At 46.4% G+C, this 144,179-nt stretch overlaps 4 protein-coding genes across 7 annotated transcripts; 1 reads left to right on the forward strand and 3 right to left on the reverse strand.

Moving 5' to 3' along the window:
* The first annotated feature begins 22,120 nt into the window (after positions 1-22,120).
* On the forward strand, positions 22,121-33,027 carry mrps18a (mitochondrial ribosomal protein S18A). The gene is made up of 6 exons (XM_014205383.1): positions 22,121-22,309; positions 31,280-31,311; positions 31,603-31,707; positions 31,884-32,007; positions 32,099-32,165; positions 32,308-33,027. The coding sequence occupies exons 1-6, from the start codon at positions 22,147-22,149 to the stop codon at positions 32,450-32,452; spliced, it is 636 nt and encodes a 211-aa protein (XP_014060858.1). The 5' UTR covers positions 22,121-22,146; the 3' UTR covers positions 32,453-33,027.
* Positions 33,028-33,118: 91 nt separating this feature from the next.
* rsph9 (radial spoke head component 9) lies at positions 33,119-37,917 on the reverse strand. The gene is made up of 5 exons (XM_014205382.2): positions 37,560-37,917; positions 37,194-37,362; positions 36,861-36,990; positions 36,383-36,529; positions 33,119-33,464 (listed from the first exon to the last, which is right to left on the reverse strand). Exons 1-5 carry the CDS (start codon positions 37,784-37,786, stop codon positions 33,304-33,306), a joined length of 834 nt encoding a protein of 277 aa, XP_014060857.1. The 5' UTR covers positions 37,787-37,917; the 3' UTR covers positions 33,119-33,303.
* A 5,289-nt stretch (positions 37,918-43,206) lies between these two features.
* Positions 43,207-53,507, reverse strand: tmem63a (transmembrane protein 63A). Of its 4 annotated transcripts, XR_001329326.2 has the most exons (24): positions 53,356-53,507; positions 52,714-52,874; positions 52,493-52,572; positions 52,210-52,288; positions 52,096-52,133; positions 51,858-52,000; positions 51,245-51,296; positions 51,007-51,115; positions 50,838-50,908; positions 50,494-50,574; positions 48,736-48,859; positions 48,287-48,420; positions 47,840-47,995; positions 47,525-47,678; positions 47,116-47,222; positions 46,473-46,559; positions 46,282-46,347; positions 45,882-46,044; positions 45,589-45,694; positions 45,304-45,471; positions 45,025-45,140; positions 44,900-44,947; positions 44,080-44,298; positions 43,207-43,887 (listed from the first exon to the last, which is right to left on the reverse strand). XR_001329326.2 is itself a non-coding variant. In XM_045720899.1 (23 exons), the coding sequence occupies exons 2-23, from the start codon at positions 52,864-52,866 to the stop codon at positions 44,149-44,151; spliced, it is 2,379 nt and encodes a 792-aa protein (XP_045576855.1). In that variant the 5' UTR covers positions 52,867-52,874; positions 53,356-53,507; the 3' UTR covers positions 43,207-44,148. The 4 variants fall into 4 exon arrangements, 3 of the variants coding, with proteins under 3 accessions (XP_045576855.1, XP_014060859.1, XP_045576856.1); XM_045720899.1 differs by having other exon boundaries at positions 43,207-44,298; positions 46,288-46,347; XM_014205384.2 differs by having other exon boundaries at positions 43,207-44,298.
* Positions 53,508-75,266: 21,759 nt separating this feature from the next.
* LOC106607634 (extensin-like) lies at positions 75,267-81,873 on the reverse strand. Its single transcript, XM_045719526.1, has 2 exons — positions 81,763-81,873; positions 75,267-76,778 (listed from the first exon to the last, which is right to left on the reverse strand). Exons 1-2 carry the CDS (start codon positions 81,871-81,873, stop codon positions 75,267-75,269), a joined length of 1,623 nt encoding a protein of 540 aa, XP_045575482.1.
* Positions 81,874-144,179: the final 62,306 nt, after the last annotated feature.

Raw genomic sequence — 144,179 nt, forward strand, 5'->3', positions numbered from 1 at the left:
ATTATGTGACAAAACAAGCAATGTAGAGAATCATTATGCCATCAAAACTGTTGTGATATATATCTTCAATAACTAAACATGTTGTATTTTCAGTTGCTTGAAGCTGGTGTACAAAACTGAAAGTAAAAGATGCAAAAACAAAACTAAAGAACGGGGAGCATAGAAATAGCGCACATAGAACATATATATATATATATACCGCTTCCTAGACTTGTTTTCAATCAGACTGGCACATCTATAACTCACATTTCTATGTGGATTTGGTTGGGTCGCCCAAAAAGTTACATATAGCAGTATTATTAATGTATTATCACTGTGCTTCATCTAATAGTACAACCAAATGACCTGGAATGTAGTTGAGATTACATTAAAAGTACATAGTGCAAGTGATCAGATTCTGCGCAGATTATTACAGCAATTGTGAAGATTTCCACAGACCTGCGACCTTCGCAAGCTATGTTGAACATGCACTCTTTCTATGACTACATAAGAAGACATTTATAGTTACAGTAACCTCTAAATATGGCCATGGGATGTGTTACTCATTTTAAGGTTGAATAGTATTATTACATTAGTTTGTAAGATAGCCTTAACTTTTGGCTATTTACTGTATTAGAAAAGTAATATTGAATTGTGTTTGGTTGACAACGCAACCAAACATATACATTTAAAAGAGATGTATATTTTGTGCCACTGACTTAGTCTGACTTAATTCCAGTTTGTCTACAAATTAATAATTGAATTTGTTGGATTCACGTCTCCATCTCAAACAAAAATCTAATTTAAGGAATAGGACTAAATCAAATCAAACTTTATTTAAACTTTATTTAAAGTTTGATTTGATTTGATTTTGTCCTATTCTTTAACTTAGATTTTTGGTTGAGATGGAGATGTGAATCCAACATATCAATTATTAACTTGAAGATTACATTTGAAGTCAACCAAAGCTTGAAACCCTAGACCTATATGTACTGTCTACAATAGCTGTTGATGACTTTGCTAATGCTATATAGGTCTAAATAGTAACATTGATGATACAGTGCCTTCAGAAAGTATTCATACCCCTTAACTTCTTCCATATTTTGTTGTGATACAAACGGAATAAAACATTTGTCACATTTTGTTGTTTTTTACCATCTACACACTATACCCCATAATGACAAAGTGAAAACATGTTTTTAGAAATGTTAACAAATTTATTGACAAGGTAGTACAGAAATATCTAATTTACATAAGTATTCACAATACATGTTAGAATCACCTTTGGCAGCAACTATAACTGTGAGTCTTTCTGGGTAAGTCTCTAAGAGCTTTGCATACCTGGAATGTACAATATTTGCACATTATTCTTTCATAAATTATTCAAGCTCTGTCAAGTTGGTTGTTGATCATTACTAAACAGCCATTTTTAAGTCTTTCCATTATCAATCTGATTTAAGTCAAAACTGTAACTAGGCCATTCAGGAACATTCAGTCATCTTGGTAAGCAACTCCAGTGTATATTTGGCCTTGTGTTTTAGGTTATTGTCCTGCTGAAAGTTGAATTTGTCTCCCAGTGTCTGTTGGAAAGCAGACTGAATCAGGTTTTCCTCTAGGATTTTGTCTGTGCTTAGCTCTACTCCATTTATTTTTGTCCTAAACAATTCCATAGTCCTTGCCAATGACAAGCATACCCATAACATGATGCAGCCACCACCATGCTTGAAAATATGAAGAGTGGTACTCAGTGATGTGTTGTATTGGATTTGCCCCAAACATAACGCTTTGTATTTCAGAATGTTTTTTTATCTGCACAGGCTTCCATCTTTTCACTCAATAATTTAGGTTAGAATTGTGGAGTAACTACAATGTTGTTGATCCATCCTCAGTTTTCTCCTATCACAGTCATTCAACTCTTTAACTGTTATAAAGTCACCATTAGCCTCATGGTGAAATCCCTTAGCGGTCTCCTTTCTCTCCGTCAACTGAGTTAGGAACAATGCATGTATCTTTGTATTGACTGGGTGTATTGATACACCATCCAAAGTTGAATTAATAACTTTACCATGTGCAAATGTCAGCTTAAAAAAAAATACCCATCTATCAATAGGATCCTTTATTTGCAAGACAATGGAAAACCTCCCTGGTCTTTGTGGTTAAATTTGTGTTTGAAATAAATTTCTCGACTTAGGGACCTTACAGATAATTTTATGTGTGCGATACAGAGATAAAGGTAGTCATTCAAAAATCATGTTGAACAATATCATTGCACACAGTGTGAGTCCATGCAGTTTATTATGTTACTTGTTATTGAACATGTTTAGCCCTGAACGTATTTATCCTTGCCATAACAAAGCGGTTAAATACAGTACTCAAGACATTTCAGCTTTTCATTTTTTATTAATTCATACAAATTCTAAAAACATAATCTCACTTTGACATTATGGGGTATTGTGTGTAGGCCAGTGACACCAAATTTTAATATAATCAATTTTAAATTCAAGCTGTATGTAACAAAATGTTGAAAATGTCAAGGGGTGTGAATACTTTCTGAATGCACTGTATATGACTTTAGAGTATGGTTACATTTCATTTGCTCTGTTAAACCTACCCTCAGGAATGACTTTGATAGCAACAGTGAATAGTTAGTTATTAAGAGATCTCTCAATAATCATTCTCACGATAGCACAGCCTATAGATTTTTTTTACTGATAATGGGTAAAACGTTGAAGATCTGACGTTGTTTCAAAGCTACAAATTCAACATATTTTATACAAGGCTTGTCTATGTTGTAAATTGGTTACCATGATGACATAATCCTGTGGTTGACATTTCACCCACAAAACAACAGTTGATGACTTTTTCCAAATCCAATGTAATTTCCATGTAGATTCCAAATCACAATACGTCGACAAATTACATTGAAACAACATTGATTCAACAAGTTTATGCCCAGTAGGTTGTCCTTGTTAAATCTTTTAGTTCAAAGAGGAAGGAACTGGATTATTATTGGCACTGTCTATATCCAACATCAATGAAACACCAGCAATACACCCAGACGGTCTTTGACATCTCAATCAATGCATGAAATGATCTCTTAAAGGGAGAAAGGAATTGCTTGTGTTCAAGTAACAACTCCATCCTGGAATTTCTTTCTTTCCTCTACTTGTGTTATGTTCACCTAGATCCTGTACATTTGGGATACCTGTAAATCAAGTGAGAACGCCTTCAATGTTCAAAGGGGCTCCAGGCTCCAGGTCCAGGCTATATCAGTGGTTTCCCTTTCACAACTGGTTTTGTTTGAAAGCATCAGCTTGCCCCGAGAGAAAATAAAAATAAGCTGTTATTTCTAAACTAATAATTATACTGAAGGTGCCAATAATCAAAAGGAAGGGTGGAGGGGTGGAGAGGCCAATAATTTTCTTCTTGCTTTTGTGACCTTGTTAACTTCTGTTTCAAATTCAATAAACCTTTAAAAGATATTTGCCAGAGGGAGCACACTGCCATTACCAGCCCCAACGCCCTCCCACCAAGAAAAGACTGAGTAAATGGGCAGTGTCTACGCAATTTTATGTAGTTGTTAAAGTAGGTTGTTTGAGAGAAAGTACACCGAGTCCATTCAGACCCCTGACAACAAAAGACCTCTAGCCTATAAGCAGATCTTGTCACAATAAATTATTTATTTCATTCCAGTGACAGAACGCATCTAAATCCTGAATGAAAGAAAACAAAAACATTACAGTTCTGTTCTATGGCCTTTATTCATCTCTAATTCATCTCTGTGTGGATTCTGTTTATCATCAGCCTGCTTTTGTGCTCTCTGTCCTCTGCTTATGTAGGAGGCAGAGGCATGAGATGGTCTGATAACACTATCAAGCATCAATGAATCACTCAAATGTATTTATAAAGCCCTTTTTACATCAGCCTATGTCACAAAGTGCTATTCAGAAATCCAGCCTAAAACCCCAAACAGCAAGCAATGCAGATGTAGAAGCACAGTGGCTAGGAAAAACTCCCTTGAAAGGCAGGAACCTAGGAAGAAACCTAGAGAGGAACCAGGTTCTAAGGGGTGGCTGGTTGTAACGGTTGTCGTAAGGATATCGACCAAGGCGCAGCGGGTTGAGGGCTCATTTTAACTTTTATTGAACACTTAACAACAAAACGAACGAACGCACAGTATTGCAGGCTAAACACAGCTATGCAAAAACAACTTCCCACAAACGACAGGTGAAAAAGGGCTACCTAAGTATGACTCCCAATCAGCAACAACGATGTACAGCTGTTCCTGATTGAGAGCCATACCAGGCCAACACAAAGAAATATACAACATAGAAAAACCAAAAATAGAACAAAACCCCAAAACCCGACAACAAAACAAACACACCCCTGCCACGCCCTGACCAAACTACAATGGCAAATAACCCCTTATACTGGTCAGGACGTGACAGTACCACCCCCCCCCCCAAAGGTGCAGACCCCGGATGCACCTGAAACAAAACTCAACAAAACAAATACCCACAACAACAAAAAAATACTCCCAAAACTACATGGGAGAGAAGGGAGGGTGGCCACCCCCCTTCAAATCAAATTCAAATCAAATGTATTTATATAGCCCTTCGTACATCAGCTGATATCTCAAAGTGCTGTACAGAAACCCAGCCTAAAACCCCAAACAGCAAGCAATGCATGTGAAAGAAGCACGGTGGCTAGGAAAAACTCCCTAGAAAGGCCAAAAACCTAGGAAGAAACCTATAGAGGAACCAGGCTATGAGGGGTGGCCAGTCCTCTTCTGGCTGTGCCGGGTGGATATTATAACAGAACATGGTCAAGATGTTAACATGTTCATAATTGACCAGCATGGTCAAAATAATAATAATCATAGTAGTTGTCGAGGGTGCAACAAGCACGTCCGGTGAACAGGTCAGGGTTCCATAGCCGCAGGCAGAACAGTTGAAACTGGAGCAGCAGCATGGCCAGGTGGACTGGGGACAGCAAGGAGTCATCATGCCAGGTAGTCCTGAGGCATGGTCCTAGGGCTCAGGTCCTCCGAGAGAAAGAAAGAAAGAGAGAAAATTAGAGAGAGCATATTTAAATTCACACAGGACACCGGATAAGACAAGAGAAATACTCCAGATGTAACAGACTGACCCTAGCCCCCCGACACATAAACTACTGCAGCATAAATACTGGAGGCTGAGACAGGAGGGATCAGAAGACACTGTGGCCCCATCCGATGATACCCCCGGACAGGGCCAAACAGGCAGGATATAACCCCACCCACTTTGCCAAAGCACAGCCCCCACACCACTAGAGGGATGTCTCCAACCACCAACTTACCGTCCTAAGACAAGGCCGAGTATAGCCCACAAAGATCTCTGCCACGGCACAACCCAAGTGGGGGAGCGCCAACCCAGACAGGAAGACCACGTCAGTGACTCAACCCACTCAAGTGACGCACCCCTCGCATGGACGGCATGGAAGAACACCAGTAAGCCAGTGACTCAGCCCCTGTAATAGGGTTAGAGGCAGAGAATCCCAGTGGAGAGAGGGGAACCGGCAAGGCAGAGACAGCAAGGGCGGTTCGTTGCTCCAGCCTTTCCGTTCACCTTCACACTCCTGGGCCAGACTATACTTAATCATAGGACCTACTAAAGAGATAAGTCTTCAGTAAAGACTTAAAGGTTGAGACTGAGTCTGCGTCTCTCACATGGGTAGGCAGACCATTCCATAAAAATGGAGCTCTATAGGAGAAAGCCCTACCTCCAGCCGTTTGCTTAGAAATTCTAGGGACAATTAGGAGGCCTGCGTCTTGTGACCGTAGCGTACGTGTAGGTATGTACGGCAGGACAATACTCCCCCCTACGGAGGTGGCTCAGGAGCGGGACGCAGACCCCGCTCCACCCCTGGCTCACCCCACTTACATGACGTCTCTAGAGCGAGGTCCCTCTCCGTCGACCCCGGACTGGGGACCCTCGCAACGGGCGACTTTGGCTGCGTCGTACTGGAGGGCGACTCTGGCTGCGTCGGACTGTAGGGCGACTCTGGCTGCGCCGTTTCCGGACTTTAGGGCGACTCTGGCTCAGGGCTGAGGAGTGTCTCTGCAGGCTCCGGGGCCGTCTCTGCAGGCTCCGGACTGTGGGCCGTCTCTGCAGGCTCCGGACTGTGGGCCGTCTCTGCAGGCTCCGGACTGTGGGCCATCTCTAGACGGGGCACTGTTGCCGGACACTCTGGACGGGGCACTGTTGCCGGACACTCTGGACGGGGCACTGTTGCCGGACACTCTGGACGGGGCACTGTTGCCGGACACTCTGGACGGGGCACTGTTGCCGGACACTCTGGACGGGGCACTGTTGCCGGACACTCTGGACGGGGCACTGTTGCCGGACACTCTGGACGGGGCACTGTTGCCGGAAGCTCTGGACGAGGCACTGTTGCCGGAAGCTCTGGACGGGGTACTGTCGTCAGACGCTCTGGACGGAGACTGCGTACTGAATGCCTGATGCGTGGGGCTGGCTTAGGAGGCGCCAGCACAGGACACACACCACAGGGCTAGTGTGAGGAGCAGGAGCAGGACGAGCTGGACTGGGCTGACGCACTGGAGGCCTGGTGCGTGGGGCTGGTAGTGGAGGTACCAGACTGGAGACACGCACCCCAAGGCTAGTGCGAGGAGCGGGAACAGGATACACTGGGCCGTGGAGACGCACTGGCGGTCTCGAGCGCAGGACTGGCACCACCCGTACTGGCTGGGTGCCCGCTTCCCCCTGGCAAATGCGGGACGCTGGCACCGAGCACACCGGCCTGTGAATGCTCGGCCTCGACGCTGTGCGCATCACCCCATAGCATGGGGCCTGACCAGTATTACGCTGCCTCCGGTAAGCACGGGGAGTTGGCTTAGGCCTCAACCCTGGCCCAGCCAAACTACCCGTGTGCCCCCCTCAAAAAAATTATTGGTGCTGCCTCTCACACTGTCCAATCGGTGCGTAAAATGTCTCATAACGTCGCCGTTCCGCCTTGGCTGCCTCTAACTCCTCCGGTTGGCGACGGTATTCACCAGCCTGGTGCCATGGTCCAGCCCCGTCCAGAATTTCCTCCCATGTCCATGATTCCTTGTAGTCCACATAGTTCCTCTGCTGCTCCTTCCCCCGCTGCTTGGTCCGTTGTTGGTGGGAAGTTCTGTAACGGTTGTCGTAAAGATTCAACCAAGGCGCAGCGGGTTGAGTGCTCATTTAAACTTTTTTTGAACACTTAACAACAAAACAAGAAAACGAATGAACGCACAGTATTGCAGGCTAAACACAGCTATGTAAAAACAACTTCCCACAAACGACAGGTGAAAAAGGGCTACCTAAGTATGACTCCCAATCAGCAACAACGATGTACAGCTGTTCCTGATTGAGAGCCATACCAGGCCAACACAAAGAAATATACAACATAGAAAAACCATAGAAATACAAAACATAGATCAAAACCCCAAAACCCCGACAACACAAAACACACACACCCCTGCCACGCCCTGACCAAACTACAATGACAAATAACCCCTTATACTGGTCAGGACGTGACACTGGTCCTCTTCTGGCTGTGCCGGGTGGAGATTATAACAGTACATGGCCAAGATGTTGAAACATTCATAGATGACCAGCAGGGTGAAATAATAATAATCACAGTGGTTGTAGAGTGTGCAACTGGTCATCACCTCAGGAGTAAATGTCAGTTGGCTTTTCATTCAGAGTTAGAGACAGGAGGTGCGGTAGAGAGAGAGAGTCGAAAACAGCAGGTCCGGGACAAGGTTGCAAGTCCGGTGATCAGGTCAGGGTTCCATAGCTGCGGGCCGAACAGTTGAAACTGGAGCAGCAGCAGGTGGACTGGGGTGGACTGGAGACAGCAGGTGGACTGGGGACAGCAAAGAGTCATCAGGGCAGGTAGTCCTGAGGCATGGTCCCCAGGGCTCAGGTCCTCCGAGAGAAGAGAGAAAAGAGAGAGTTAGAGGGAGCATACTTAAATTCGCACAGGATACCGGATAAGACAGGAGAAATACTCCAGATATAACAGACTGATCTTAGCCCCCCGACACGTAAACAATTGCAACATAAATACTGGAGGCTGAGACAGTAGAGGTCGGGAGACCTGAGTCTCTTTATCTAGCTCCACCTGTAAATCTTTGGTTTTCTGTAACAAAGCCGGGGTATGTTCCTGCTTTCTCCCTCTCAATATCTCATCCTTTCATCTGATAATGAACTTGAGCTAGCAATGACATCTATTAACCCTATCCTTACCGACAAAAAGCACATCTGCACAACAGCAGCGGGGGAAACCAAATACGTCGAGAACTTTGTGGTCCAGTAGACTTCTGTTTCTTTTTTTCTGTATTTATTTATCTGTATATGTTATGTATGTATACAGTGCCTTGCAAAAGCATTCATCCCCCTTGTCGTTTTTTCCAATTTTGTTGCATTTCAACCTGTAATTTAAATTGATTTTTATTTGGATGTCATGTAATGGACATACACAAAATAGTCCAAATTGGTGAAGTGAAATAAAAAAAACTACTTGTTTCAAAAATTTTAAATGGAAAAGTGATGCGTGCATATGTATTCACCCCCTTTGCTAAATAACATCTGGTGCAACCAATTACCTTCAAAGGTCACAATTAGTTAAATAAAGTCCACTTGTGTGCAATCCAAGTGTCACATGATCTGTCACATGATCTCAGTATTTATACACCTGTTCTGAAAGGCCCCAGAGTCTGCAACACCACTAAGCAAGGGGCACCACCAAGCAAGCGGCACCATGAAGACCAAGGAGCTCTCCAAACAGGTCAGGGACAAAGTTACTGAGAAGTACAGATCAGGGTTGGGTTATAAAAAAATATCAGAAACGTTGAACATCCCACGGAGCACCAGTAAATCCATTATTAAAAAATAGAAAGAATATGGCACCACAACAAACCTGCCAAGAGTGGGCCGCCCACTAAAACTCATGGACCAGGCAAGGAGGGCATTAATCAGAGAGGCAACAAAGAGACCAAAGATAACCCTGAAGGAGCTGCAAAGCTCCACAGCGGAGATTGTAGTATCTGTCCATAGGACCACTTTAAGCCACACACTCCACAGAGCTGGGCTTTATGGAAGAGTGGCCAGAAAAAAACAATTCTTTTAAGAAAAAAGTAAGAAAACATTCTTGGTGTCTGCCAAAAGACATGTGGGAGACTCCCCAAACATATGGAAGAAGGTACTATGGTCAGATGAGACTAAAATTGAGCTTTTTGGCCATCAAGGAAAATGCTACGTCTGGCGCAAACCTAACACCTCTCATCACCCCGAGAACCCCATCCCCACAGTGAAGCATGGTGATGGCAGCATCATTCTGTGGAAATGTTTTTTACCGGCAGGGACTGAGAAACTGGTCAGAATGGAAGGAATGATGGATGGCGCTAAATACAGGGAAATACTTGAGGGAATCCTGTTTCAGTCTTCCAGAGATTTGAGACTGGGACAGAGGTTCACCTTCCAGCCAGACAATGACCCTAAGCATACTGCTAAAGTAACACTCGAGTGGTCTAAGGGGAAACATTTAAATGTCTTGGAATGGCCTAGTCAAAGCCCAGACCTCAGTCAATTTGAGAATCTGTGGTATGACTTAAAGATTGCTGTACACCAATGGAACCCATCCAACTTAAAGGAGCTGGAGCAGTTTTGCATTGAAGAATGGGCAAAAATCCCAGTGGCTAGATGTGCCAAGCTTATAGAGACATACCCCAAGAGACTTGGAGCTGTAATTACTGCAAAAGGTGGGTCTACTAAGGGGGGGGGGTGATTAGTTATGCACGCTCAAGTTCTGTTTTTTTAGTCTTATTACTTGTTTGTTTCACAATAAAAAATATTTTGCATCGTCAATGTTGTGTAAATCAAATGATACAAACCCCCCAAAAAATCTATTTTAATTCCAGGCTGTAAGGCAACAAAATAGGAAAAATGCCAAGGGGGGGGTTGAATACTTTCGCAAGCCACTGTATATACAGTGTGCATGTATTTATATTATTTTACTGCTCTAGGGATGTAATTATTGATTGGATAACCTTTTTCACTATTATGTATTGATTTTTACCTTACTTTTTTTTTTCACTCTTTATGTGATGCGCATTGCAGAGAGCACCGGAAAAATGATCATTTAATTACCATAGTGAATTATTGTAATGTTTGTTTATGTGTCAATTAATCCCATAAGGGATGGGTTGACAATTGCCGATTTGACGCAAAAATACAATTTTATTCATTCATTCATTCATTCATTTCATTCATTGTTATATGTGTTACAGAACCTTTCCCTTGCACGGGCACATGTTGATATATTTGGACTTAAATCCTCACATGGGTACAATTCAGTCTACATTCGCTGCACACATTTGGAAATGCCGTGCATGACCGATTATAAATATAGAAGGATGTGAAGTGGGGCAGAAAGTTTTAGCTCATGCTGAGGCAGTAACATGATTTGAGTACATGTCCCACTTCAAGGCTATTCATTTCATCAGATTTCCCTTCAAGAGGTATCTGCGTTTAGAACTTAGTGGCCTTTTAAATAGTACTTGAAAAAAGTAAGCTGTGCTTACTGAAGAGCATAGCCCAATATGCCATGACAAAGTTCCAACATAAACTGAAATATTGTTGTGTGGTGGGAGTGGTGTTTGGGTGCCTGCCTGGTCTTAAATATCACTGAGGAATGTTTTGTGGTCACTGATTCAATTTCAAGGTAACATCACAGAGTAGAATAGTACAGTACTATGGACTGGTGCCATTGAGAGGGAAAGTGTCCGTTACTGCTAGGACAACAAACATCACTACCTTACAAAAAACCCTCTAAGTACTTTGATCTCATCTCCATGTCATCAGCAAGGGATAACATACCTGTCACAGAGGCAACACCATCACATACAGAACATATTTTTCTCTTCCCTCTTCTCAAATCAAGCGGTACAGAAAATAGGGCCTACTGCACATCAGAGACACATGGTGAAATGGAGTCACATTGGAGTTATTGTGGCAAGAAGACACCAGAATCTACCTGTTTCATTCCTAAATGTCTTGGGACAAAAAACAAAAAGCCTATGTCGTGTCCTTCAGCCCAGCCTGAAATGACTGATAATATGTCAAAGGTAGGTTAAAGTTAGAAAAACAGTTTGCTAGTTTGCCTCATGGTACTGAACAACACATTTCCAAGGGCAGACAGGGACAAAAATTCAGCCATGGCATTTTAGCCACACCAATTCAGATCAGTATGCGTGCTACTTATACACACAGGTAGTAATGCTACCAACACAAAACATAGGCAACTATAGTATAACGTTTCTCAACTCTTACTGTACCAGTGACCTGTGAAATATAGGCCACCTCCTTTTTAACCAGCTCTTTTTAACCAGCTCATGTTTAAGATGTATACAGCATGTAAAAGCACCACTGGAGATACTCACCACTATAACTGTGCCTCTGTTGCCTCCCTATTGTGCAGTCTATCTCTGCATCTTCTCAGCTGTCACTCTGTGTCTGTCTGTGTCTGTCTTTGCTTCTCATTGTGCTCCTCTGTTGTCTCTCTCTCTCCGTATATGTTAAGTGTTAATTGCTATTACATATAGAGCCCACAGTGAGGGAAAAAAGTATTTGATCCCCTGCTGATTTTGTACGTTTGCCCACTGACAAAGAAATGATCAGTCTATAATTTTAATGGTAGGTTTATTTGAACAGGGAGAGACAGAATAACAAAAGAATCCAGAAAAACACATCAAAAATGTTATAAATTGATTTGCATTTTAATAAGGGAAATAAGTATTTGACCCCCTCTCAATCAGAAAGATTTCTGGCTCCCAGGTGTCTTTTATACAGGTAACGAGCTGAGATTAGGAGCACACTCTTAAAGGGAGTACTCCTAATCTCAGTTTGTTACCTGTATAAAAGACACCTGTCCACAGAAGCAATCAATCAGATTCCAAACTCTCCACCATGGCCAAGACCAAAGAGCGCTCCAAGGATGTCAGGGACAAGATTGTAGACCTACACAAGGCTGGAACGGGCTACAAGACCATCGCCAAGCAGCTTGGTGAGAAGGTGACAACAGTTGGTGCGATTATTCGCAAATGGAAGAAACACAAAAGAACTGTCAATCTCCCTCAGCCTGGGGCTCCATGCAAGATCTCACCTCGTGGAGTTGCAATAATCATGAGAACGGTGAGGAATCAGCCCAGAACTACACGGGAGGATCTTGTCTATGATCTCAAGGCAGCTGGGACCATAGTCACCAAGAAAACAATTGGTAACACACTACGCCGTGAAGGACTGAAATCCTGCAGCGCCCGCAAGGTCCCCCTGCTCAAGAAAGCACATATACAGTGCCTTGCGAAAGTATTCGGCCCCCTTGAACTTTTCGACCTTTTGTCACATTTCAGGCTTCAAACATAAAGATATAAAACTGTAATGTTTTGTGAAGAATCAACAACAAGTGGGACACAATTATGAAGTGGAACGAAATTTATTGGATATTTCAAACTTTTTTAACAAATAAAAAACTGAAAAATTGGCCGTGCAAAATTATTCAGCCCCTTTACTTTCAGTGCAGCAAACTCTCTCCAGAAGTTCAGTGAGGATCTCTGAATGATCCAATGTTGACCTAAATGACTAATGATGATAAATAGAATCCACCTGTGTGTAATCAAGTCTCCATATAAATGTGACGCTCTGTTTTCTTCCTATCTACATGCACTCACCTCTGAGTTGTCTATGCTAAGCCTTGCATCTTCCCACAGTACTGGTACCAGAAGACCAGGGGACCACACTGCCTGTGCTACATCCTAGTTGTGAATGAATAAGCACATTTATTAGATAAAGAAGAAAGATTACTGCTGAATGCCTGGCTGTCATTCATGCCCCCCCCCCATCCTAAGGTTTAATTAATATTAAATACAATACCGGTCAAAAGTTTTGGAATACCTACTCATTCAAGGGTTTTTACTATTTTCTACGTTATAGAATAATAGTGAAGACATCAAAACTATGGAATAACATATGGAATCACGTAGTAAGCTAAAAAGTGTTAAACCAATCAAAATATATTTTACATTTGAGATTCTTTAAACAGCCACCCATTGCCTTGATGACAGCTTTGCACAATCTTGGCATTCTCTCAACCACCTTCATGAGGTAGTCACCTGGAATGCATTTCAATTAACAGGTGTGCCTTGTTAAAAGTTAATTTGTGGAATTTGATTAATAAATGGTGAGCAAATGGTTTGTAAAAGCCTTGTAAAACAACACATTACACTGCACCTAACTGGTCTATGTAATATACAGCCAAAATAGCAATAAACTGCCTGTACATGTGTCAGTGTGTGTGGCTCTCTCAGAAGACCACGGGACCACACTGCCTGTGCTGGCACTTTATTTTAAGGATCCATAATAAACCATTTATAAGGCATTCATAAAATAAATCAAATAGACCAGTTAGGTGCAGTAAAATGTGTTTGTTTTTACAAGGCTTTTACAAACCGTTTTCTCCCCATTTATTAGTCATTACTCCCACATTTGTAAATGTTTGTAAGCTGGTTATTCACATGTATATTTCCTTAAAAATCCTGTTCTGTGTGCTTGTTCTTTAATCAGGTACTGCAGGAATGTCTACCAATGGCATGCCCATCTTTTTGTGAGAAATTACACTGGTCAATCAAAACGTTTCTAAAGTATTTATAAAGTATAGACAGCACTCACTTTAGATTGGGGACTGCAAATATACTTTACTAATGATTACTAAATGGTTTATTAATGTGGGAGTAATGATTAATAAATGGTGAACATAAAACATTTATAAGGCAATTTATAAATTGTATGACGGACACTTAAAATAAAGTTTTACTATCCTGGTTGTGAATGAATAATATATAAGACAAAGGAGAAATCACTGAATAAATGCCTAATAGATGACCATTGGCTTATATAATACCTTATAACTACATATTTCGAATTAGTGCATGTCAAGTGTTCCTCCCTGCCCACTTAGCTAAGTGTTTAAATATTAGACTACATATAATTCAATAGAAGAAAACAGAGAGAGGAGAGCAAGAGACTGCCAGTTCCTTCATGTGTTGGCTGTACAATACAGCCAATGGCTACGTTAAGGAATTGGCAGGCGCTCTCTCTGTTTTCTTATATTGAATTCAATTTACAACCTACTGTGTTCGTCAAAGAACGATGCCTGGACTAGTTGATGTGGATGTGAATAGATTTCCAGTGTTGTGCTTCGTTTGATAGTGCAGCGTACATATGTGTATCTTTCTGCATCTGTCTTCAACGGTCCTAGAGCACTGGCATAGCACATACCCCCGCAGCCTCCGCAAGGCGTTGAATAGCAGAAAATTTGCTAAGAGATTCTTGAAAGTCGGAACATTCCTTGTCTGGCAAGGAAAACACATTTTTCCAGTTGAAGAAAATGTATTTTGTTGCATTATTTGAGCCTAAAGTGTACTTTTAGGGGAATTTTAGAAGGGATTTTTTGGGGGGGGAATTTTCTAAATACTTTCAATATTATTAATTTCCATGTCGGCTCTATGCCTGGAAATGTCCTTGTCTGGTGCAAATAATTCACATTTCAAACAGTCCAAAAAAGCAATAATGGATATTAACTGAAAATGTTTCCTGTGTAGTTTCTTGCAATAGCCCTACGTAGATAAACATCTCATGCTAGAGAGAGCCATTGAGATGGCAAGGCAAACTGAAGAAGTGAAAAAGCAGCAAAGTTGCCTGCGAGGTGACACAGTAAGAACAAAAGAGGCATGCTCAGTGGATATAGTTATGCAGAAAGGCAGCCAGTGGAAATAGACATTCCAGCATGAGAAAGATAGCCATAGAAATGATAATGACAAAAAACAGTCAAAGCATCGCAACTGTGCAACTGCACATCTAAGAGCAGTGTGCAACTCCTGTGGGAAAAAGAGACATTACCAACGTGTGTGTACGTCATCAAGAGCCATAAATGAGGTTCAAGAAGAGGATGATAGCATTTTCCTAGGAACAATAACAGGGGGAGATGACTGACATGCAAGTGATGGACAGAAATGTGAAAAACAAAATAGACACTGTTGCCGATGTGACTGTTATCCCAGACAATTTGTTCAGTCACATTTTTGCAGGAACCAGCAAGCCAGCTCGGCAAAAACCTACAAAACCTCTGCTAGCACCAGGAAGAGCGCTGTTGGGCGTGATGGGCGTCGCAAGTGTGGTTCTACTAAAGGGAGAAAAAGAGACACTGGAGGACGTGTATGATGTCATCAGAGATCTACACCCACCTTTACTAGGCAGACCAGCTATCACAAAGCTTGAGCTAGTTTTGGCACAGCACAACAACCAAGCTGAAACCCAGCGCAGAGCCCTACTCACTCCACAATGGATTCCTCTGACATTGCTGCCAAAAGTCAAGAAAGAGCTAGAGCACATGCAAGGGTTCAAGGTTGTCACCAGAGTGGGGGAGCCCACGGACTGGTGCGCCGGCATAGTGGTTGTCCCAAAGAAGAATGGGGACGTACGGATATGTGTCTATTACACCAGTCTCAATGAGTGAGTGTGTAGAGATACGAACATGGGCTTCTGGCAGATCCCACTAGCCAAGGAGTCGGTTAAGCTAACAACCTTCATCACACCTTTCGGACGTTACTACTTCAACCGTTCTTCTTTTTGGCATGTTTTCAGCACCTGAACACTTCCAGAACAGAATGGTGACAGAGGTCACGGAAGTCCTGGAAGGTGTGGTCTGTCACATGGGTGATGTGTTGGTCTGGGGCCAAACACAGGAGGAGCATGCCGCATTGCAGAAGATGGAAAAAGCCGGCTTAACTCTGAACATGGACAAATGTGACTGGTCAAAGGAGGAAATGAAGTTCTTGGGCGACATTATCTTGGACAAAGGAGTACAGCTTGACCCGACTAAGACAGAGGATGTCAAGGAGATGGCAGAGCCATCCAATGTCAGTGAGCTGCAGAGTTTTCTAGGACTGGTGAACCAACTGGGAAAGTTCATCCCTCAATTATCAGAAAAGGACAAACCTCTGAGACCTACTCTCAAAGAAAAAAAGGGTAGAGCCTTCAAAGAGCTGAAGCAGGATCTGACATCCACACCCATGTTAGCCCTGTACGACCCAAACAAAGAGATCAAGGTGTCAGCCGATGTGTCTTCCTACGGACTCGGAGGACTGCTGCTGCAGAAGAAGAGTAAGGAATGGAAACCCATTGCCTACACTTCCCGGTCTCTCACACCGACCAAGCAGAGAAACTCAAGTGGAATAATAAGCTCTGGGGCTGACATGGGCATGTAAAATATTCTGAGACTTTCTCATTGGTCAACACTTTCAGCTGGAAACTGGTCACAAACCGCTCCTGAGCCTCTGGGGAACCAACCCTTGGACAACCTTCCCCCACGTATCCAACGCTTCAGGATGACACTCATGAGATACTCCTACACAATTGCTCATGTCCCTGAAAAGAGTCTGTGGACTACAAACACGTTGTCACGTGTGTCAGTCAAAGCCAAAGCTACTGCTGCAGAAAAGGAGCCATCATGGAACAGCTTCCAGCAAATGTTTCCTACATGGGCAATCTGAGAGAGCAACTCAAAGCTGACAGTGTGTGCTCAAAAGTCATAACAATGTGTCAGGAAGGATGGTCTGAGTTCAAGATGTGAAGGACCACTGAAACTGTACTGGCCAGAACACGCTTTTCTCACAGTGCACAACAGTCTTCTGTGGAAAGGAACAAGGCCTGCCATTCCATCAGCCTTATGAAATGATATCCTCACTAAGCTGCACAAGGGCCATAAAGTTGTGGTCAAGTGCAGAGAACGCGCACAACAGGCTGTGTGCTGGCCTGGACTCAGCCAGAAACTGAATGAACTTGTGCTTAACTGCAAGACATGCATTAAAGAGTGCACAAACCACACAGAACCAGTCATACCATCACAACTTCCTGAGAGGCCCTGGCAAAGACTGGGAGCGGACTTGTTCACTTTGAAAAGCATATACTTCTCAAGGTATATGGAAAAAGGCAAACCTGTCACTAACAAAGTCTGCGGACGTTGTAGTTCATCTTTTCCCGCCATGGGGTACCTGAGGTCCTGGTTACAGACAATGGGCCTCAGTTCTCTGGAAGACCTGTCATGGAAAATCTAATCAAGTGAGATTGATTGTTTGAATAAATGACAGTCTATCTTTATTTGATATCGATTAATTATTGCAATAATGGAGCTGGTCAACGACCCACCCGTAGGTGACTCGTTGAGAGCCCAATGGTAATGAGTTGGGGCTTGCCTTATATAGCCCAACCTTGTTACATTTCCTTAATCCACCACAACTGTCTCATGCGAGTACTGAGAACTGTTTGTTCTTAGAACAGAGGTTCAGAGACACCTTGTTTGGGACAGAGACACCTCGTTCTGGCTATGTAAGTTTCAGAGTACAGAGTTTATGCGAATCCAACAACTTACACAACCAGAGTAAAGGGATTGTACACATCTATCATTTATATAAACCTTAAATTAATGCTCATACTAATTTTGCCCTTACATACCTCTTTCTGACCTTGCTGCAGAGTATGGATTGTGCCATGTCACCAGCAGTCCAAAGTTCCCGCAAAGCAACAGAGGCGGAAGGCCACGTTCAGACAGTGAAGAACCTCAAGAAAGTAGCGGACTCTTACCTTACATTGCGGGCCTATCGGTCAACTCCCCTCTAGAATGGCTTCAGCCTGGCACAACTGCTGATGGGACGACAGCTTCGTACCACAGTGCCAACACTCCCATCGCTGCTAGACCCATCATTCCCAAATACAGCTGCGGTCAGCTCAAAGGAAAAGGAGAGGAGTGCGGATCAGCAATGTTTCAACAAGTGTCACGGAGTCAGTGACGTCAGCAGACTCCCACCTGGAAAACAGGTGTTGATGACTGACTCAAAAGTCACAGGAACAGTGCTGAGGGAACATGTAGCAACATGATCCTATATGGTGGAAGTTCCACACGGAAGTTCCATCACCTCATCCCTATGGATGGACCTGAGAACAACACTAGGCAGGAGAAGATTCACGTGTCTTCACCACTCCGACACACCTCATTGCCAGAACAACCAACACCCAAGGTAATCCTGGATGTACCTGCTACACCCAGAACAAGGTCCGGGCGAGCAATAGTTAAACCTCAAAGACTGGACTTAAGGGTCAGAGCAAACAAGAACAGAAGACTGAGCTCCAAAAATATAAATACACAAAACAGCAGTCAAGTTGTTACAGTTCGAACTTACCTGTGGGGTAGATTTTTGTTAAAAGAAATGATAGATGGATTTTTTGTTAAAGTTACAGAAAATATTTTATGTTCATGACTATGTTGAAATGTTCCAGAAGAACTAGGCAGGAACAGACCTACCGACATAAGGGCAGAATAATCCCTTGAGGTCTGTTGAGACAAAGGCAGTGTACCATTTGTTCTCTTAAAAGGGGGGGGGGGATGTGGTGTTATGTGCATATTTCATCCTGTTTGGCCATATGCTAATGAGGGCCTGTGGGAATGTAAGGGTTCATTAGGAAAGCATCTCTCTCTCTCTCTCTCTCTCATGTGGCTTGTAAAGTGAAGCAACGTCCAGCTATCAATAAATGTGTCTTCATAAAGACATACCGTTAGTAGTTATTTTACTCGCGTACAGACAAGATTGATTACACAACTCTTATATGCTATGCTCAAAAGTAAACTGACTGGCAGCCAAAACAGCCAAATACTCCATCTAAACATGAATCAATTCTGTCAGATGCATCGTAAGAAGTGGACCAAAACGCAGCGGGGATATGAATACTCATCTTCTTTTATTAGATGGAAACCAAAACAACAACGAAAAACAGTCCTGTAAGGCTCACAGCTATACACGGAACAACTACCCACAAAACCCTTGGAATAAACACCCCTACTAAATAGGACCTTCAATTAGAGGCAACGAGCTAGCACATAATAATCAGCTAGCACATAATGTTCTGAGAATCAAATTTTTTTAGAGCTTGGTGAGAGCGTGGTTGTTCTATGGTTACTGTATTTTTCATACTACCTTCCCACAACTTTCTGGGAATGGTGCAGGATAGTTGCTTGGCTTTGGATTATTCTGAGCACATTTAATGAACTAGATAAAAAATATATATATTTTCTTGGTATTTCATTACTTTCAATTTTGGTAATGTTCTAGGAATATTCTACAACTGGTTTGGCTTTGGGAATGTTTTCAGATAGTTCAGAGAATGCTAAGAAATCAATGTTATTCTGTGGAAATTTCAGTACGTCAGCATAACGTTTCTTACAGGTTCACTTTTTAATCACCACCATTAAGTCCCGAGTCCTATTTGACTCAGCCATGCCTCATTGCCCTTCCAACATTTCCTCATCTCCCACCCCTTCTAATGCTACTAGCCCTGATGCTCCTCCATCTTTTTCCCATGACTGCTACAAAGTTTCTTCCTGCAGGCAGTCACTGAGTCTGAGGTGCTAAAGGAGCTCCTTAAACTTCACCCCAAAAGATAATCTGAGTCAGATGGTTTAGATCCTTTCTTCTTTAAGGTTGCAGCACCTATCATCGCCAAGCCTATCTCTGACCTTTTTAACCTGTCTTTCCCATTGCTTGGAAGGCAGCCTTTATTTAAAGGGGGAGATCAGGCTGATCCTAACTGTTATTAGGCCTATTTCTATTTTGCCATGTTTATCAAAAGTGTTGGAAAAACCTGTCAATAATCAACTAACTGGCTTTATTGATGTCTATAGTATTCGCTCTGGTATGCAATCTGGTTTCCGCTCAGGTTATGGATGTGTCACTGCAACCTTAAAGGTCCTCAATGATGTCCCCATTGCCCTTGATTCTGAGAAATGTTGTGCTGCTATTTTTATTTGGCAAAAGCTTTTGATATGGTAGACCATACCATTCTTGTGGGCCAGCTAAGGATTATTGGTGTCTCTGGCCTCTCCCCAGATTTTGTGTTAAACGCTCTACAACAAAGCTTTCTTAGTGTCTCTGCCCTTAACCTTGTTCTGAAAACTTCCAAAACAATGGTCATGTGGTTTAGTAAGAAGAATGTCCCTTTCCCCACCAGTGTGATTACTACCTCTGAGGGTTTAGAGCTTGAGGTAGTCCCCTCATACAAGTACTTGGGAGTATGGCTAGATGGTACACTGTCCTTCTCTCAGCACATATCAAAACTGCAGGCTAAGGTTAAATATAGACTAGGTTTCCTCTATTGTAATCGCTCCTCTTTCACCCCAGCTACCAAACTAACCCTGATTCAGATGACCATTCTAACCATGCTAGACTACGGAGACGTAATGTATAGATCGGCAGGTAAGGGTGCTCTCGAGCGGCTAGATGCTCTTTACCATTTGGCCATCAGATTTGCCACCAATGCTCCTAATAGGACACATCACTGCACTCAATACTCCTCTGTTAACTGGTCATCTCTGTATACCTGTCGCAAGACCCACTGGTTGATGCTTATTTATAAAACCCTCTTAGGTCTCACTCCCCCCTATCTGAGATACCTACTGCAGCCCTCATCCTTCACATACAACACCCGTTCTGCCAGTCACATTCTGTTAAAGGTCCCGAAAGCTCACATCCCTGGGTCGCTCCTCTTTTCAGTTCGCTCAAACTGGACAGTTTTATCTCCATCTCTTCATTCAAAGATTCAACCATGGACACTCTTACTGCCAGTTGTGGCTGCTGTTGTCTATACCTTCTTGTCTTTGTGCTGTTGTCTGTGCCAAATAATGTTTGTACCATGTCTTGTGCTGCTACCATGTTGTGCTGCTGTGATGTGTTGCTACCATGTTGTTGTTGTCATGTGTTGTTGCTACCATGCTGTGTTGTCATGTGTTGCTGCCATGCTATGTTGTTGTCAAGGGTCTCTCTTTATGTAGTGTTGTGGTGTCTCTTGTCGTGATGTGTGTTTTGTCCTATATATATTATTTTTTTATCCCATCCCCCGTCCCACAGGAAGCCTTTTGCCAGGATGTCATTGTAAAAAACAATGTCTTAACTACATTTACATTTTAGTCTTTTAGCAGACGCTCTTATCCAGAGCGACTTACAGTAGTGAATGCATACATTTCATACATTTCTTTTTTTTTTTTTTTTTTTTTTTGTACTGGCCCCCCGTGGGAATCGAACCCACAACCCTGGCGTTGCAAACACCATGCTCTACCAACTGAGCTACAGGGAAGGTTAACTGTTAAATAAAGGTTAAATGAAAATAAATAAATGTATGGTTCTATTTAAAGTTATGCTCTCAAATTGTTCCAAGAACGTTAAGAAACAATGTTTGTCTGTGGTAATTTCAGTATTTCCACAGAACATTCCACACAAGTTCCCATGTGGTTCTATTTAATGTAATTTTTTTTACTACATTCTGGGAACCTCCCAGGAAAGCTTTCAAGGAACCAGAGTAAAACGTTTTAAGAACATCCCTGCAAACTAAAAATAAACATTACCAGAACAGGCAACATTTTCACTTGTGTTCTCCGAATGTTTAAAACATGTTCAGTGTTACCGGTCAGGAAAAGTATGGCTTCGTTTCCACAACCAATGTGAAACCAAAAACATATGTTCCCACAACTTCCAAAGAACCAAATGTGCTCGATGGGTAACAGCTGAAACACTGCAGGGAATACTGTCAGAAGATGTTTGCCCCTCCTAGGCCCTTGAGCCTGTGGGATGTTATCTTGAATGGAATGTGACTGAAGGAATGGGATAGGTTTTTGATTGATCTATTTTCCATTCCCTTACAAAAAAAGATTGCAGTTTTGAAAGTGAAGTAAAAATGAAGTAACTGCAGTCGATTGTAGTTTTTTGGATGCAGTAATTGCATAACTGCGGTTATACTGCACTCTAATTCCAGTTACATTGCAAAATTACTGTAATAAAAAAAAAACGGTGTTATTTTCGACGCAGTATTTGCCGCATACTGCAGTTATACTGCACTCTGACTGCAATCCTCTTTCGTCAGGGCTTTTCGCATTTTGTTTCCTTCCTGTTCACTACTCGTACAGTAGGTGGCGGCATGCACGTTGCATTTCTGCAAACGCCATTATAGCAGAGAAGAAGAAAAAGGTCACCATTCCAAGATGGCAGCGCGCAGTGTGCTGGGGTACATATGGACCTCTCTTTCTGGGTTTAAATGTGTGGCCAGTAGCAGCAGCAGCAGCAATATGAGTGCCTTTCAGAGGATAACAAGTTGCCCTCAGCTGTCGGTTTTTGGAAATATTCAAAGCAGAGGAATTCGACACGGTGAGTTTCTTGATGAAGCTTGTTGTAGCCATATGACAGTTCACTCTGCTGGCGTTGGAAATTGTAGCTAGCTAAAATAGCGCATCCATTTAGTAAGCTTTGCCCTTCGATAATGATTATTTAAGGCATCAAAGGTTAAAATCATAATTGTGGTCGTTGATAATAAGTTCGATCATTTGAACGACAATGTTGCATGAACTAGCAGTACATCATCTAAACTAGCTTGCCGGTGTTGTGCCGAAAAGCTCCCCCCTGCCAGAATCCCCCCTTCGCTGAACGCATACGCACTCAATTCTTCATCGCTGTGACATGCTTGAACGCACACACTCAATTCTTCATTGCTGCGACTTGTTTGCTAGTTGAGATTTCTGTTCATGTTAGACTGCGTTTCATTAGATTTTTTTATGTCGGTTTGATCGCGGGGAGGCACTAGTAATGTCTGCAGTTGTCGGTTTGGCTATTTGTTTCAAGTGTATTAGTCTAGAAATAAATCTCTTTGCCAATATTCGCCATCTCTCCCCATGTCTTCTTTGACTAGTAGTTGTTCTGTAATGTTTATTGCTTGCATACATTTTACTCCCTCTGTTTTAATATAACACACATACATTAATTATTCATTTCGGGTGCCTATCCTGATGTTGCCTATCCTTTGTTCTATAAAAAGTATTTGACTCTGATGTGTGCCACAGAAAGTACTTGACTCTAACTACAAAATTAAGGAATTAGAAGAGGAGGGGGATTTCGGCAAGACTACCCCCCCCCTCTATTTTGGGACTGCAAGGCCTGGCACACTTCATAATCATTTTGGTAGCTCATGTTGACCAATAGTGTGTGCCACAGAAAGCAAAATTAGAGTATAAAGAAACAAACATTTTATTTTAGAAACCTTTTCTAATGTTTTAGAAAATACACAAATATATTTATCACACAAAAACAAAACAAAGTTAACAAACATTTAAATAGGAAATACAAATTTTAAACTTTGCATAACAAGATATAAAATGACAAATCAAATATAAAAAGACAAATAACATAAAGAAATTTGACATTTAGTCCACTTTTTATGGAAAGTTTTCCTGGTGATACTGTTGCCTGGAACTCAAGCCTAACCTTGTCCTGGCAGGCAGCGTAGACATAATCCTCCAAGGATGGGATGGTTTTCATACAGGAATGGTGGAACCATTGTGGGCAGCGGTCACAACCAATCTGAAATTCATGATGAAAATGTTTAATATATTTAAAACATTAAATACATTTTCTTGAATTACAATTATTTCATTATCAGACAAAGTGGATAATACTACCTCTAGAAATATTACTGCTTATACAAATTCGTACCTGTAAAAATGTGTCTTTAGAAGTGAACAAGCAATTACCCAATTAGTGTTTTCCACATTATTGTCCACCTCCCACAGAAGTGGCACAGTTGGCTCAGGTCATCTAGCAAAACATAATGTCAAGTAGTCTATATACATTTATTTTTTCAGAGCAAACAGGGAACAAGGGAATAATATAGGTTTCTTGTAACACAGTTATTTAAATACATGTGTTTTAGTGGCCATCTTGTCAAAGTTGGATCAAAGATAGCCTTTAAAGATCCATATAAATATTTTTTTAATCTACAATTAAATTAGAAATTGAACATACCAGTGTTTTGGAGAAGAGTGACTGCTATTTCTTCTCTCATGATGTTAACGTCTTTGACTGTATTTGAAAAGACAATCGACTCCTCCTTCAGAACACATTCAGCAAACTGGGAAAAAATGTGATGTGCATTTCAGTTTTTCCCAACAAAATCGTTACACTTAAGACTATAATTTGCAAGTATACAACGACACAGCTATAATATAATTTGACAGTTCTGTTTTGCCTTTTCGTCAGTATACTTTTAGTAGGTTAATTGTGCATTACTTACAGGTTAATTGTGCATTAGTTATTACAGTTGAAGTCAGAAGTTTACATATACCTTAGCCAAATACATTTAAACTCAGTTTTTCACAATTCCTGACATTTTAATCCTAGTAAATATTCCCTGTTTTAGGTCAGTTAGGATCACCACTTTATTTTAAGAATGTCAAATGTCAGAATAATAGTAGAGAGTGATTTTATTTCAGCTTTTATTTCTTTCATCACATTCCCAGTGGGTCAGAAGTTTACATACACTCAATTAGTATTTCATTGGCATTGTCTTTAAATTGTTTAACTTGGGTCAAATGTTTTGGGTAGCCTTCCACAAGCTTCCCATTCGTCCTGACAGAGCTGGTGTAACTGAGTCAGGATTGTAGGCCGCCTCGCTCGCACATGCTTTTTTAGCTCTGCCCACAAATTTTCTATAGGCTTGAGGTCAGGGCTTTGTGATGGCCACTCCCCATACCTTGACTTTGTTGTCCTTGAGCCATTTTGCCACAACTTTGCAAGTATGCTTGGGGTCATTGTCCATTTGGAAGACCCGTTTGCGAGCAAGCTTTAACTTCCTGACTGATGTCTTGAGATGTTGCTTCAATATATCCATATAATTTTCCTGCCTCATGTTGCCATCTATTTTGTGAAGTGCACCAGTCCCTCCTGCAGCAAAGCACCCCCACAACATAATGCTGCCACCCACGTGCTTCAAGGTTGGGATGGTGTTCTTCGGCTTGCAAGCCTCCCCCTTTTCCCTCCAAACATAACGATGGTCATTATGGCCAAACAGTGCTATTTTTGTTTCATCAGACCAGAGGACATTTCTCCAAAAAGTACGATCTTTGTCCATAGGGGCAGTTACAAACCATAGTCTGGCTTTTTTTATGGAGGATTTGGAGCAGTGGCTTCTTCCTTGCTGAGCGGCCTTTCAGGTTATGTCGATATAGGACTCGTTTTACTGTGGATATAGATGCTTTTGTACCCGTTTCCTCTAGCATCTTCTCAAGGTCCTTTGCTGTTGTTCTGGAATTGATTTGCACTTTTTGCACCAAAGTACGTTCATCTCTAGGAGACAGAACGCGTCTCCTTCCTGAGCAGTATGAAGGCTGCGTGGTCCCATGGTGTTTATACTTGCGTACTATTGTTTGTACAGATGAACGTGGTACCTTCAGGCGTTTGGAAATTGCTCCCAGGGATGAACCAGACTTGTGGAGGTCTACAAATATAATTTTTTTCTGAGGTCTTGAAATACATCCACAGGTACACCTCCAATAGGCTAACTGACATCATTTGAGTCAATCAGAAGCTTCTAAAGCCATGACATGTTCTGTAATTTTCCAAGCTGTTTAAAGGCACAGTCAGCTTAGTGTATGTAAACATCTGACCCACTGGAATTATGATACAGTGAAATAATCTGTCTGTAAACAATTGTTGGAAAAATTACTTGTGTCATGCATAAAGTAGATGTCCTAACCAACTTGCCAAAATGCCGATTATTGGAGGACCAAAAAAGCCGATACCGATTAATCGGCCGATTTTTGCCTTTTTTTTTTTTTCTTTGTAATAAATGACAATTACAACAATACTGAATGAACACTTATTTTAACTTAATATAATACATCAATAAAATCAATTTAGCCTCAAATAAATAATGAAACATGTTCAATTTGGTTTAAATAATGCAAAAACAAAGTGTTGGAGAAAGTAAAAGTGAAATATGTGCCATGTAAGAAAGCTAACGTTTAAGTTCCTTGCTCAGAACATGAGAACATATGAAAGCTGGTGGTTCCTTTTAACATGAGTCTTCAATATTCCCAGGTAAGAAGTTTTAGGTTGTAGTTATTATAGGACTATTTCTCTCTATACGATTTGTATTTCATATACCTTTGACTATTGTATGTTCTTATAGGCACTTTAGTATTGCCAGTGTAACAGTATAGCTTCCGTCCCTCTCCTCACTCCTACCTGGGCTCGAACCAGGAACACATCGACAACAACCACCACCCTCGAAGCAGCGTTACCCTTGCAGAGCAAGGGGAACAACTACTCCAAGTCTCAGAGCGAGTGATGTTTGAAACGCTATTAGCGCACACCCCACTAACTAGCTAGCCATTTCACATCGGTTACACCAGCCTAATCTTGGGAGTTGATAGGCTTGAAGTCATAAACAGCGCAATGCTTGAAGTACAGCGAAGAGCTGCTGGCAAAACGCACGAAAGTGCTATTTGAATGATTGCTTACGAGCCTGCTGCTGCCTACCACCGCTCAGTCAGACTGCTCTATCAAATCATAGACTTAATTATAATATAATAAACACACAGAAATACGAGCCTTAGGTCATTAATATGGTCGAATCCGGAAACTATCATCTCGAAAACAAAATGTTTTTCCTTTCAGTGAAATACGGAACCGTTCTGTATTCTATCTAACGGGTGGCATCCCTAAGTCTAAATATTCCTGTTACATTGCACAACCTTCAATGTTATGTCATAATTACGTAAAATTCTGGCAAATTAGTTAGCAACGAGCCAGGCGGCCCAAACTGTTGCATATACCCTGACTCTGCGTGCAATGAACGTAAGAGAAGTGACACAATTTCACCTGGTTAATATTGCCTGCTAACCTGGATTTCTTTTAGCTAAATATGCAGGTTTAAAAATATATACTTCTGTGTATTGATTTTAAGAAAGGCATTGATGTTTATGGTTAGGTACAGTCGTGAAACAATTGTGCTTTTTTCGCAAATGCGCTTTTGTTAAATCCCCCGTTTGGCGAAGTCGGCTGTCTTTGTTAGGAAGAAATAGTCTTCACAGTTCGCAGCGAGCCAGGCGGCCCAAACTGCTGCATATACCCTGACTCTGTTGCAAGAGAAGTGACACATTTTTCCTAGTTAAAATAAAATCTTGTTAGCAGGCAATATTAACTAAATATGCAGGTTTAAAAATATATACTTGTGTATTGATGTTTATGGTTAGGTACACGTTGGAGCAACGTGTACCTAAGTGATTATATGCAACACAGGACAGGCTAGATAAACTAGTAATATCATCAACCATGTGTTAACTAGTGATTATGATTGATTGTATTTTATAAGATACGTTTAATGTTAGCTAGCAACTTACCTTGGCTTCTTACTGCATTCGCATAACAGGCAGGCTCCTCGTGGAGTGCAATGTAAAGCAGGTGGTTAGAGCGTTGGACTAGTTAACCGTAAGGTTGCAAGGTTGAATCCCCGAGCTGACAAGGTAAAAATCTGTCGTTCTGCCCCTGAACAAGGCAGTTAACTTCTTTGGGATAGGGGGCAGTATTTTCACGGCCGGATAAAAAACGTACCCGATTTAATCTGGTTACTACTCCTGCCCAGAAACTAGAATATGCATATAATTAGTAGATTTGGATAGAAAACACTCTCTAAAGTTTCTAAAACTGTTTGAATGGTGTCTGTGAGTATAACAGAACTCATATGGCAGGCCAAAACCTGAGAAGATTCCATACAGGAAGTGCCCTGTCTGACAATTTGTTGTCCTTCTGTTGCATCTCTATCGAAAATACAGCATCTGTGCTGTAACGTGATATTTTCTAAGGCTTCCATATGCTCTCTAAAGCAATAATTCTTAAAATAATTATGTATTTTGTGAACGTTTATCATGAGTAATTTAGTAAATTCACCGGAAGTTTTCGGTGGGTATGCTAGTTCTGAACGTCACATGCTAATGTAAAAAGCTGGTTTTTGATATAAATATGAACTTGATTGAACAAAACATGCATGTATTGTATAACATAATGTCCTAGGAGTGTCATCTGATGAAGATCATCAAAGGTAAGTGCTGCATTTAGCTGTGGTTTGGGTTTTTGTGACATATATGCTTGCTTTGAAAATGGCTGTGTGATTATTTTTTTGGCTGGGTACTCTCCTGACATAATCTAATGTTTTGCTTTCGCTGTAAAGCCTTTTTGAAATCGGACAATGTGGTTAGATTAATGAGAGTCTTATCTTTAAAATGGTGTAAAATAGTTGATTGTTTGAGAAAATGTAATTGTGGTATTTTAGTTGGTTTTGTATTTCGCGCCGTGCGATGCTGTTGGCTAGGGGTTCCGCTAGCGGACCGTCTGTCCTCAATAGGTTAACCCACCGTTCCTAGGCCGTCATTGAAAATAATGTGTTCTTAACTAACTTGCCTAGTTAAATAAAGGTGTGTAAATTTTTTTTTTTTTAAACGGCCAAATCGGCATCCAAAAATACCGATTTCCGATTGTTATGAAAACTTGAAATCGGCCCTAATTAATCGGCCATTCCGTTAATCGGTCGACCTCTAATACTTACTTTCAAGGCAAAGACCCACAAGAAGTAACATCTTGTTGGCATGGGTGAGGAAGGGTACCACATGCCCATCTGTAGATATTACACCCCTTCTCTCTCAGGAATGATCTGAACATGTATGTTAATAAAAGTACAGCATTTTGAAACACTTTATTAATTACAATATAGAGATTAATAACAGTATAGCATTTCAGACTTTATTGATTCCATTGTAAAAGGAATATTAAAAGCAGTTTTTACCTTGTCACCCCCTGGCATCTTTTTATCTTTCTGGCACTTTCCCCCATTGGATTGAAGAACAGAGCCCTCTTCTGGGATGGCAGCATAATCTTTCAAGTTTAGACAGACAGACACACATATTACACACATGGCACATACACATTTTACACATGTGTATGTGTTCACATGTATATTCTGTGTTATGTATGTATTTCTTAGTACTGCCTTATTGGGTTGAGGAACAGAGCCCTCTTCTGGGATGGCAGTATAACCTTTCAAGTTTAAACAGAGACGCACACATTACATTCACACATTATACACGTGTATGTGTTCACATGTGTATTATGTATGTATTTCTTAGTACTGCCTTAGCAGCTCTTACCGTCACAGTCCAGTGGTTGTGTTCAATGAGGATGCCAATAATGTACTTGTACATCATTGGATCAATCTGAAATTTAAAAGAGCAAGGATAGTTGCTAGAGTTCAAAATCTGTCAAATATAACATAATATTATGAGAATAATCCAACCAACCTTAAGTTTTGATTTCTTGCTCCCCCAAATGCCAGTCATTTTGACTTTTAAAATTCCGCACCAGATGGAACATGTAGGCATTGATGGTCTGACAGAAAAAAAGACAATGAAGGTAAATCTGTTACATGGAAAAACAACAATTTAGGTTTTCCTCATAAATACACAGATTAATCACACAAATACAGTGTTTACATATACTGTATGTGCAACACAGTCTCACTTCACTTTCCAACTCCATATTTGGACCAGTTCTGTTGATCCTGATGGTAAAAAAATGTTTATATGGGCCGATTCTAGACAACAGCACATATACATATTTTCCTCCCCAAGCCTCTGCAACACCTGGAAAAATGTACTTGTAAGTGTACTGAGATATACAAATGGATCAACCTGACAAGATTACATACATTTGTTTATATCAGTAGCTGCTGCTGGTGTGGAGGCTGCACCTGCTGGTGTGGTGGAGGTGGAGGCCGCTGGTGTGGTGGTTGTTGAGGCTACACAACTACAAATACCTAGGTGTCTGGCTGGACTGTAAACTCTCCTTCCAGGCTCATATCAAACATCTCCAATCCAAAATTAAATCTAGCATCGGCTTTCTATTTCGCAACAAAACCTCCTTCACTCACGCCGCCAAACTTACCCTAGTAAACCTGACTATCCTACCGATCCTCGACTTCGACGATGTCATCTACACAATAGCTTCCAATACTCTACTCAGCAAACTGGATGCAGTCATCACAGTGCCATCCATTTTGTTACCAAAGCCCCTTATACCACCCACCACTGTGACCTGTATGCTCTAGTCGGCTGGCCCTCGCTACATATTCGTCGCCAGACCCACTGGCTCCAGGTCATCTATAAATCTATGCTAGGTAAAGGTCCGCCTTACCTCAGCTCACTGGTCACGATAACAACACCCACCCATAGCACGCGCTCCAGCAGGTATCTCACTGGTCATCCCCAAAGCCAGCACCTATTTGGCCTCCTTTCCTTCCAGTTCTCTGCTGCCAGTGACTGGAACGAATTGCAAAAATTGCTGAAGCTGGAGACTTACATTTCCCTCACTAACTTTAAACATCAGCTATCTGAGCAGCTAACCGATCGCTGCAGCTGTACATAGTCCATCTGTAAATAGCCCACCCAATCTACCTACCTCATCCCCATATTGTTTTTATTTACTTTTCTGCTCTTTTGCACACCAGTATCACTACTTACACACCATCATCTGCTCATCTATCACTCCAGTGTTAATCTGCTAAATTGTAATTACTTCGCTACTATGGCCTATTTATTGTCTTACCTCCTCACGCCATTTGCACACACTGTATATAGACTTTATTTTTTTCTATTGTATTATTGACTGTACGCTTGTTTATACCATGTGTAACTCTGTGTTGTTTGTGTCGCACTGCTTTGCTTTATCTTGGCCAGGTCGCAGTTGTAAATGAGAACTTGTTCTCAACTAGCTTACCTGGTTAAATAAAGGTGATATAGATATATATATATTAATTAATTAATTAAACCTGCTGGTGTGGTGGTTCTGGAGGCTGCTGACTGTATCTTTATGAGGGTTCTGACGAGTCTCCTCTATATGAGGCCTATGGTGTTCCGTGCTTATTTTAGGGAAGATAACCCCCTTGTCATCTTCCAAGTCTGCGCTTTTCCCTTCGAGACCTCGAATCGTTTATGGCCGAGGTAGTTGGGATCTAGTTCGCCCCCTTTCCTCCGCACTCATGTTGACTTACATATTTGAACTTTATTTTTCGCCCTGAGTACAAATTTGATTTATTATTGTTATTATTATTTTACTACTGTATTAACATCCTTAACTAAAACATATATATTTTTTAAATGTAGGGAAAGCCATAATAGGAAAAACGACAGGGGGCGGGAGCTTTTCGGCACAACACCGGTTTGTTATGAAACACTGCTTGACTGTCCTGGATTGAAGCTATACTAACTTTGACAATGACTATGTTGTTTGTGTTTATAGTCGTAGAAAAGAAAGAAGGCAAAACAACAATAGTAAGTGACAAGCTTGCTAACCTGTTGGTTCATTATTGTACACTGTTTGTGGGTGGCGATGGGTTACTTTTCTCTTACTTTAGCTATGTTGTGGATTACTGCATTTGAGTTAATACTAGTCAATACGGTATCCACACACTTCAGGATATAAAATATAAGACGAGCTCTATACCATTGTTAAGTATGAACACTTATCTAGATGGCTAGTAAATGTGACATTTACAGTTGATTGATGGAAGTATTAGTGCGGTGCTTATTTATTAATTGACCAGCATTGCATTATTTTCTCAGATTGAGGGAACAACTGAGGATACCCCAAGTGGACCACAGCCACCCAACGCCACAGCCCAGTGCCCCATCTATCGATGGAACCTGCAGAACAAATACAACTACACAGTAAGTGTTTCAATGATACCTGACTGCATACTTACTGCCTCTCGACTGTTTTGCCGGAATACCAGAGTGAGATGAACAGTGCTGGTCCACACTCGCATCTGCCATGTCTCATGCATTGTATGTCTGTGTGCCTGTTCTATGAGCTCAGATGTAGAGTAATTCCCTGTGTTTGTTAGGATGTCCTGTTGCTCAGTCAGTTCATCAGGTCTGATGGAGGAATGCTGCCTCGTAGAGTCACTGGTCTCTGTGCCCAGGAGCACCGCAAGATCGCCATCTGTGTGCAGATGGCTCACAGAGCAGGTACGATGCTGTGTGTGTCTGCCATGGATACACAACTATTGTGAAATGTATTCTCTTCAAAGTGGTAAAAGTACTCTCTTTTCTACTCCAGGTCTGCTCCCAGATCACAAACCAACACTACCAGAAGGACACATCCCAAAGAGGCCACAGCTCAACAGGTAACGAGTGTGTTTAACCCCATCAGTATCTACCCTCTCACACCTGTATTGTTTCTTGTTAGACCTCTCATTACATTACCTTTCAACTAACTCTTGTGCATCCTCTCTCTGACTAACTCACACCTGTGTTGTTGCATCACAGATATCTGACTCGCTGGTCCATTGATTCAGTGAAGCCCATCTATAGGACGGGGCTGAAGTGGTGTAAAAACCGCATCTCTGTCGGCCACCCAGCTCTCAGAAACAACGTACAGTACGGCAAGAAAATCCTCTACCTGAAACATTGATGACCTGGGGGCATGTCAACTCACAGCAGGAGTTAGTGTGGGCGGGACAGAGATGGGGTACAACAGTTCTATTGGACATCCTTCCTTGTAGTACTCCTGGCCCATTTGGAACTCCATTGACTTTGAGAACTAGCCATTGGAAAAGCTGGGGGAGCATCTGTATTTGTCCAGCCTATTTGTCTATTGGTGGACATTGCCCATTGGAAACCCATTCTGTCATTTGACCTTTTTGAAGATGCCCTGAAACAAAACTATTAAACTCCACATTTAGAGCTCTATTCAATCCGCATCGCGGCAGTTCAGCTTTACAGCTTGATTGCCTTTAAAATGTCAATGTTCCCGCTTTACGAGAGACTGCATTCACGGTAACGCTGCATATGTCGGCTCAATAGGGCATTACCTTTACATTTCTATTGCGGAATCTGTAACGCTTCAGAAATACAGATTGAATAGAGCCCTTGCTGTAAGATCAATTGGGTCAGTGTTACATCAACAGTGTAGGTGGGATGTTGACATGGTGTACTTCAAGACAACCCAGATGTGCAAATAAAATGGGTCTGCTTTTTCTCCCTCCACCATGTGTTTGCATGAGTGTGGAAGTAAGCATTTACTGGGCCTATTGACAAATGAACCAAGTGCATGTGGAGGTAAATCACAAACAATGAATGATTTTAGTTTGTTTATTTACTTTAAATAACAGGAAAGAAACATCTCTTGCATAAATAGAACTGTTTTGGGTGGGGATGAAACACTGCTTGCTCAGATGAGAGGTTGATGATGATGATGGTGATGATTCTCAGTTTAGATAAGTGGCAGGTGTTCGCTCTCCAGCTCTGGATCTCACTGGCTCTTTAAAGCATGAAGGGCAGGTCCAGGTTCTTCAGTCCGTCGCCCATGTAGATGTATCCGTGCTGGGGGGTCATAGGTACGTGGAAGGAGATCAGGCCCAGCCACAGCAGGCTACGGATCACACACACTGTGCTGCCACGCTCAAACTGCAAGCTCCACGACCCTACACACACACACACACACACAAGTATATGGGTTATGAAGATTAACACAAAAACTGCCGCTCGTCCTTGACCTTTCATAAGCAGAGACCATGTAAAGGTCTCACATTACTCCCTCATTAACTGACTCCACTCTTCCCTATGTAAAGAAGTCTACACAGCAAAAAAGGTAACAGTTGGCTGATAGCTCAATCATTTAGAAGGGTTTAGTAAGTCCTTTCCCTGACTACATATCAGGGTGGCCTGGCGGAGCAGCTGTCTGCTCATGGCCGTCACCCATAGCCAGAGAACACTGTTCATGCTGAATGGGAGCCTAGCAGAATTCTCTCACCGCAGATTCACTGCACCATTAATCAGGAGGGTCCAGGACTTCTTGGAAATCATTCATTAATCTGGAACCTCCCAATTATCAAAGCATTAAACATGAGAATGAAACCTTGTGCCAGAGCTATCTAGGAACAGCGATTCCAGTAAATTGTGTCAATTGTTCTGATACTGTTTTTCTCTCATATTTCAGTTTCACAATGCTATGGGGTGGGAAATTAATTGAAACCTTTTGCAAGAGATATCTAGAAACAGAGATTCCAGAAATGGGGTCTATTGGGAGGTGTTTCACAATGCTCTTTGTCTATGGGGAGAGATTCATTTTCCATGACCCAAAGACACTCCTGCCAGATTGATGTGATTTGAGAAGCTGTTCAGTGATGGTGTCCAGATAAGTCTACTTCTCACTGAAACACACTGGTGGTTTCAAACTCACACATGGCATAGGGAGGAACCCAATGGGAGAACAGGCATGGAAGGGGTATTGGCATAAATCAGAAGTCGATAACAGCAACTGTTGCCACATACTCCCAGGCAAGTCTGGAGGATCGCTGTGGTGAGGGGTAGCTTCACGCAGAGATACCAGAGGAAAGCACTTTCGGTGGAGATCCATCATTTTGTCCTTAAACTGTCTTTAGTCTAGGTCTCTCGCTCCCTTCAGCAAAGGCTTGAGGCCTGGCCGTTAAGTTCTCAGTGAGGGTGATGCTGTCACTGGGACAGCTGTGTAATGTAAGCTGGTTTGGGAACGCTGCACGCACAGGCACACACATTCACACACCAGAGATGCTCATCCCTTTGAAATGAACAGCTGTGATGTTTTAGACAGATACTGCTGTGTGTCCAGAGCCTCTATCACTTTTCCACAGCACCCACACCACAAACAAATTGTGATACATGTCTGTTTAGACAAACTACAGTTTGACATCATCCAGATATAAACTGACAGACTGACCAGGGGAAATCTATGATCTGTTATTGTTGTCACTTATTAAATCCACTTAAATCGGTGTAGATGAAGGGGAGGAAATGGGTAAAAAAAAAAAAAATTAAGCCATAAGACAATTGTGCAAAATCTTGGCATTCTCTCAACCAGCTTCATGAGGAATGATTTTCCAACAGTCTTGAAGGAGTTTCCATATGCTGAGCACTTGTTGGCTGCTTTTCTTTCACTCTGTGGTCCAACTCATCCCAAACCATCTCAATTGGGTTGAGGTCGGGTGATTGTGGAGGCCAGGTCATCTGATGCAGCACCATCACTCTCCTTCTTAGTCAAATAGCCCTTACACAGCCTGGAGGTGTGTTTTGGGTCATTGTCATATTGAAAAACAAATGATAGTCCCACTAAGTGCAAACCAGATGGGATGGCGTATCACTGCAGAATGCTGTGGCAGCCTTGCTGATTAAGTGTACCTTATGCTCTGTGTCTCACAAAGATGTGGCAGCTGGAACCAAAAATCTCAAATTTGGACTTATCAGACCAAAGGACAGATTTCCACCGATCTAATGTCTCTTCTTATTGGTGTCCTTTGGTGGTGGTTTCTTTGCAGCAATTCTACCATGAAGGCCTGATTCACACAGTCTCCTCTGAACAGTTGATGTTGAGATGTGTCTGTTATTTGAACTCTGAAGCATTCATTTGGGCTGCGATCTGTGGTGCAGTTAACTAGTGAACTTATCCTCTGCAGCAGAGGTAAGTAACTCTGTCTTCCTTTCCTGTGGCGGTCCTCATGAGAGCCAGTTTCATCATAGCGCTCGATGGTTTTTGCAACTGCACTTGAAGAAAGTTCTTGAAATTTTCCAGATTGACTGACCTTCATGTCTTAAAGTAATGATGGACTGTCATTTCTCTTTGCTTATTTGAGCTGCTCTTGACATAATATGGACTTGATATTTTACCAAATAAGGCTATCTTCTGTATACCACAACACAACTTATTGGCTCAAATGCATTCAGAAATAAAGAAATTCCAAAAATGTACTTTTAATAAGGCACACCTGTTAATTGAAATGCATTCCAGGCAACTACCTCATGAAGCTGGTTGAGAGAATGCCAAGACTGTGTAAAGCTGTCATCAAGGCAAAGGGTGGCTATTTGAAGAATCTCAAATATAAAATATATTTTGATTTGTTTTAACACTTTTTTGCTTACTACATGATTCCATATGTGTTATTTCATAGTTTTGATGTCTTCACTATTATTCTACAATGTATAAAATAGTAAAATTAAAGAAAAACCCTTGAATGAGTAGGTGTCAACTTTTGACTGGTACTGTATGCATACATACTTTGGATGGTGCCCCTCTTATAAATACAGTGCTGTGAAAAAGTATTTTCTCTACTTTTGCATATTTTTGATACTGAATGTTATCAGATCTTCAACCAAGACCTAATATTAGATAAAGGGAACCTGAGTGAACAAATACCCATCGGGGATGGCTTACCCTGGAGTTCCCTTCAATCTCCACAAGTTAGGTAAATCTGCATTCATTTTTTTGGCACCTATAATGTGAAATGATCTCCAGAAGTCCTTTAAAGTTGTTGGATTTGGTGCCTCTAAGGCAATTCAGATGGATGTTAGAGGGCCTTTTTACTGTTACCTTTGGGTATATCCTCACTCAAAGGATCCAGGAAGTCGATGGAGGGGTTGAGGTTAGCCATCTCCAGGATGGATTTCTTCTTCAGTTTCTGCGGCTCAGTGAAGTGCAGGAAGTAGCTGAGTTTACCCGCCTCCAATGAGGACAGACCTACAGAATAGACAGAACACACACATTCACTCACTCAGAAACTGATAGTATAATATGATTCTGTCTGTGTATGAAAAAGAAAACACACTAAAACATGTGTGTACACTATAGATGCACAATGTGCAGTGTGAGATAAATGATGGTCTGGATTCTGGTTCCAACTTCCAACACACTCTGAGCTAAAAACTACACCGCTGAATCAACCTCTCGTGCCAGTAACACACACAGCTGTGTCCCATCTCTCCACAGTCAGACCACATTCTCAACTGGGAACCACCACACTCTACGTGGAGCCATCCATTTCATGAATAACTTTGAAAAGTAGCTTTACCCTCAAAGCTGCAGTTGGTCTGCACCAGGCCATGGGGACTCTTGATGAAGGCACCGCGTGGGACCACAGACACCTCCTTATCAATGGTGTGGACAGTGGAGGCCAGCCTCTTCTCCTCTTTCACCTTAATCTGCAACACAAGCCAAACAACCATTACCAAACATCTGTCACAACACCCAAACAAACTAGTCATCACTCTTCTGCAATAATACCACACACAGTCACGACGGGCATATGAATCTAGTCACTGTACATTAATCACTGACACTTATTAATAAGCAAAACACCATTAGCTCAACGTTACGCAATATAATTCGTCACACTTGTCCCCACCATGATTTCCTCCTCCACAGCCTCGTCCCCCTCCCCTTGCCGCCGTATCTCGGTGTGCTCATACTCATGTGAGGGGTCTCCCACGAAGCGACCCTTTGCTGCAGCAGACACTTCCGCTAGCATTGCCTCAGTGGCAGGGGGAAGCAAGTGCCAGTCCACACAGTTGAAACTGGAGTAGGGAAAGGACACAAACACATGTGCAAGAGGGCACACATACACACATAGAGAGAGAGAGAACATCTTGAATAGGAGAATGGTTCACAACTCCAAAGCCACAAGTGACAACAAAATGCAAGCTAGCTATAATAATATGCCTGTAGTAAAATAGACTACAGGCTCTAAAACTATTTCCTTTGCACCTCTTACCTGTAAAGGCTCTTTTTATCCGTCATCTCATCCTCTGAAACCCCCTGTGCAATGAAATAGTCACCCTTTATGCCCAGAATCTTGCCCCAAAACAGGACACGATTGAATTTGTTGTTCCTCTTCAGAATGACCAGGGAAGTCTGCAGGGCAGCTTTTTGCTCACTGCTCAAAGTTAAACCGCTACCAGAAACGAGGTCCAAGGAGTAGTATAACGTGTTGGAGTCCATTGCATATATAAAGCGTGTCTCAATGAAAAGTAAATACTTTTATATAAAAAGGCTAAATGTTTGGTAACTAGGTTACGTGGGGACAGCTGCCAAGAACGTCCGGTTGCCAATGTCAACAAATCTCCTTAGTTACGTGTAGTCATAGCAACTGCGGATTGCTCCCAGTCTACAAATCAGTTGAGCTGCACAAATTAGCTAGAGATTGAATTAGTTGAATTCTCAATCTGATTTTCAACACTTGGCTCTAATTCAGCAACAATCTGCCACGTACTTGTCTGTTAGGCTACCTATCCTCATCTCATATTTTTCTAATTTACAGTCTTAGCTACTTAAGATATTTCAGTGTTGAGAGTAAAGAATGGGGGAGATTTCCAAGGCCTTTCCTTCAAGTCACAGCCAGAAACCTGTGAGAGAGGAAAAAGTGAAATGTCTTTATTCTTTTGGAACATGTGTGAGTGTAATGTTTACTGTGCATTTTTTTATTGTTTAATTCCCTTTTGTTTATTATCTATTTCACTTGCTTTGGCAATGTATATATATGTTTCCCATGCCAATAAAGTGCTTAAATTTAATTGAGAAAAAGAGAGAGAGAAGTTAGATCCAGTGCACAGCTGGCAGAATGCATGCTCACATCCCACTAACTACAGCGTGACACAAAGGAGGATAGGATATAGGAACTGGATATGGATATAGGAACTGAGATTATACCACTGTGAATCTTGAGCACATGGGACAGGGGGTCATTAATGTTACTGTGTGTGTTTATGTGTGTGCGTGCATCAATGGGTTCATGTCCCTCGATCTGTGTACTTAAGTACTTATATAAGATTCATGTCATGTACATAAATAAGTGTGTGTATATAGCCCGTATTTTATATATATTATTGGATTGCCATATTTTCCCACCATCGTAACTTTATAGTGGGAGATGGGGAATTCTCAATGCCAAAGGCACACTTTCTTATACAGATGTCTTTAGATCCACAAGCCATAACAGCAGCACAGGAGCTGAGAGGGCCTTCATGAGTTAGAGCACACCTATGACCCTAACTCATCATAACTTACCAGCTCAAGACAGCTTCTCATCCTCTCACCCCTGAGTCTGTCTGAGATCTCACGAGGTTCATTTGGGACCGGAAAGAGAGCAGAGAGGATGTAACAGAAAGGAGGAAGAGAGGTATTAGGGAGAAGATGGGAAGAGGGGGATAGGGTTGAAAAGTGGGGATTAAGAAGGAGAAGAGAGAGATACTGTATGGAGAGAAAGCAGGAGTAGCAGGAAACATGAAGAATGTGGGATGGATGATAGAGGGAGGAAATAAACACTCAAATCATTTGAAGTTGTAGCACTGTGGGATGTTACAGCACTGTAACTTCAGACTGTTCTATCTTGGTGAATGTCAATGTTCTACACATCTGGCAACTCTGTGGGAACAGTACTACAACAGCGCCCTCTTAGGTAGCAGGGGTACATGCCCCTGATAGCAGAGATTAGTTTGAAACAATGTCTCTCTTAAAAACAAGAACGCCATCTTCTCATCCCTGCTGAACATGCCCCCTTAAATCACTTGATTCTTTCTTTCAATACTGATTTAGGCTCAGCCCTCCCTAGATCTCTCCTAACCTTTACCATCACAAGCCGAGCAACAGAACTGACTCTGAAGCAGTTGTTAAGGCTAAGTAGGTAACCCTGTTCTCATAAATCCTGCTCTGTGTTCGCTTCCCCTTCTTTCCTGGCTGGCTGTTCCCATGCCTTCCGCGGACCACCAGAACCTTACCGTTTCCAGGGATCTGTGCGTTTGGTGTAATTGCCGAACAAAAGGACCTGGCAGGCCGGAATCACATGCTACCGCCTCGCTGGAGACTGGAGACTTCAGCCCCCTCCCTTATCCCCCATCCCTCATCCTCCCTCCCTCACCCCATTCCTTGTCCTCCCCCTGGCCCCGACCACAGCCAGAGAACACAAAGACACCGAGTGGGGTGACTTTTCCTTTTCCTTTTGTCCCCACAGAACAGCCGTGCATGTGCGCACACACTCTCACACAAACTTACACAAATATATACACAGGTGCAGCTTCACATTCTGCATACTGTACATGCAGATGAGCAGGTGCTCACACACAGTCATACCCAAACACACTAACGAAAACTCCCTATGGCTCAGTTGGTAGAGCATGGCACGTGCAATGCCAGGATTGAAGGTTTGATTCTCGAGGCCAGCCATACATAAAACAAATTCTGTAAGTTGCTTTGTATAAAAGTGTCTGCTAAATGTCTGCTAAATGAAACATCGCCCCCACCTCCCTGAACTTGGTGTTGGTGGGCTGTGGTCCCACTCCTCTGGGAACCTCACCTCCCAGGCGACCAGCGTTGCCAAGGAACTAATCCTGAGGGACAAAAGGTGGGAACGGTGTAGAATACGATGCCTCTGTAGCATCTGATTGGTTGGCATTGGGCCACGCGATCGCCTGATTGGTTGGAACTAAGTTTCGATACAAACTCACAGGGTCTGAGGTCAGATCCATCGATCATTGCGGTGACATGAAGGAAGAGTGATCCCCCCATGGAACTAACATGGTTTATACCCATTCAACACACACCAAACCTCCATCTTGCAATTACTCTCCCATATCCCCGACCTTGGAGAAACATAAGCCTATAGGCAACGAAGCATTCAAAGATTGTGGAAGAAAGCCGTCTGGCTCGAGAGACTATCTTGCGATAGGCCATGGGTAAGTTCTTTGCCCTGAGCTGAGAGTAGACAGAAACAGCAAGAAAAGAGAAAGAGGGAGAGAGATTACTTAATAAAGAAGTGTCTGTGGTGTAATGAAGCACAAATACACAATGCCAAGAATGTGGTGAGGGCCCTGGGTTCGATGGGTTTGTCTCACACACAAGTACATAAGCACATGTGCGAATGAACACACACTTGCACGTACTCGCGTACACACTCCTTGCAGCAGTAAATCTGGATAAGCAGTGGATAAATGTCTTGATCCAGACTAGGACTGCAGCCCAGTCTCAAATGCTCTGTGATCCCCTTTACATGGTGAATGATACGGCCTTGCCCGACACCTACAGATTAAACACAGCAACATGGGCTGTGTCTCAATATTCTAAATCAATGGCTTCCTCTCCTTCATTACCAAAGAGATTGTGTGTGGGTGTAAGAGTCTTTTGACTCTGCATTGGACCATATCCCACTTCAGTATGATCAGCTAAATTGATTGAAAAACTTTTGAAAAAAATTCTCACATTGACATATTCACACTTTCACACACTCCTTCTGCTGCAGCCCAAACCCAACTGTGTCAGAACCGAGGCACTGTGTTTGCGGTCTGACCGCTGGTCAGGCCTCACTGTGATGTTTGGACTGCTTCTTGACTGCTGGGTCTGGAGTAGGCAGGTTCCCAGGCTCCTTTGCTCCTAACTCCAGATTACTTCTGCTCTACTGAGCTGGCAAACAACTGGTGCTTTTCTCTCTGCTCACCAGCAATGCCGACTATAACACACACACAAACACACATTTCAAGCATAACCAGCAAGGTCACCCGTGATACAAGTCAGTATCTGACATCGATCCATGTCTGAGAACGTCAGGAGATGAGGTGGAAACTGGCCACTAGGGTAAGAGTGAGCGATGTTACCTTCAAGTAGGTTTTGGTTGTGGGCCGTGATGGTGGATGGGTGTAAGCGCCGGCCTCTGATTCCAAAGGTTGCGAGTGTGAATCCAGCGATAGAAAGTTGGTTTTTATATTTTTGTTTTAAGCCTATCCCAAACCTGAACCATTCAGAGTTAATGTCTAAACTTAACCTTAAACACTTTGACGTTGAGAAACATGGATGAACGTCTAATTTTGACCTGAGAGCCGGTAGAGTATAACACCAATCCCAACACCTCTCCAAGGGGGAAAGACACACACCAGACAACAGACGTCCACTCACAGACATCTCCTTCCCAATTCATCCGTAGAGCTCGCAGATGACCTGCAAGCAATTAGAGCCCCTGCAAACTCTCTCACTGTCCCAAAACTCATGTTTCTTCTCGTGTGCGAGTGTCTTAAACAGGCATTAAGATCTGAATGGTAGTTAGCACATTTGCTATTATGAGTTGCTGAAGCAAATTATTGCCTGTAGTCTCAATGGCTCTTTAATTGCCTTCTGGGTGTTCAGCTATCCAATTACCCAACCACACTCCAAGGAGGTACAGGCTAACACCAGTAATCCATTCTGATGAAATCTACTATTTATTACCCCCCCACCCACACTCTCCCTTTCTCATTCACCAACACACACACACACACACACACACCTTAACATAATCAGTGAAAATGTTTTCAATTCTTGTGCAACTGAAAATCTCTGTCCAACAAACACCAAACAAACCTGATAACCCATGTGCTCCATACGTCCAACAGTAAATCCCTGTCCAACAACAAACACGAAACAAACCTGATAACCCATGTGCTCCATACGTCCAACAGTAAATCCCTGTCCAACAACAAACACCAAACAAACCTGATAACCCATGTGCTCCATACGTCCAACAGTATAATGTCGAGGGCCCCCTAAATAAAGGTGTATGCATATACAAGTATGTGTGTGTATGCATGTTTGTGTGTAGTTATTCACATTTCTACAGTACATGTGCTAGGGGTGAGGAAATGGTGTCAAAGCTTAATACTGCCAAAAGTTATTTCCCAGTCTCTAGAGTTGCCTGTTACACAATCTGTGATTACATGGTGAACTCGCCCTGCTTTACATTGTCTCTTTGTCCATGATTGAGAGCCATTGATTGCAGAGCTGAGCGCTCCAGATCACCCCTGGACTAAAGTTTGTTTTTCAGATTATTCTGTTGGTTTAAGAGGCTTTTGGGGGAACTGAACTATATTATGTACTTCTGTGTATGTATGTCACAGCTAATTAACAGTGAATTAAGTGTCAGTGGTAAAACTACAAAATCAGGACGTACTAATTTGAAGTAAGCCAATAAGAACCACTTCTACAGCCCGCTATTGTTCCCGATATGTTTCATCCATTCCCCCCCCCCCAAAAACAAGGTTAATTTACACTGATCCTAATCTAATAACAAAACCCTATTTTTCTGCTCTGTGAAAAGCCTCCACCCAGATATCTGGCGGGCTTAGCACTTCATTAATCATATTTAACTACTCGGCCAATCGCTTGTACTAAAAAACATGTTACCTAGAAGAGTCCTTTTAGAAACTGAGGCACCCTGGCGAGAGAGAAGGCAGAAAGCAAGGGGATCAAAGAAAGAAAAGTCCTGTAGTTACAAGACACTGTTGAAGCGAATGCTAAATCCTAATAGAAAATCTGTCATGCAGTGCCCCCTATGGCTATGGACACTTACTTACATATTAGGCACAAAATCTCAAACACTAATAATGACCAACAAAATCTCATAATGTATCAAACATTTAACATTTTAAAGCAATATATTTAACACTGAGAAGTTCCATGCTGTTCATATTCACATAAATAGGCCTACTCTCATTCATCAATAGTTATGTCAATTCATGTTCAGATTGTGTCATGGTTCAAAATCCTGATAATTAAAAATCTATAATATGTTAAATATATCAGCTTAATATAAAACATTTGTTAAAACATGATTCAGTCAAAATGAAATAAAAGTTCCTTGTTAAAAAATACAAAAACTATTTGTAAAAATAGTTTTTATATCATCAAACCTTGAGGTCCAGATTTGAAAGGCCCTGGTTCAGTACAAGTAATTTAAGGTGGACACTTAACTGCCGTACAACAAGAGTGCCCTCTGATGGTCAGAGAACCAAAATGCCTTCTATTCTGGCATCCTGGATATTAAAACGCAAACTCAGTGGAAATGCATGGCATGGCAGTTTTTCCCAACATTATGCTATAAAAGCAATTTTGGGCAAAAAAAAAAACTGTATTGGTGCTGAATAGTCTTTAGCCAAGGCAGTCCTCATAGGAAGGTCTTAGGAAAAGGGTCAGATTTGGGCATTTCTGACAGAAGGCTTGGCTCCTGAGTGGCTGCCAGCTCTCGGTGGAGCCTTGGCAGAGTTGTCTCAGAGGCCCGTAACAATTTCTTCTCTCCTCCCCTCCTGGAAAGAATCAATGATGGAGCACTATTGAATAAGTGAAAGCAAAGACTCTACTTGGACCAATCTATTGATATCAGATACATGCTAAGCTTGATGACAGGAGAGAGAAAGAATGCATTTTAGGGGTATTTGAAGGGCCTGTGTTGGATGGTACAGCAATAGATTTGGGGATAAACTCCCCTACGCCATCACCTCAGTTCTGGGACTGGATGCCTCCAGGACTCCAGAAAATATCAAAAAGAAGGGGAAGATATTTTAAATTCAGGGGTTCATCAACAGTTCATCATCTACTGGGCTCTGACAGGCTGGGCTGCTGTCTGTGGTCCCATATGACTGGGGGGTTTTACACCCATCTGGTGATGTGGCCGGGGACTCAGGGGACTCGGATCTAAGCACCCTTGGAAGGTAGACCTGTGGACACAGAGAGACACAGTACCAGTCAAAAGTTTGGACACACCTAGGGCTTCTTTATTTGTACTATTTTCTACATTGTAGAATAATAGTGAAAACATCAAAACGATGGTACTGTACATGTGCAGAAGGGAGAGGGGGAAAGGGATACCTAGTCAGTTGCACAACTGAATGGATTCAACCGAAATGTGTCTTCCGCATTTAACCCAACCCATCTGAATCAGATGTTTGTGGAGCTGCCTTAAATCGACGTCATCGGCACAGGGGAAGCAGTTGTTGGGGGTTAACTGCCTTGCTCAAGGGCAGAAAGGCAGATTTTTTCCCACCTTGCCGGCTCAATGATTCGAACCAGCAACCTTTCAGTTACTGGCCAAACACTCTTAACCTCTAAGCTATCTGCCGCCTAGATTGAGAGACAGAAATAATATATGATATGTTCTGAAGCTCTTAAATTGTCTTTAGTTTCTACGATTCATTTCCTAATTTTTGTGAAAGAACTGGGCTGAACTGGGAGGGGTACCACCATATTGCTTCCCCCCTTCCAAACAGATTTGAACTTCCGTCTATAAATTCATGGTGAAGGAATAAACCTGTTACTGACCATGTCGCTGTCCGCCAATCCATCCAAGGCATCCTCATCCTCCTTCAACTGCAGGTAGAACAGGGACTGTTAGTGTCTAAACACGAACACACATACACCACACGAACACCACACGAACACCACACCTTGTAGTTGTGAGGGCTGAGGTACTTGAAGTGTCCGAAGCAGCTGTAGCTGATGCAGATGCAGACAGTTACACACAGGACCACCAGAGTGAAGAGAGATGTGTCCGCCATGAACCCTGACCCAAAAACACATACAGAAGTGTGAGGATACGTTAAAAATGGTGCTTTAACTCGAGCAGGAGACTCCAGAGAAACAGCCAAGTCAGAAGAGGTAGGGACATAAGTAAGTAAGCCTCCTATGTATGAGAGCCCCAGTAAACATCCAGGCGTGTGCGTTACCTGTCCGGAGGACGGAGAAGAAATAGAGCCAGATGAGGCAGATGATGGGTGCAGCCAGGGCTTGATTGACAGCTCCCAGGTGCACCTGTCTGTCCAGGCGGGCGGGCAGGTAGGCAAAGTACAGGTTGTGTTTGTCCACTAGATGCTTCAGCATCAGGTACAGCAGACCTGGACACAGAGAGAAGAGGGAATGTAACTTTAGATCTAGGTCGGTAGTGTGTGTGTGTGTGTGTGTGTGTGTGTGTGTGTGTGTGTGTGTGTGTGTGTGTGTGGCCCATCACTCACCGAAAGGCACTATGACAGGGCAGGTGATGCTGTAAGCCATGATGACAGTGAACACACACAGGGTCCACCCGTACATGGCTCCGTACTCAAACTCATACGCTTGGTTCTGCAGACAGGACAAGGTTAAATCACACATCATCTGAACTTCATCCATGACTACGTAGATAGAAAAAGGTCAACATTGAGCTAATCATTCCATACTAACCATGCATGACAGATTGTTGTCTATTTCGATCTGAACTTCCTGAAACGTTGAGCCCTGATTGATACCCGGGTGGGGTCTAAAGTCTCACCTGTTTGACATACTTCCTCTCTGCGGCGGAGCGAGCCAGCGCCATGCGGATGGTGTAGAGCAGTAACCCAGGCAACCGCAGCAGCTCCATCCCAGAGCCCACCAGGCCCGCCGTGATGACATAGTTCACAAAGAACGCCCCCTGGTCAGGCAGGAACACACACCTGAAGGAGGAGGGGGGAGAGGAGGAGGGGGGAGAGAGAACGAGATAGAGAAAAATGGACACAGTAAATGAGATGCTAGTTACTATACAGGGACGCAGTAAATGAGATGCTAGTTACTATACAGGGACGCAGTAAATGAGATGCTAGTTACTATACAGGGACACAGTAAATGAGAAACTCGTTATTCAGAAAGAGAGGCAGGTCAGAGGCATAGATAAAAAAAAGTGTATCACTCACTCAAACCTTAGCTTCCCATCAGCCAGAAACTCTTTGTCAAACAGCCAGCGGAAGAACACAGCCAGACTGTGGTTAGAAAAGAGAGCCAATCACATAAGATAAATGTAGTACAATCACAGAAAAAAAAAACACATGATTTCATTGATTATCTGGATTGATCAGTAAGTGATCAGGGTGGGGTAATTAATTACCTGGTGAGTCCAAGAGAGGGCAGGATCAGAACCATGAACAGGAGGAAGATGTATAGCTTGTGCATCATAATCAACTGCTCCCTGGACCTACAGTACATAGATACCAGTGGTGGAAAAAGTACCCAATTTTCATACAAGAATAAAAGTAAAGATACCTTAAAAGAAAATGACTCTAGTGAAAGTGAAAATCATCCAGTAAAATACTACTTGAGTAAAAGTATTTGGTTTTACTTAAATATGAAAAGAAAAAGCATAAATCATTTAAAATTCCTTATATTAAGAAAACCAGATGACACGATTCTCTGTTTTTTATTTTATTTTACGGATGGGCAGCATTCCTCTGCATAGTTCAAAACTCAGATATAATTTACAAACAAAGCATTTGTGTTTAGTGAGTCCGCCAGATCAGAGGCAGTAGGGATGACCAGGGATGTTCTCTTGATAAGTGTGTGAATTGGACCATTTTCCTGTGCTGCTAAGCATTCAAAATGTAACGAAAGTTGCCAAAAATATAAATAGTCAAGTACAGATACCCAAAAAAAACACTTAAGTAGTACTTTAAAGTATTTGTACTTAAGTACTTTACACCACTGACAGATACAGTATGTCAGTAAAGTTACTGTGTGTGTGTGTGTGTGTGTACCTGTTCCAGTGGCACTCTCCCAGAGTTGAGTAGTACACTATGGTGGGCAGCAGGGCAGAGAAGGACCACAGAAGCAGAGTGGGGAAAAACTGACTGACCACAGCACTCTGTCTCACACAACAAACAAACAAACAAACAAACAAAGACATTACATGGTAGCATACAATTCAAAACTAATTGAATACAGAGCAAATGACTCCCGAGTGGCACAGCAGTCAAAGGCACTGCATCTCAATGCTAGAGGCGTCACGATTTCGTCCCACATACCCGAGAGAGGTTAACGGACTTGCCTAGTTAAATAAAGGTTAAATGAGCACCAGCATTCCTCTCGCCTCACCACACCAGCATTCCTCTCGCCTCACCAACCAACCAAATACAGTTATATTCTATTAGAAGGTGACTGACTCACGTTGAGGTAGTAGATGGGCTTGGTGACGTTGAACTTGTCAATGGTGCTTATGATGATGGAGGGAGTGGTGAGGAAGGTGAGAAGGAAGAAGAGGAAGAAGTTGAGCAGCAGGCATCGGAACCACCAGCGGAAGCCCTGCACTGAAAGGTTGTCCCTGGGACAGAGAGAGCGGTATGGAGGGAGGAGAGAGAGAGAGGAGAGAGAGAAGAAAACAGAGCAGAAAAACAGGAAGAGATGTTATTTTCAACATGACAGAATATACTGAACCATTGTTATCAAACAGCACACTGCAGGTTAGGTTAAAGGTGGACACACCAGTACACGTTTCTGGGATGAGGGGCGTAGTCAACCCTCCAGTTCCTCACTTTCAGAGCCGCGCTACAGGACGAAGGCTGGGGCTCTCGGCCACACCCACACCTCACTGCGCTGTCCCCATTTCCACAGTCCAGGGCGTTGAAGTCCTTCAGAATGCTGAGGGGAGTGAGTGACAGCTGTCAATCATCATGTTTACATAACCCAAGAAAGTGGATACATCAACTAATATTGTTTCCACCAATGATGGTAGCCGTCATCAATTCAATGTTTATTTTCCTGTTGAGCCGGAACAAAAGCCTGCACTCCCTGTAGCTCTCCAGAGCTGGGGATGGTGACAAATGCTTTACACACTACTGAGAGATGCAATCTAAGGTTGGAGAATCATTTCTATCCTAATCATCAATATGACCCGTAGCCCCTTACCAGCCCCAGAGATGAGAAACTCACTATGTGGCCATTGCCTCAGACTGCAGAGTGACGAAGGCCATCCCTAGAGGGTACTGTGGCACAAGCTCTCTCTGCATCCTCACCTCCTCCAACAGACCTGCCGCGTGGCCACGGAAGTACTCTATGGCATCTACCTAGAGCCACAGAAAACATACATACACATATATAAAAATACACACACACACACACACACACACACACAGATACACATTCTGTATCACTCACGTGGACAAAGCATAATATCACATTACACTCAAGACAACATACACAAATAGTACCTTAGGAAAACAGAGAGTATCATCTGTGTGAAATGTCTGACATGTTGCTCCACAGTCACTCACTACAAGCCCCATCAGACTGAAGCACCCGTCTGGATACACCAACCCAATCTCACTGCCCCTAACACAGCCCAGATCCCGCAACCCCTCTCCTGGCATTGTCCCTCTCACCTCCTGACAGTTGCGGGTGCGGCAGCAGCAGATGTGACCACATAGACGGGGGTTGATCACCTCCCTCTGGCCCCCTCGCTGAAGTACCCGCTCGTAGTAGCGCAGGTTTTTCTCTGCTCGCTTCCTGAGACAGAAAACAAGATTTAGTGTAAAAGAAAGGTAGGGAAGAATCAGTCAGTCAATCCAGACTGCTATATCTGACTACATGTCAGATCAGAAAGAACTACATGCTATGCATTTCTGCAGTGTGACGTTACCTGGGCAGCGTGACGTTACCAGGGCAGCGTGACAGCGTGACGTTACCAGGGCAGCGTGACAGCGTGACGTTACCTGGGCAGCGTGACGTTACCAGGGCAGCGTGACAGCGTGACGTTACCTGGGCAGCGTGACGTTACCTGGGCAGCGTGACAGCGTGACGTTACCAGGGCAGCGTGACGTTACCAGGGCAGCGTGACAGCGTGACATTACCTGGGCAGCGTGACGTTACCTGGGCAGCGTGACGTTACCTGGGCAGCGTGACAGCGTGACGTTACCAGGGCAGCGCGACAGCGTGACGTTACCAGGGCAGCGTGACGTTACCAGGGCAGCGCGACAGCGTGACGTTACCAGGGCAGCGTGACAGCGTGACGTTACCTGGGCAGCGTGACGTTACCAGGGCAGCGCGACAGCGTGACGTTACCAGGGCAGCGCGACAGCGTGACGTTACCAGGGCAGCGCGACAGCGTGACGTTACCAGGGCAGCGCGACAGCGTGACGTTACCAGGGCAGCGCGACAGCGTGACGTTACGAGGGCAGCGCGACAGCGTGACGTTACCAGGGCAGCGCGACAGCGTGACGTTACCAGGGCAGCGCGACAGCGTGACGTTACCAGGGCAGCGTGACAGCGTGACATTACCTGGGCAGCGTGACAGCGTGACATTACCTGGGCAGCGTGACGTTACCTGGGCAGCGTGACCTTACCAGGGCAGCGTGACCTTACCAGGGCAGCGTGACCTTACCAGGGCAGCGTGGCAGCGTGACAGCGTGACATTACCAGGGCAGCGTGACGTTACCAGGGCAGCGTGACGTTACCAGGGCAGCGTGACAGCGTGACGTTACCTGGGCAGCGTGACAGCGTGACGTTACCTGGGCAGCGTGACGTTACCTGGGCAGCGTGACAGCGTGACGTTACTTGGGCAGCGTGACGTTACCTGGGCAGCGTGACAGCGTGACGTTACTTGGGCAGCGTGACGTTACCAGGGCAGCGTGACAGCGTGACATTACCTGGGCAGTGTGATGTTACCAGGGCAGCGTGACAGCGTGACATAACCTGGGCAGCGTGACGTTACCAGGGCTGCGTGACAGCGTGACGTTACCAGGGCAGCGTGACAGCGTGACGTTACCAGGGCAGCGTGACAGCGTGACGTTACCAGGGCAGCGTGACAGCGTGACGTTACCAGGGCAGCGTGACAGCGTGACGTTACCAGGGCAGCGTGACAGCGTGACGTTACCAGGGCAGCGTGACAGCGTGACGTTACCAGGGCAGCGTGACAGCGTGACGTTACCAGGGCAGCGTGACAGCGTGACGTTACCAGGGCAGCGTGACGTTACCAAGGCAGCGTGACAGCGTGACAGCGTGACGTTACCAGGGCAGCGTGGCAGCGTGACGTTACCAGGGCAGCTTGGCAGCGTGACGTTACCAGGGCAGCTTGGCAGCGTGACGTTACCAGGGCAGCTTGGCAGCGTGACGTTACCAGGGCAGCTTGGCAAAGCACTGACCTTTCCTTGTCCAGGTGCATCAGCTTGGCCACATCATATGTCAGGTGCACTTCACACACACGGCAGGTAGGGTAGGCCTCACTGCAGAAAAGGCAAGGGGGAGAATAGAGGTGAGGATAAGGCACAGGGTCTAAATATATACAGGTTCATGCATGTCCAATGTTCATCCTTGTAAGCCATTGTCTGCCCATTCAGGCAAGTTATTACTAGTCAAACTGAATCACTTTTATTGCCATGGTGAAGACAAAGACACTACAGGTGTGGGTGTAGGTTCTGAAGACAGGGTTAGTGGGTGAGTGTAGACTCCCCCATGTTGGGAGAATGGTGAGGTCCAGTCTACTCACGTAAAGTGGGTCCTGATGTCCTCTTCACTGGCATCTTTGGGGACGGAAGACGCAAACAGGGTGTTTCTGGTCTATGGGGGGGAGCAAAGCACACACATCAGTATCAGTAATAACTACTAGTGAGGGGATGAACTGTTGGTTTTGTGACAGATGGAACAGAGGAACTGACCAGCCCTCTGCCCATGCCCTTCATCTGGGAGGTGTGTCGCCTCAGCAGTAACACTGTCAAGATCAGGTAGATGACTGCAAACACTGTGTGTATCCACAGCAGGTTATTACTGAGGAAATAATAACAAACAAATGGTTACCTAAAGCAATAAGGAACCATTATAATGGCAGTTCATATTATATACAATGAAAGAACCACACATACATACAGACACATGCATGCACGAACACACACTTACTCCTTCTGAAGATTACCCACAGTAGTCCTTCCGAAGTTGTACGGGTCATTTCCTTAAAAAAAATAACGTCACACTTAAATCTCCTCAAGTGAGAGTGTTAAAACATAATTATAACAGGATAAGAGGGCTGACAGCAATGTTGCTTTTGATTACAATGTTGAAAGAGTAAATGTAAAAGAACTCTGCAATAGTTATGCTTCAGTCAGTGGTAAGTAACACCATTGTGTAGAAAGAGATTAACTTTCACTGCCACACATCGGTGGTAGGTAATGTCGTACAAAAGAGGACGTTTATACTCTCGGTCTCGCTCTGGCAAAAGTGAGACATAGCAACGAAACAATGTTGTGTGTACAGCGTGATTAGCATGGCAGAGTGTTATGTTAAACACTGTTTATACATCTGTTATGTGTGAGTAAAGTTTGAGTTATGTTGTTGTTACATTTATAATGAAGCACTGCCTGGCAGTGTTGTGTTTGGGTTCACATTGCATTGTGAGAGTTTAATACAGTGAGGTTTTTATACAGCAATATTGAGAGTTTTGTAACAATGTTGTGTTGACAGTGTGGTGTTTGCATTATATTAGCGTTGTGTTGACATGGTGTGTCACACCCACCTAGCAGGTTACCAGACAGGTTGACAGGCAGGATGACAGTCACAGAGATGACGGTAACCAGCACCAGGAGGGTGATCAGGTGACGCTGGAAGGACAGGTAGTGGACAGCGTCGATCCCACAACGCGCCTTCACCATCTCCTCACTGGAAAAAGAAACAAATTGAGGGTGCAACCTCAACACACGAAAACAATGACACCCCCGCCCGCCTGCACACACAGAGAGAGCAAGAACACTCACTCCATTCTGATGATGTAGGGAAGCCAGGAGCAGCATCCCTAGAGAGGAAAAAGAAAGATAAAGATGGCTATTAGATGGAGTTGATGATGGTGATGATTACAACCTCTCCCTCACCAATTCGTGCTCCGGCTCCTCCACGTTGGACACACAGGACGACATTCTCCCATAGCGGCGGTGTGATGTCTCACTGAACCTGAAACAGACGTCTACGGTCATCATCATTGGGACAGGGCAGGGTCAATAGGACACTTATCTCTATAGACAATTAATTCAACTATTGGCAGGCAGTAATACCCACTGCAGAATTATTTGTAGTCATATGCCTTTAGGTAGGTGTGTTTATATTGTTTTTCTCAGGTTTCAACAGGAAGTTATACTGTTTGATGTCATAACGGACCCTTCCCTGTCAGAGATCAGCGCCAGGCGGCCATAGTCCCACAGCTTCCTCCTGATGACGGAGAAGAGGATCAGCAACACCTGAGACAAGTACACAACAACAGAATGAGGAAATGGCTGGATTTGTGTGCATGTGTTGTAACGCTATCCTATTAGGGTTTGGAATCACCCTTATGTGGTCATATGAGTTTCAGTATGAGTGTCAGTTGATGCAACACACACCAAGAAGAAGCTGAAGTCCAGCAGCAGTACAACAGGCACCCCTCCAAAGCTGTTTCCCTTGAGGACGGTGCTTTGTGTGGAGCTGAAACAACTGCTATTGTCCACATGATGTGCACTACCATTTTTCACCAGCCCCCACCAAGTGGACGACATCACAGCAGCTGAATAAAAAAAACATTGTTCATATCAAGGTTGTATCACAATGTTACAATGTGTCAGTTCAACGAAATGATAGACAAGTATTGGAGACTGGGCATTACATTACAAATACAACATAAAAAAAAATTTGTATCTCTGAAATTAGGTTAAGTATATCATCTCATAGACAGTGTCACGCGGGTCAATCCCTGAACAGCTGTTAGCTTCACGTAATGTTTGCTAGCACGTAGTTAGCTAGCTAGCAATACATTGCATTTACTTCCCTGTTATAACTTAGAAATAAACACATGATACAAATAGTTTGAGACAGCGAAAAGTTGACAAATCCCTCAAACGCAAGCTAAAATAGCGCATATAGTGTTGCTAAAAACAAGTGGCAACATTAACTTCCGCATTTCATTGTTTTTGTCACGTCTACAAATGGTCCAACACGACGTATAATGCATCAACCTAATTTGGCAAAACTTCTGAAGACAAACATACCTGGGACAGCCGCTGATACTCGAAGTTACGGGGACAAAACTCTTAGCGGTAATAACACAGATAGGAGCAACAAGGTTGTGGTCACTGGACCTTCTTCTTTGGGATTTGGTTGACGGATCGGATCGAACTTTTAAATGCATACACCGCCTCCTACTGTACTGGAGTGTGAGCCCAGTCACGGCCTACTTACGTTAAATTACCTTCATTAGTCCTGTTCCGAGACACCACAACCTACACTAAGTAAAACCCCATTACCCTATTCCACTACTTTAAACTGATCTGCTCCTACACCATGCCAACGGCCTGGGAGAATGGGACAGCACCCCTCAACACATCCTGTAACTCTTCTGAAGTCAAATCTTGTATACCCTAAAACTTCTCTGCAGCTGCCACTACAACCTCTATTTTCTGTGATTTACGTTACAGTTGATAACCATTGCTATGAACGCTAAGAAGCCAACCTTACTGAAGCATAAATCATTCGTTGCCCTATCACTCGGTGCTGGCACACATTTACTACTCACTGGGATCCACTCAGGATCCCTCACCCTTGACCCATCCCCCTCTACTTTCTTCACTGCCTCAGCATATGACACCTTCTGCACTACTCTGACTCTGGCCACTTCAACCTGCCTCTCTCACACTGAATCCCTTCCAATCCCCAGAAACATGAGCACCTCTACAGTTGACACAGACAACTTTATACACCAAAACTACACAATCCTGCACACTTCCCACATCTTGGAATCTCCCTCCTACACACTGCTGAAACGTGACCATAAATGTTGCACCTGAAACAGCGCAGTGGATTCTGCACAAAATCTCTAACTGGAAAACTGATATATCCTAACATGACTCAATATATATATATATATATATATATATATATATATATATATATATTTGGTAGAGACTCTGACTCAAAACTCATTAAAAAAACTGACAATGACTCTTCTGTTTCACCACACTCCCCAACTGGTCTGCATCACACCAAACATCCGGTGTCACAAACACCAGGGATTTAACTGCAATTGCTCAACATCCACGCTTACCGCTACCGCAGCAATCACTCCTTCTATGGTATATTGGCGATCACACAATTGAATGTACATCCTGCCACCTACTATGCAGGATTGAAACAGGATTCCCCCTAAAAAACTGAACAAACTACCAAAAAATAAAAAATAAATGATTCTGTTAAAAAAATTCAACAGATCTGATCCCTACAAAGTCTCAAGGGGAACCTGGGAGGGCGGGTTTTCCGGTGCCAGTACCCCTTGCAAGTCAGATGTAAAATCCTTAAGTCCTAAAAACTTTTCTGCCGCAGAGACAACAATGTCCAGTTTCTTAGACTTCTTTGAGACATACTATAGACATACCCACTGGAGGGCAACTACTATAGCCAACAGTTGAACTGAGTATACTGACAGTTCATCTGTTAGTCTTCTATATATCTGCAAATCAATTTCAGGAACGTAAACACCTGCTCCTGTGCGCCAACTATCTAGGTCCTTGGATCCATCTGTAAAAAGCGGTAAAAATGCATAAAAGCCTTTACCAATGTAATTGTCAACCAGTTTCCCTATATCACTGACTTCTGACCAATCTTTTTTTTCTCTACCAATGTTAGACCAACAACAGGATCTTGTTCCTTATGTCACTGGACCCATGTGAAGCTAGCCTATGTGAAGCTAGCCATAAAATGGTGGAATTTGCAGTTGGCCTTCAAAATAAACGTCCCTCAATGAAAGTGATGCAAAATGGTACAAATAGTGTAATAATGACACAGGGTGCGTGTCACGACTTCCGCCGAAGTTGGTGCCTCTGACAGTGCGTTCATAAATTCACTCTGGCGATCTACTCCGATTTCAGAGCACGCTCGTCTGAGTGTGCCAGAGCGCAGAATAACTGATGAATTTGCGAACGCTCAACACCACCCGTTGAATATGGCCGGTGCCAGTAAACGTCGGACCAAAAAGCTGTTGCCAGCATCACATATACAATCACCAACGCGCTGGATAATGTGAAAACATCCTAACCAGCTATGCTAAGGCGAGTAAAATGGTGAGAGTGAAGGGTTCTCTCATTTTTGTCTGGAAGTAGCTAACAAGCTAGCCAACATTAGCCTGTTAGCTTGGGTGCTTGACTGCCGTTGTGAGGTCAGAACGCTCAGATCAACCCTACTCCTCGGACGCGCCGATAGCGAAAGGCTCTGAATTTATGAATGGACAATCAGACAACGCTCTGAATTTACTAACGCACAGGTCGCACTCTGAGCGCGCTCTGGCACTCCACAGTGAATTTACGAACACACCCATACGGTGGTATGAAAAAGTATGCAAACCCTTTGGAAATAAATTGGTCATAAAATTTGATCTGATCTTCATCTAGGTCCCAACAATAGACAAACAATCTGCTTAAACTAATAACACACAAACAATTACACGTTTTCATGTCTTTATTGAACACACATTGAAAACATTCACAGTGCAGGGTGGAAAAAATATGTGTTAATTTAATAATTAGTTCATTTGACAAAAAATGTACAAATCTGTTGAAATTGTACTGTGGATGTATTTGACTTCAGAATTGCATTGGGGGCAAATGTAGTTCACTGCACAGCCTCATGGATTGTGGATCAATGAAAATGGGGTATCTGTCTACTCCTTGACACTCACAGAACACAACTGTGAAAAGTTTACACAAATATTTGCATCGTAGCTCTTATTGCAGGACTTGAAAGCATTGTGATCCACAATCCATAGGTAAGGCTGTAGAGTGTAATATGAATGTCCAATACACATAGTACGTTGACTGATAAGCTTAATGTGGCTCATTTCACAGGGTTTTCAGATTCCCGCAATAAGAGCTACGACGCTAATATTTGCGTAAACTCTTCACACTTGTGTTCTGTAGGTGTCATTGATTAGACTGATAGATACCACATTTCATGGAGTATATTTAGGTGGTTTACATTATTAACTTTCCTACTAACCTTCTGAAAGTTGACGGTGCTAAAATCTTTCCAATCCATTCATTATTCTACTAACTATGACTGAGTGTGAGACATGTTTTCCATAATGTACATTTCATACATATACATTCCAACAAAGAACACCATCACAAATAGTGTTTCACCGTTTATTGAGTACGGAGACAAATAGCAAAGGTGTGTCAGGGAGTATTTGAAGGATATAAATATAGTGTAACATACCAATCAATGTATACTGTATCAAATGTAACGCCTCACCCAGCAGACTGTCGACCAATCGCATTCACGTTGTCATGCTGCGTCACGCAGTTGCTAAGCATTACAATCCCTTCTCAAAGTCAGGCTATGATTCGAGAAACTTGCCTATTTTCCTTAAAACTACATAATGTCACGATTCCACAGTATATATTATCTCACATCTAGGAAAACATTTGTAAGATGCTCAATGTTGTTTGAAGATACTTTTAGAATGTGTCACTCCTATGTGCTGTTGTTAGTTATGGTCAGCTAATGGTCAGTGCTTTTACAATGGTGATGGTGAGTCATGTTCACCCCTGAGTGCATGTCTTGTGAGGTTTCAAAGTACTTTCACAAGCACTCGAGTTGCTCCTGAGACTGTTCTCCTCCACCTCCACCTGCCTGGTGCACTGGCCATATGGTCTGAACAAGTAAATGCACTGGCCATATGCTCTGAGTAAGTGTTCTTCAACTGTGTGTGTGTGGGCGTGTGTGTGTGCCTTTTTGGAACACATTTACCAGTGTTAAGTATAATTATATGCAAAAGAACAGGAAGAAATAACTAAAGTAATACTTCCTCAAACTTCTTCATCCTATGAACATGAAACCGAAACCAGCTGAGCGAATCCTAGTATCAGATTTTGTAAATAGGTAATGATGACAGGACAGAAAAACAACATTTTCCTGGAAGACAAAAAATAACTCATAGGTCTAATAGACATGTCAAAAGTTCATAAGTATCTTCATTGAGAATAAACAAAATGTCCTTCAAAAAAGTTATAAAGAAGTAACATTGGCTTCTTTAACTATTTTTGTTACATCTACATCCCCCAACACGCACAATTAATGTATTTTAGACAAGACAAAAGTGAATACCCCAAAAGGATATCCCATGGCAGTATGCTTCCTACATACTACCTCTCACCAATAAACAAATAAATCAACACTTTGACTTGATTGAGTCATGAGGTTATTGTGCGCTCTGACAATGTAATTTTTTTTCTTTGAAAATGTCTATTTGATAAAGAGGTGCTTCTCTCAGTCTCAGCAGCAGTCATAGGACAGACTTGATATGACTCTTTTCTCTGTCTATATCAATGATGTCGCTCTTGCTGCGGGTGATTCTTTGATTATTTGACACCATTCTGTATACATCTGGCTCTTCTTTGGACACTGTGTTACCAAACCTCCAAACGAGCTTCAATGCCATACAACACTCCTTCCGTGGCCCCCAACTGCTCTTAAATGCTTGTAAAATGAAATGCATGCTCTTCAACCAATCGCTGCCCGCACCCGCCCACCCGACTAGCATCACTACTCTGAATGGTTCTGACTTAGAATATGTGGACAACTATAAATACCTAGGAGTCTGGTTAGACTGTAAACTCTCCTTCCAGACTTATATTAAGCATCTCCAATCCAAAATTAAATCTAGAATCGGCTTCCTATTTCGCAACAAAGCATCCTTCACTCATGCTGCCAAAGATACCCTCGTAAAACTGACTATCCTACCAATCCTTGACTTCGGCGATGTCATTTACGAAATAGCTTCCAACACTCTACTCAGAAAATTGGATGCAGTCTATCACAGTGCCATCCATTTTGTCACCAAAACCCCATATACTACCCACCACTGCGACCTGTATGTTCTCGTTGGCTGGTCCTCGCTACATATTCGTCGCCAAACCCACTGGCTACAGGTCATCTGTAAGTCTTTGCTGGGTAAAGCTCTGCCTTATCTCAGCTCACTTGTCACCATAGCAACACCCACCCATAGCACGCGCTCCAGCAGGTATATTTCACTGTGCATCCCCAAAGCCAACACCTACTTTGGCAGCCTTTCCTTCCAGTTCCCTGCTGCCAATGAATGGAACAAATTGCAAAAATCACTGAAGTTGGAGACTTATATCTCCCTCACTAACTTTAAGCATCAGCTGTCAGAGCAGCTTACCGATCGCTGCAGCTGTACACAGCCCATCTGTAAATAGCCCATCCAACCAACCACCTACCTCATCCCCATATTTGTTTTTGTTTTTCTGCTCTTTTGCACACCGGTTTTTCTACTTGCACATCCTCATCTGCACATCTATCACTCCAGTGTTAATTGCTAAATTGTAATTACTTCGCCACTATGGCCTATTTATTGCCTTACTTTATTGCCTTACCTCCTTACTTTATTTGCACACACTGTATACAGATTTTTCTATTATGTTATTGACTGTACATTTGTTTATCCCATGTGTAACTCTGTGTTGTTGTTTTTGTCACGCTGCTTTGCTTTATCTTGGCCAGGTCGCAGTTGTAAATGAGAACTTGTTCTCAACTGGCCTACCTGGTTAAACATTTTTTGAAATAAAATACATTTAAAAAATACCCTTAACCTGTATACTACCAACATAATTTACATGAATGGATTACCAACTGGGGTCATTTAGACCTCAAAAATAAACTATTGGAAAAAGCAACAATGATGGCAGAATATCTTCTTAATTTTTATTAGATATGAAAATAAAGTTTTATAAAAAATATATTTCCTTATTTTAGCAAAATTACAGTAATTGGCATATTCTGTAAATTAATCCTGAGAGACAACTAACAAAAATATGACATAGTTTTATTTATACTGAACAAAAATAAACGCAACATGCAACTAGATTTTACTGAGTTATAGTTCATATAAGGAAATCAGTCAGTTCATTAGACCCTAATATATGGATTTCACATGATTGGGCAGGGGTGCAGCCATGGGTGGGCCTGGGAGGGAATAGGCCCACCCACTTGGGAGCCAGGCCCACCCACTGGGGAGCCAATCAGAAAGAGTTTTTCCCCCACAAATGGGCTTTATTACAGACAGAAATACTCCTCAGTTTCATCAGCTCTCCGGGTGGCTGGTCTCAGAAAATCCTGCACGTGAAGAATCCAGATGTGGAGGTCCTGGGCTGGCATGGTTACACATGGTCTGCAGAGTTTAGTCCGATTGGACGTACTGCCAAATTCTGTAAAACGACATTGGAGACAGCCTCCGGTAGAGAAATTATCATTAAATTATCTGGCAACAGATAATGAGGTGGCAGGTAGCCTAGTGGTTAGAGCGTTGGGACAGTAACCCACTGTTCCCTGGTAGGCTGTCATTGTAAACAGGAATTTGTTCTTAACTGACTTGCCTAGTTAAATAAAGATGGACATTCCTGCAGTCAGCATGCCAATTGCATATTCCCACAAAACTTGAGACAACTTTGGTATTGTGTTGTGTGCCAAAACAGCACTTTTTTTAAATTGCCCACACCACAAGATGCACCTGTGTAATGATCATGCTGTTTAATCAGTTTATTGATATGCCACACCTTTCAGGTGGATGGATTATCTTGGCAAAGGAGTAATGCTCACTACCAGGCATGTTAACAAATTTGTGAACAACATTTAAGAGAGATACGCTTTTTGTGCATATGGAACATTTCTGGGATATTTTATTTCAGTTCATGAAACATGGTACCAACACTTTACATTTTGCGTTTATATTTTTGTTCAGTATATTTTCTTGACACACAGCCAGCAGTAGCACTACTGCTAGTGAAACAATGGAAGTGGTAGGGCCTATGGCAGGATGCTTCAAAAAGCATATCTAAATCCTTAAAGTAAGTTCAAACCAAATGTTATAGCAACCCAAATACAGGTTGAATATACAGTTGAAGTAGGAAGTTTACATACACCTAGGTTGGAGTCATTAAAACCTATTTTTTAACCACTCCACAAATTTAATGTTAACACACTATAGTTTTGGCAAGTTGGTGCATGACACAAGTAATATTTCCAGCAATTGTTTACAGACAGATGATTTCACTTTATCACAATTCCAGTGGGTCAGAATTTTACATACAGTAAGTTGACTGTGCCCTTAAACAGCTTGGAAAATTCCAGTCAATTATGTCATGGCTTTAGAAGCTTCTGATGGGCTAATTGACATAATTTCAGTTAATTGGAGGTGTACCTGTGGATGTATTTCAAGTTCAACCTTCAGACTCAGTGCTTCTTTGCTTGACATCATGGGGAAATGAAAAGAAATCAACCAAGACCTCAGAAAAAAATTGTAGACCTCCACAAGTCTGGTTCATCCTTGGGAGCAATTTCCAAACGCCTGAAGGTACCACATTCATCTGTACAAACAATAGTACACAAGTATAAACACCATGGGACCACGCAGCCTTCATACCACTCTGGAAGGAGACGTGATCTGTCTCTTAGAGATGAACGTACTTTGGTTCAAAAAGTGCAAATCAATCCCAGAACAACAGCAAAGGACCTTGTGAAGATGCTGGAGGAAACAGATACAAAAGTATCTATATCTACAGTAAAACGAGTCCTATATCGACATAACCGGAAAGGCCGCTCAGAAAGGAAGAAGCCACTGTTCCAAAAGCGCCATAAAAAAGCCAGACTACGGTTTGCAACTGCACATGTGGACAAAGATCGTACTTTTTGGCGAAATGTCCTCTTGTCTGATGAAACAAAAATAGAACTGTTTGCCCATAATGACCATCGTTATGTTTGGAGGAAAAAGGGGGAGGCTTGCAAGCCGAAGACCACCATCCCAACCGTGAAGCACGGGGGTGGCAGCATCATGTTGTGGGGGTTCTTTGCTGCAGGAGGGACTGGTGCACTTCACAAAATAGATGGCATCATGAGATAGGAAAATTATGTGGATATATTGAAGCAGCATCTCAAGACATCAGTCAGGAAGTTAAAGCTTGGTCACAAATGGGTATTTCAAATGGACAATGACCCCAAGCATACTTCCAAAGTTGTGGCAAAATGGCTTAAGGACAACAAAGTCAAGGTATTGGAGTGGCCATCACGAAGCCCTGACCTCAATCCTACAGAAAATTTGTGGGGAGAACTGAAAAAGTGTGTGCGAGCAAGGAGGCCTACAAACCTGACTCAGTTACACCAGCTCTGTCAGGAGGAATGGGCCAAAATTCACCCAACCTATTGTGGGAAGCTTGTGGAAGGCTACCCAAAATGTTTGACCCAAGTTAAACAATTTAAAGACAATGCCAATCAAATACTAATTGAGTGTATGTAAACTTCTGACCGACTGGGAATGTGATGAAAGAAATAAAACCTGAAATAAATCGTTCTCTCTACCATTATTCTGACATTTCGCATTCTTAAAATAAAGTGGTGATCCTAACTGACCTAAGACAGGGAATTTTTACTCGGATTAAATGTCAGGAATTGTGAAGAACTGAGTTTAAATGTATTTGCCTAAGGTGTATGTAAACTTCCGACTTCAACTGTATATACTGTTATAGGAATTCTGTTATTTATATAACATTTCCTGTAGAATAAAACATTTTACGGGGGAATACACACCAATACAGCAGCACTATGTGTACATTTAGAGGATAGCTGGTTTCTGTATTACAGTTCATACCACTGACAGATTTTTATGAGCTGTTTTGACTGAAACGAAGCACATACAGTATGGAAGTTAATTTAGATGTTGTACTCGGTCATACTTAACTATAACCAGTTATAACCATAGGCACGTACATAAGGTGCTCCATCGCTGCAGGTGGTCAAAGTCAGTGATACAGGTCCCCCTCCACCCTATGATAATATGTATAAGTTAATATGTGTAGATTTACAGCTCACCTGATTTCTGTATTGCAGTTCTGTCAAGTATTTACACCATTGGCAGATTTCTTATACAATTGGCAGATTTTTATATGCACATAAGTAAGGCTTTGTTCACTGTCATATGCGTGGTATAGAAAAGTGCAATGTTAGGCAAATACACAGGGAGCTATACCTCTGCAGATGATCTTTGTATTTTTACCTTTATTTTACTAGGCAAGTCAGTTAAGAACAAATTCTTATTTTTAATGACGGCCTAGGAACAGTGGGTTAACTGCCTTGTTCAGGGGCAGGACGACATATTTTTACCTTTTCAGCTCGTGGATTCGATCTTGCAACCTTTCGGTTATTAGTCCAACGCTCTAACCTCTAGGCTACCTGCCGCCCCAAGAATCCTGATACAGGTCCCCCTCCACCCTCTGGTGGTATAGATAACTTTGATATTATGTCTCCAGAGATATCTAGATTCAAATAAAAGTCATACTTATCAAATTGCTATAGAAGGAATTACATGTTTTTGGCTGGGGTCAAAATTACCCAAATGGGACATCATTAAAAAAAATGCCATATTGATTTAGATTTATTATGAACAAGTTCATTGACAAAGTCATGAAAATTTTGAAGAATTTAACTCCTCTTGGCTATGACCCAAAATATGCCTCTGGGGTCAAAATGACCCAAGTCGGTAGGTAGTATGAAGTTTAATGGAATAGCTCACCCCCATGTATTTTTGTTGTTGTTGCTGATTTCATTCAGCCCATTGTATACTTATCACGGCACACTGACATATGTCTCATAGACCCTATGGGCCTCTGTTAGCTTCATGATCTCATTATTCCTTAAAACCTCTTGAGGATACCCTAGGATAGGGGGCGCCACAGCGCATTTTGAAAAAAAATCGTTCCCATTTTCAACGGCCTACTAATCAAACTCAGAAGCTAGGGCATGCATATACTTATTATATATGGATAGAAAACACCCTAAAGTTTCTAAAACTGTTTGAATGGTGTCTGTGAGTATAACAGAACTCAAATGGCAGTCAAAACCCCGAGACTGATTGAAACAGGAAGTGGAATTCAGAATTGTGGACTCGACTTCTCATCTTTCCCTATAAATCACACCGTTAACCATGGTTCAGTGAGCACTTCCTATTGCTTCCACTAGATGTCGCCAGTCTTTTCACAGTGGTTTGAGCCTTATACAGTCGAAACTCAGTGAATGAGACTCTTTGGAAATTGGTCACAGGGGATGGGCCATCACCATTATGACGCCGTGTCTACCCCCACCTTTTTATTTGTTTATTTTATTTTTTTAATTTAATTTTTTGTTTTTGTTTTAAAGTTTGCACAAATCTTTATTTAACTTGCTGTAAATAACAGTAACATGCAAAACATAAACATAACATAACATAACAGCCAGAGGGAATCCAAAGAAATTAGAGAAAAATAAAAAAAACTATTATATCAAATCAAATACAGACATATATCGAATACATTTTGTTGACATATTGTTTTGTATACGTTTTAAAGATTCTACGTACTGTTCCAAATCAGATAAAAAAATTAAGAAAAGGGGCTTTTTCTTCATAAATTTTGATTTATGGATAAAAGATTTTCCTAATAAAATAAAGAGATTTATGACATACTCACGTTCAATTGTGGAATCAGTGTAGTAAAATAATATGTCAAACTTAGTAATATCAATGGTTGTATGCAATTTGCGGCTAAGATATAGTTTTACATCAGTCCAAAACACTTCACTATATAAACAATTACAGAATAAGTGTTCAATAGATTCAGTTTCTAGTTCACAAAAACTGCATTCACTGGTAACGTGAAATATATATTTAGAAAGCAAGCTATTACACGGATAGCATCTATGGATTATCTTAAAGGAGATCTCCTTTACTTTATTGGTCACCATAAATCTGTGTGGAGTGAGCCACGCACGGCGCCAGTTTACATCAAACGATGAAGCCCAACAAAATATCGCGGAGGGAATAGACTTCCTGTAGAAAATATCCCTTATTAAACGATTGTTGAATTTCGTATCTAGTAGACCAATGCCATTCACCTGAATATCGCTTACAATCGGAGATATTCCAAAATATGCATTATTCTGAAGTAAAGTTTTTATCCCACTAGGTATAGCTTTAATAACAGTGTCATATTCCTTGCTTGAAACCTCAAAGTTGTATATTTCCATAAATTCTCTCTGTGTAAATAGATTCCCACTGTTATTAACCAATTGGCTGACAAGAACAATGTTTTTCGAGAACCATTTATGGTTAAATAACATCTTATTTCTATGTAATATTGACCCATTGTTCCAAATAAAACATTTATGAGGTGAAAAGTTGTGTTTATACAACAAAGCCCAGCACATTAAAGCCTGCTTGTGAAAAAACCGCCAGTTTCACAGGAATTTTACCCACAATATATGGACATTGTAGTAAAAAATTAAGCCCGCCGAACTTCTGAAAAACAAAATGAGGTATAATATTCCAGAAGCTATGAGGATTTTTTATGTACCTTTTAATCCAGTTGACCTTTGATATCTGATTAAAGAGAGTGAAATCTAAGACATTTAGACCGCCATCACAAACCCTGTTGGTGATAACATCTCTTTTATCTTATGTGGCTTGTTTTTCCATATGAAGTTGTACAAAAGCCTATCTAAGGTACAGCAAGTGGATTTGGGAATGTCAATAGATGAAAAAAGATAGGATGCACGAGATAGCCCCTCAGCTTTGGATAAAAGCACCCTTCCTTGAAGACTTAAATCCCTCCCTAACCATGAGGATAATTTTTTTTGACAGATTCAGTTACAGGGTTCAAATTAAGATCATTCATAGCCTTAAGATTTTTGGTGATCTTTACACCGAGGTAGGTTACAGTATCTTTTTCAGAGATGTTACAATCTGCTGGGTTGACAGCTCCTTTCACAACAAACAACTCACATTTGGAAAGATTTAAAGTCAAGCCTGAGATTTTGGAGAACTGCTTCACGATATCCAATGCTAATCTAGCTTGAGATACATTTTTCAAAAAAAGTGAGGTGTCATCCGCCAGTTGGGATATCTTGATCTCTCTGGACTGGAATGTAATGCCTTCAAATGGACTTTTATGAACTAATGAGCATAACATTTGAGAAACTAACAAAAATAAAAAAGGTGAAATTGGACAACCTTGTCGTATTCCTTTGTAAATGTTAAATCTTGAGGATGTTCCATGACAGAGTTTGATACAGCTATTGCCACCATTATACAGAGTTCTAATAGCATCAACAAAGAAACGACCAAATTTCAAATGCTTAAGACAATCAAAGATAAAATTGGGACTTACTGTATCAAATGCTTTCTGAAAATCCAGAAATAGGATAACAGGGAAGTCATCTAATAGATCACGATACTCAACCAAGTCTAATATCAGCCTCAGATTATTAGATATATGGCGCCCTTTCATAAACCCTGATTGACATTCATCAATCAGATCATTTAAGCAAGACTTTAACCTTTTTGCAAAGATTAAGGCTATAATTTTGTAGTCGTTATTTAGGAGTGTGATTGGACGCCAATTATCAATACTTAGGAGATCCTTGTGTGGTTTAGGTATAAGAGTAATAACCCTTTTGCTTCAGAGAGGCAGGTAGTTCTCCCTTCTTTATAGCCTCCTTAAAGGTTTCAAGTAAAAAAGGTGCTATTTCTTCAAAGAAGGTTTTGTAAAATTCAGAGGTTAATCCATCACAACCTGGAGATTTGTTATTTTTTAACTGAGCAACCCCGTACTGGATGTCCATAATGGATACATCTTGGCAACAAGACTGATTGAGTTCTTCACTAATCGAATTAACATTCTCTATAGAATCAAGGAGATCCTTAGAGTCACTCAAATTGTTATCTAAGGAGTAAAGATTCTCATAAAATTTAGTGGTAAATTGTGATATCAACTCTCTATCCTCAGTGGTAACCCCATTAATTTTAAGTTTCCGAAGTGTGTTGAGTTCCCCTCTCCTCTTCTCCAAATTAAAAAAGTATCTACTGTTCTTTTCTCCTTTTTCAAGCCATTGTTTTCTAGATCTTATGAAAGCTCCTCTAGCCTTTTCCTCATACAATGTATCTAGTTGATTCTGTAAATCATTCAATTTAGCTTTCTCATTAAGATCAAGATGCTCAATATCTGTGATATCGGCAATTGTCTTAGAGAGTTCAGCTACCTCACATCTCCTTCTTAAAGCAAGCCGTTTTCCATAAGTAATACAGGCTGAGCGGATTTTAAATTTCAGCAGTTCCCAATATTTCCCATATTCTGCATTAGATGTAGCTAAACTCCAGTAAACAGAAATTAGATTCTTAATCACATTTTTAAAATCATCATGCAATAACAATGAGTTATTTAGTTTCCAGTAACCACCAGAGTATTTCTTACCATCATTACTGCATATTCTTACAGTCAACCATATGACTTTATGATCCGTCAGGACTGCAGGCAGTATTTTCACCTCTACAGTGTTGGGCACAAGACTAGAGGTTATCACCCACAAATCAATTCTTGATTGTAAGAGACGATCTCTATTACTCCATGTGTATTGTATCTCTCCAGGGTTTTTTACTCTCCATATGTCAATTAAGTCCAGGCTTTGGCAGAAATTCACCAACTTGTTCACACCAATGTTAGGCCTATGAGGCAATCTATCAGTCTCATTAGAATAAACCATATTAAAATCTCCACCAACTATTATCTGACTGGATGGATATTTTCTCAGAAGATTTTTAAGAATTTCTTCAATTTCCTCTAGAAGTAAGTTATTTGGAGGACTAGAACAGTATCCATATACATTACACAACACAAATAATCTGTCCATGTGGTTGATGACCGCTACTAGCCAATGTCCATTGGAGTCCATTTGAGTAAACAAAAATTTCCCTTTGAAATTGTGTGCTAAAATTGCAACCCCAGCTGAATAATTTGTCCCGTGGGCCAAAAAAATGTCACTGCCCCACTGATTTTTCCAATAATTATAGTCCTCTTTGCATGAATGTGTTTCTTGAACGAATACAAGATCTGCGTTGCAGTCCTTACAAAACAAAAAAAAGCTTTTCTCTTCAACATGTTACGTATCCCCCTGGCATTGATTGACATAAACTTCAAGTCCATATCTATAGAATAGAAAGAAAAATCCTATGCAATCTCAACTTTACCCTCTCTATAAAAAGTTGCTTCATATATGTATTAACAGAATTCTTAACTTGTAAAATAGTAACACCATGTTTCAAAAGTAGAACGTTCAGTTTGCAGTGGGGAAGGAACTACCTTGTAAACCTACCGACAGAACAAATCAAATCACCCCGGTCGTATTTCTTTACCGTTGGCGAAAAAAGCTCTGATTCCCCTGTAGTATCCACCGTTTCCTTGATTTCGGGCCTGTTGTACGAGAGGCCACAATTTTGCCTTTACTGCCTTGTCTGCTGCAGTCAAGTCCTCACCGAATCTAAGTTTTCTTTCTTTCAGAAAGGCGCTTTCCTTTGCTTTCTTCCAAACTGCATCTCTCGCTGTGCGAAAAGCAAACTGGATGATGATCGATCGGCTGACGATGGCATCTTGTTTCTTCCCAATACGATGAGCGACATCCACAGCCATATCCATATATCCATCGGGAAAGTCCGGTGCCACACGGTTACAGATGTCTCTTACTAAGCGCTTCACATTCTCATCCTGGTTCTCGGGGACACCGTAAAGCCGTAGCCCCCACCTTCTCCGGTATCGCTCTGCTTCCGATAAGCGCTCTTGCATGTCTGCGATGGTCTTCTCCTGAGCAATGCATTTCTCAGACGTAGCAGTGTTTGCAAGTTTAAGCTCTTCGATACTCTTGTATGCATGATTCAGAGAGGTCTCGAGGTCAACTATTTTTGATGTGTTTTCGCGTATCATTTTCTCCAGACCGTCGGCTCTTTCGTTTACAGCATCGATTATGTTGATCTGTAGTTCGCGCAAAGATAATTCTTTATGTGTCTTTTTGGGTGCAGGACTATTGACTGCATTTTCAGAATCAACCGAATGTCCAGAATCCTCCATTTCTTCTCCTGAGGAGTCAGGTGGCGGTTTTTCTCCAACGTATGAGTGCTCAGCTAGCAACTGCCTTCTCCTCCCTTTGCTCTTTCGCACATTTTTTCCTTCCATTTCTCAAAGTTATGAATCAAATTATCGGTCAACTAAGTGTTGTTCTCTATTGTGTTTACTATAAGCCAAGTTCCGTTACATTTAAGTAAGTTTGAGAGGGATAAAAGTTAAGGTTACTCGGAGCAAGCTGAAATCTCGTCTACACTCGCCGCCATCTTCCAGCGCCTCCCTACCCCCACCTTTGGAATGGGTTTGAAAGACAATTAAATCATCCCCCTCGAATCTTATTGGCTCTCTTGGTGTTACAGGCCCTGAAGATTAATGTTTTACAACGTTTGACATGTTTGAACGAACCTACAGGCGGGAGAATCATTTTATCCGAAACTTCAGCCCTGCGCACATCGGAGAATTTGGAGAGAGCCCAAGGACGCGCTACCAACAGCAGGCTAATGGAACGTGAAGTATGGACTTTTTCGACCGAAAATACATCTGTTGTGGACCTGGGATGCTTTCTGATGAAGACAACTAAAGGTAGGCGATTATTGACAATATTATACAAGATGAGATGTGACATGCGATTGTGCCAAGATGGCGCCGAGCTCTGTATATTAGCTCATTTTCTGAGTATCGCATCTCCTTTTTTCGCAAAGTGTGATTACCCAGTAAAGTTAATTTAAAATCTGGTATGACAGGTGTTCTCAAGAGATATTCATCTATAAATGTTAGATTGACAATATAAATTTAAAAAATCGTTATCGGATAGTAATTTAGGGGATTGTAGCATTGTTTACCGGGACGCATTTGAGGGGAAATTATTTAGTCAACGTCAGACGCCGATGTAAAATGCTGTTTTTATATATAAATATGACCTTTATTGAACAAAAGAATGCATGCATTGTATAACATGATGTCCTAGGGGTGCCATCTGATGAAGTTTGTAAAAGGTTAGTGCTGCATTTAGCTGTTTTTTGATTATATGTGATGCAAGTGGTTGGTCGGAAAATGGCTATGAAGCTGCTTTTTACGATGGACTCATCTAACATAATCTAATGATTTGCTTTTCCTGTAAAACCTTTTTGAAATCGGACGACGTGGGTCGATTCAGGAGAGGTGTATCTATAAAAAAAAAAAAAAAAATGAAAAAAAAAATAATAATTATGCTTTTTTTTTATGCTAATTGGCGATATGATTTTTCGCTGGATTTTGATCCCGCTGACGGGATCAGACGCTGGAGAGGTTATTAATGTGCTGGGTTTAGATTGGGACTGCTCTCTGCTAGGAGGAACAAGGAGCGTTGAACGTATCCTTGTCCTTATACAGGGATGATGATGATGTTGAAGATGATGATAATGAAGATTCTGGCTGCAGGCCCAGGTTCTCCACCCCTCCCAATACCCCAGAGAGTTTTTCCTCATCTCCAGGCTCTCGGTAAGCACGTCCCTTGAGTTGTAGCTCCAAAGCTTTTTCTGGAATGTGCCTTGCGTGTTGGCTTCCTTCTTGAACAGGATAATGTAGACCTTTAGCAGGAAGTGACAGAACAGGATGCCATAAGCGGAGATGAGGATGACCACCATCTCCAAGGCAGGATGGTACCTCCCCGTGGTGGTGTTGTAGACAGGGCCGAAGATGACCCAGCAGATGTAGATGAGCATGCCAAATTGATGAACTCAGCTTCATTGTAGCTGCCTGGCAGCTTCCTTTCTTTGAAGGCGAAAGTAAAGCCGACATGGGCCAGCAGGCCAATGTAACCCAACATGGCCCCGAACGCCTTGAACAGTCTCTCATCGCAAAAAAAACAGTCTTTCCTGCTTGTTCTTAAGGCCCTCCCACTTAGTCTGAGGGGGCTTGAGGGCCAGCCACAAGGCACAGGTGACAACCTGCAGGGATACACACACATCAATGATAACGTACGGGTGGTATCGCTTTTGAAGAACCAGCTTGATATCCGAGTCAAACTCTAAGGCCAGGACAATCTTTAGGGACTTGACCAGGATGCAAGAGACACTGGGTGAAGCTGAGGCCAAAGAGGACCTGGCGGGCCTGGCACTGCCACTCAGTGAGTTGACTGGCAAACAGCACCACACTGGCGAAGGTGCCCAGCAGAGAGAGGATGAGGAGGAAGATGGGGCCCACAGATGCCCACACCACGGGGGTGTTCCAGTGTTCCAGGAAGATGATGCTCATTATGAGGATGAGCAGGGCCCCCAGGGCAGCCAGTGCCAACAGGAGGTTAGCATAGATGTCATTCCAGCCAAAGAAGACAGACGTTTTTGGGGTACACAGGAACTGGTCATGGTGGAAATGGGTCTTCATGGTGGAAACGGGTCTTCATGGTGGAAACGGGTCGCTCAGGAGGCCCGCTGTCGAACAGTAACTAATCTTAGACCACAGATAACATATGAGATATCACTACTGGTATAAATATACAACACAACTCAAATACACAAAAACATAGTTTCATCACTAAAAAGACCACACTGTCAGGGGAGGGTAATCTAGTCATTAGTTGTTTATTCATTATTATGTAATTACTACGGGCTTCAACATAAAGCGTAATTGTTATAGTTGTAGATAATCAAATCTACTCTCCAATAAGCAGGCTGGTTTGTGGTCTTAGTTGAGGCTCAGCCTTAATTGTGGGATGTGCTCCAGGTTGAGTTGCTTAGCAACCGCTATGGACACCTGCGTATGGTAACCCCTGACAACGGCTAGGATGGGCGGAGTGGCGCCCTCTGTGGTGTTACCACCTGTGGACAATCCACCATTTAGTTAGAAAAATAATTTCCTGGTGATGTCGCTAAATAACAATGATACATTTAGGCAAGAATATAATGACATCTCCACCACCTTTATACATAAATCAAGCCCACATCTAACGTCATGGTAACCAATAAGTTAAATGTAATGTTTGTTTTAAAATGATTTTACAGCCATAAATAACACATCATATCCGGAGTTAAAGATAATATGCTGTTCAAAATAATCAACCTTGCCTGTGTTTTGGTTGCTGTCTCCAATGGTTCTTCTCATGAAGGACTCAGACACCTCAAAGGGTGTGGTGACATCAGAGCAGGATTCCAGGATGTGGTACCCCAGGGTGAGGTTACCTAACACCGGCCTGCCTGTTCACATCCTCCATTGCTTGAACCATCACAAGGGCCTGGACCAGCCGTGCCGTGTTGAACCTGAAATACACATTCTGCTAAGTTGATAGCTGATAGTGATGGTTTGTCTGTTTATCTTCAGCTCACAACACAATAAACCTTTACATACACTATAATATGCATGCTCACCTGTCACGCACTCTGAGCACTCTGGCTCTGTCACGAGCCATCTGGCTCGATGCTGATGTTGACGCTCTGTGGAGTAGTCCCCCAATGATGACGTCACCAGGGACTGAAGCAGCCTCCATTAACTCAACACTATCACCGTAGACTATGCCCAGTAAAACGAGTGACAACGTAAAAGCTACAAATCCCATTGTGTGTCATACCTCTCTTGCTCTTTTCTTTTCTTTTACTCTTCTATATCTTCCTCTGTCTCTCTCTGTCCCCTGCTTTTCCCCTCAATCTTGTTCTGTCACTCTCCATGTTTTCTTTTCTCTGTCTCTATATCTCCATTTACTTCTCTTCAGGTTGTTAACAGACTGAGCTCTCCAGAAGAAAAAACTTTGTTAAATAGTTGTCTAAATCTTCCATCATTTCTTCAAGGCTCTTTCTATGGAACTATACTGGGGGAAATACCAAACAGAACATGTAAAGTGTTGGTCCCATGTTTCATGAGCTGAAATACAAGATCCCAGAAATGTTCCATACGCACAAAAAGCTTATTGTTATCAAATTTTGTACACACATTTGTTTACATCCCTGTTAGTGAGCATTTCACCTTTGCCAAGATAATCCATCCAGCTGAAAGGTGTGGCATATCAAGAAGATGATTTTTAGAGAATTTTAGAGAATTTGTCAGTATGTCCAACCGGCCTCACAATCACAGACCACATGCAACCACGCCAGCCCAGGACCTCCACACCCGGCTTCTTCTCCTGCGGGATCATCTGAGACCAGTCACCCGGACAGTTGATGAATATGTGAGTTTGCACAACCAAAGAATTTCTGCACAAACTGTCAGAAACCGTCTCAGGGAAGCTCATCTGCGTGGTTATCGTCCTCACCAGGGTCTGACCTGACTGCAGTTCGGCACCGTAATCGACTTCAGTGGGCAAATGCTCACCTTCAATGGCCACTGGCACGCTGGAGAAGTGTGCTCTTTACGGATGAATCCCGTTTTCAACTGTACAGATGGCAGACATCGTGTATGGCGTTGTGTGGCCGAGCAGTTTGCTGATGTCAACATTGTGAACAGAGTGCCTCATGGTGGCGGTGGGGTTATGGTAGGCATAAGCAACAAACAACGAACACAATTTTATCGATTGCAATTTTAATGCACAGAGATACCGTGACGAGATCCTGAGGCCCATTGTCATGCCATTCATCCCCCGCCATCACCTCATGTTTCAGCATGATAATGCATGGCCCCATGTCGCAAGGATCTGTACACAATTCCTGGAAGCTGAACATTTCCCAGTTGTTCCATGGCCTGCATACTCACCAGACATGTCACACATTGAGCATGTTTGGGATGCTCTGGATCGACGTGTATGACAGCCTTCTCCAGTTCCTGCCAATATCCAGAAACTTCTCACAGCCATTGAAGAGGAGTGGGACAACATTCCACAGGCCCCAAACAACAGCCTGATTAACTCTATGCAAAGTAGATGTGTCGCGCTGCAAGAGGCAAATGGCGGTCACACCAGATACTGACTGGTTTTCAGGTCCAAGCCTCTACCTATTTTTTAAGGAATCTGTGCATATCTGTATTCCCAGTCATGTGAAATCCATAGATTTGGGCCTAGTGATTTTATTTCAATTGACTGATTTCCTTATATGAACTGTAACTCAGTAAAATCTTTGAAATGGTTCCATGGCTCACATCAACACCATCGTCCCTGAATCCCTAGACCCACTCCAATTTCGCATACCGACCCAACAGATCCACAAATGATTCAATCTCAATTGCACTCCACACTGCACTTTCCCACCTGGAGAAAAGGAACACCTATGTGAGAATGCTGTTCATTGACTACAGCTCAGCGTTCAACACCATAGTGCCCACAAAGCTCATCACTAAGCTAAGAACCCTGGGACTAAACACCTCCCTCTGCAACTGGATCCTGGACTTCCTGATGGCCGCCCCCAGGTGGTGAGGGTAGGCAACAACACATCCGCCACTCTGATCCTCAACATGGGGTCCCCTCAGGGGTATGTGCTTAGTCCCCTCCGGTACTCCCTGTTCACCCACGACTGCTCAGCTTATGGGGAGGAGGTCAGAGACCTGGCAGTGGGATGCCAGGACAACAACCTCTCCCTCAACGTGAGCAAGACAAAGGAGCTTATTGTAGATGACAGGAAAATAAGGGCCAAGCGTCCTGCCATCCAGGACCTCTATACTCTATACTAGATTGTGTCGTCAGCAAACTTAATGAAGTGGCCCAATATGTAACTTTTTGGGCAACCTGACTCCAGTCATCCAAATCATAGACTGTTCTCTCTACTACCGTACGGCAAGCGGTACCAGAGTACCAAGTCTAGGTCCAAAAGGCTCCATAACAGCTTCTACCCCCAAAGCCATAAGACTGCTGAACAATTAATCAAATGGCTACCTGGACTACTCTCTGTTTATTATCTATGCATAGTCACTGTACCCCTACCTACATGTACAAATGACCTACATTACCTCTACTAACCTGTACCCCCGCACATTGACGTGGTACCGGTACCCCCTGTATATATGCTCATTATTCTTATTTTATTGTGTTACTCTTTTTTACTATAGTATATTTAGTCAATCTTTTCTTAACTCTATTTGCTTAAAACTGCATTGTTTGTAAGGGCCTGTAAGTAAGCATTTCAGGTCTACACCGGTTGTATTCGGCGCATGTGACAAATACATTTTAATTTGAGTTGATGTTGCATTTATATATTTATTCAGTGTTGAATCAGAGAACAACACCTACCACCACTCTTTACGATCAACCAAGAGGAAGTATTCTAAAGACGCTTGGTCTGAACCATAGTGGAGATTCAGTGTGACATATAACATGGAGAATATGGGCTGTCCCACTGTTAGACCAACACGGGCAATGTGTCAGAGTAGGCTATGGAACAGAGCGACACCAACCAATGATATGTTCCCCTAACAAATCCTTTGGTGGACAAATGAACAAGTCTCATCAAATTATTCCTCCAATTTACTGAGGCCTTCTCTTTATGACAGAGTTACTACAGAGTTATGTGTTTGCAAGACACTCTCTTCCCCCCTCTCGCCCCCCTCTCTCTCTTTCTCTCTCTCTGTGTTTGTGTGTGAGTGTGTCCGCCTACCGGATTTTCTGTTTACCCATTTGTCTTTGACTGTTCATTTCTCCCCAATCCTCACACCTCGCTGTGTGTGTGTGTATCTGTTCAAGTGTGTGTTTGTGCACCGACCTCAGTGTGTGTATGTGTGTGTGTGTAACTGTTCATGCTTCGCTGTGGGATGCTTTGATTAGTGCCCCGCTGTGGCTCAGTTCCCAGCTGTCCCTGATTGAAACCAATCAGGCTTGTGATGGCCCAGTCGCTGTGACCCCTCACCCCGCCCACCCCCACCCTAATCACCTGCTGATTGGCCCTCGCCAAGCAACCCCTCCCGTCGGCACGGAAGGTTAATTTGGCCGTCGGATGGAACGGCCGGGAGGGAGTAGGAACGTGCGCCTGGTGGTATTGCATGAATATAGCAACCTGTCAATCAGACAGAGCAGGGAAGGGGGCTGGGAAGAGGGCTGGTAGGAGGGCTGGTAGGGTGGTTGGGTGGGAGGAATGCTGGTAGGCTGGTTGTCAGGCTGGCTGGCTGGGAGGCTGGCTGGTTGGGAGGAACAGTGGTTGGAGAGCTGGGAGGCTGGCTGGTTGGGAGGAACAGTGGTTGGAGAGCTGGGAGGTTGGGAGGAACGTGGTAGCAGGGCTGGGAGGCTGGCTGGCTGGCTGGGAGGAACAGTGGTAGGAGGGCTGGGAGGTTGGGAGGCTGGCTGGCTGGGAGGAACAGTGGTAGAAGGGCTTGGAGGCTGGCTGGGAGGAACGGTGAGAGGAACGGTGGTAGGAGGGCTGGGAGGCTGGCTGGTTGTGAGGAATGGTGGTAGGAGGGCTGGGAGGCTGGCTGGCTGGGAGGAACGGTGGTAGGCTGGTTGGTAGGAGAGCTGGGTGTGAGGAACGGTGGGAGGCTGGCTGGCTGGGAGGAACGGTGGTAGGAGGGCTGAGAGGCTGGCTGATTGGTAGGAGAGCTGGGTGTGAGGAACGGTGGGAGGCTGGCTGGTTGGTAGGAGGGCTGGGAGGCTGGCTGGAAGGAATGGTGGGAGGAACGGTGGTAGGAGGGTTGGAAAGGCTTGCTGGGAGGAACAGTGGTAGAAGGGCTGGGAGGCTGGCTGGGAGGAACGTGATAGGAGGGCTGAGAGGCTGGCTGGCTGGGAGGAACGGTGGTAGGAGGGCTGGAAGGCTGCGTGGCTGGGAGGAACGGTGGTAGAAGGGCTGGGCGGCTGGCTGGGAGGAACGGTGGTAGAAGGGCTGGGAGGCTGGCTGGGAGGAACGGTGGTAGAAGGGCTGGGAGACTGGCTGGGAGGAACGGTGGGAGGAACGGTGGTAGGAGGGCTGGGAGGCTGGCTGGGAGGAATGGTGGTAGGAGGTCTGGGAGGAACGGTGGTAGGCTGGTTGGGAGGAACGGTGGTAGGAGGGCTGGGAGGCTGGCTGGCTGGAAGGAACGGTGGTAGGCTGGTTGGGAGGAACGGTGGTAGGAGGGCTGGGAGGCTGGCTGGCTGGCTGAAAGGAAGGAGCGGTGGTAGGAGGGCTGGGAGGCTGGCTGATTGGTAGGAGAGTTGGGTGTGAGGAACGGTGTGAGGCTGGCTGGTTGGTAGGAGGGCTGAGAGGCTGGCTGGCTGGGAGGAATGGTGATAGGAGGGCTGGGAGGAACAGTGGGAGGCTGGCTGGTTGGGAGGAGGGCTGGGAGGAACAGTGGGAGGCTGGCTGGTTGGTAGGAGGGCTGGGAGGAACAGTGGGAGGCTGGCTGGTTGGTAGGAGGGCTGGGAGGAACAGTGGGAGGCTGGCTGGTTGGTATGAGGGCTGGGAGGAACAGTGGGAGGCTGGCAGGTTGGTAGGAGGGCTGGGAGGAACAGTTGGAGGCTGGCTGGTTGGTAGTAGAGCTGGGAGGAACAGTGGGAAGCTGGCTGGTTGGTAGTAGAGCTGGGAGGAACAGTGGGAGGCTGGCTGGTTGGTAGGAGGGCTGGGAGGAACAGTGGGAGGCTGGCAGGTTGGTAGGAGGGCTGGGAGGAACAGTTGGAGGCTGGCTGGTTGGTAGTAGAGCTGGGAGGAACAGTGGGAGGCTGGCTGGTAGAGGGAACGGTGGTGCTAGCGGGCAACGTTGCTTGTTTGTTTTCTGACTGTTTTCAATTATTCATATGTGTTTCAGTTCTTTATGATTAAAAAATTTGGTACATTTTCAAATAAAAGGCACAAGCAGATATTAAAAAAAGTGCAATTGTTCATTACTAAGTAAACAGGCCTTCCCAAGTATTTAGCTTGTTATTCTATTCGCAAGGCAACAATATAATTGGGTCATGACAGTCATATTCATAAGTGTGTCTGTCTGGTCTATTTCCGAAAGATCATTTGTTGAATGCGGACTCCATCTCCCACTTTATGATCATTCTTACGCTATCAGTCATCTTGTTACACTGCAGTAGTGTAGTTTGACCATAGGGAGGCAGTGTTGCACTGACAAGCATACAGTGCGTTCAGAAAATATTCACAGCCCTTTACTTTTTCCACATCTTGTTGTGTTACAGCCTGAATGTAAAATTGATTATGTTGAGATTTTTGTCATTGATCTACACACAATACCCCATACTTAAAAAAAAAAGATTAATGAATTATGAAAAGCTGAGTAAATAAGTATTCAACCCCTTTGGTGTGGCAAGCCTAAATAAGTTCAGGAGTAAAAATGTGCTTAACAAGTCACATAATAAGTTGTATGGACTCACTCTGTGTGCAATAGTAATGTTTAACATTATTTTTTGAATGACTACCTCATCTCTGTACCCCACACATCCAATTATCTGTAAGGTCCCTCAGTCGAGCAGTGAATTTCAAACACAGATTCAACCACAAAGGCAAGGGCTGTTTTCCAATGACTCGCAAAGAAGGGCAACTATTGGTAGATAAAAAATATAGAATTTAAAAGCAGACATTGAATATCTCTTTGAGCATGGTGAAGTTATTAATTACACTTCGGATGGTGTATCAATACATCCAGTCACTACAAAGATACAGGCGTCCTTCCCAACTCAGTTGCCAGAGAGGAAGGAACCCTCTCAGGGATTTCACCATGAGGCCAATGGTGACTTTAAAGAGTTACAGAGTTTAATCGCTGTGATGGGAGAAAACTGAAGATTGTTGGATCAACAACATTGTAGTTACTCAACAATACTAACCTCAATGACAGAGTGAAAAGAAAGAAGCCTGTACAGAAAATATTTCGAAGCATGCATCCTGTTTGCAATAAGGCACGAAAGTAAAATTGCAAAAAAATGTGGTAAATAAATTAACTCTATGTCCTAAATACAAATCGTTATGTTTGGGGCACATCCAACACAACACATCACTGAGTACCACTCTTCATATTTTCAAGCATGGTGGTAGCTGCATCATGTATGGGTATGCTTTTCATCGGCATGGACTAGGGAGGAGTTTTGGGGGATAAAAAGAAAATGTATAGAGCTAAGCACAGGCAAAATCCTAGAGGAAAGTCTAGTTCAGTCTTCTTGCCAACAGACACTAGGAAACAAATTCACCTTTCAGCAGGACAATAACCTAAAACACAAGGCCAAATTTACACTTACCAAGAGTTGCTTACCAAGACGACATATGAGTGTTCCCGAGTGGCCTAGTTACAGTTTTGACTTAAATCGGCTTTAAAATCTATAGCAAGACTTGAAAATGGCTGTTTAGCAATCAACAACCAACTTCAAAGAGCTGCGGCAGGTAGCCTAGCGATTAAGAGCATTAGGCCAGTAACTGAAAGGTTGCTGGTTAGAATCCCTGAGCTGACTAGGAGACAAATCTGTCGATGTGTCCTTGAGCAAGGCACTTAATCCTAATTGCTCATGTAAATCGCTCTTGATAAGAGCACTTCTAAATGAATAAAATGTTAAAAAGAATAATGTGCAAATATTGTACAATCCAGGTGTGCAACACTCTTATTAAAGACTGCCAAAGGTGATTCTAACATGTATTGACCAAGTGGGTAGGATAGTTATATAGTCCAGATAAATAATTTTTTTGATGTTTTTAAATTTTTTTTACAAATATTTTAGTTTTTCCTCCACTTTGACATTACAGAGTATTTTGTGTAGATCGCTGACAAAAAAAGACAATTAAATCAACTTTATTCCCGCCTTGTAACACAACAATATGTGGGAAAAGTCAAGGGGTGTGAATACTTTCTGAAGGCACTGTATGCTCCACACATGACTCCACACCATCCTCAGACAGGAAGAGGAAAAGACAGAACGCTCTACAGGTCAACACCTTCAGTTCAAGCTCACAAGTAAGGCTAAATACATTTTCTGGTGTTGTGGTTCAGTTTGTGTGCTGCTGTATTGTGTTGAAAACAGGACTTGTCAGAAGTCCACTGACCTCTTTGCTGAGAGAGAATTCAAACTATCCTCCCTACCCCACGGCTTTCAGCCTGTTCCTTTCCTACAACTTGATAGAACACATCACCCCCCCGTCCCCCGTCCCCCGTCCCCAGTCCCCCGTCCCCCGTCCCCAGTCTCAATATTCTCTCACTCAGTCAGTTAGTTTGTGTTCTGTCTTTGTGTGAGTGTGTGAGTTTGTAAATGTGTGTGTGTGTTTGTGTGCAGCGTGTGGCTGTTCCTCTCCCTCTCCTTATCTGGTGAGTAGAATAACGCTGCCAGATTACCATATCATTACCATATAATTTCCATGTCATTACCGTACCACTGCCTGCGATGGTGTGTGTGTGGACTCAGTATCAGATCATCAACTATCTTTCTCTCTCCCCCCTCTCTTTCTCCGTTTCTCTTTCTCCGTTTCTCTCTCTCTCTCGCTCTGTCTTTCTCTCTCTTGCTCTCTCTGACACAATTTTTCTGTCATAGATTGTCAAATCAAATCAAATTGTATTTGTCACGTGCTTCGTGAACAACAGGTGTAGACTAACAGTGAAATTCAATTAATGTCTCTCACCATTTCATGTAAACATAGTATTGTGACATTAATAATGTCAGTATGCTAATTGAAATAACAACAATTAACACTTTCCATTAGCACAATGTCCATTTCATGATGGCCACTTATTTTTGATGGATGGAGGGTCCTTAGGAATCTATGCACTGTGTTGTACTTTCAACCTTTTAAAGCAGGTGTACTTGCTGATTTATTGAAATTACAGCTGTGGAGAGAGGCACAATCGCTCAGCCATTTTGGGTCTAACCACTATAGATACAAATATAACACCAAAAAGAAATGGAAATGCACAAATTGCATCGATTTTTAATTAGTATCAATGGCAATATCCCAATTTTTTCCTCTAATAGGAGGTGTGTCTAGGACTTTCAGTAAAGTACCCAGGTAAGCCATTGAACCATTTTGGCTCCATTAGACTAACCCCTGTACACGCTTTTCACACCATTCTGCCCGGTGAGGGGGGGGGTTCTATACATCACGATGGGTATGGATTTCAAAGTGCAAGGACTGTTCAATGCACATCCACATTCAACCGAGAACACTCTGCCTGGGACATCATTCATAACTTCTTCACCGACGTCACTGTGGTGGTTTATACTTCATAACTTACAATTGCACTTTCATATTAGTACATAATTTTTCTTAATTTGAACTAGTGATACCTAGCTACCAAGTGGCTGGACCAGTTTTCCCAAAATGTACCAATATGTACCACAAAGTTTGAGTTGCTAGCTGATCTACTAAACCTACCAGAATGAAATATACAGTATGAAACTGATCATGACTTGATTTAATCTAATTTCACTGCGATTGGTTAGTCAACATGCAATATTACTTGTATACTTTCAATCACTGAGATGAATGATTTGCGTTTAAATGAACAAGATCAGATTAGTTGACCCTTGCCTATCTTTTCCCCCTCCCTTTTCAGTGACTGTGATGTGTTAATCAATACTTACGGTCAGTATGATCAATGATCATCATGCCTAAATACATTGATATGCAGGATATGGTGTGAGTTTTACAGTAGACCTAGCTACATAAGCTATTTGTGTGAGCATCTCTCTCTCTCTCTCTCTCTCTCTCTCTCTCTCTCTCTCTCTCTCTCTCTCACACACAATGTGATATATGCAGTACCAGTCAAAACTTTGGACACACCTACTCATTTAAGAGTTTTTCTTTATTTTTACTATTTTTTACATTGTAGAATAATCACAATCACCCGACCTCAACCCTCCACAATCACCCGACCTCAACCCAATTGAGATGGTTGAGAACAGCCAACAAGTAAGTGCTCAGCATATGTGGGAACTCCTTCAAGACTTTTGGGAAAGCATTCCAGGTGAAGCTGGTTGAGAGAATGCCAAGAGTGTGCAAAGCTGTCATCAAGGCAAAGGGTGGCTACTTTGAAGAATCTCAAATCTAAAATATATTTTGATTTGTTTAACACTTTTTTGGTTACTACATAATTCCATATGTGTTATTTCATAGATTTGATGTCTTCACTATTATTCTACAATGTAGAAAATAGTAAAAATAAAGAAAAACTCTTCAATTCATAGGTGTGCCCAAACGTATGACTGGTACTGTATATATTTTTATGAATTTGGTATCAGCATTACTGTCTTCGTTAAAAACTGTTAATCTGATCGATTTTGAATGTCCTTGGTCTTATTTATTTGTTTGAGGGCCCAGTGGCGCCATTAGGCCTTTAGATGACGCCAACTTTACCATATTATTCTGGAGGCATACTTACACACCCAGTCTCATGATGATACAGTATCTCTTAACTTCAAACAATGCAACATTTGAATTGAAATTTGTTTAGCTTCTTTCTATTCTGTGGCTGCATGAAATAGCAAACATAACATGAACATGAGATGTCTTCCTCTCTGTTACTCCCTGATGAAACAGTAACATCTATCATGTAGTTAAGCGGTGTGTTGAAAATAGATTCCACGATCCGGACTCGAGCGAGTACTCGATGCTGTGTGCACCTGTATGCGCACTGAAATCTAAGCCCATCGTGATCTATAGCACAGCCCACCAGGCGAAATTGCGTGAAAAGAGTGTGTCCCTGTACCTTACAGTCAGCCATGTCGGTTCCATTAAAGATTAGCCCCTGTACTTCACAGTCAGCCATGTTGGATCCATTATACTTGTAGACTAACGCCTGTACCTCACAGTCAGCCATTTTGGCCCCATTATAGAATAACCACGTAGCTCACAGTCAGCCATGTTGACTCCATTACAGACTAACCCTTGTACCACACAGTCAGCCATTTTGGGTCCATTACAGAAAGCAGAGTCATTTAGAGAGGGGGCCATGTTTGGGGTCACGCCCTTGTTTATGAGGAGCTGAATCTGATGGTTTTAAAATGGCGTCCGGATGGTGACAGACCCTGACTGCAGCAGAGGGGCTTCTATGTACCGCCCACTCCTGCTGTCCAACTACACTCCTCTATCTGCACTCTCTCTATCTGCTATCACTTCTCTATCCCTCTTTTTCTGTCTGTGCTCTGTCCTCCACTACTGCTCTCCAGTCACTCTCTCCCTGGATCTGTTTCTATACTGTCTCTGTGTTCTCCACCTTATCTCTATATTTTCTTTTAGTCTAGAGCTCTCTCTCCTCATTTATTCACTCACTACATCTCCTTTCTCCCCTTCTTCTCTCTCTCTCTCTCTCTCTCTCTCTCTCTCTCTCCCTCTCGCTCTCGCTATCACTTTTTCTCAAACGCACACACGCACACACGGACACACACATGCATGCAAGCACACACACACACACACACACAGTTCTCCTGCCGACCCAGGTGATGCATGGCAGTAGAGTGTGTACATTGTCTGTGTGATGGATAGGACTACCAGTGGATAAATGACTGTGTGTTGCCTCCAACCCCCAAGCCCAAGCTTAAATAAAACCACTCCTCTATATTGAGATGGAGAGAGGGCGGGACATAGAGAAGACGAGAGAGGGATATAGGGTGAGAAGAAGAGAGAGAAGGGAAGAGTGAGAAAGAGCGATAAGGAGATGTTTTGCCACCTGGGATGAAGGAGTTTGTATGTTGTTCATTGTTGATCTTGTCTCAGGTGTTCAGTGTTGATCTTGTCTCAGGTGTTCAGTGTTGATCTTGTCTCAGGTGTTCAGTGTTGATCTTGTCTCAGGTGTTCAGTGTTGATCTTGTCTCAGGTGTTCAGTGTTGATCTTGTCTCAGGTGTTCAGTGTTGATCTTGTCTCAGATGTTCAGTGTTGATCTTGTCTCAGATGTTCAGTGTTGATCTTGTCTCAGGTGTTCAGTGTTGATCTTGTCTCAGGTGTTCAGTGTTGATCTTGTCTCAGATGTTCAGTGTTGATCTTGTCTCAGATGTTCAGTGTTGATCTTGTCTCAGGTGTTCAGTGTTGATCTTGTCTCAGATGTTCAGTGTTGATCTTGTCTCAGGTGTTCAGTGTTGATCTTGTCTCAGGTGTTCAGTGTTGATCTTGTCTCAGGTGTTCAGTGTTGATCTTGTCTCAGGTGTTCAGTGTTGATCTTGTCTCAGGTGTTCAGTGTTGATCTTGTCTCAGATGTTCAGTGTTGATCTTGTCTCAGATGTTCAGTGTTGATCTTGTCTCAGGTGTTCAGTGTTGATCTTGTCTCAGGTGTTCAGTGTTGATCTTGTCTCAGGTGTTCAGTGTTGATCTTGTCTCAGGTGTTCAGTGTTGATCTTGTCTCAGGTGTTCAGTGTTGATCTTGTCTCAGGTGTTCAGTGTTGATCTTGTCTCAGGTGTTCAGTGGACTCATTATGATCATCATTCCCAAGACTCTCTATCCTAGAGAGAGGGAAGCAGGGAGAGAGGTAGAGAGGGAGTGAGGGAAGGAAGGAGGTGGAGAGGGGAGGAAGAGTAAGGTTGCAGGCAGTAGATACAGATATTGTGATTGTGTTTATGTCAGTGTGAAATATGATTAGTGTTCTCTCTCATTAGCGAGCTGATCAGCCTCGTGCCTTCCCCCTCACACACACGTTCACTCATGCACACACGCACACTTCACACATTCACATATGCTTGAGCTTTTATTTTTGTGAGTGTGCAATAAGTGCGTGTGTGTGTAAGTGTGTGTATGTGTGTGTGTCCTCATCTTAGCAGCGAGTGGGTGATTCCACAGGCTGTTGGCATTGAGCCAGTGGAGCTCAGAAGGGAAAAGGAAAGAGAGAGAGAGAGAGAGAGAGAGAGAGAGGCAGGGGCTGTTTAATTTGTAGCAGTTTTTGCAGCTCTCTGCTTCACTGTAATAAAAAATGGAGAGAGGGATAGATTGGAGGATGAGAAGGAAAGCGGGAAAGAAGGAAGCGAGAGAAAAAGACAGGCAGTTATTCTCCCTTTTAGTCTGTGCCAGGGGCAGGTGGGTATGGGCCTGGGAGAGAACCCCAGTAAACCTTGCCTTTGCCCAGTGAACTTATCATAACAACTGATGAAGATGACTGTGTTGAAATTAGAAATAGTGTCTTTTTGTCATTGGTGAGGATGATGAAGAAGAAGAAGAAGAAGAACTGAGGTTAGCGCAGTACATTTGGGCCAGTGCATTGAGGAAGATGATGATCATCATCTTGGGGTTAGAATGATGAGGATGATGATGATGATGGCTCTGTATCTTGGGGCAGTGTACTGTAGCAGCGATGCGTCATTGATATTCACAGCAGAAGGTGCTGATGAGGAGCCCTATGCAGTAACCCTGGGCTAACTCTATACTGCTGAGCTGACTCTTTCTCTCAGTTGGCTTTAAAGTCTTCTCTCTCTTCTTTCTCTGACTTCCTCCCCCCTCTCATCTCATCTCCTCTTCAACTCAGTTTCCATCATTTATCTTATCTGTTTTTCTCCTTTCTCTTTCTGGATCGCTCCCCTTTACTCTCTCTTCTCTGCCATTTTTTTCTCCCCCTCGCTCTCCCTGTTTCTGTCTCTTTGTGTTACACCCTGCTGATGCATGCAAGTAACTCACCCGACCCACCACATCAGTCTGAACTGCCCACCTAGGTGATGCACAGTAACCATTTTATGCCAGAACACTCACCACACACAGGCAGTGGAGAGCCAAGGAGTGGTTACAGTGCCAACAAGAAGCTGGGGATAATTAGGTGGCGTACTGTGAATTGGGAGTTCAGCCAGGACACTGGGGTTAACACAGCCAGGACACTGGGGTTAACACAGCCAGGACACTGGGGTTAACACTGCCAGGACACTGGGGTTAACACAGTCAGGACACTGGGGTTAACACAGCCATGAGTGCCATGGGATGTTCAGTTCCCCTGCATTAACCAAGTGAGGTCCTTGGTGTAACGTTTCAACCACTGCACTCCATGCAGGTAAGTTTCCCCATCAGATCTTAGACCAAAGGGAAGAGTACCTACCCCCGACTGGCCCTCCAAAACCACTTTCAGCAGCACTGCTATCCAAGTACAGACCAGGCCCAACCTTACATAGCTATAAGCAAAATACCAGCAGAGGGATAACTGCTTCTTCGCTCTTGTGACCTCTCCTGTCTTTTCTTATCATGGTGTGTGTGTGTGTGTGTGTGTGTGTGTGTGTGTGTGTGTGTGTGTGTGTGTGTGTGTGTGTGTGTGTGTGTGTGTGTGTGTGTGTGTGTGTGTGTGTGTGTGTGTGTGTGTGTGTGTGTGTGTGTGTGTGTGTGTATGAGCAACTAGCTCTTACATTGTTGTAAACATACATTTTAAGGTTAAGTTTAGGCATTAACTCTGAATTTTTAAGGTTTGGGTTAAGTTTAGGCATTCATTCCAAAATCTTTAGGTTAGGCATTAACTCAGAATGGTTAAGGTAAGGGTTAAGGGATAGGCTTAAAACAAAAATCTCTAAAACAACGTTCTACACCCATCCACAACGCCCTAGCAAAACTGAAACCTTCTTGAAGGTCAGAGCGCTCACTGTTGCTCATAGTGGCCGGTTTGCACGTCATCTCCTGACGACCTCAGACATGAATGAACGTCGAATAGTGACTTAAATTACGGGTGACCTGGCTGGTATGACTGTGGGTGTGAGTGTGTGTTTGTGTGGTGTGTGTGTGTTTGCTGAGTAGCTGCAGTCCAGAGATATGGACTCTACAGACAAAGAGCTGGACAGATATGAAGAATGACATTTCTCTGTGCTCTCTCTCTCTCTCTCTCTCTCTCTCTCTCTCTCTCTCTCCCTCTCTCCCTCTCTCTCTCTCTCACACACACACACACACACACACACACACACACACACACACACACACACACACACACACACACACACACACACACACACACACACACACACACACACACCTCAGATTCCCAGGGCTTCTCAACTGCGATAGCTGTCCAGCACGACCCTGTCATTCATCCCACTACTGATACTATCCTCCGTTCCCTCCTCCCCTCCCCCCTCTCTCTCTCCTTCTGAGAAGAGATATGTGAGTGTGTTTGTGAGAGAGAGAAAACATGACATAGAGAGATTTGAGGAGATGGAGCAATGCAGCCAGAGAGAGAGGGGGAGAGGGAAAGAGAGAGACACAGAGACAGAAGTAAAGCAAGTGAGTGAGAGAGGGAGAGGGAGATAAGGAGACAGCCAGAGAGAGCGAGGGCTAGCACGCTTCCGAAAGACACTGATACCCTCTCCTGCTTCCTCTCTCCCTCTCTTTGCGCTCATCCTCCCCTCCTCCTCCTCTCCTCCTCCTCCCTCTCTCCTCTCCTCCTTTGTGCTGTGTCTCTGTGGTGCTGGGTTTTGAGTGGCAGGCCGTCACAGATCAGCTCCCAGCTAAAGCAGGGCTGCCAGCCCTGGGCTGACGGATCAGGACCAAGCCTAAGTGGGTTTATCAGCCCGGCGTAGAGCCCCCGCACACACCCCAACACAAAGAGAGGGGTTAATACACACACACAGGAGCAGACACACACACACACACACACACACACACACACACACACACACACACACACACACACACACACACACACACACACACACACACACACACACACAAGAAGACACACACAGGTTCAAACACATACTACACACATACACAAACACACACACACACACACACACAAAGAGAAGGGGGTATTAGACAACCAAAGCAAACCTGCGAGCGTGAAAGCGCCTTACTGCCTGCTAGCAAGAGATGTGACTGGATTCTTAAGCAGCCAGCAAGACCGAGTGAGGGGCTGCTGGATATACACACACACACACACACACACAGGCTGAGAAACGCAGGCGTACATGCACACACAAGGCTCAGGTGCATATGCTCGCACTAGAGGTTGCATGTTCCTCTGTACGTAGGTATACGTGTGTTTGTGCATATTGCCCTGTGAGTTTGAAGGTATAGTGGCTTGTTTACCAGTAAGTGACCAGACACATTCAGTGTACTAACTGCACTGCCTTTCTGATTCACAATGGTTTTCATCCTCCAGGCTGAAAATATAAACAATTACACCACCTCACCCTGCAACGGATGTTTTGGGGTTATAATTCGGTAAGAAATTAGTACTAAATTATGAGAGGTAATTCTACACTTTATTATTCTGCAAAAACAATGAATGAATCAGAATTAGGATGAATGGTGTTTCATAGAGTAGCTTCAGATCTCTGTGATGTGGACGCTGTTTTTCCCAGTAAATGTGTGTGTATATGATCTCTGTGTGTGTATATGATCTATGTGTGTGTATATGATCTCTGTGTGTATATGATCTCTGTGTGTGTATATGATCTCTCTGTGTGTATATGATCTCTGTGTGTGTATATGTTCTCTCTGTGTGTATATGATCTCTGTGTGTGAATATGATCTCTGTGTATGTATATGATCTCTGTGTGTGTATATGATCTCTCTGTGTGTATATGATCTCTCTGTGTGTATATGATCTCTGTGTGTGTATATGATCTCTGTGTGTGTATATGATCTCTCTGTGTGTATATGATCTCTCTGTGTGTATATGATCTCTGTGTGTGTATATGATCTCTGTGTGTGTATATGATCTCTGTGTGTGTATATGATCTCTGTGTGTGTATATGATCTCTGTGTGTGTATATGATCTCTGTGTGTGTATATGATCTCTGTGTGTGTATATGATCTCTGTGTGTGTATATGTTCTCTGTGTGTATGCTGACTGCCTCTCTGTGTGTGTGTAGTGGGGGATATTTCTTTGTGTAGCTGCGGAACAGGCAGTGCTAATTATGTCATTAACACAGTAATTAGCAGCGTGTGTAATTGGTGGTTTACACACAAGGCACGCTTCAGGTTGGAAAACACACACGTCATGTCTAACACGCTCACTACGGGAGTCAACGTTATTTTTAATGAGGGTTACATGGAGAAAATGTGAAATGAAAATGGACAGCCCTCCCTTCAGCAAAATATATTTGACCTAAACTCTACCTGAACGCTTAAAATGTTTTAAAAGTGTCTCTCCCCTATACCCAAAATAAAACATAAAATGGTTAACAGAGTTCATGTCTACCATTTACCCTCACTTCTTAGACAGACCAGAGCCTTAGTTATGCAGTTTGAGAATCTATTGATAGCACACAGGGCTGCGGGCCAAAAGGTTGTGGGTTCGCAGACCACCGTGGACAAGAGTAGGGATGGAAAGATTGCCTTTTAAGTAAAAACATTGCATGAATCTATCATTGTATTTGCAGGTCTGAGACAAATTGCCTTTTATAAACATATTAGCATAATATTTTTTAATACCACATAAATTACCAAAACTACAGGCTAAGAATGCAGAGAGAGATAGCCAATGTGTTCATCTTATGATGTTTCTCCAATGCCTAATCACTGTGTCTTGTTTGCAAATCATTAACTCTGAGACATCATTAGGAACCTGAGCATGGTACTTTCAAAAGTTAGGCCTACCTTTCCATCACAGACAGAGTAGACCTACCTTTCCATCACAGACAGAGTAGACCTACCTTTCCATCACAGACAGAGTAGACCTACCTTTCCATCACAGACAGAGTAGACATACCTTTCCATCACAGACAGAGTAGACATACCTTTCCATCACAGACAGAGTAGACCTACCTTTCCATCACAGACAGAGTAGACCTACCTTTCCATCACAGACAGAGTAGACATACCTTTCCATCACAGACAGAGTAGACCAACCTTTCCATCACAGACAGAGTAGACTTACCTTTCCATCACAGACAGAGTAGCCCTACCTTTCCATCCCAGACAGAGTAGGCCTACCTTACCATCCCAGACAGAGTAGGCCTACCTTTCCATCCCAGACAGAGTAGCCCTACCATTCCATCCCAGACAGAGTATCCCTACCTTTCCATCCCAGACAGAGTAGGACCTACCTTTCCATCCCAGACAGAGTAGCCCTACCTTTCCATCCCAGACAGAGTAGCCCTACCTTTCCATCCCAGACAGAGTAGGACCTACCTTTCCATCCCAGACAGAGTAGCACTACCTTTCCATCCCAGACAGAGTAGGCCTACCTTTCCATCCCAGACAGAGTAGCCCTACCTTTCCATCCCAGACAGAGTAGCCCTACCTTTCCATCCCAGACAGAGTAGGCCCTACCTTTCCATCCCAGACAGAGTAGGACCTACCTTTCCATCCCAGAGAGAGTAGGCCTACCTTTCCATCCCAGACAGAGTAGGCCTACCTTTCCATCCCAGACAGAGTAGCCCAACCTTTCCATCCCAGACAGAGTAGCCCTACCTTTCCATCCCAGACAGAGTGGACCTACCTTTCCATCCCAGACAGAGTAGGACTACATTTCCATCCCAGACAGAGTAGGCCTACCTTTCCATCCCAGACAGAGTAGGCCTACCTTTCCATCCCAGATAGAGTAGGCCTACCTTTCCATCCAAGACAGAGTAGCCCTACCTTTCCATCCCAGACAGAGTAGCCCTACCTTTCCATCCCAGACAGAGTAGACCTACCTTTCCATCCAAGACAGAGTAGAGCCTACCACGCAAAGGACCGTACTTTCCATCCCAGACAGAGTAGGACCTACCTTTCCATCCCAGACAGAGTAGGACCTACCTTTCCATCCCAGATAGAGTAGCCCTACCTTTCCATCTCAGACAGAGTAGACCTACTTTTCCATCCCAGACAGAGTAGGCCTACCTTTCCATCCCAGACAGAGTAGGCCTACCTTTCCATCCAAGACAGAGTAGCCCTACCTTTCCATCACAGACAGAGTAGCCCTACCTTTCCATCCCAGACAGAGTAGCCCACCTTTCCATCCCAGACAGAGTAGCCCTACCTTTCCATCCCAAACAAGGTAGCCCTACCTTTCCATCCCAGATAGAGTAGGCCTACCTTTCCATCCAAGACAGAGTAGCCCTACCTTTCCATCCCAGACAGAGTAGACCTACCTTTCCATCTCAGACAGAGTAGACCTACCTTTCCATCACAGACAGAGTAGACCTATCTTTCCATCACAAACAGAGTAGACCTACCTTTCCATCACAGACAGAGTAGACATACCTTTCCATCACAGACAGAGTAGACCAACCTTTCCATCCCAGACAGAGTAGGACCTACCTTTCCATCCCAGACAGAGTAGGCCTACCTTTCCATCCCAGACAGAGTAGCCCTACTTTTCCATCCCAGACAGAGTAGGCCTAGCTTTCCATCCCAGACAGATTAGCCCTACCTTTCCATCCCAGACAGAGTAGGACCTACCTTTCCATCCCAGACAGAGTAGGTCTACCTTTCCAACCCAGACAGAGTAGGTCTACCTTTCCATCCCAGACAGAGTAGGCCTACCTTTCCATCCCAGACAGAGTAGGTCTACCTTTCCATCCCAGACAGAGTAGGCCTACCTTTCCATCCCAGACAGAGTAGCCCTACCTTTCCATCCCAGACAGAGTAGCCCTACCTTTCCATCCCAGACAGAGTAGCCCTACCTTTCCATCCCAGACAGAGTAGGACTTACCTTTCCATCCCAGACAGAGTAGGACCTACCTTTCCATCCCAGATAGAGTAGCCCTACCTTTCCATCCCAGACAGAGTAGCCCTACTTTTCCATCCCAGACAGAGTAGGCCTACCTTTCCATCCCAGACAGAGTAGCCCTACCTTTCCATCCCAGACAGAGTAGGACCTAACTTTCCATCCCAGACAGAGTAGCCCTACCTTTCCATCCCAGACAGAGTAGGACCTACCTTTCCATCCCAGACAGAGTAGGACCTACCTTTCCATCCCAGATAGAGTAGCACTACCGTTCCATCCCAGACAGAGTAGGCCTACCTTTCCATCCCAGACAGAGTAGACCAACCTTTCCATCCCAGACAGAGTAGCCCTACCTTTCCATCCCAGACAGAGTGGACCTACCTTTCCATCCCAGACAGAGTAGGACTACCTTTCCATCCCAGACAGAGTAGGCCTACCTTTCCATCCCAGACAGAGTAGGCCTACCTTTCCATCCCAGACAGAGTAGGTCTACCTTTCCATCCCAGACAGAGTAGACCTACCTTTCCATCCCAGCCAGAGTAGCCCTACCTTTCCATCCCAGACAGAGTAGATCTACCTTTCCATCCAAGACAGAGTAGAACCTACCAGTCAATCGCAATCAGAGTAACCGTACTTTTCCATCCTAGACAGAGTAGGACCTACCTTTCCATCCCAGACAGAGTAGGACCTACCTTTCCATCCCAGATAGAGTATCCCTACCTTTCCATCCCAGACAGAGTAGCCCTACTTTTCCATCCCAGACAGAGTAGGCCTACCTTTCCATCCCAGACAGAGTAGGCCTACCTTTCCATCCAAGACAGAGTAGCCCTACCTTTCCATCACAGACAGAGTAGCCCTACCTTTCCATCCCAGACAGAGTAGCCCACCTTTCCATCCCAGACAGAGTAGCCCTACCTTTCCATCCCAAACAAGGTAGCCCTACCTTTCCATCCCAGATAGAGTAGGCCTACCTTTCCATCCAAGACAGAGTAGCCCTACCTTTCCATCCCAGACAGAGTAGCCCTACCTTTCCATCCCAGACAGAGTAGCCCTACCTTTCCATCCCAGACAGAGTAGGACTTACCTTTCCATCCCAGACAGAGTAGGACCTACCTTTCCATCCCAGATAGAGTAGCCCTACCTTTCCATCCCAGAAAGAGTAGCCCTACTTTTCCATCCCAGACAGAGTAGGCCTACCTTTCCATCCCAGACAGAGTAGCCCTACCTTTCCATCCCAGACAGAGTAGGACCTAACTTTCCATCCCAGACAGAGTAGCCCTACCTTTCCATCCCTGACAGAGTAGGACCTACCTTTCCATCCCAGTCAGAGTAGGACCTACCTTTCCATCCCAGATAGAGTAGCACTACCTTTCCATCCCAGACAGAGTAGGCCTACCTTTCCATCCCAGACAGAGTAGACCAACCTTTCCATCCCAGACAGAGTAGCCCTACCTTTCCATCCCAGACAGAGTGGACCTACCTTTCCATCCCAGACAGAGTAGGACTACCTTTCCATCCCAGACAGAGTAGGCCTACCTTTCCATCCCAGACAGAGTAGGCCTACCTTTCCATCCCAGACAGAGTAGGTCTACCTTTCCATCCCAGACAGAGTAGCCCTACCTTTCCATCCCAGCCAGAGTAGCCCTACCTTTCCATCCAAGACAGAGTAGAACCTACCAGTCAATCGCAATCAGAGTAACCCTACTTTTCCATCCTAGACAGAGTAGGACCTACCTTTCCATCCCAGACAGAGTAGGCCTACCTTTACATCCCAGACAGAGTAGCCCTACCTTTCCATCCCAGACAGAGTAGCCCTACCTTTCCATCCCAGACAGAGTAGCCCTACCTTTCCATCCCAGACAGAGTAGCCCTACCTTTCCATCCCAGACAGAGTAGCCCTACCTTTCCATCCCAGACAGAGTAGCCCTAGCTTTCCATCCCAAACAAGGTAGCCCTACCTTTCCATCCCAGATAGAGTAGGCCTACCTTTCCATCCAAGACAGAGTAGCCCTAGCTTTCCATCCCAGACAGAGTAGCCCTACCTTTCCATCCCAGACAGAGTAGGACCTACCTTTCCATCCCAGACAGAGTAGCCCTACCTTTCCATCCCAGACAGAGTAGACCTACCTTTCCATCTCAGACAGAGTAGCCCTACCTTTCCATCCCAGACAGAGTAGCCCTACCTTTCCATCCCAGACAGAGTAGCCCTACCTTTCCATCCCAGACAGAGTAGGCCTACCTTTCCATCCCAGACAGACTAGCCCTACCTTTCCATCCCAGACAGAGTAGGACCTACCTTTCCATCCCAGACAGAGTAGGACCTACCTTTCCATCCCAGATAGAGTAGCACCACCTTTCCATCCCAGACAGAGTAGGCCTACCTTTCCATCCCAGACAGAGTAGACCTACCTTTCCATCGCAGACAGAGTAGACCTACCTTTCCATCCCGGACAGAGTAGCCCTACCTTTCCATCCCAGACAGAGTAGCCCTACCTTTCCATCCCCGACAGAGTAGCCCTACCTTTCCATCCCAGACAGAGTAGCCCTCCCTTTCCATCCCAGACAGAGTAGCCCTACCTTTCCATCCCAGACAGAGTAGCCCTACCTTTCCATCCCAGACAGAGTAGCCCTACTTTTCCATCCCAGACAGAGTAGGCCTACCTTTCCATCCCAGACAGAGTAGCCCTACCTTTCCATCCCAGACAGAGTAGGACGTAACTTTACATCCCAGACAGAGTAGCCCTACCTTTCCATCCCAGACAGAGTAGCCCTACCTTTCCATCCCAGACAGAGTAGCCCTACCTTTCCATCACAGACAGAGTAGCCCTACCTTTCCATCCCAGACAGAGTAGGACCTACCTTTCCATCCCAGACAGAGTAGGCCTACCTTTCCATCCCAGACAGAGTAGGACTACCTTTCCATCCCAGACAGAGTAGCCCTACCTTTCCATCCCAGACAGAGTAGCCCTACCTTTCCATCCCAGACAGAGTAGCCCTACCTTTCCATCCCAGACAGAGTAGGACTTACCTTTCCATCCCAGACAGAGTAGGACCTACCTTTCCATCCCAGATAGAGTAGCCCTACCTTTCCATCCCAGACAGAGTAGCCCTACTTTTCCATCCCAGACAGAGTAGGCCTACCTTTCCATCCCAGACAGAGTAGCCCTACCTTTCCATCCCAGACAGAGTAGGACCTAACTTTCCATCCCAGACAGAGTAGCCCTACCTTTCCATCCCAGACAGAGTAGGACCTACCTTTCCATCCCAGACAGAGTAGGACCTACCTTTCCATCCCAGATAGAGTAGCACTACCGTTCCATCCCAGACAGAGTAGGCCTACCTTTCCATCCCAGACAGAGTAGACCAACCTTTCCATCCCAGACAGAGTAGCCCTACCTTTCCATCCCAGACAGAGTGGACCTACCTTTCCATCCCAGACAGAGTAGGACTACCTTTCCATCCCAGACAGAGTAGGCCTACCTTTCCATCCCAGACAGAGTAGGCCTACCTTTCCATCCCAGACAGAGTAGGTCTACCTTTCCATCCCAGACAGAGTAGACCTACCTTTCCATCCCAGCCAGAGTAGCCCTACCTTTCCATCCCAGACAGAGTAGATCTACCTTTCCATCCAAGACAGAGTAGAACCTACCAGTCAATCGCAATCAGAGTAACCGTACTTTTCCATCCTAGACAGAGTAGGACCTACCTTTCCATCCCAGACAGAGTAGGACCTACCTTTCCATCCCAGATAGAGTATCCCTACCTTTCCATCCCAGACAGAGTAGCCCTACTTTTCCATCCCAGACAGAGTAGGCCTACCTTTCCATCCCAGACAGAGTAGGCCTACCTTTCCATCCAAGACAGAGTAGCCCTACCTTTCCATCACAGACAGAGTAGCCCTACCTTTCCATCCCAGACAGAGTAGCCCACCTTTCCATCCCAGACAGAGTAGCCCTACCTTTCCATCCCAAACAAGGTAGCCCTACCTTTCCATCCCAGATAGAGTAGGCCTACCTTTCCATCCAAGACAGAGTAGCCCTACCTTTCCATCCCAGACAGAGTAGCCCTACCTTTCCATCCCAGACAGAGTAGCCCTACCTTTCCATCCCAGACAGAGTAGGACTTACCTTTCCATCCCAGACAGAGTAGGACCTACCTTTCCATCCCAGATAGAGTAGCCCTACCTTTCCATCCCAGAAAGAGTAGCCCTACTTTTCCATCCCAGACAGAGTAGGCCTACCTTTCCATCCCAGACAGAGTAGCCCTACCTTTCCATCCCAGACAGAGTAGGACCTAACTTTCCATCCCAGACAGAGTAGCCCTACCTTTCCATCCCTGACAGAGTAGGACCTACCTTTCCATCCCAGTCAGAGTAGGACCTACCTTTCCATCCCAGATAGAGTAGCACTACCTTTCCATCCCAGACAGAGTAGCCCTACCTTTCCATCCCAGACAGAGTAGCCCTACCTTTCCATCCCAGACAGAGTAGCCCTACCTTTCCATCCCAGACAGAGTAGGACTTACCTTTCCATCCCAGACAGAGTAGGACCTACCTTTCCATCCCAGATAGAGTAGCCCTACCTTTCCATCCCAGACAGAGTAGCCCTACTTTTCCATCCCAGACAGAGTAGGCCTACCTTTCCATCCCAGACAGAGTAGCCCTACCTTTCCATCCCAGACAGAGTAGGACCTAACTTTCCATCCCAGACAGAGTAGCCCTACCTTTCCATCCCAGACAGAGTAGCCCTACCTTTCCATCCCAGACAGAGTAGCCCTACCTTTCCATCCCAGACAGATTAGCCCTCCCTTTCCATCCCAGACAGAGTAGCCCTACCTTTCCATCCCAGACAGAGTAGCCCTACCTTTCCATCCCAGACAGAGTAGCCCTACTTTTCCATCCCAGACAGAGTAGGCCTACCTTTCCATCCCAGACAGAGTAGGCCACCTTTCCATCCCAGACAGAGTAGGCCTACCTTTCCATCCCAGACAGAGTAGGACCTACCTTTCCATCCCAGACAGAGTAGCCCTACCTTTCCATCCCAGACAGAGTAGACCTACATTTCCATCTCAGACAGAGTAGCCCTACCTTTCCATCCCAGACAGAGTAGGCCTACCTTTCCATCCCAGACAGAGTAGCCCTACCTTTCCATCCCAGACAGAGTAGGCCTACCTTTCCATCCCAGACAGATTAGCCCTACCTTTCCATCCCAGACAGAGTAGGAACTACCTTTCCATCCCAGACAGAGTAGGCCTACCTTTCCATCCCAGACAGAGTAGCCCTACTTTTTCCATCCCAGACAGAGTAGGCCTAGCTTTCCATCCCAGACAGATTAGCCCTACCTTTCCATCCCAGACAGAGTAGGACCTACCTTTCCATCCCAGACAGAGTAGGTCTAACTTTCCAACCCAGACAGAGTAGGTCTACCTTTCCATCCCAGACAGAGTAGGCCTACCTTTCCATCCCAGACAGAGTAGGTCTACCTTTCCATCCCAGACAGAGTAGCCCTACCTTTCCATCCCAGACAGAGTAGCCCTACCTTTCCATCCCAGACAGAGTAGGACCTACCTTTCCATCCCAGACAGAGTAGGCCTACCTTTCCATCCCAGACAGAGTAGCCCTACTTTTCCATCCCAGACAGAGTAGGCCTAGCTTTCCATCCCAGACAGATTAGCCCTACCTTTCCATCCCAGACAGAGTAGGACCTACCTTTCCATCCCAGACAGAGTAGGTCTACCTTTCCAACCCAGACAGAGTAGGTCTACCTTTCCATCCCAGACAGAGTAGGCCTACCTTTCCATCCCAGACAGAGTAGGTCTACCTTTCCATCCCAGACAGAGTAGGCCTACCTTTCCATCCCAGACAGAGTAGCCCTAACATTCCATCCCAGACAGAGTAGCCCTACCTTTCCATCCCAGACAGAGTAGCCCTACCTTTCCATCCCAGACAGAGTAGGACTTACCTTTCCATCCCAGACAGAGTAGGACCTACCTTTCCATCCCAGATAGAGTAGCCCTACCTTTCCATCCCAGACAGAGTAGCCCTACTTTTCCATCCCAGACAGAGTAGGCCTACCTTTCCATCCCAGACAGAGTAGCCCTACCTTTCCATCCCAGACAGAGTAGGACCTAACTTTCCATCCCAGACAGAGTAGCCCTACCTTTCCATCCCAGACAGAGTAGGACCTACCTTTCCATCCCAGACAGAGTAGGACCTACCTTTCCATCCCAGATAGAGTAGCACTACCTTTCCATCCCAGACAGAGTAGGCCTACCTTTCCATCCCAGACAGAGTAGACCAACCTTTCCATCCCAGACAGAGTAGCCCTACCTTTCCATCCCAGACAGAGTGGACCTACCTTTCCATCCCAGACAGAGTAGGACTACCTTTCCATCCCAGACAGAGTAGGCCTACCTTTCCATCCCAGACAGAGTAGGCCTACCTTTCCATCCCAGACAGAGTAGGTCTACCTTTCCATCCCAGACAGAGTAGACCTACCTTTCCATCCCAGCCAGAGTAGCCCTACCTTTCCATCCCAGACAGAGTAGCCCTACCTTTCCATCCCAGACAGAGTAGCCCTACCTTTCCATCCCAGACAGAGTAGGCCTACCTTTCCATCCCAGACAGACTAGCCCTACCTTTCCATCCCAGACAGAGTAGGACCTACCTTTCCATCCCAGACAGAGTAGGACCTACCTTTCCATCCCAGATAGAGTAGCACCACCTTTCCATCCCAGACAGAGTAGGCCTACCTTTCCATCCCAGACAGAGTAGACCTACCTTTCCATCGCAGACAGAGTAGCCCTACCTTTCCATCCCGGACAGAGTAGCCCTACCTTTCCATCCCAGCCTGAGTAGCCCTACCTTTCCATCCCCGACAGAGTAGCCCTACCTTTCCATCCCAGACAGATTAGCCCTCCCTTTCCATCCCAGACAGAGTAGCCCTACCTTTCCATCCCAGACAGAGTAGCCCTACCTTTCCATCCCAGACAGAGTAGCCCTACTTTTCCATCCCAGACAGAGTAGGCCTACCTTTCCATCCCAGACAGAGTAGGCCACCTTTCCATCCCAGACAGAGTAGGCCTACCTTTCCATCCCAGACAGAGTAGGACCTACCTTTCCATCCCAGACAGAGTAGCCCTACCTTTCCATCCCAGACAGAGTAGACCTACATTTCCATCTCAGACATAGTAGCCCTACCTTTCCATCCCAGACAGAGTAGGCCTACCTTTCCATCCCAGACAGAGTAGCCCTACCTTTCCATCCCAGACAGAGTAGGCCTACCTTTCCATCCCAGACAGATTAGCCCTACCTTTCCATCCCAGACAGAGTAGGACCTACCTTTCCATCCCAGACAGAGTAGGCCTACCTTTCCATCCCAGACAGAGTAGCCCTACTTTTCCATCCCAGACAGAGTAGGCCTAGCTTTCCATCCCAGACAGATTAGCCCTACCTTTCCATCCCAGACAGAGTAGGACCTACCTTTCCATCCCAGACAGAGTAGGTCTACCTTTCCAACCCAGACAGAGTAGGTCTACCTTTCCATCCCAGACAGAGTAGGCCTACCTTTCCATCCCAGACAGAGTAGGTCTACCTTTCCATCCCAGACAGAGTAGGCCTACCTTTCCATCCCAGACAGAGTAGCCCTACCTTTCCATCCCAGACAGAGTAGCCCTACCTTTCCATCCCAGACAGAGTAGCCCTACCTTTCCATCCCAGACAGAGTAGGACTTACCTTTCCATCCCAGACAGAGTAGGCCGACCTTTCCATCCCAGACAGAGTAGGTCTACCTTTCCATCCCAGACAGAGTAGGCCTACCTTTCCATCCCAGACAGAGTAGCCCTACCTTTCCATCCCAGACAGAGTAGCCCTACCTTTCCATCCCAGACAGAGTAGCCCTACCTTTCCATCCCAGACAGAGTAGGACTTACCTTTCCATCCCAGACAGAGTAGGACCTACCTTTCCATCCCAGATAGAGTAGCCCTACCTTTCCATCCCAGACAGAGTAGCCCTACTTTTCCATCCCAGACAGAGTAGGCCTACCTTTCCATCCCAGACAGAGTAGCCCTACCTTTCCATCCCAGACAGAGTAGGACCTAACTTTCCATCCCAGACAGAGTAGCCCTACCTTTCCATCCCAGACAGAGTAGGACCTACCTTTCCATCCCAGTCAGAGTAGGCCTACCTTTCCATCCCAGACAGAGTAGGACCTACCTTTCCATCCCAGACAGAGTAGCCCTACCTTTCCATCCCAGACAGAGTAGACCTACATTTCCATCTCAGACAGAGTAGCCCTACCTTTCCATCCCAGACAGAGTAGGTCTACCTTTCCATCCCAGACAGAGTAGCCCTACCTTTCCATCCCAGACAGAGTAGGCCTACCTTTCCATCCCAGACAGATTAGCCCTACCTTTCCATCCCAGACAGAGTAGGACCTACCTTTCCATCCCAGACAGAGTAGGCCTACCTTTCCATCCCAGACAGTGTAGCCCTACTTTTCCATCCCAGACAGAGTAGGCCTAGCTTTCCATCCCAGACAGATTAGCCCTACCTTTCCATCCCAGACAGAGTAGGACCTACCTTTCCATCCCAGACAGAGTAGGTCTACCTTTCCATCCCAGACAGAGTAGGCCTACCTTTCCATCCCAGACAGAGTAGGTCTACCTTTCCATCCCAGACAGAGTAGGCCTACCTTTCCATCCCAGACAGAGTAGCCCTACCTTTCCATCCCAGACAGAGTAGCCCTACCTTTCCATCCCAGACAGAGTAGCCCTACCTTTCCATCCCAGACAGAGTAGGACCTACCTTTCCATCCCAGACAGAGTAGGACCTACCTTTCCATCCCAGATAGAGTAGCCCTACCTTTCCATCCCAGACAGAGTAGCCCTACTTTTCCATCCCAGACAGAGTAGGCCTACCTTTCCATCCCAGACAGAGTAGCCCTACCTTTCCATCCCAGACAGAGTAGGACCTAACTTTCCATCCCAGACAGAGTAGCCCTACCTTTCCATCCCAGACAGAGTAGGACCTACCTTTCCATCCCAGTCAGAGTAGGACCTACCTTTCCATCCCAGATAGAGTAGCACTACCTTTCCATCCCAGACAGAGTAGACCTACCTTTCCATCCCAGACAGAGTAGACCAACCTTTCCATCCCAGACAGAGTAGCACTACCTTTCCATCCCAGACAGAGTGGACCTACCTTTCCATCCCAGACAGAGTAGGACTACCTTTCCATCCCAGACAGAGTAGGCCTACCTTTCCATCCCAGACAGAGTAGGCCTACCTTTCCATCCCAGACAGAGTAGGTCTACCTTTCCATCCCAGACAGAGTAGCCCTACCTTTCCATCCCTCTCAGAGTAGCCCTACCTTTCCATCCCAGACAGAGTAGATCTACCTTTCCATCCAAGACAGAGTAGAACCTACCAGTCAATCGCAATCAGAGTAACCCTACTTTTCCATCCTAGACAGAGTAGGACCTACCTTTCCATCCCAGACAGAGTAGGCCTACCTTTACATCCCAGACAGAGTAGCCCTACCTTTCCATCCCAGACAGAGTAGCCCTACCTTTCCATCCCAGACAGAGTAGCCCTACCTTTCCATCCCAGACAGAGTAGCCCTACCTTTCCATCCCAGACAGAGTAGCCCTACCTTTCCATCCCAGACAGAGTAGCCCTACCTTTCCATCCCAAACAAGGTAGCCCTACCTTTCCATCCCAGATAGAGTAGGCCTACCTTTCCATCCAAGACAGAGTAGCCCTAGCTTTCCATCCCAGACAGAGTAGCCCTACCTTTCCATCCCAGACAGAGTAGCCCACCTTTCCATCCCAGACAGAGTAGCCCTACCTTTCCATCCCAGACAGAGTAGGACCTACCTTTCCATCCCAGACAGAGTAGCCCTACCTTTCCATCCCAGACAGAGTAGACCTACCTTTCCATCTCAGACAGAGTAGCCCTCCCTTTCCATCCCAGACAGAGTAGCCCTACCTTTCCATCCCAGACAGAGTAGCCCTACCTTTCCATCCCAGACAGAGTAGGCCTACCTTTCCATCCCAGACAGACTAGCCCTACCTTTCCATCCCAGACAGAGTAGGACCTACTTTTCCATCCCAGACAGAGTAGGACCTACCTTTCCATCCCAGATAGAGTAGCACCACCTTTCCATCCCAGACAGAGTAGGCCTACCTTTCCATCCCAGACAGAGTAGACCTACCTTTCCATCGCAGACAGAGTAGCCCTACCTTTCCATCCCGGACAGAGTAGCCCTACCTTTCCATCCCAGACAGAGTAGCCCTACCTTTCCATCCCCGACAGAGTAGCCCTACCTTTCCATCCCAGACAGAGTAGCCCTCCCTTTCCATCCCAGACAGAGTAGCCCTACCTTTCCATCCCAGACAGAGTAGCCCTACCTTTCCATCCCAGACAGAGTAGCCCTACTTTTCCATCCCAGACAGAGTAGGCCTACCTTTCCATCCCAGACAGAGTAGCCCTACCTTTCAATCCCAGACAGAGTAGGACCTAACTTTACATCCCAGACAGAGTAGCCCTACCTTTCCATCCCAGACAGAGTAGCCCTACCTTTCCATCCCAGACAGAGTAGACCTACCTTTCCATCCCAGACAGAGTAGCCCTACCTTTCCATCCCAGACAGAGTAGGACCTACCTTTCCATCCCAGACAGAGTAGGACCTACATTTCCATCCCAGATAGAGTATCCCTACCTTTCCATCCCAGACAGAGTAGCCCTACTTTTCCATCCCAGACAGAGTAGGACTACCTTTCCATCCCAGACAGAGTAGGCCTACCTTTCCATCCAAGACAGAGTAGGCCTACCTTTCCATCCAAGACAGAGTAGCCCTACCTTTCCATCACAGACAGAGTAGCCCTACCTTTCCATCCCAGACAGAGTAGCCCACCTTTCCATCCCAGACAGAGTAGTCCTACCTTTCCATCCCAGACAGAGAAGGACTACCTTTCCATCCCAGACAGAGTAGCCCTACCTTTCCATCCCAGACAGAGTAGACCCTACATTTCCATCTCAGACAGAGTAGCCCTACCTTTCCATCCCAGACAGAGTAGGCCTACCATTCCATCCCAGACAGAGTAGCCCTACCTTTCCATCCCAGACAGAGTAGGCCTACCTTTCCATCCCAGACAGATTAGCCCTACCTTTCCATCCCAGACAGAGTAGAACCTACCTTTCCATCCCAGACAGAGTAGGCCTACCTTTCCATCCCAGACAGAGTAGCCCTACTTTTCCATCCCAGACAGTGTAGGCCTAGCTTTCCATCCCAGACAGATTAGCCCTACCTTTCCATCCCAGACAGAGTAGGACCTACCTTTCCATCCCAGACAGAGTAGGTCTACCTTTCCAACCCAGACAGAGTAGGTCTACCTTTCCATCCCAGACAGAGTAGGCCTACCTTTCCATCCCAGACAGAGTAGGTCTACCTTTCCATCCCAGACAGAGTAGGCCTACCTTTCCATCCCAGACAGAGTAGCCCTACCTTTCCATCCCAGACAGAGTAGCCCTACCTTTCCATCCCAGACAGAGTAGCCCTACCTTTCCATCCCAGACAGAGTAGGACCTACCTTTCCATCCCAGACAGAGTAGGACCTACATTTCCATCCCAGATAGAGTATCCCTACCTTTCCATCCCAGACAGAGTAGCCCTACTTTTCCATCCCAGACAGAGTAGGACTACCTTTCCATCCCAGACAGAGTAGGCCTACCTTTCCATCCAAGACAGAGTAGGCCTACCTTTCCATCCAAGACAGAGTAGCCCTACCTTTCCATCACAGACAGAGTAGCCCTACCTTTCCATCCCAGACAGAGTAGCCCACCTTTCCATCCCAGACAGAGTAGTCCTACCTTTCCATCCCAGACAGAGAAGGACTACCTTTCCATCCCAGACAGAGTAGCCCTACCTTTCCATCCCAGACAGAGTAGACCTACATTTCCATCTCAGACAGAGTAGCCCTACCTTTCCATCCCAGACAGAGTAGGCCTACCATTCCATCCCAGACAGAGTAGCCCTACCTTTCCATCCCAGACAGAGTAGGCCTACCTTTCCATCCCAGACAGATTAGCCCTACCTTTCCATCCCAGACAGAGTAGAACCTACCTTTCCATCCCAGACAGAGTAGGCCTACCTTTCCATCCCAGACAGAGTAGCCCTACTTTTCCATCCCAGACAGTGTAGGCCTAGCTTTCCATCCCAGACAGATTAGCCCTACCTTTCCATCCCAGACAGAGTAGGACCTACCTTTCCATCCCAGACAGAGTAGGTCTACCTTTCCAACCCAGACAGAGTAGGTCTACCTTTCCATCCCAGACAGAGTAGGCCTACCTTTCCATCCCAGACAGAGTAGGTCTACCTTTCCATCCCAGACAGAGTAGGCCTACCTTTCCATCCCAGACAGAGTAGCCCTACCTTTCCATCCCAGACAGAGTAGCCCTACCTTTCCATCCCAGACAGAGTAGCGCTACCTTTCCATCCCAGACAGAGTAGGACTTACCTTTCCATCCCAGACAGAGTAGGACCTACCTTTCCATCCCAGATAGAGTAGCCCTACCTTTCCATCCCAGACAGAGTAGCCCTACTTTTCCATCCCAGACAGAGTAGGCCTACCTTTCCATCCCAGACAGAGTAGCCCTACCTTTCCATCCCAGACAGAGTAGGACCTAACTTTCCATCCCAGACAGAGTAGCCCTACCTTTCCATCCCAGACAGAGTAGGACCTACCTTTCCATCCCAGACAGAGTAGGACCTACCTTTCCATCCCAGATAGAGTAGCACTACCTTTCCATCCCAGACAGAGTAGGCCTACCTTTCCATCCCAGACAGAGTAGACCAACCTTTCCATCCCAGACAGAGTAGCCCTACCTTTCCATCCCAGACAGAGTGGACCTACCTTTCCATCCCAGACAGAGTAGGACTACCTTTCCATCCCAGACAGAGTAGGCCTACCTTTCCATCCCAGACAGAGTAGGCCTACCTTTCCATCCCAGACAGAGTAGGTCTACCTTTCCATCCCAGACAGAGTAGACCTACCTTTCCATCCCAGCCAGAGTAGCCCTACCTTTCCATCCCAGACAGAGTAGATCTACCTTTCCATCCAAGACAGAGTAGAACCTACCAGTCAATCGCAATCAGAGTAACCCTACTTTTCCATCCTAGACAGAGTAGGACCTACCTTTCCATCCCAGACAGAGTAGGACCTACCTTTCCATCCCAGATAGAGTATCCCTACCTTTCCATCCCAGACAAAGTAGCCCTACTTTTCCATCCCAGACAGAGTAGGTCTACCTTTCCATCCCAGACAGAGTAGGCCTACCTTTCCATCCAAGACAGAGTAGCCCTACCTTTCCATCACAGACAGAGTAGCCCTACCTTTCCATCCCAGACAGAGTAGCCCACCTTTCCATCCCAGACAGAGTAGGCCTACCTTTCCATCCCAGACAGAGTAGGACCTACCTTTCCATCCCAGACAAAGTAGCCCTACCTTTCCATCCCAGACAGAGTAGACCTACATTTCCATCTCAGACAGAGTAGCCCTACCTTTCCATCCCAGACAGAGTAGGCCTACCTTTCCATCCCAGACAGAGTAGCCCTACCTTTCCATCCCAGACAAAGTAGGCCTACCTTTCCATCCCAGACAGATTAGCCCTACCTTTCCATCCCAGACAGAGTAGGACCTACCTTTCCATCCCAGACAGAGTAGGTCTACCTTTCCATCCCAGACAGAGTAGCCCTACTTTTCCATCCCAGACAGAGTAGGCCTAGCTTTCCATCCCAGACAGATTAGCCCTACCTTTCCATCCCAGACAGAGTAGGACCTACCTTTCCATCCCAGACAGAGTAGGTCTACCTTTCCAACCCAGACAGAGTAGGTCTACCTTTCCATCCCAGACAGAGTAGGCCTACCTTTCCATCCCAGACAGAGTAGGTCTACCTTTCCATCCCAGACAGAGTAGGCCTACCTTTCCATCCCAGACAGAGTAGCCCTACCTTTCCATCCCAGACAGAGTAGCCCTACCTTTCCATCCCAGACAGAGTAGCCCTACCTTTCCATCCCAGACAGAGTAGGACTTACCTTTCCATCCCAGACAGAGTAGGACCTACCTTTCCATCCCAGATAGAGTAGCCCTACCTTTCCATCCCAGACAGAGTAGCCCTACTTTTCCATCCCAGACAGAGTAGGCCTACCTTTCCATCCCAGACAGAGTAGCCCTACCTTTCCATGCCAGACAGAGTAGGACCTAACTTTCCATCCCAGACAGAGTAGCCCTACCTTTCCATCCCAGACAGAGTAGGACCTACCTTTCCATCCCAGACAGAGTAGGACCTACCTTTCCATCCCAGATAGAGTAGCACTACCTTTCCATCCCAGACAGAGTAGGCGTACCTTTCCATCCCAGACAGAGTAGACCAACCTTTCCATCCCAGACAGAGTAGCCCTACCTTTCCATCCCAGACAGAGTGGACCTACCTTTCCATCCCAGACAGAGTAGGACTACCTTTCCATCCCAGACAGAGTAGGCCTACCTTTCCATCCCAGACAGAGTAGGTCTACCTTTCCATCCCAGACAGAGTAGACCTACCTTTCCATCCCAGCCAGAGTAGCCCTACCTTTCCATCCCAGACAGAGTAGATCTACCTTTCCATCCAAGACAGAGTAGAACCTACCAGTCAATCGCAATCAGAGTAACCCTACTTTTCCATCCTAGACAGAGTAGGACCTACCTTTCCATCCCAGACAGAGTAAGCCTACCTTTACATCCCAGACAGAGTAGCCCTACCTTTCCATCCCAGACAGAGTAGCCCTACCTTTCCATCCCACACAGAGTAGCCCTACCTTTCCATCCCAGACAGAGTAGCCCTACCTTTCCATCCCAGACAGAGTAGCCCTACCTTTCCATCCCAGACAGAGTAGCCCTACCTTTCCATCCCAAACAAGGTAGCCCTACCTTTCCATCCCAGATAGAGTAGGCCTACCTTTCCATCCAAGACAGAGTAGCCCTAGCTTTCCATCCCAGACAGAGTAGCCCTACCTTTCCATTCCAGACAGAGTAGCCCACCTTTCCATCCCAGACAGAGTAGCCCTACCTTTCCATCCCAGACAGAGTAGGACCTACCTTTCCATCCCAGACAGAGTAGCCCTACCTTTCCATCCCAGACAGAGTAGACCTACCTTTCCATCTCAGACAGAGTAGCCCTACCTTTCCATCCCAGACAGAGTAGCCCTACCTTTCCATCCCAGACAGAGTAGCCCTACCTTTCCATCCCAGACAGAGTAGGCCTACCTTTCCATCCCAGACAGACTAGCCCTACCTTTCCATCCCAGACAGAGTAGGACCTACCTTTCCATCCCAGACAGAGTAGGACCTACCTTTCCATCCCAGATAGAGTAGCACTACCTTTCCATCCCAGACAGAGTAGGCCTACCTTTCCATCCCAGACAGAGTAGACCTACCTTTCCATCGCAGACAGAGTAGCCCTACCTTTCCATCCCGGAAAGAGTAGCCCTACCTTTCCATCCCAGACAGAGTAGCCCTACCTTTCCATCCCCGACAGAGTAGCCCTACCTTTCCATCCCAGACAGAGTAGCCCTTCCTTTCCATCCCAGACAGAGTAGCCCTACCTTTCCATCCCAGACAGAGTAGCCCTACCTTTCCATCCCAGACAGAGTAGCCCTACTTTTCCATCCCAGACAGAGTAGGACCTAACTTTACATCCCAGACAGAGTAGCCCTACCTTTCCATCCCAGACAGAGTAGGTCTACCTTTCCATCCCAGACAGAGTAGACCTACCTTTCCATCCCAGCCAGAGTAGCCCTACCTTTCCATCCCAGACAGAGTAGGCCTACCTTTCCATCCCAGACAGAGTAGGACCTACCTTTCCATCCCAGACAGCGTAGCCCTACCTTTCCATCCCAGACAGAGTAGGACCTACCTTTCCATCCCAGACAGAGTAGGCCTACCTTTACATCCCAGACAGAGTAGCCCTACCTTTCCATCCCAGACAGAGTAGCCCTACCTTTACATCCCAGACAGAGTAGCCCTACCTTTCCATCCCAGACAGAGTAGCCCTACCTTTCCATCCCAGACAGAGTAGCCCTACCTTTCCATCCCAGACAGAGTAGGACCTACCTTTCCATCCCAGACAGAGTAGCCCTACCTTTCCATCCCAGACAGAGTAGGACCTACCTTTCCATCCCAGACAGAGTAGGCCTACCTTTACATCCCAGACAGATTAGCCCTACCTTTCCATCCCAGACAGAGTAGCCCTACCTTTACATCCCAGACAGAGTAGCCCTACCTTTCCATCCCAGACAGAGTAGCCCTACCTTTCCATCCCAGACAGAGTAGCCCTACCGTTCCATCCCAGACAGATTAGCCCTACCTTTCCATCCCAGACAGAGTAGCCCTACCTTTCCATCCCAGATAGAGTAGGCCTACCTTTCCATCCAAGACAGAGTAGCCTACCTTTCCATCCCAGACAGAGTAGCCCTACCTTTCCATCCCAGACAGAGTTGCCCTACCTTTCCATCCCAGACAGAGTAGGCCTACCTTTCCATCCCAGACAGAGTAGGATCTACCTTTCCATCCCAGACAGAGTAGCCCTACCTTTCCATCCCAGACAGAGTAGGACCTACCTTTCCATCTCAGACAGAGTAGCCCTACCTTTCCATCCCAGACAGAGTAGCCCTACCTTTCCATCCCAGACAGAGTAGCCCTACCTTTCCATCCCAGACAGAGTAGGACCTACCTTTCCATCCCAGACAGAGTAGCCCTACCTTTCCATCCCAGACAGAGTAGGACCTACCTTTCCATCCCAGACAGAGTAGCCCTACCTTTCCATCCCAGACAGAGTAGCCCTACCTTTCCATCCCAGACAGAGTAGGCCTACCTTTCCATCCCAGACAGAGTAGGACCTACCTTTCCATCCCAGACAGAGTAGGCCTACCTTTCCATCCCAGACAGAGTAGGTCTACCTTTCCATCCCAGACAGAGTAGGCCTACCTTTCCATCCCAGACAGAGTAGCCCTACCATTCCATCCCAGACAGAGTAGCCCTACCTTTCCATCCCAGACAGAGTAGCCCTACCTTTCCATCCCAGACAGAGTTGGACCTACCTTTCCATCCCAGACAGAGTAGCCCTACCTTTCCATCCCAGACAGAGTAGACCTACCTTTCAATCCCAGACAGAGTAGCCCTACCTTTCCATCCCAGACAGAGTAGACCTACCTTTCCATCCCAGACAGAGTAGCCCTACCTTTCCATCCCAGACAGAGTAGGACCTACCTTTCCATCCCAGACAGAGTAGGACCTACCTTTCCATCCCAGATAGAGTAGCCCTACCTTTCCATCCCAGACAGAGTATCCCTACTTTTCCATCCCAGACAGAGTAGGCCTACCTTTCCATCCCAGACAGAGTAGCCCTACCTTTCCATCCCAGACAGAGTAGGACCTAACTTTCCATCCCAGACAGAGTAGCCCTACCTTTCCATCCCAGACAGAGTAGGACCTACCTTTCCATCCCAGACAGAGTAGGACCTACCTTTCCATCCCAGATAGAGTAGCACTACCTTTCCATCCCAGACAGAGTAGGCCTACCTTTCCATCCCAGACAGAGTAGGTCTACCTTTCCATCCCAGACAGAGTAGGCCTACCTTTCCATCCCAGACAGAGTAGCCCTACCATTCCATCCCAGACAGAGTAGCCCTACCTTTCCATCCCAGACAGAGTAGCCCTACCTTTCCATCCCAGACAGAGTTGGACCTACCTTTCCATCCCAGACAGAGTAGCCCTACCTTTCCATCCCAGACAGAGTAGACCTACCTTTCCATCCCAGACAGAGTAGCCCTACCTTTCCATCCCAGACAGAGTAGCCCTACCTTTCCATCCCAGACAGAGTAGCCCTACCTTCCCATCCCAGACAGAGTAGGCCTACCTTTCCATCCCAGACAGAGTAGGACCTACCTTTCCATCCCAGACAGAGTAGGCCTACCTTTCCATCCCAGACAGAGTAGGTCTACCTTTCCATCCCAGACAGAGTAGGCCTACCTTTCCATCCCAGACAGAGTAGCCCTACCATTCCATCCCAGACAGAGTAGCCCTACCTTTCCATCCCAGACAGAGTAGCCCTACCTTTCCATCCCAGACAGAGTTGGACCTACCTTTCCATCCCAGACAGAGTAGCCCTACCTTTCCATCCCAGACAGAATAGACCTACCTTTCCATCCCAGACAGAGTAGCCCTACCTTTCCATCCCAGACAGAGTAGACCTACCTTTCCATCCCAGACAGAGTAGCCCTACCTTTCCATCCCAGACAGAGTAGGACCTACCTTTCCATCCCAGACAGAGTAGGACCTACCTTTCCATCCCAGATAGAGTAGCCCTACCTTTCCATCCCAGACAGAGTATCCCTACTTTTCCATCCCAGACAGAGTAGGCCTACCTTTCCATCCCAGACAGAGTAGGACCTAACTTTCCATCCCAGACAGAGTAGCCCTACCTTTCCATCCCAGACAGAGTAGGACCTACCTTTCCATCCCAGACAGAGTAGGACCTAACTTTCCATCCCAGACAGAGTAGCCCTACCTTTCCATCCCAGACAGAGTAGGACCTACCTTTCCATCCCAGACAGAGTAGGACCTACCTTTCCATCCCAGATAGAGTAGCACTACCTTTCCATCCCAGACAGAGTAGGACCTACCTTTCCATCCCAGACAGAGTAGGCCTACCTTTCCATCCCAGACAGAGTAGGACCTACCTTTCCATCCCAGACAGAGTAACCCTACCTTTCCATCCCAGACAGAGTAGGACCTACCTTTCCATCCCAGACAGAGTAGGCCTACCTTTACATCCCAGACAGAGTAGCCCTACCTTTCCATCCCAGACAGAGTAGCCGTACCTTTCCATCCCAGACAGAGTAGCCCTACCTTTCCATCCCAGACAGAGTAGCCCTACCTTTCCATCCCGGACAGAGTAGCCCTACCTTTCCATCCCAGACAGAGTAGCCCTACCTTTCCATCCCAGACAGAGTAGCCCTACCTTTCCATCCCAGATAGAGTAGGCCTACCTTTCCATCCAAGACAGAGTAGCCCTACCTTTCCATCCCAGACAGAGTAGCCCTACCTTTCCATCCCAGACAGAGTAGCCCACCTTTCCATCCCAGACAGAGTAGGCCTACCTTTCCATCCCAGACAGAGTAGGACCTACCTTTCCATCCCAGACAGAGTAGCCCTACCTTTCCATCCCAGACAGAGTAGACCTACCTTTCCATCTCAGACAGAGTAGCCCTACCTTTCCATCCCAGACAGAGTAGCCCTACCTTTCCATCCCAGACAGAGTAGCCCTACCTTTCCATCCCAGACAGAGTAGCCCTACTTTTCCATCCCAGACAGAGTAGGCCTACCTTTCCATCCCAGACAGATTAGCCCTACCTTTCCATCCCAGACAGAGTAGGCCTACCTTTCCATCCCAGACAGATTAGCCCTACCTTTCCATCCCAGACAGAGTAGGACCTACCTTTCCATCCCAGACAGAGTAGATCTACCTTTCCATCCCAGACAGAGTAGCCCTACCTTTCCATCCCAGACAGAGTAGGCCTACCTTTCCATCCCAGACAGAGTAGGTCTACCTTTCCATCCCAGACAGAGTAGGCCTACCATTCCATCCCAGACAGAGTAGCCCTACCATTCCATCCCAGACAGAGTAGCCCTACCTTTCCATCCCAGACAGAGTAGCCCTACCTTTCCATCCCAGACAGAGTTCGACCTACCTTTCCATCCCAGACAGAGTAGCCCTACCTTTCCATCCCAGACAGAGTAGACCTACCTTTCCATCCCAGACAGAGTAGCCCTACCTTTCCATCCCAGACAGAGTAGACCTACCTTTCCATCCCAGACAGAGTAGCCCTACCTTTCCATCCCAGACAGAGTAGGACCTACCTTTCCATCCCAGACAGAGTAGGACCTACCTTTCCATCCCAGATATAGTAGCCCTACCTTTCCATCCCAGACAGAGTATCCCTACTTTTCCATCCCAGACAGAGTAGGCCTACCTTTCCATCCCAGACAGAGTAGCCCTACCTTTCCATCCCAGACAGAGTAGGACCTAACTTTCCATCCCAGACAGAGTAGCCCTACCTTTCCATCCCAGACAGAGTAGGACCTACCTTTCCATCCCAGACAGAGTAGCCCTACCTTTCCATCCCAGATAGAGTAGGCCTACCTTTCCATCCAAGACAGAGTAGCCCTACCTTTCCATCCCAGACAGAGTAGCCCTACCTTTCCATCCCAGACAGAGTAGCCCACCTTTCCATCCCAGACAGAGTAGGCCTACCTTTCCATCCCAGACAGAGTAGGACCTACCTTTCCATCCCAGACAGAGTAGCCCTACCTTTCCATCCCAGACAGAGTAGACCTACCTTTCCATCTCAGACAGAGTAGCCCTACCTTTCCATCCCAGACAGAGTAGCCCTACCTTTCCATCCCAGACAGAGTAGCCCTACTTTTCCATCCCAGACAGAGTAGGCCTACCTTTCCATCCCAGACAGATTAGCCCTACCTTTCCATCCCAGACAGAGTAGGACCTACCTTTCCATCCCAGACAGAGTAGATCTACCTTTCCATCCCAGACAGAGTAGCCCTTCCTTTCCATCCCAGACAGAGTAGGGCTACCTTTCCATCCCAGACAGAGTAGGTCTACCTTTCCATCCCAGACAGAGTAGGCCTACCTTTCCATCCCAGACAGAGTAGCCCTACCATTCCATCCCAGACAGAGTAGCCCTACCTTTCCATCCCAGACAGAGTAGCCCTACCTTTCCATCCCAGACAGAGTTCGACCTACCTTTCCATCCCAGACAGAGTAGCCCTACCTTTCCATCCCAGACAGAGTAGACCTACCTTTCCATCCCAGACAGAGTAGCCCTACCTTTCCATCCCAGACAGAGTAGACCTACCTTTCCATCCCAGACAGAGTAGCCCTACCTTTCCATCCCAGACAGAGTAGGACCTACCTTTCCATCCCAGACAGAGTAGGACCTACCTTTCCATCCCAGATATAGTAGCCCTACCTTTCCATCCCAGACAGAGTATCCCTACTTTTCCATCCCAGACAGAGTAGGCCTACCTTTCCATCCCAGACAGAGTAGCCCTACCTTTCCATCCCAGACAGAGTAGGACCTAACTTTCCATCCCAGACAGAGTAGCCCTACCTTTACATCCCAGACAGAGTAGCCCTACCTTTCCATCCCAGACAGAGTAGCCCTACCTTTCCATCCCAGACAGAGTAGCCCTACCTTTCCATCCCAGACAGAGTAGCCCTACCTTTCCATCCCGGACAGAGTAGCCCTACCTTTCCATCCCAGACAGAGTAGCCCTACCTTTCCATCCCAGATAGAGTAGGCCTACCTTTCCATCCAAGACAGAGTAGCCCTACCTTTCCATCCCAGACAGAGTAGCCCTACCTTTCCATCCCAGACAGAGTAGCCCACCTTTCCATCCCAGACAGAGTAGCCCTACCTTTCCATCCCAGATAGAGTAGGCCTACCTTTCCATCCAAGACAGAGTAGCCCTACCTTTCCATCCCAGACAGAGTAGCCCACCTTTCCATCCCAGACAGAGTAGGCCTACCTTTCCATCCCAGACAGAGTAGGACCTACCTTTCCATCCCAGACAGAGTAGCCCTACCTTTCCATCCCAGACAGAGTAGACCTACCTTTCCATCTCAGACAGAGTAGCCCTACCTTTCCATCCCAGACAGAGTAGCCCTACCTTTCCATCCCAGACAGAGTAGGACCTACCTTTCCATCCCAGACAGAGTAGCCCTACTTTTCCATCCCAGACAGAGTAGCCCTACCTTTCCATCCCAGACAGATTAGCCCTACCTTTCCATCCCAGACAGAGTAGGACCTACCTTTCCATCCCAGACAGAGTAGCCCTACCTTTCCATCCCAGACAGAGTAGGTCTACCTTTCCATCCCAGACAGAGTAGGTCTACCTTTCCATCCCAGACAGAGTAGCCCTACCTTTCCATCCCAGACAGAGTAGGCCTACCTTTCCATCCCAGACAGAGTAGGACCTACCTTTCCATCCCAGACAGAGTAGCCCTACCTTTCCATCCCAGACAGAGTAGACCTACCTTTCCATCTCAGACAGAGTAGCCCTACCTTTCCATCCCAGACAGAGTAGCCCTACCTTTCCATCCCAGACAGAGTAGCCCTACCTTTCCATCCCAGACAGAGTAGGCCTACCTTTCCATCCCAGACAGATTAGCCCTACCTTTCCATCCCAGACAGAGTAGGACCTACCTTTCCATCCCAGACAGAGTAGCCCTACCTTTCCATCCCAGACAGAGTAGGTCTACCTTTCCATCCCAGACAGAGTAGCCCTACCTTTCCATCCCAGACAGAGTAGGCCTACCTTGCCATCCCAGACAGAGTAGGCCTACCTTTCCATCCCAGACAGAGTAGGACCTACCTTTCCATCCCAGACAGAGTAGCCCTACCTTTCCATCCCAGACAGAGTAGACCTACCTTTCCATCTCAGACAGAGTAGCCCTACCTTTCCATCCCAGACAGAGTAGCCCTACCTTTCCATCCCAGACAGAGTAGCCCTACTTTTCCCTCCCAGACAGAGTAGGCCTACCTTTCCATCCCAGACAGATTAGCCCTACCTTTCCATCCCAGACAGAGTAGGACCTACCTTTCCATCCCAGACAGAGTAGCCCTACCTTTCCATCCCAGACAGAGTAGGTCTACCTTTCCATCCCAGACAGAGTAGCCCTACCTTTCCATCCCAGACAGAGTAGGCCTACCTTGCCATCCCAGACAGAGTAGGCCTACCTTTCCATCCCAGACAGAGTAGGACCTACCTTTCCATCCCAGACAGAGTAGCCCTACCATTCCATCCCAGACAGAGTAGACCTACCTTTCCATCTCAGACAGAGTAGCCCTACCTTTCCATCCCAGACAGAGTAGCCCTACCTTTCCATCCCAGACAGAGTAGCCCTACCTTTCCATCCCAGACAGAGTAGGCCTACCTTTCCATCCCAGACAGATTAGCCCTACCTTTCCATCCCAGACAGAGTAGGACCTACCTTTCCATCCCAGACAGAGTAGCCCTACCTTTCCATCCCAGACAGATTAGCCCTACCTTTCCATCCCAGACAGAGTAGGACCTACCTTTCCATCCAAGACAGAGTAGCCCTACCTTTCCATCCCAGACAGAGTAGCCCTACCTTTCCATCCCAGACAGAGTAGCCCACCTTTCCATCCCAGACAGAGTAGCCCTACCTTTCCATCCCAGATAGAGTAGGCCTACCTTTCCATCCAAGACAGAGTAGCCCTACCTTTCCATCCCAGACAGAGTAGCCCACCTTTCCATCCCAGACAGAGTAGGCCTACCTTTCCATCCCAGACAGAGTAGGACCTACCTTTCCATCCCAGACAGAGTAGCCCTACCTTTCCATCCCAGACAGAGTAGACCTACCTTTCCATCTCAGACAGAGTAGCCCTACCTTTCCATCCCAGACAGAGTAGCCCTACCTTTCCATCCCAGACAGAGTATCCCTACCTTTCCATCCCAGACAGAGTAGCCCTACTTTTCCATCCCAGACAGAGTAGCCCTACCTTTCCATCCCAGACAGATTAGCCCTACCTTTCCATCCCAGACAGAGTAGGACCTACCTTTCCATCCCAGACAGAGTAGCCCTACCTTTCCATCCCAGACAGAGTAGGTCTACCTTTCCATCCCAGACAGAGTAGGTCTACCTTTCCATCCCAGACAGAGTAGCCCTACCTTTCCATCCCAGACAGAGTAGGCCTACCTTTCCATCCCAGACAGAGTAGGACCTACCTTTCCATCCCAGACAGAGTAGCCCTACCTTTCCATCCCAGACAGAGTAGACCTACCTTTCCATCTCAGACAGAGTAGCCCTACCTTTCCATCCCAGACAGAGTAGCCCTACCTTTCCATCCCAGACAGAGTAGCCCTACCTTTCCATCCCAGACAGAGTAGGCCTACCTTTCCATCCCAGACAGATTAGCCCTACCTTTCCATCCCAGACAGAGTAGGACCTACCTTTCCATCCCAGACAGAGTAGCCCTACCTTTCCATCCCAGACAGAGTAGGTCTACCTTTCCATCCCAGACAGAGTAGCCCTACCTTTCCATCCCAGACAGAGTAGGCCTACCTTGCCATCCCAGACAGAGTAGGCCTACCTTTCCATCCCAGACAGAGTAGGACCTACCTTTCCATCCCAGACAGAGTAGCCCTACCTTTCCATCCCAGACAGAGTAGACCTACCTTTCCATCTCAGACAGAGTAGCCCTACCTTTCCATCCCAGACAGAGTAGCCCTACCTTTCCATCCCAGACAGAGTAGCCCTACTTTTCCCTCCCAGACAGAGTAGGCCTACCTTTCCATCCCAGACAGATTAGCCCTACCTTTCCATCCCAGACAGAGTAGGACCTACCTTTCCATCCCAGACAGAGTAGCCCTACCTTTCCATCCCAGACAGAGTAGGTCTACCTTTCCATCCCAGACAGAGTAGCCCTACCTTTCCATCCCAGACAGAGTAGGCCTACCTTGCCATCCCAGACAGAGTAGGCCTACCTTTCCATCCCAGACAGAGTAGGACCTACCTTTCCATCCCAGACAGAGTAGCCCTACCTTTCCATCCCAGACAGAGTAGACCTACCTTTCCATCTCAGACAGAGTAGCCCTACCTTTCCATCCCAGACAGAGTAGCCCTACCTTTCCATCCCAGACAGAGTAGCCCTACCTTTCCATCCCAGACAGAGTAGGCCTACCTTTCCATCCCAGACAGATTAGCCCTACCTTTCCATCCCAGACAGAGTAGGACCTACCTTTCCATCCCAGACAGAGTAGCCCTACCTTTCCATCCCAGACAGAGTAGGTCTACCTTTCCATCCCAGACAGAGTAGCCCTACCTTTCCATCCCAGACAGAGTAGGCCTACCTTGCCATCCCAGACAGAGTAGGCCTACCTTTCCATCCCAGACAGAGTAGGACCTACCTTTCCATCCCAGACAGAGTAGCCCTACCTTTCCATCCCAGACAGAGTAGACCTACCTTTCCATCTCAGACAGAGTAGCCCTACCTTTCCATCCCAGACAGAGTAGCCCTACCTTTCCATCCCAGACAGAGTAGCCCTACTTTTCCCTCCCAGACAGAGTAGGCCTACATTTCCATCCCAGACAGATTAGCCCTACCTTTCCATCCCAGACAGAGTAGGACCTACCTTTCCATCCCAGACAGAGTAGCCCTACCTTTCCATCCCAGACAGAGTAGGTCTACCTTTCCATCCCAGACAGAGTAGCCCTACCTTTCCATCCCAGACAGAGTAGGCCTACCTTGCCATCCCAGACAGAGTATGTCTACCTTTCCATCCCAGACAGAGTAGGCCTACCTTTCCATCCCAGACAGAGTAGCCCTACCTTTCCATCCCAGACAGAGTAGGACCTACCTTTCCATCCCAGACAGAGTAGGACCTACCTTTCCATCCCAGATAGAGTAGCACTACCTTTCCATCCCAGACAGAGTAGTTCTACCTTTCCATCCCAGACAGAGTAGACCTACCTTTCCATCGCAGACAGAGTAGCCCTACCTTTCCATCCCGGACAGAGTAGCCCTACCTTTCCATCCCAGACAGAGTAGCCCACCTTTCCATCCCAGAAAGAGTAGCCCTACCTTTCCATCCCAGACAGAGTAGGACCTACATTTCCATCCTAGACAGAGTAGCCCTACCTTTCCATCCCAGACAGAGTAGACCTACCTTTCCATCTCAGACAGAGTAGCCCTACCTTTCCATCCCAGACAGAGTAGCCCTACCTTTCCATCCCAGACAGAGTAGCCCTACCTTTCCATCCCAGACAGAGTAGCCCTACTTTTCCATCCCAGACAGAGTAGGCCTACCTTTCCATCCCAGACAGACTAGCCCTACCTTTCCATCCCAGACAGAGTAGGACCTACCTTTCCATCCCAGACAGAGTAGGACCTACCTTTCCATCCCAGATAGAGTAGCACTACCTTTCCATCCCAGACAGAGTAGGCCTACCTTTCCATCCCAGACAGAGTAGACCTACCTTTCCATCGCAGACAGAGTAGCCCTACCTTTCCATCCCGGACAGAGTAGCCCTACCTTTCCATCCCAGACAGAGTAGCCCTACCTTTCCATCCCCGACAGAGTAGCCCTCCCTTTCCATCCCAGACAGAGTAGCCCTCCATTTCCATCCCAGACAGAGTAGCCCTACCTTTCCATCCCAGACAGAGTAGCCCTACCTTTCCATCCCAGACAGAGTAGCCCTACTTTTCCATCCCAGACAGAGTAGGCCTACCTTTCCATCCCAGACAGAGTAGCCCTACCTTTCCATCCCAGACAGAGTAGGACCTAACTTTACATCCCAGACAGAGTAGCCCTACCTTTCCATCCCAGACAGAGTAGGTCTACCTTTCCATCCCAGGCAGAGTAGACCTACCTTTCCATCCCAGCCAGAGTAGCCCTACCTTTCCATCCCAGACAGAGTAGGCCTACCTTTCCATCCCAGACAGAGTAGGACCTACCTTTCCATCCCAGACAGCGTAGCCCTACCTTTCCATCCCAGACAGAGTAGGACCTACCTTTCCATCCCAGACAGAATAGGCCTACCTTTACATCCCAGACAGAGTAGCCCTACCTTTCCATCCCAGACAGAGTAGCCCTACCTTTACATCCCAGACAGAGTAGCCCTACCTTTCCATCCCAGACAGAGTAGCCCTACCTTTCCATCCCAGACAGAGTAGCCCTACCTTTCCATCCCAGACAGAGTAGGACCTACCTTTCCATCCCAGACAGAGTAGCCCTACCTTTCCATCCCAGACAGAGTAGGTCTACCTTTCCATCCCAGGCAGAGTAGACCTACCTTTCCATCCCAGCCAGAGTAGCCCTACCTTTCCATCCCAGACAGAGTAGGCCTACCTTTCCATCCCAGACAGAGTAGCCCTACCTTTCCATCCCAGACAGAGTAGGCCTACCTTTCCATCCCAGACAGAGTAGCCCTACCTTTCCATCCCAGACAGAGTAGGACCTAACTTTACATCCCAGACAGAGTAGCCCTACCTTTCCATCCCAGACAGAGTAGGTCTACCTTTCCATCCCAGGCAGAGTAGACCTACCTTTCCATCCCAGCCAGAGTAGCCCTACCTTTCCATCCCAGACAGAGTAGGCCTACCTTTCCATCCCAGACAGAGTAGGACCTACCTTTCCATCCCAGACAGCGTAGCCCTACCTTTCCATCCCAGACAGAGTAGGACCTACCTTTCCATCCCAGACAGAATAGGCCTACCTTTACATCCCAGACAGAGTAGCCCTACCTTTCCATCCCAGACAGAGTAGCCCTACCTTTACATCCCAGACAGAGTAGCCCTACCTTTCCATCCCAGACAGAGTAGCCCTACCTTTCCATCCCAGACAGAGTAGCCCTACCTTTCCATCCCAGACAGAGTAGGACCTACCTTTCCATCCCAGACAGAGTAGCCCTACCTTTCCATCCCAGACAGAGTAGGTCTACCTTTCCATCCCAGGCAGAGTAGACCTACCTTTCCATCCCAGCCAGAGTAGCCCTACCTTTCCATCCCAGACAGAGTAGGCCTACCTTTCCATCCCAGACAGAGTAGCCCTACCTTTCCATCCCAGACAGAGTAGCCCTACCTTTCCATCCCAGACAGAGTAGCCCTACCTTTCCATCCCGGACAGAGTAGCCCTACCTTTCCATCCCAGACAGAGTAGCCCTACCTTTCCATCCCAGACAGAGTAGCCCTACCTTTCCATCCCAGACAGAGTAGGCCTACCTTTCCATCCCAGACAGAGTAGGACCTACCTTCCCATCCCAGACAGCGTAGCCCTACCTTTCCATCCCAGACAGAGTAGGACCTACCTTTCCATCCCAGACAGTGTAGGCCAACCTTTACATCCCAGACAGAGTAGCCCTACCTTTCCATCCCAGACAGAGTAGCCCTACCTTTACATCCCAGACAGAGTAGCCCTACCTTTCCATCCCAGACAGAGTAGCCCTACCTTTCCATCCCAGACAGAGTAGCCCTACCTTTCCATCCCAGACAAAGTAGGACCTACCTTTCAATCCCAGACAGAGTAGCCCTACCTTTCCATCCCAGACAGAGTAGGACCTACCTTTCCATCCCAGACAGAGTAGGCCTACCTTTACATCCCATACAGAGTAGCCCTACCTTTCCATCCCAGAGTAGCCCTACCTTTACATCCCAGACAGAGTAGCCCTACCCTTCCATCCCAGACAGAGTAGCCCTACCTTTCCATCCCAGACAGAGTAGCCCTACCGTTCCATCCCAGACAGAGTAGCCCTACCTTTCCATCCCAGACAGAGTAGCCCTACCTTTCCATCCCAGATAGAGTAGGCCTACCTTTCCATCCAAGACAGAGTAGCCCTACCTTTCCATCCCAGACAGAGTAGCCCTACCTTTCCATCCGATACAGAGTAGCCCTACCTTTCCATCCCAGACAGAGTAGGCCTACCTTTCCATCCCAGACAGAGTAGGACCTACCTTTCCATCCCAGACAGAGTATCCCTACCTTTCCATCCCAGACAGAGTAGGACCTACCTTTCCATCTCAGACAGAGTAGCCCTACCTTTCCATCCCAGACAGAGTAGGCCTACCTTTCCATCCCAGACAGAGTAGGACCTACCTTCCCATCCCAGACAGAGTAGCCCTACCCTTCCATCCCAGACAGAGTAGCCCTACCTTTCCATCCCAGACAGAGTAGCCCTACCGTTCCATCCCAGACAGAGTAGCCCTACCTTTCCATCCCAGACAGAGTAGCCCTACCTTTACATCCCAGACAGAGTAGCCCTACCTTTCCATCCCAGACAGAGTAGCCCTACCTTTCCATCCCAGACAGAGTAGCCCTACCTTTCCATCCCAGACAAAGTAGGACCTACCTTTCAATCCCAGACAGAGTAGCCCTACCTTTCCATCCCAGACAGAGTAGGACCTACCTTTCCATCCCAGACAGAGTAGGCCTACCTTTACATCCCATACAGAGTAGCCCTACCTTTCCATCCCAGAGTAGCCCTACCTTTACATCCCAGACAGTGTAGCCCTACCCTTCCATCCCAGACAGAGTAGCCCTACCTTTCCATCCCAGACAGAGTAGCCCTACCGTTCCATCCCAGACAGAGTAGCCCTACCTTTCCATCCCAGACAGAGTAGCCCTACCTTTCCATCCCAGATAGAGTAGGCCTACCTTTCCATCCAAGACAGAGTAGCCCTACCTTTCCATCCCAGACAGAGTAGCCCTACCTTTCCATCCGATACAGAGTAGCCCTACCTTTCCATCCCAGACAGAGTAGGCCTACCTTTCCATCCCAGACAGAGTAGGACCTACCTTTCCATCCCAGACAGAGTATCCCTACCTTTCCATCCCAGACAGAGTAGGACCTACCTTTCCATCTCAGACAGAGTAGCCCTACCTTTCCATCCCAGACAGAGTAGCCCTACCTTTCCATCCCAGACAGAGTAGCCCTACCTTTCCATCCCAGACAGAGTAGGACCTACCTTTCCATCCCAGACAGAGTAGGACCTACCTTTCCATCCCAGATAGAGTAGCACTACCTTTCCATCCCAGACAGAGTAGGCCTACCTTTCCATCCCAGACAGAGTAGACCTACCTTTCCATCCCAGACAGAGTAGGACCTACCTTTCCATCCCAGATAGAGTAGCACTACCTTTCCATCCCAGACAGAGTAGTTCTACCTTTCCATCCCAGACAGAGTAGACCTACCTTTCCATCGCAGACAGAGTAGCCCTACCTTTCCATCCCGGACAGAGTAGCCCTACCTTTCCATCCCAGACAGAGTAGCCCACCTTTCCATCCCAGACAGAGTAGCCCTACATTTCCATCCCAGACAGAGTAGGACCTACCTTTCCATCCTAGACAGAGTAGCCCTACCTTTCCATCCCAGACAGAGTAGACCTACCTTTCCATCTCAGACAGAGTAGCCCTACCTTTCCATCTCAGACAGAGTAGCCCTACCTTTCCATCCCAGACAGAGTAGCCCTACCTTTCCATCCCAGACAGAGTAGCCCTACTTTTCCATCCCAGACAGAGTAGGCCTACATTTCCATCCCAGACAGACTAGACCTACCCTTCCATCCCAGACAGAGTAGGCCTACCTTTCCATCCCAGACAGAGTAGACCTACCTTTCCATCGCAGACAGAGTAGCCCTACCTTTCCATCCCGGACAGAGTAGCCCTACCTTTCCATCCCAGACAGAGTAGCCCTACCTTTCCATCCCCGACAGAGTAGCCCTACCTTTCCATCCCAGACAGAGTAGCCCTCCCTTTCCATCCCAGACAGAGTAGCCCTACCTTTCCATCCCAGACAGAGTAGCCCTACCTTTCCATCCCAGACAGAGTAGCCCTACTTTTCCATCCCAGACAGAGTAGGCCTACCTTTCCATCCCAGACAGAGTATCCCTACCTTTCCATCCCAGACAGAGTAGGACCTACCTTTCCATCTCAGACAGAGTAGCCCTACCTTTCCATCTCAGACAGAGTAGCCCTACCTTTCCATCCCAGACAGAGTAGCCCTACCTTTCCATCCCAGACAGAGTAGGACCTACCTTTCCATCCCAGACAGAGTAGCCCTACCTTTCCATCTCAGACAGAGTAGCCCTACCTTTCCATCCCAGACAGAGTAGCCCTACCTTTCCATCACAGACAGAGTAGCCCTACTTTTCCATCCCAGACAGAGTAGCCCTACCTTTCCATCCCAGACAGAGTAGCCCTACATTTCCATCCCAGACAGAGTAGGCCTACCTTTCCATCCCGGACAGATTAGCCCTACCTTTCCATCCCAGACAGAGTAGGACCTACCGTTCCATCCCAGACAGAGTAGCCCTACCTTTCCATCCCAGACAGAGTAGGTCTACCTTTCCATCCCAGACAGAGTAGGCCTACCTTGCCATCCCAGACAGAGTAGGTCTACCTTTCCATCCCAGACAGAGTAGGCCTACCTTTCCATCCCAGACAGAGTAGCCCTACCTTTCCATCCCAGACAGAGTAGCCCTACCTTTCCATCCCAGACAGAGTAGGACCTACCTTTCCATGCCAGACAGAGTAGACCTACCTTTCCATTGCAGACAGAGTAGCCCTACCTTTCCATCCCGGACAGAGTAGCCCTACCTTTCCATCCCAGACAGAGTAGCCCACCTTTCCATCCCAGACAGAGTAGCCCTACATTTCCATCCCAGACAGAGTAGGACCTACCTTTCCATCCTAGACAGAGTAGCCCTACCTTTCCATCCCAGACAGAGTAGACCTACCTTTCCATCTCAGACAGAGTAGCCCTACCTTTCCATCTCAGACAGAGTAGCCCTACCTTTCCATCCCAGACAGAGTAGCCCTACCTTTCCATCCCAGACAGAGTAGCCCTACTTTTCCATCCCAGACAGAGTTGGCCTACCTTTCCATCCCAGACAGACTAGCCCTACCTTTCCATCCCAGACAGAGTAGGCCTACCTTTCCATCCCAGACAGAGTAGACCTACCTTTCCATCGCAGACAGAGTAGCCCTACCTTTCCATCCCGGACAGAGTAGCCCTACCTTTCCATCCCAGACAGAGTAGCCCTACCTTTCCATCCCAGACAGAGTAGCCCTACTTTTCCATCCCAGACAGAGTAGGCCTACCTTTCCATCCCAGACAGAGTATCCCTACCTTTCCATCCCAGACAGAGTAGGACCTACCTTTCCATCTCAGACAGAGTAGCCCTACCTTTCCATCTCAGACAGAGTAGCCCTACCTTTCCATCCCAGACAGAGTAGCCCTACCTTTCCATCCCAGACAGAGTAGGACCTACCTTTCCATCCCAGACAGAGTAGCCCTACCTTTCCATCTCAGACAGAGTAGCCCTACCTTTCCATCCCAGACAGAGTAGCCCTACCTTTCCATCACAGACAGAGTAGCCCTACTTTTCCATCCCAGACAGAGTAGCCCTACCTTTCCATCCCAGACAGAGTAGCCCTACTTTTCCATCCCAGACAGAGTAGGCCTACCTTTCCATCCCAGACAGATTAGCCCTACCTTTCCATCCCAGACAGAGTAGGACCTACCGTTCCATCCCAGACAGAGTAGCCCTACCTTTCCATCCCAGACAGAGTAGGTCTACCTTTCCATCCCAGACAGAGTAGGCCTACCTTGCCATCCCAGACAGAGTAGGTCTACCTTTCCATCCCAGACAGAGTAGGCCTACCTTTCCATCCCAGACAGAGTAGCCCTACCTTTCCATCCCAGACAGAGTAGCCCTACCTTTCCATCCCAGACAGAGTAGGACCTACCTTTCCATCCCAGACAGAGTAGACCTACCTTTCCATTGCAGACAGAGTAGCCCTACCTTTCCATCCCGGACAGAGTAGCCCTACCTTTCCATCCCAGACAGAGTAGCCCACCTTTCCATCCCAGACAGAGTAGCCCTACATTTCCATCCCAGACAGAGTAGGACCTACCTTTCCATCCTAGACAGAGTAGCCCTACCTTTCCATCCCAGACAGAGTAGACCTACCTTTCCATCTCAGACAGAGTAGCCCTACCTTTCCATCTCAGACAGAGTAGCCCTACCTTTCCATCCCAGACAGAGTAGCCCTACCTTTCCATCCCAGACAGAGTAGCCCTACTTTTCCATCCCAGACAGAGTTGGCCTACCTTTCCATCCCAGACAGACTAGCCCTACCTTTCCATCCCAGACAGAGTAGGCCTACCTTTCCATCCCAGACAGAGTAGACCTACCTTTCCATCGCAGACAGAGTAGCCCTACCTTTCCATCCCGGACAGAGTAGCCCTACCTTTCCATCCCAGACAGAGTAGCCCTACCTTTCCATCCCAGACAGAGTAGCCCACCTTTCCATCCCAGACAGAGTAGGCCTACCTTTCCATCCCAGACAGAGTAGGATCTACCTATCCATCCCAGACAGAGTAGCCCTACCTTTCCATCCCAGACAGAGTAGACCTACCTTTCCATCTCAGACAGATTAGCCCTACCTTTCCATCCCAGACAGAGTAGCCCTACCTTTCCATCCCAGACAGAGTAGCCCTACCTTTCCATCCCAGACAGAGTAGCCCTACTTTTCCATCCCAGACAGAGTAGGCCTACCTTTCCATCCCAGACAGATTAGCCCTACCTTTCCATCCCAGACAGAGTAGGACCTACCGTTCCATCCCAGACAGAGTAGCCCTACCTTTCCATCCCAGACAGAGTAGGTCTACCTTTCCATCCCAGACAGAGTAGCCCTACCTTTCCATCCCAGACAGAGTAGGCCTACCTTGCCATCCCAGACAGAGTAGGTCTACCTTTCCATCCCAGACAGAGTAGGCCTACCTTTCCATCCCAGACAGAGTAGCCCTACCTTTCCATCCCAGACAGAGTAGCCCTACCTTTCCATCCCAGACAGAGTAGGACCTACCTTTCCATCCCAGACAGAGTAGGACCTACCTTTCCATCCCAGATAGAGTAGCACTACCTTTCCATCCCAGACAGAGTAGGCCTACCTTTCCATCCCAGACAGAGTAGACCTACCTTTCCATCCCAGACAGAGTAGGACCTACCTTTCCATCCCAGATAGAGTAGCACTACCTTTCCATCCCAGACAGAGTAGTTCTACCTTTCCATCCCAGACAGAGTAGACCTACCTTTCCATCGCAGACAGAGTAGCCCTACCTTTCCATCCCGGACAGAGTAGCCCTACCTTTCCATCCCAGACAGAGTAGCCCACCTTTCCATCCCAGACAGAGTAGCCCTACATTTCCATCCCAGACAGAGTAGGACCTACCTTTCCATCCTAGACAGAGTAGCCCTACCTTTCCATCCCAGACAGAGTAGACCTACCTTTCCATCTCAGACAGAGTAGCCCTACCTTTCCATCTCAGACAGAGTAGCCCTACCTTTCCATCCCAGACAGAGTAGCCCTACCTTTCCATCCCAGACAGAGTAGCCCTACTTTTCCATCCCAGACAGAGTTGGCCTACCTTTCCATCCCAGACAGACTAGCCCTACCTTTCCATCCCAGACAGAGTAGGCCTACCTTTCCATCCCAGACAGAGTAGACCTACCTTTCCATCGCAGACAGAGTAGCCCTACCTTTCCATCCCGGACAGAGTAGCCCTACCTTTCCATCCCAGACAGAGTAGCCCTACCTTTTCATCCCCGACAGAGTAGCCCTACCTTTCCATCCCAGACAGAGTAGCCCTCCCTTTCCATCCCAGACAGAGTAGCCCTACCTTTCCAACCCAGACAGAGTAGCCCTACCTTTCCATCCCAGACAGAGTAGCCCTACTTTTCCATCCCAGACAGAGTAGGCCTACCTTTCCATCCCAGACAGAGTAGCCCTACCTTTCCATCCCAGACAGAGTAGGACCTAACTTTCCATCCCAGACAGAGTAGCCCTACCTTTCCATCCCAGACAGAGTAGGACTACCTTTCCATCCCAGACAGAGTAGACCTACCTTTCCATCCCAGCCAGAGTAGCCCTACCTTTCCATCCCAGACAGAGTAGGCCTACCTTTCCATCCCAGACAGAGTAGGACCTACCTTTCCATCCCAGACAGCGTAGCCCTACCTTTCCATCCCAGACAGAGTAGGACCTACCTTTCCATCCCAGACAGAGTAGGCCTACCTTTACATCCCAGACAGAGTAACCCTACCTTTCCATCCCAGACAGAGTAGCCCTACCTTTACATCCCAGACAGAGTAGCCCTACCTTTCCATCCCAGACAGAGTAGCCCTACCTTTCCATCCCAGACAGAGTAGGCCTACCTTTCCATCCCAGACAGAGTAGGACCTACCTTTCCATCCCAGACAGAGTAGCCCTACCTTTCCATCCCAGACAGAGTAGGACCTACCTTTCCATCCCAGACAGAGTAGGCCTACCTTTACATCCCAGACAGAGTAGCCCTACCTTTCCATCCCAGACAGAGTAGCCCTACCTTTACATGCCAGACAGAGTAGCCCTACCTTTCCATCCCAGACAGAGTAGCCCTACCTTTCCATCCCAGACAGAGTAGCCCTACCGTTCCATCCCAGACAGAGTAGCCCTACCTTTCCATCCCAGACAGAGTAGCCCTACCTTTCCATCCCAGACAGAGTAGGCCTACCTTTCCATCCCAAGACAGAGTAGCCCTACCTTTCCATCCCAGACAGAGTAGCCCTACCTTTCCATCCCAGACAGAGTAGGCCTACCTTTCCATCCCAGACAGAGTAGGACCTACCTTTCCATCCCAGACAGAGTATCCCTACCTTTCCATCCCAGACAGAGTAGGACCTACCTTTCCATCTCAGACAGAGTAGCCCTACCTTTCCATCCCAGACAGAGTATGCCTACCTTTCCATCCCAGACAGAGTAGCCCTACCTTTCCATCCCAGAGAGAGTAGGACCTACCTTTCCATCCCAGACAGAGTAGGACCTACCTTTCCATCCCAGATAGAGTAGCACTACCTTTCCATCCCAGACAGAGTAGCCCTACCTTTCCATCCCAGACAGAGTAGACCTACCTTTCCATCCCAGACAGAGTAGGACCTACCTTTCCATCGCAGATAGAGTAGCACTACCTTTCCATCCCAGACAGAGTAGTTCTACCTTTCCATCCCAGACAGAGTAGACCTACCTTTCCATCGCAGACAGAGTAGCCCTACCTTTCCATCCCGGACAGAGTAGCCCTACCTTTCCATCCCAGACAGAGTAGCCCACCTTTCCATCCCAGACAGAGTAGCCCTACATTTCCATCCCAGACAGAGTAGGACCTACCTTTCCATCCTAGACAGAGTAGCCCTACCTTTCCATCCCAGACAGAGTAGACCTACCTTTCCATCTCAGACAGAGTAGCCCTACCTTTCCATCTCAGACAGAGTAGCCCTACCTTTCCATCCCAGACAGAGTAGCCCTACCTTTCCATCCCAGACAGAGTAGCCCTACTTTTCCATCCCAGACAGAGTAGGCCTACCTTTCCATCCCAGACAGACTAGCCCTACCCTTCCATCCCAGACAGAGTAGGCCTACCTTTCCATCCCAGACAGAGTAGACCTACCGTTCCATCGCAGACAGAGTAGCCCTACCTTTCCATCCCGGACAGAGTAGCCCTACCTTTCCATCCCAGACAGAGTAGCCCTACCTTTCCATCCCCGACAGAGTAGCCCTACCTTTCCATCCCAGACAGAGTAGCCCTCCCTTTCCATCCCAGACAGAGTAGCCCTACCTTTCCATCCCAGACAGAGTAGCCCTACCTTTCCATCCCAGACAGAGTAGCCCTACTTTTCCATCCCAGACAGAGTAGGCCTACCTTTCCATCCCAGACAGAGTAGCCCTACCTTTCCATCCCAGACAGAGTAGGACCTAACTTTACATCCCAGACAGAGTAGCCCTACCTTTCCATCCCAGACAGAGTAGGTCTACCTTTCCATCCCAGACAGAGTAGCCCTACCTTTCCATCCCAGACAGAGTAGCCCTACCTTTTCATCCCCGACAGAGTAGCCCTACCTTTCCATCCCAGACAGAGTAGCCCTCCCTTTCCATCCCAGACAGAGTAGCCCTACCTTTCCATCCCAGACAGAGTAGCCCTACCTTTCCATCCCAGACAGAGTAGCCCTACTTTTCCATCCCAGACAGAGTAGGCCTACCTTTCCATCCCAGACAGAGTAGCCCTACCTTTCCATCCCAGACAGAGTAGGACCTAACTTTACATCCCAGACAGAGTAGCCCTACCTTTCCATCCCAGACAGAGTAGGTCTACCTTTCCATCCCAGACAGAGTAGACCTACCTTTCCATCCCAGCCAGAGTAGCCCTACCTTTCCATCCCAGACAGAGTAGGCCTACCTTTCCATCCCAGACAGAGTAGGACCTACCTTCCCATCCCAGACAGCGTAGCCCTACCTTTCCATCCCAGACAGAGTAGGACCTACCTTTCCATCTCAGACAGAGTAGCCCTACCTTTCCATCCCAGACAGAGTAGCCCTACCTTTCCATCCCAGACAGAGTAGCCCTACCTTTCCATCCCAGAGAGAGTAGGACCTACCTTTCCATCCCAGACAGAGTAGGACCTACCTTTCCATCCCAGATAGAGTAGCACTACCTTTCCATCCCAGACAGAGTAGGCCTACCTTTCCATCCCAGACAGAGTAGACCTACCTTTCCATCCCAGACAGAGTAGGACCTACCTTTCCATCCCAGATAGAGTAGCACTACCTTTCCATCCCAGACAGAGTAGTTCTACCTTTCCATCCCAGACAGAGTAGACCTACCTTTCCATCGCAGACAGAGTAGCCCTACCTTTCCATCCCGGACAGAGTAGCCCTACCTTTCCATCCCAGACAGAGTAGCCCACCTTTCCATCCCAGACAGAGTAGCCCTACATTTCCATCCCAGACAGAGTAGGACCTACCTTTCCATCCTAGACAGAGTAGCCCTACCTTTCCATCCCAGACAGAGTAGACCTACCTTTCCATCTCAGACAGAGTAGCCCTACCTTTCCATCTCAGACAGAGTAGCCCTACCTTTCCATCCCATACAGAGTAGCCCTACCTTTCCATCCCAGACAGAGTAGCCCTACTTTTCCATCCCAGACAGAGTAGGCCTACCTTTCCATCCCAGACAGACTAGCCCTACCCTTCCATCCCAGACAGAGTAGGCCTACCTTTCCATCCCAGACAGAGTAGACCTACCGTTCCATCGCAGACAGAGTAGCCCTACCTTTCCATCCCGGACAGAGTAGCCCTACCTTTCCATCCCAGACAGAGTAGCCCTACCTTTCAATCCCCGACAGAGTAGCCCTACCTTTCCATCCCAGACAGAGTAGCCCTCCCTTTCCATCCCAGACAGAGTAGCCCTACCTTTCCATCCCAGACAGAGTAGCCCTACCTTTCCATCCCAGACAGAGTAGCCCTACTTTTCCATCCCAGACAGAGTAGGCCTACCTTTCCATCCCAGACAGAGTAGCCCTACCTTTCCATCCCAGACAGAGTAGGACCTAACTTTACATCCCAGACAGAGTAGCCCTACCTTTCCATCCCAGACAGAGTAGGTCTACCTTTCCATCCCAGACAGAGTAGCCCTACCTTTCCATCCCAGACAGAGTAGCCCTACCTTTTCATCCCCGACAGAGTAGCCCTACCTTTCCATCCCAGACAGAGTAGCCCTCCCTTTCCATCCCAGACAGAGTAGCCCTACCTTTCCATCCCAGACAGAGTAGCCCTACCTTTCCATCCCAGACAGAGTAGCCCTACTTTTCCATCCCAGACAGAGTAGGCCTACCTTTCCATCCCAGACAGAGTAGCCCTACCTTTCCATCCCAGACAGAGTAGGACCTAACTTTACATCCCAGACAGAGTAGCCCTACCTTTCCATCCCAGACAGAGTAGGTCTACCTTTCCATCCCAGACAGAGTAGACCTACCTTTCCATCCCAGCCAGAGTAGCCCTACCTTTCCATCCCAGACAGAGTAGGCCTACCTTTCCATCCCAGACAGAGTAGGACCTACCTTCCCATCCCAGACAGCGTAGCCCTACCTTTCCATCCCAGACAGAGTAGGACCTACCTTTCCATCCCAGACAGAGTAGGCCAACCTTTACATCCCAGACAGAGTAGCCCTACCTTTCCATCCCAGACAGAGTAGCCCAACCTTTACATCCCAGACAGAGTAGCCCTACCTTTCCATCCCAGACAGAGTAGCCCTACCTTTCCATCCCAGACAGAGTAGCCCTACCTTTCCATCCCAGACAGAGTAGGACCTACCTTTCAATCCCAGACAGAGTAGCCCTACCTTTCCATCCTAGACAGAGTAGGACCTACCTTTCCATCCCAGACAGAGTAGGCCTACCTTTACATCCCAGACAGAGTAGCCCTACCTTTCCATCCCAGAGTAGCCCTACCTTTACATCCCAGACAGAGTAGCCCTACCTTTCCATCCCAGACAGAGTAGCCCTACCTTTCCATCCCAGACAGAGTAGCCCTACCGTTCCATCCCAGACAGAGTAGCCCTACCTTTCCATCCCAGACAGAGTAGCCCTACCTTTCCATCCCAGATAGAGTAGGCCTACCTTTCCATCCAAGACAGAGTAGCCCTACCTTTCCATCCCAGACAGAGTAGCCCTACCTTTCCATCCCAGACAGAGTAGGACCTACCTTTCCATCCCAGACAGAGTATCCCTACCTTTCCATCCCAGACAGAGTAGGACCTACCTTTCCATCTCAGACAGAGTAGCCCTATCTTCCATCCCAGACAGAGTAGCCCTACCTTTCCATCCCAGACAGAGTAGCCCTACCTTTCCATCCCAGACAGAGTAGGACCTACCTTTCCATCCCAGACAGAGTAGGACCTACCTTTCCATCCCAGATAGAGTAGCACTACCTTTCCATCCCAGACAGAGTAGGCCTACCTTTCCATCCCAGACAGAGTAGACCTACCTTTCCATCCCAGACAGAGTAGGACCTACCTTTCCATCCCAGATAGAGTAGCACTACCTTTCCATCCCAGACAGAGTAGTTCTACCTTTCCATCCCAGACAGAGTAGACCTACCTTTCCCTCGCAGACAGAGTAGCCCTACCTTTCCATCCCGGACAGAGTAGCCCTACCTTTCCATCCCAGACAGAGTAGGACCTAACTTTACATCCCAGACAGAGTAGCCCTACATTTCCATCCCAGACAGAGTAGGACCTACCTTTCCATCCTAGACAGAGTAGCCCTACCTTTCCATCCCAGACAGAGTAGACCTACCTTTCCATCTCAGACAGAGTAGCCCTACCTTTCCATCTCAGACAGAGTAGCCCTACCTTTCCATCCCAGACAGAGTAGCCCTACCTTTCCATCCCAGACAGAGTAGCCCTACTTTTCCATCCCAGACAGAGTAGGCCTACCTTTCCATCCCAGACAGACTAGCCCTACCCTTCCATCCCAGACAGAGTAGCCCTACCTTTCCATCCCAGACAGAGTAGACCTACCTTTCCATCGCAGACAGAGTAGCCCTACCTTTCCATCCCGGACAGAGTAGCCCTACCTTTCCATCCCAGACAGAGTAGCCCTACCTTTCCATCCCCGACAGAGTAGCCCTACCTTTCCATCCCAGACAGAGTAGCCCTCCCTTTCCATCCCAGACAGAGTAGCCCTACCTTTCCATCCCAGACCGAGTAGCCCTACCTTTCCATCCCAGACAGAGTAGCCCTACTTTTCCATCCCAGACAGAGTAGGCCTACCTTTCCATCCCAGACAGAGTATCCCTACCTTTCCATCCCAGACAGTGTAGGACCTACCTTTCCATCTCAGACAGAGTAGCCCTACCTTTCCATCCCAGACAGAGTAGCCCTATCTTTCCATCCCAGACAGAGTAGCCCTACCTTTCCATCCCAGACAGAGTAGGACCTACCTTTCCATCCCAGACAGAGTAGCCCTACCTTTCCATCTCAGACAGAGTAGCCCTACCTTTCCATCCCAGACAGAGTAGCCCTACCTTTCCATCACAGACAGAGTAGCCCTACTTTTCCATCCCAGACAGAGTAGGCCTACCTTTCCATCCCAGACAGATTAGCCCTACCTTTCCATCCCAGACAGAGTAGGACCTACCTTTCCATCCCAGACAGAGTAGGTCTACCTTTCCATCCCAGACAGAGTAGCCCTACCTTTCCATCCCAGACAGAGTTGGACCTACCTTTCCATCCCAGACAGAGCAGCCCTACCTTTCCATCCCAGACAGAGTTGGACCTACCTTTCCATCCCAGACAGAGTAGCCCTACCTTTCCATCCCAGACAGAGTAGACCTACCTTTCCATCCCAGACAGAGTAGCCCTACATTTCCATCCCAGACAGAGTAGACCTACCTTTCCATCCCAGACAGAGTAGCCCTACCTTTCCATCCCAGACAGAGATGGGCCTACCTTTCCATCTCCAGACAGAGTAGCCCTACCTTTCCATCCCAGACAGAGTAGGCCTACCTTTCCATCACAGACAGAGTAGGCCTACCTTTCCATCCCAGACAGATTAGCCCTACCTTTCCATCCCAGACAGAGTAGGACCTACCTTTCCATCCCAGACAGAGTAGGTCTACCTTTCCATCCCAGACAGAGTAGCCCTACCTTTCCATCCCAGACAGAGTTGGACCTACCTTTCCATCCCAGACAGAGTAGCCCAACCTTTTCCATCACAGACAGAGTAGCCCTACTTTTCCATCCCAGACAGAGTAGGCCTACCTTTCCATCCCAGACAGATTAGCCCTACCTTTCCATCCCAGACAGAGTAGATATACCTTTCCATCCCAGACAGAGTAGCCCTACCTTTCCATCCCAGACAGAGTAGGCCTACCTTTCCATCCCAGACAGAGTAGGTCTACCTTTCCATCCCAGACAGAGTAGGCCTACCTTTCCATCCCAGACAGAGTAGCCCTACCATTCCATCCCAGACAGAGTAGCCCTACCTTTCCATCCCAGACAGATTAGCCTACCTTTCCATCCCAGACAGAGTAGACCTACCTTTCCATCCCAGACAGAGTAGGACCTACCTTTCCATCCCAGATAGAGTAGCACTACCTTTCCATCCCAGACAGAGTAGTTCTACCTTTCCATCCCAGACAGAGTAGACCTACCTTTCCATCGCAGACAGAGTAGCCCTACCTTTCCATCCCGGACAGAGTAGCCCTACCTTTCCATCCCAGACAGAGTAGCCCACCTTTCCATCCCAGACAGAGTAGCCCTACATTTCCATCCCAGACAGAGTAGGACCTACCTTTCCATCCTAGACAGAGTAGCCCTACCTTTCCATCCCAGACAGAGTAGACCTACCTTTCCATCTCAGACAGAGTAGCCCTACCTTTCCATCTCAGACAGAGTAGCCCTACCTTTCCATCCCAGACAGAGTAGCCCTACCTTTCCATCCCAGACAGAGTAGCCCTACTTTTCCATCCCAGACAGAGTAGGCCTACCTTTCCATCCCAGACAGACTAGCCCTACCCTTCCATCCCAGACAGAGTAGGCCTACCTTTCCATCCCAGACAGAGTAGACCTACCTTTCCATCGCAGACAGAGTAGCCCTACCTTTCCATCCCGGACAGAGTAGCCCTACCTTTCCATCCCAGACAGAGTAGCCCTACCTTTCCATCCCCGACAGAGTAGCCCTACCTTTCCATCCCAGACAGAGTAGCCCTCCCTTTCCATCCCAGACAGAGTAGCCCTACCTTTCCATCCCAGACAGAGTAGCCCTACCTTTCCATCCCAGACAGAGTAGCCCTACTTTTCCATCCCAGACAGAGTAGGCCTACCTTTCCATCCCAGACAGAGTATCCCTACCTTTCCATCCCAGACAGAGTAGGACCTACCTTTCCATCTCAGACAGAGTAGCCCTACCTTTCCATCCCAGACAGAGTAGCCCTACCTTTCCATCCCAGACAGAGTAGCCCTACCTTTCCATCCCAGACAGAGTAGGACCTACCTTTCCATCCCAGACAGAGTAGCCCTACCTTTCCATCTCAGACAGAGTAGCCCTACCTTTCCATCCCAGACAGAGTAGCCCTACCTTTCCATCACAGACAGAGTAGCCCTACTTTTCCATCCCAGACAGAGTAGCCCTACCTTTCCATCCCAGACAGAGTAGCCCTACTTTTCCATCCCAGACAGAGTAGGCCTACCTTTCCATCCCAGACAGATTAGCCCTACCTTTCCATCCCAGACAGAGTAGGACCTACCGTTCCATCCCAGACAGAGTAGCCCTACCTTTCCATCCCAGACAGAGTAGGTCTACCTTTCCATCCCAGACAGAGTAGGCCTACCTTGCCATCCCAGACAGAGTAGGTCTACCTTTCCATCCCAGACAGAGTAGGCCTACCTTTCCATCCCAGACAGAGTAGCCCTACCTTTCCATCCCAGACAGAGTAGCCCTACCTTTCCATCCCAGACAGAGTAGGACCTACCTTTCCATCCCAGACAGAGTAGACCTACCTTTCCATCGCAGACAGAGTAGCCCTACCTTTCCATCCCGGACAGAGTAGCCCTACCTTTCCATCCCAGACAGAGTAGCCCACCTTTCCATCCCAGACAGAGTAGCCCTACATTTCCATCCCAGACAGAGTAGGACCTACCTTTCCATCCTAGACAGAGTAGCCCTACCTTTCCATCCCAGACAGAGTAGACCTACCTTTCCATCTCAGACAGAGTAGCCCTACCTTTCCATCTCAGACAGAGTAGCCCTACCTTTCCATCCCAGACAGAGTAGCCCTACCTTTCCATCTCAGACAGAGTAGCCCTACCTTTCCATCCCAGACAGAGTAGCCCTACCTTTCCATCACAGACAGAGTAGCCCTACTTTTCCATCCCAGACAGAGTAGCCCTACCTTTCCATCCCAGACAGAGTAGCCCTACTTTTCCATCCCAGACAGAGTAGGCCTACCTTTCCATCCCAGACAGATTAGCCCTACCTTTCCATCCCAGACAGAGTAGGACCTACCGTTCCATCCCAGACAGAGTAGCCCTACCTTTCCATCCCAGACAGAGTAGGTCTACCTTTCCATCCCAGACAGAGTAGGCCTACCTTGCCATCCCAGACAGAGTAGGTCTACCTTTCCATCCCAGACAGAGTAGGCCTACCTTTCCATCCCAGACAGAGTAGCCCTACCTTTCCATCCCAGACAGAGTAGCCCTACCTTTCCATCCCAGACAGAGTAGGACCTACCTTTCCATCCCAGACAGAGTAGACCTACCTTTCCATCGCAGACAGAGTAGCCCTACCTTTCCATCCCGGACAGAGTAGCCCTACCTTTCCATCCCAGACAGAGTAGCCCACCTTTCCATCCCAGACAGAGTAGCCCTACATTTCCATCCCAGACAGAGTAGGACCTACCTTTCCATCCTAGACAGAGTAGCCCTACCTTTCCATCCCAGACAGAGTAGACCTACCTTTCCATCTCAGACAGAGTAGCCCTACCTTTCCATCTCAGACAGAGTAGCCCTACCTTTCCATCCCAGACAGAGTAGCCCTACCTTTCCATCCCAGACAGAGTAGCCCTACTTTTCCATCCCAGACAGAGTTGGCCTACCTTTCCATCCCAGACAGACTAGCCCTACCTTTCCATCCCAGACAGAGTAGGCCTACCTTTCCATCCCAGACAGAGTAGACCTACCTTTCCATCGCAGACAGAGTAGCCCTACCTTTCCATCCCGGACAGAGTAGCCCTACCTTTCCATCCCAGACAGAGTAGACCTACCTTTCCATCTCAGACAGATTAGCCCTACCTTTCCATCCCAGACAGAGTAGCCCTACCTTTCCATCCCAGACAGAGTAGCCCTACCTTTCCATCCCAGACAGAGTAGCCCTACTTTTCCATCCCAGACAGAGTAGGCCTACCTTTCCATCCCAGACAGATTAGCCCTACCTTTCCATCCCAGACAGAGTAGGACCTACCGTTCCATCCCAGACAGAGTAGCCCTACCTTTCCATCCCAGACAGAGTAGGTCTACCTTTCCATCCCAGACAGAGTAGCCCTACCTTTCCATCCCAGACAGAGTAGGCCTACCTTGCCATCCCAGACAGACTAGCCCTACCTTTCCATCCCAGACAGAGTAGGCCTACCTTTCCATCCCAGACAGAGTAGCCCTACTTTTCCATCCCAGACAGAGTAGGCCTACCTTTCCATCCCAGACAGATTAGCCCTACCTTTCCATCCCAGACAGAGTAGGACCTACCGTTCCATCCCAGACAGAGTAGCCCTACCTTTCCATCCCAGACAGAGTAGGTCTACCTTTCCATCCCAGACAGAGTAGCCCTACCTTTCCATCCCAGACAGAGTAGGCCTACCTTGCCATCCCAGACAGAGTAGGTCTACCTTTCCATCCCAGACAGAGTAGGCCTACCTTTCCATCCCAGACAGAGTAGCCCTACCTTTCCATCCCAGACAGAGTAGCCCTACCTTTCCATCCCAGACAGAGTAGGACCTACCTTTCCATCCCAGACAGAGTAGGACCTACCTTTCCATCCCAGATAGAGTAGCACTACCTTTCCATCCCAGACAGAGTAGGCCTACCTTTCCATCCCAGACAGAGTAGACCTACCTTTCCATCCCAGACAGAGTAGGACCTACCTTTCCATCCCAGATAGAGTAGCACTACCTTTCCATCCCAGACAGAGTAGTTCTACCTTTCCATCCCAGACAGAGTAGACCTACCTTTCCATCGCAGACAGAGTAGCCCTACCTTTCCATCCCGGACAGAGTAGCCCTACCTTTCCATCCCAGACAGAGTAGCCCACCTTTCCATCCCAGACAGAGTAGCCCTACATTTCCATCCCAGACAGAGTAGGACCTACCTTTCCATCCTAGACAGAGTAGCCCTACCTTTCCATCCCAGACAGAGTAGACCTACCTTTCCATCTCAGACAGAGTAGCCCTACCTTTCCATCTCAGACAGATTAGCCCTACCTTTCCATCCCAGACAGAGTAGCCCTACCTTTCCATCCCAGACAGAGTAGCCCTACTTTTCCATCCCAGACAGAGTTGGCCTACCTTTCCATCCCAGACAGACTAGCCCTACCTTTCCATCCCAGACAGAGTAGCCCTACTTTTCCATCCCAGACAGAGTAGGCCTACCTTTCCATCCCAGACAGACTAGCCCTACCCTTCCATCCCAGACAGAGTAGGCCTACCTTTCCATCCCAGACAGAGTAGACCTACCTTTCCATCCCAGACAGAGTAGGACCTACCTTTCCATCTCAGACAGAGTAGCCCTACCTTTCCATCCCAGACAGAGTAGCCCTACCTTTCCATCCCAGACAGAGTAGCCCTACCTTTCCATCCCAGACAGAGTAGGACCTACCTTTCCATCCCAGACAGAGTAGCCCTACCTTTCCATCTCAGACAGAGTAGCCCTACCTTTCCATCCCAGACAGAGTAGCCCTACCTTTCCATCACAGACAGAGTAGCCCTACTTTTCCATCCCAGACAGAGTAGCCCTACCTTTCCATCCCAGACAGAGTAGCCCTACTTTTCCATCCCAGACAGAGTAGGCCTACCTTTCCATCCCAGACAGATTAGCCCTACCTTTCCATCCCAGACAGAGTAGGACCTACCGTTCCATCCCAGACAGAGTAGCCCTACCTTTCCATCCCAGACAGAGTAGGTCTACCTTTCCATCCCAGACAGAGTAGGCCTACCTTGCCATCCCAGACAGAGTAGGTCTACCTTTCCATCCCAGACAGAGTAGGCCTACCTTTCCATCCCAGACAGAGTAGCCCTACCTTTCCATCCCAGACAGAGTAGCCCTACCTTTCCATCCCAGACAGAGTAGGACCTACCTTTCCATCCCAGACAGAGTAGACCTACCTTTCCATCGCAGACAGAGTAGCCCTACCTTTCCATCCCGGACAGAGTAGCCCTACCTTTCCATCCCAGACAGAGTAGCCCACCTTTCCATCCCAGACAGAGTAGCCCTACATTTCCATCCCAGACAGAGTAGGACCTACCTTTCCATCCTAGACAGAGTAGCCCTACCTTTCCATCCCAGACAGAGTAGACCTACCTTTCCATCTCAGACAGAGTAGCCCTACCTTTCCATCTCAGACAGAGTAGCCCTACCTTTCCATCCCAGACAGAGTAGCCCTACCTTTCCATCTCAGACAGAGTAGCCCTACCTTTCCATCCCAGACAGAGTAGCCCTACCTTTCCATCACAGACAGAGTAGCCCTACTTTTCCATCCCAGACAGAGTAGCCCTACCTTTCCATCCCAGACAGAGTAGCCCTACTTTTCCATCCCAGACAGAGTAGGCCTACCTTTCCATCCCAGACAGATTAGCCCTACCTTTCCATCCCAGACAGAGTAGGACCTACCGTTCCATCCCAGACAGAGTAGCCCTACCTTTCCATCCCAGACAGAGTAGGTCTACCTTTCCATCCCAGACAGAGTAGGCCTACCTTGCCATCCCAGACAGAGTAGGTCTACCTTTCCATCCCAGACAGAGTAGGCCTACCTTTCCATCCCAGACAGAGTAGCCCTACCTTTCCATCCCAGACAGAGTAGCCCTACCTTTCCATCCCAGACAGAGTAGGACCTACCTTTCCATCCCAGACAGAGTAGACCTACCTTTCCATCGCAGACAGAGTAGCCCTACCTTTCCATCCCGGACAGAGTAGCCCTACCTTTCCATCCCAGACAGAGTAGCCCACCTTTCCATCCCAGACAGAGTAGCCCTACATTTCCATCCCAGACAGAGTAGGACCTACCTTTCCATCCTAGACAGAGTAGCCCTACCTTTCCATCCCAGACAGAGTAGACCTACCTTTCCATCTCAGACAGAGTAGCCCTACCTTTCCATCTCAGACAGAGTAGCCCTACCTTTCCATCCCAGACAGAGTAGCCCTACCTTTCCATCCCAGACAGAGTAGCCCTACTTTTCCATCCCAGACAGAGTTGGCCTACCTTTCCATCCCAGACAGACTAGCCCTACCTTTCCATCCCAGACAGAGTAGGCCTACCTTTCCATCCCAGACAGAGTAGACCTACCTTTCCATCGCAGACAGAGTAGCCCTACCTTTCCATCCCGGACAGAGTAGCCCTACCTTTCCATCCCAGACAGAGTAGACCTACCTTTCCATCTCAGACAGATTAGCCCTACCTTTCCATCCCAGACAGAGTAGCCCTACCTTTCCATCCCAGACAGAGTAGCCCTACCTTTCCATCCCAGACAGAGTAGCCCTACTTTTCCATCCCAGACAGAGTAGGCCTACCTTTCCATCCCAGACAGATTAGCCCTACCTTTCCATCCCAGACAGAGTAGGACCTACCGTTCCATCCCAGACAGAGTAGCCCTACCTTTCCATCCCAGACAGAGTAGGTCTACCTTTCCATCCCAGACAGAGTAGCCCTACCTTTCCATCCCAGACAGAGTAGGCCTACCTTGCTATCCCAGACAGACTAGCCCTACCTTTCCATCCCAGACAGAGTAGGCCTACCTTTCCATCGCAGACAGAGTAGCCCTACCTTTCCATCCCGGACAGAGTAGCCCTACCTTTCCATCCCAGACAGAGTAGACCTACCTTTCCATCTCAGACAGATTAGCCCTACCTTTCCATCCCAGACAGAGTAGCCCTACCTTTCCATCCCAGACAGAGTAGCCCTACCTTTCCATCCCAGACAGAGTAGCCCTACTTTTCCATCCCAGACAGAGAAGGCCTACCTTTCCATCCCAGACAGATTAGCCCTACCTTTCCATCCCAGACAGAGTAGGACCTACCGTTCCATCCCAGACAGAGTAGCCCTACCTTTCCATCCCAGACAGAGTAGGTCTACCTTTCCATCCCAGACAGAGTAGCCCTACCTTTCCATCCCAGACAGAGTAGGCCTACCTTGCCATCCCAGACAGAGTAGGTCTACCTTTCCATCCCAGACAGAGTAGGCCTACCTTTCCATCCCAGACAGAGTAGCCCTACCTTTCCATCCCAGACAGAGTAGCCCTACCTTTCCATCCCAGACAGAGTAGGACCTACCTTTCCATCCCAGACAGAGTAGGACCTACCTTTCCATCCCAGATAGAGTAGCACTACCTTTCCATCCCAGACAGAGTAGGCCTACCTTTCCATCCCAGACAGAGTAGACCTACCTTTCCATCCCAGACAGAGTAGGACCTACCTTTCCATCCCAGATAGAGTAGCACTACCTTTCCATCCCAGACAGAGTAGTTCTACCTTTCCATCCCAGACAGAGTAGACCTACCTTTCCATCGCAGACAGAGTAGCCCTACCTTTCCATCCCGGACAGAGTAGCCCTACCTTTCCATCCCAGACAGAGTAGCCCACCTTTCCATCCCAGACAGAGTAGCCCTACATTTCCATCCCAGACAGAGTAGGACCTACCTTTCCATCCTAGACAGAGTAGCCCTACCTTTCCATCCCAGACAGAGTAGACCTACCTTTCCATCTCAGACAGAGTAGCCCTACCTTTCCATCTCAGACAGATTAGCCCTACCTTTCCATCCCAGACAGAGTAGCCCTACCTTTCCATCCCAGACAGAGTAGCCCTACTTTTCCATCCCAGACAGAGTTGGCCTACCTTTCCATCCCAGACAGACTAGCCCTACCTTTCCATCCCAGACAGAGTAGGCCTACCTTTCCATCCCAGACAGAGTAGACCTACACTCTCCATCGCAGACAGAGTAGCCCTACCTTTCCATCCCGGACAGAGTAGCCCTACCTTTCCATCCCAGACAGAGTAGCCCTACCTTTTCATCCCCGACAGAGTAGCCCTACCTTTCCATCCCAGACAGAGTAGCCCTCCCTTTCCATCCCAGACAGAGTAGCCCTACCTTTCCAACCCAGACAGAGTAGCCCTACCTTTCCATCCCAGACAGAGTAGCCCTACTTTTCCATCCCAGACAGAGCAGGCCTACCTTTCCATCCCAGACAGAGTAGCCCTACCTTTCCATCCCAGACAGAGTAGGACCTAACTTTACATCCCAGACAGAGTAGCCCTACCTTTCCATCCCAGACAGAGTAGGACTACCTTTCCATCCCAGACAGAGTAGACCTACCTTTCCATCCCAGCCAGAGTAGCCCTACCTTTCCATCCCAGACAGAGTAGGCCTACCTTTCCATCCCAGACAGAGTAGGACCTACCTTTCCATCCCAGACAGCGTAGCCCTACCTTTCCATCCCAGACAGAGTAGGACCTACCTTTCCATCCCAGACAGAGTAGGCCTACCTTTACATCCCAGACAGAGTAGCCCTACCTTTCCATCCCAGACAGAGTAGCCCTACCTTTACATCCCAGACAGAGTAGCCCTACCTTTCCATCCCAGACAGAGTAGCCCTACCTTTCCATCCCAGACAGAGTAGCCCTACCTTTCCATCCCAGACAGAGTAGGACCTACCTTTCCATCCCAGACAGAGTAGCCCTACCTTTCCATCCCAGACAGAGTAGGACCTACCTTTCCATCCCAGACAGAGTAGGCCTACCTTTACATCCCAGACAGAGTAGCCCTACCTTTCCATCCCAGACAGAGTAGCCCTACCTTTACATGCCAGACAGAGTAGCCCTACCTTTCCATCCCAGACAGAGTAGCCCTACCTTTCCATCCCAGACAGAGTAGCCCTACCGTTCCATCCCAGACAGAGTAGCCCTACCTTTCCATCCCAGACAGAGTAGCCCTACCTTTCCATCCCAGATAGAGTAGGCCTACCTTTCCATCCAAGACAGAGTAGCCCTACCTTTCCATCCCAGACAGAGTAGCCCTACCTTTCCATCCCAGACAGAGTAGCCCTACCTTTCCATCCCAGACAGAGTAGGCCTACCTTTCCATCCCAGACAGAGTAGGACCTACCTTTCCATCCCAGACAGAGTATCCCTACCTTTCCATCCCAGACAGAGTAGGACCTACCTTTCCATCTCAGACAGAGTAGCCCTACCTTTCCATCCCAGACAGAGTATGCCTACCTTTCCATCCCAGACAGAGTAGCCCTACCTTTCCATCCCAGAGAGAGTAGGACCTACATTTCCATCCCAGACAGAGTAGGACCTACCTTTCCATCCCAGATAGAGTAGCACTACCTTTCCATCCCAGACAGAGTAGGCCTACCTTTCCATCCCAGACAGAGTAGACCTACCTTTCCATCCCAGACAGAGTAGGACCTACCTTTCCATCGCAGATAGAGTAGCACTACCTTTCCATCCCAGACAGAGTAGTTCTACCTTTCCATCCCAGACAGAGTAGACCTACCTTTCCATCGCAGACAGAGTAGCCCTACCTTTCCATCCCGGACAGAGTAGCCCTACCTTTCCATCCCAGACAGAGTAGCCCACCTTTCCATCCCAGACAGAGTAGCCCTACATTTCCATCCCAGACAGAGTAGGACCTACCTTTCCATCCCAGACAGAGTAGCCCTCCCTTTCCATCCCAGACAGAGTAGCCCTACCTTTCCATCCCAGACAGAGTAGTTCTACCTTTCCATCCCAGACAGAGTAGCCCTACTTTTCCATCCCAGACAGAGTAGGCCTACCTTTCCATCCCAGACAGAGTAGCCCTACCTTTCCATCCCAGACAGAGTAGGACCTAACTTTACATCCCAGACAGACTAGCCCTACCTTTCCATCCCAGACAGAGTAGGTCTACCTTTCCATCCCAGACAGAGTAGACCTACCTTTCCATCCCAGCCAGAGTAGCCCTACCTTTCCATCCCAGACAGAGTAGGCCTACCTTTCCATCCCAGACAGAGTAGGACCTACCTTCCCATCCCAGACAGCGTAGCCCTACCTTTCCATCCCAGACAGAGTAGGACCTACCTTTCCATCTCAGACAGAGTAGCCCTACCTTTCCATCCCAGACAGAGTAGCCCTACCTTTCCATCCCAGACAGAGTAGCCCTACCTTTCCATCCCAGAGAGAGTAGGACCTACCTTTCCATCCCAGACAGAGTAGGACCTACCTTTCCATCCCAGATAGAGTAGCACTACCTTTCCATCCCAGACAGAGTAGGCCTACCTTTCCATCCCAGACAGAGTAGACCTACCTTTCCATCCCAGACAGAGTAGGACCTACCTTTCCATCCCAGATAGAGTAGCACTACCTTTCCATCCCAGACAGAGTAGTTCTACCTTTCCATCCCAGACAGAGTAGACCTACCTTTCCATCGCAGACAGAGTAGCCCTACCTTTCCATCCCGGACAGAGTAGCCCTACCTTTCCATCCCAGACAGAGTAGCCCACCTTTCCATCCCAGACAGAGTAGCCCTACATTTCCATCCCAGACAGAGTAGGACCTACCTTTCCATCCTAGACAGAGTAGCCCTACCTTTCCATCCCAGACAGAGTAGACCTACCTTTCCATCTCAGACAGAGTAGCCCTACCTTTCCATCTCAGACAGAGTAGCCCTACCTTTCCATCCCATACAGAGTAGCCCTACCTTTCCATCCCAGACAGAGTAGCCCTACTTTTCCATCCCAGACAGAGTAGGCCTACCTTTCCATCCCAGACAGACTAGCCCTACCCTTCCATCCCAGACAGAGTAGGCCTACCTTTCCATCCCAGACAGAGTAGACCTACCGTTCCATCGCAGACAGAGTAGCCCTACCTTTCCATCCCGGACAGAGTAGCCCTACCTTTCCATCCCAGACAGAGTAGCCCTACCTTTCAATCCCCGACAGAGTAGCCCTACCTTTCCATCCCAGACAGAGTAGCCCTCCCTTTCCATCCCAGACAGAGTAGCCCTACCTTTCCATCCCAGACAGAGTAGCCCTACCTTTCCATCCCAGACAGAGTAGCCCTACTTTTCCATCCCAGACAGAGTAGGCCTACCTTTCCATCCCAGACAGAGTAGCCCTACCTTTCCATCCCAGACAGAGTAGGACCTAACTTTACATCCCAGACAGAGTAGCCCTACCTTTCCATCCCAGACAGAGTAGGTCTACCTTTCCATCCCAGACAGAGTAGCCCTACCTTTCCATCCCAGACAGAGTAGCCCTACCTTTTCATCCCCGACAGAGTAGCCCTACCTTTCCATCCCAGACAGAGTAGCCCTCCCTTTCCATCCCAGACAGAGTAGCCCTACCTTTCCATCCCAGACAGAGTAGCCCTACCTTTCCATCCCAGACAGAGTAGCCCTACTTTTCCATCCCAGACAGAGTAGGCCTACCTTTCCATCCCAGACAGAGTAGCCCTACCTTTCCATCCCAGACAGAGTAGGACCTAACTTTACATCCCAGACAGAGTAGCCCTACCTTTCCATCCCAGACAGAGTAGGTCTACCTTTCCATCCCAGACAGAGTAGACCTACCTTTCCATCCCAGCCAGAGTAGCCCTACCTTTCCATCCCAGACAGAGTAGGCCTACCTTTCCATCCCAGACAGAGTAGGACCTACCTTCCCATCCCAGACAGCGTAGCCCTACCTTTCCATCCCAGACAGAGTAGGACCTACCTTTCCATCCCAGACAGAGTAGGCCAACCTTTACATCCCAGACAGAGTAGCCCTACCTTTCCATCCCAGACAGAGTAGCCCAACCTTTACATCCCAGACAGAGTAGCCCTACCTTTCCATCCCAGACAGAGTAGCCCTACCTTTCCATCCCAGACAGAGTAGCCCTACCTTTCCATCCCAGACAGAGTAGGACCTACCTTTCAATCCCAGACAGAGTAGCCCTACCTTTCCATCCCAGACAGAGTAGGACCTACCTTTCCATCCCAGACAGAGTAGGCCTACCTTTACATCCCAGACAGAGTAGCCCTACCTTTCCATCCCAGAGTAGCCCTACCTTTACATCCCAGACAGAGTAGCCCTACCTTTCCATCCCAGACAGAGTAGCCCTACCTTTCCATCCCAGACAGAGTAGCCCTACCGTTCCATCCCAGACAGAGTAGCCCTACCTTTCCATCCCAGACAGAGTAGCCCTACCTTTCCATCCCAGATAGAGTAGGCCTACCTTTCCATCCAAGACAGAGTAGCCCTACCTTTCCATCCCAGACAGAGTAGCCCTACCTTTCCATCCGATACAGAGTAGCCCTACATTTCCATCCCAGACAGAGTAGGCCTACCT

The sequence above is a fragment of the Salmo salar genome, chromosome ssa06 (assembly GCF_905237065.1).
Source record: "Salmo salar chromosome ssa06, Ssal_v3.1, whole genome shotgun sequence".
In the NCBI taxonomy this organism is placed as follows: domain Eukaryota; kingdom Metazoa; phylum Chordata; class Actinopteri; order Salmoniformes; family Salmonidae; genus Salmo; species Salmo salar.

Bases quoted from the DNA above. Each gene is read 5' to 3' on its own strand.
- rsph9 (XM_014205382.2), bottom strand. From the start codon at position 37,786: ATGGACTCCAACACGTTATACTACTCCTTGGACCTCGTTTCTGGTAGC. The intron at 37,363-37,559 runs GTAAGAGGTGCA...TCCCTACTCCAG, and splicing joins GATAAAAAGAGCCTTTACAG to TTTCAACTGTGTGGACTGGC. The intron at 36,991-37,193 runs GTGGGGACAAGT...CTTGTGTTGCAG, and splicing joins CTGTGGAGGAGGAAATCATG to ATTAAGGTGAAAGAGGAGAA.
- LOC106607634 (XM_045719526.1), bottom strand. From the start codon at position 81,873: ATGGCTGACTGTGAGGTACAGGCGTTAGTCTACAAGTATAATGGATCC. The intron at 76,779-81,762 runs GTACAGGGACAC...TGTTCCTCCCAG, and splicing joins CCGACATGGCTGACTGTAAG to CTCTACTACCAACCAGCCAG.
- tmem63a (XM_014205384.2), bottom strand. From the start codon at position 52,866: ATGTCGTCCACTTGGTGGGGGCTGGTGAAAAATGGTAGTGCACATCAT. The intron at 52,289-52,492 runs GTCCGTTATGAC...CGTCTGTTTCAG, and splicing joins CTGATCTCTGACAGGGAAGG to GTTCAGTGAGACATCACACC. The intron at 44,948-45,024 runs GTGTGGTGTTCG...TTCTACCTGCAG, and splicing joins TCAGCCCTCACAACTACAAG to TTGAAGGAGGATGAGGATGC.
- mrps18a (XM_014205383.1), top strand. From the start codon at position 22,147: ATGGCAGCGCGCAGTGTGCTGGGGTACATATGGACCTCTCTTTCTGGG. The intron at 22,310-31,279 runs GTGAGTTTCTTG...TTGTGTTTATAG, and splicing joins AAGCAGAGGAATTCGACACG to TCGTAGAAAAGAAAGAAGGC. The intron at 31,708-31,883 runs GTAAGTGTTTCA...TGTGTTTGTTAG, and splicing joins AGAACAAATACAACTACACA to GATGTCCTGTTGCTCAGTCA.